At 40.4% G+C, this 123,316-nt stretch overlaps 6 protein-coding genes and 1 long non-coding RNA gene across 8 annotated transcripts; 2 read left to right on the top strand and 5 right to left on the bottom strand.

Annotated features, from left to right (window-relative positions):
• Positions 1-682: 682 nt before the first annotated feature.
• Positions 683-3,433, top strand: LOC311080940 (uncharacterized protein; the record flags this gene model as incomplete). Its single annotated transcript, XM_084111190.1, has 4 exons — positions 683-797; positions 1,048-1,330; positions 1,513-1,717; positions 3,390-3,433. Exons 1-4 carry the CDS (start codon positions 712-714, stop codon positions 3,431-3,433), a joined length of 618 nt encoding a protein of 205 aa, XP_083967316.1. The 5' UTR covers positions 683-711.
• Positions 3,434-3,959: 526 nt separating this feature from the next.
• Positions 3,960-12,899, bottom strand: LOC311086158 (tripartite motif-containing protein 16-like). The gene is made up of 6 exons (XM_084118889.1): positions 12,221-12,899; positions 8,609-8,704; positions 8,280-8,513; positions 5,383-5,542; positions 4,881-4,928; positions 3,960-4,633 (listed from the first exon to the last, which is right to left on the bottom strand). The coding sequence occupies exons 1-6, from the start codon at positions 12,791-12,793 to the stop codon at positions 4,113-4,115; spliced, it is 1,632 nt and encodes a 543-aa protein (XP_083975015.1). The 5' UTR covers positions 12,794-12,899; the 3' UTR covers positions 3,960-4,112.
• Positions 12,900-21,804: 8,905 nt separating this feature from the next.
• Positions 21,805-46,732, bottom strand: LOC311086123 (tripartite motif-containing protein 16-like). The gene is made up of 6 exons (XM_084118844.1): positions 46,044-46,732; positions 44,734-44,829; positions 44,405-44,638; positions 25,305-25,464; positions 24,673-24,720; positions 21,805-24,422 (listed from the first exon to the last, which is right to left on the bottom strand). Exons 1-6 carry the CDS (start codon positions 46,620-46,622, stop codon positions 23,902-23,904), a joined length of 1,638 nt encoding a protein of 545 aa, XP_083974970.1. The 5' UTR covers positions 46,623-46,732; the 3' UTR covers positions 21,805-23,901.
• Positions 46,733-52,470: 5,738 nt separating this feature from the next.
• LOC311086472 lies at positions 52,471-55,372 on the top strand. The gene is made up of 3 exons (XR_014607081.1): positions 52,471-52,620; positions 53,676-53,833; positions 55,119-55,372. It is a non-coding gene; the product is annotated as an uncharacterized lncRNA (long non-coding RNA).
• Positions 55,373-58,536: 3,164 nt separating this feature from the next.
• LOC311086106 (polyserase-2-like) lies at positions 58,537-68,032 on the bottom strand. Its single transcript, XM_084118824.1, has 10 exons — positions 67,962-68,032; positions 65,343-65,363; positions 65,089-65,251; positions 64,714-64,982; positions 64,473-64,618; positions 62,939-63,212; positions 61,207-61,378; positions 60,867-61,123; positions 60,277-60,377; positions 58,537-59,726 (listed from the first exon to the last, which is right to left on the bottom strand). The coding sequence occupies exons 1-10, from the start codon at positions 68,026-68,028 to the stop codon at positions 59,394-59,396; spliced, it is 1,803 nt and encodes a 600-aa protein (XP_083974950.1). The 5' UTR covers positions 68,029-68,032; the 3' UTR covers positions 58,537-59,393.
• Positions 68,033-77,763: 9,731 nt separating this feature from the next.
• Positions 77,764-83,212, bottom strand: LOC311086207 (uncharacterized protein). 2 transcript variants are annotated; one of them, XM_084118970.1, is made up of 3 exons: positions 81,430-83,212; positions 80,704-81,215; positions 77,764-80,568 (listed from the first exon to the last, which is right to left on the bottom strand). In XM_084118970.1, the coding sequence occupies exon 3, from the start codon at positions 80,278-80,280 to the stop codon at positions 78,901-78,903; it is 1,380 nt and encodes a 459-aa protein (XP_083975096.1). In that variant the 5' UTR covers positions 80,281-80,568; positions 80,704-81,215; positions 81,430-83,212; the 3' UTR covers positions 77,764-78,900. The 2 variants fall into 2 exon arrangements, with proteins under 2 accessions (XP_083975096.1, XP_083975095.1); XM_084118969.1 differs by having other exon boundaries at positions 80,704-83,212.
• Positions 83,213-106,529: 23,317 nt separating this feature from the next.
• Positions 106,530-115,872, bottom strand: LOC311086150 (tripartite motif-containing protein 16-like). Its single transcript, XM_084118878.1, has 6 exons — positions 115,159-115,872; positions 113,814-113,909; positions 113,485-113,718; positions 110,791-110,950; positions 110,303-110,350; positions 106,530-110,055 (listed from the first exon to the last, which is right to left on the bottom strand). The coding sequence occupies exons 1-6, from the start codon at positions 115,729-115,731 to the stop codon at positions 109,535-109,537; spliced, it is 1,632 nt and encodes a 543-aa protein (XP_083975004.1). The 5' UTR covers positions 115,732-115,872; the 3' UTR covers positions 106,530-109,534.
• Positions 115,873-123,316: the final 7,444 nt, after the last annotated feature.

Genomic DNA, 123,316 nt, shown 5'->3' with positions numbered 1-123,316 from the left:
ACTGCAAAACTCTACACACAGATCCCTTCATTTCTCATTGCTTAGACCATGTTGTCATTTAGAAAGCACTAGCACTCAATATTGTTCACTCAAGTCAGCACAGCTTCAGCTCAGTTAGCACACAATTACCCAGGTGGAAACACTAAGAGTCAAAATTTAACACACATCAATCAGAACTTCAATAGATATATACAGTTTTAGCCCGTTGCTTGAACACTATAAACCCATGCTTAGACTAAAGTAACACAACTTGAAGCTTTTGTTACCATACCTCAAACACATGTACCCATACCAGTTGCTGCCCCCAGATTATGGAATGCTTTACCTCTGTGTATTCGCTCTGTATCATCCTTATCTGTTTTTGAAACTATGCTAAAAACGCATCTTTTTGAATTAGCATATACTTAGTGAGGAAGTGGTATTGAAATGTTTGTTTTATTATGATGTTTTTATTGCTTATTTGTTTTGTGCAATTGTCTATTACAATATGTGCAGCACATTGGACAACCTCGGTTGGGATAAATGGTGCTATATAAATAAATTTGACATTGACATTGACATTGATGATGAGGAGGAGGAGGAGGAGGAGGAGGAGGATGATGATGAGGAGGAGGAGGACAAGGTCAAGGTCAAAGAGGCCATGCACGGACCCCTATTTCTGATGATATAAGAGCAACTTTGGTGGACCATGTCATCAACCATGGCCTGACTATGAGGGAAGCTGGGCAAAGAGTCCACCCACATCTAAGCCGCTTCACAGTGGCATCTGTAATAAGAACATTCCGACTAGAAAACAGGTATGTCTTCACCTCTCTACCTTCTACTCTACTCAGATGGTATTTACAGCACTGTACTACAGTATATCACATTATCACATCACGTGTACAGGGTATTGCAGGGTGCTAATGCTCCTTTTGAAGCCAAAGTGGTAGTTTTTGTGAAACTTTTATTGAGATGTTTCAGTACAGTGGATGATACAGTATATACAGTAAAGTACTGTAAGAAAAAGAAGCAAACCGATGACAATTTGTGGTTGTATTTCTCTAGAATGACTAGAAGACCTTCTGGGGGAGGACGCCAACGCCTGTTCACACAACAGCAGGAACTTGCCGTTGTGGACCAAGTGAGGGCAGACAATGCCATCCGTCTCCACCAGATACGACAGAAAATACTTGCAGACAGACAAGTGTTCAACAACATAAACCATGTGAGCATCACCACCATCAGACGCATCTTGGGAAAACACAACATCACCATGAAGCAGCTCTACAGGGTCCCATTTGAGAGGAACAGTGTCAGGGTCAAAGGACTTCGAGCTGAATATGTATGGGTAAGTGTAACTGTCCTTTACATTTACAATACAGTATTGGTGAAATCCAGTAGCAGCTGAATATGTACCATATCAGTACCACATGGATCCATTCGGAGAGCTACACAGGTACCTGTGTGATGGGGTGAGGGTTCTGTATGTGTAGCACTGTAGTACAGTAATATGTTGTTTTTTTGTTACAGAGAATCTTGGCCATGGATGAAGCTGCACAGCCTCATGAATTAATTTTCATTGATGAAGCTGGATTCGACCTGAGCAAAACAAGACGACGGGGTCGTAATGTAATTGGCCAAAGGGCAATTGTGCACGTCCCGGGGCAGGGCGGGGGAAATATCACATTGTGTGCCGCCATAAGCCTTCGAGGGCTTCTGCATCATCATGTTTACAGTATAGTGTTTTTTCTATTATTATTTTTTTTTGTTGTTGTTGCTTTATCTGAATTCATGTTACTGCAATGTACAATATTGAGTAGGCCTATTTGCTTTTTTGGTTGTTTGAAAATGTGCCTCCTGAAAATATGCCTTCTGAATAAACAGTGAAAATCAAAGACTGCAGTGTTTTATATAAAGTAGACTAGTGTGTTCCCCCTGATCTGAAAGTGTATGCATATGATGCAAGTATGTGCCATTTTGCCATCAGAGTTACATTTTGACAAAGGAATGTTAGGTTTTGATAGTAGAGTTTCAATTTGACACAGATGTGAATGGTATATTTCCCAGTGTTGTGTCATGTTTACTTGTGTGTAGAGTTTTGGCACAATGAGCGAAGTTTTGCAAAATGTGTTCAAGCAACGGGCAAAAACTGTAAAAGGGCCCAGATCAGTTTATTGTGTTTTGGAACAATGGATCCAGAAAGACATGAAGGAAGAGGGATAAGAAGGAGGAGGAGGAAGGGCAAGGACAAGAAGACAAGCAGTCTCAGATGAAATTCAAGCCACTAGTTGCCCATGTCATTATCAATGGTATGACTATGAGGGAGGCTGGGCTACGAGTAAGGCCAAATTTGAGTCGCTTTACCGTCGCCTCGAGAGCCTTCAGGGAGGTGTGGTGGCAAACAAAATTCTATCACTGAATAAGAGACAAACATTTCCAATAGTCTTTGATGAGGTTTATTTTCTTGCAAGAAAAGGCCAGCAGTCGTACAGTCACACAGAGTGGCACAGAGTGTGACAGTGAAGGGAGGGCATCCTTTCTCCTTTATAGTCTTGACTCCCAGAATGTTATCTTTCTAGGCAAATTGTGTTATTTCAACCATATGTGGAACATTCTTAGATGTATCCATCATATTGTATACTTGAGTGGAGGCCCTCCTGTTATGTCCCAACACTCTTTACCATTCCAATACAATTCGAATTCCATATTAGAATATGGTTTGTGTGTGCTCTTTTACTGTCATATGTTGGTCACACACATCTTACTGTAAGTAAATATATAAAAAAAAAAATTAGAGGAGATAGTAAAAAAAAAAGAGTAAAAAAAAAGAGTAAAACAGAAAAAAAAAAAAAATATTTGTGTGTGTGTGTGTTTTCTGTGTATGAATAAAAATGTGTCAATGTATCCATTGGTTGTGTCTTTTGTGTTCATCATGTGAAAAGGTTTGTGATGGGGGGGAACCACAAGCAACATAACTGACCAGTTTTGGAAATGTTGTTTTGAATTTATTGCACCAGTGTCTTAGACTATGTTGTAGTGTGTGTGATTTTGAGGGCTTGTGTGTCCTGTCTGAGGGCAAAGTTTGGTTTTTCAGTAAGAGTGAATGGTTTTGAGTGTAGAGCTTCATTTTGACCTGAAAATAGGATGTTTGGAGAATTGGGTGAGACGTTATGGATTTGTGTTTATAGTTTTGAGAATACGAGGCATAGTTTCAAGAAAGGTGTTTAAGCAATCGAGAAAAACTGTAAGACAATGAAAGCTCTGATTCAATGATTCTTTTGCAGCATCACTCAACACTGAGCACTGAACACATTTATTAGGGTGTTTTAGTAAAATATATATTAATAAATATAGCCTAGGCCACTGATGTTTATTACTGTGTCCTGTTGTATGGGTGCGTATTACAGGTTCTCATGATGATCAGACTCTCCACACACTCGTAGTGAAGTAAGAAGAAGACAGACAGAAAAGAAAAAACACAGAGTAACTATTTTCATATTCTACTTTTTTCCTTAATTTCATAAGCATCCTTTATAAGAATTATTTCATCAACAACTTTATCAAACGTTGTGAAAGTCATTTATTTATTGTAAAGAGTTCATGATTTCCATCCCTTGTGACCCAATATCTGAAATCTCAGAAAGTGCTTCTTCATCCCTCATCTTCTGCATCACAATTTTCCTCACATTTTGAACTGTGATTGTTTTCCAGCACTATTTTCTCCACTACTAATGTCATTTTCCACATCTTCACTCCTTACATTGTTCACAACCAGTTCTGTTATTTCATTATTCATTATTTCTTAATCTTTTCATTTTGTTTGTGTTTCATAATTTCAAATGAAAGGTACTTTTAATAGTAATATTAAAATGATTATGTGTAAAAACTAAATTAATATGATTTCAATCAATACAATTATAGCTTCATAAACAAACACACACACACACACACACACCATTCTTATTGTGTCTATAAAGGATTTAATACACACATGTATTCTGTTATTTCTGTGGCAGAAGTTAAGATATTAAAGAAAATTAAAATAAGAGTCTCTGTATCTCACTGTTACTGATTTATCGTGCAGCTCAAAGTATTATGGGTAAAATCTCTCTACAATCTGTTCTGAAACATCAACGCAGTTTCACTGATCCAAAATAAACAGCAAACCCAGGATAGAGCGTCTGAGTGAATGTGGTCTGGACTGTGTGGATGAGGCTCATTGTGTCAGAGACGCTGTAGAAGGACAGAGTTCCTGCACTGTGATCCACATACACTCCTATTCTTCTGCTGATGGACTTTACAGGGAGATCAGTGTGCGTCTTATTGTGTATGAATATGTAACTGGAGGAATAGCAGTCCAACCTCCAGGACTGATTATTATATCCAAAACAACACTCATGACCCGATCCCTTCCTGCTGATGCTCTTATATGACACTGATATACACACACCACTATTCCCACTGCACTCAATCTCCCAGTAACAGCGTCCACACACACTCTCTCTACACAACACCTGAGAATAATGATCAAATCTGTCTGGATGATCAGGATACGGCTGCTCTGTGCCAGTGTAAGTAATCACTCTGTTCCTCTCAGACAGACTGAGGTGTTTATACACTGTGTTCAGATCCAGAGTGAGCTGATGGGAATCTGATGGAGAGAAAACACATCAGAAACAGGAATTATGAATCTGTCTGATCTTTTAATGTATCTGAACTCTTCATGAATCAATGTTCAATGTATCATCAGTGTCTCAGTACAGCTGACCAAATATCCTGTGCAAATCATCATTTACATGATCAATTATAAAACTCTTCTATCATAATTTATTTCTCCTTCTACAGGAAGAACATGAACACATTCAGTGAGTTTTTCTGCTTGTTTTCTAGTGACTCACATTGTAGGAAGTCGTTCCTGGTCTTGGGATTCATGTTGGTGAAATTGACTGTGGAAATAAACAGACATGAACAGTGTGAAGAGAAATGACAAGATAAAATACATTCATTTCTGAGACATTTATAATATGATGCTCTATAATATTAGATGATGGACTCATTTATGAGAGCAGATTAATAATCTCCAGGGGCTTCATTTATAAAACACACACATCGGATTGATCCTAAATTCCATGGATTTCATCCTCCGTCATGTGTGTATAAACGCTTGTCCACGATGATGAGTCCGTATTTCTGAATCATCAAGAGATATTTGTGGCCGTTCTGTAGGAGGATTTGATGGACTTGAATTTAATAACTGTGATTTATAAACTGGGATGCATTTAATTACAGTTTTGTTAAAATAGCCGTTTTATAAATCGTAGGAACATTTCAGAAACGGTTGTACGTTCAGATTTGGGATCTTTCTCCACACGTCTGTATAAACGAGGCGCAGGACTTTACCTCCGTCTGAGATCTTCTTGATCTCCTCTTTGCAGAAATCCTCCAGTTTGTCTCTCAGCTGACGGACAGATTCTCTCACGTCATCAAAAGAGGAGAGAGAACTGAAGGAAACGTCGGGTTCGTCTGTAGATTCAGGAGGTGCTGAGAGAGACTGGAAACTCTACAGAAAACAGAAATCAAAACTCATCATCTCCACACTTCAGCCAATAACCTGCACTATATCAGATCTGAGCGGTTCTTGTTGACTTGACTTCTCTTCAGTGACTCGCTTCAATCCAGCACTTTCACACAATCAGCACATTCTTCTCATATTCATCATTTAATGCTACAAACTCTAGTATTTGACACTTAATAATAATATAATTTAAATATATAAATACTTAAAGGAACACACCGACTTTTTGGGACTTTAGCTTATTCACCGTATCCCCCAGAGTTAGATAAGTCCATACATACCTTTTTTATCTCCGTGCGTGCCGTAACTCTGTCTGACGCACCCCCCGCTAGCCTAGCCTAGCACAAAGACTGGAGGTAAATGGCTCCGGTGTATGTATTTATGGACTTATAATAATAATAATAATAATAATTAATAATAATAATTCATTACATTTATATAGCGCTTTTCTCGGCACTCAAAGCACTTTACATGGAAGTGGGGAATCTTCTCAACCACCACCAATGTGCAGCATCTCCTGGATGATGCAACGGCAGCCATATTGCTCCAGAACGCCCACCACACACCAGCTTACTGGTGGAGAGGAGACAGTGATGAAGCCAATCAGTATTATGAGGATGATTAGGAGGCCATGATGGACAGAGGCCACTGGGCAAATTTGGCCAGGATGCCGGGGTTACACCCCTACTCTTTGAAATCTCTGGGATTTTTAATGACCACAGAGAGTCAGGACCTCGGTTTTACGTCTCATCCGAAGGACGGTGCTCTTTGACATTATAGTGTCCCCGTCAGTATACTGGGACGTTAGGAGGACCCACACTGACCACAGGGTGAGCGCCCCCTACTGGCCTCACTAACACCTCTTCCAGCAGCAACCTGGTTTTCTCCTAACCAGGCTGAACCCTGCTTAGCTTCAGTGGGCAACCAGTCTTGGGCTACAGGGTGATATCTTATCTAACTTTTTAAGAGGAGACTGAATGTAAATTTTTTAATTAAATGAATGTCTTATAGTCTAAATGTATATTAAATGCAATTAGCTAATATTTAGAGAGATTTTGACCAACTTAAGTAGGATTTAAAGGGGCATTCCACCCATAGGAACATTGTTTTTTATTGAAAGTGGGTCATATATGTAGTCGAAATGTAAAATAAATTTTGAATTTGGTGCCTTCGTGACCGAGGAAAGACAAAAAATTCAGGACGCATTTGTATGAAAGACAACAACTCCCACAATGCACCACATTGCACAGCTCCGCAAGCCACTCCCACTAATCCAGAACAGCGCATATCTGCCTATAAGAGAAATCACTCTTCCGTCTACAAGGCTAGCTACCACCAGAGCTTGAAATTCATTTCACACAAAATGTCTAGTTAGTTGGCGAACTCATTAGTGCATTACTCCTTGTTTGTATTTCTTTCGAAAAGGTGAATTATTGCATGGTACCTGGATGTTCAGTCAGAACATATGCGGTGCGAAACTAGGATAGTTCACAACACAAACGTCCGTGTCCTCGTCTGATTCAGAGATTTCGTCCAGGAGAAATTGTCATTGTTGAAATTCTTTGCCGCAGACATATCTCTGTGTTCGTAGTTGCATCTTACAGTCTATGAGTTGCATAGTGAGATCACCGGCGCCACCAGTCCGCCCTAACTCGAGCCAGTCCGGGCTCCTCGTCCGCGGCAGGCAGGTCTTCTGCCTCGGCTGCTCTTCGCTATAATGCGGCTTGTAAAGGTAGCCACAAACACCTGATTCAAGCATCAGACTTCCGAAATCATCTCCTTCTATATCATATTGAGTACTCTCCTCCGCTATTGTCATAACTGTACATCTGTCTCCACAGCGCCTGTTAGCTTAGCTTCAAACAAGATGGAGGATATTGCTTTCAGTTTCAGAGAGTAAAGTCCCACCCACTGATCTGTAATAGGTCTGTAGCGTGAGCGGGTCCCGCCCCCTGGGAAAGAAATCCCCCCCTCTTACACTTCCTCCGACAATGACGCAAAATGACGATTTTTGCGTCATTGTGGGAGGAAGTGTAAGAGGTAAATAACGGATTTCTCCCGTCTCAGGGGAAAATGAGAGAGTGTTGCACGACCATTCAATAGTATGACTGGGTTTCTAACAATGCAAAGCTTAGTGCAAATGGGTGGAGTGTCCCTTTAAGTATCTGTATATGTAATTTCAGAATTACTTCTATTGTGTTTGAAATATGGTTAAAGTTACTGCTGAATGAACTTACACACATTTATGATAAACTAAAATATACTCAATGCAATTTCTATTGAAAATTGTTTGTTTAATTTTATCAACATTATCAATATTATCAACTTTAAAGATCACCTGACCCAATTTTGGTGCCAATTACTGAAAATATTTTAGTAGAAATAAAAGATTTCATTAAAAGAGGATGACAAATCTAGTTGGCTGGATATTGATACCATCAAGTTCACTGATTTCATCAAGACAGAAGAAACCAGAAGGAAAAATGAGTTAATATTTAATGGTAAATTTCCCAGGGCTTTGTAAGTGTGTCTCTTTAAACAGAAGATGATCAGATGAGAGTCTGACTGATGATTATATGATAACACAACACTTGACTGAATCTGACTGAATTCCTGACAACATCTCAGTCAACGGCTCATTCTGCTGTCATGAAATGTTTCTCTGTCATAGCAGGATCTTGCTCAAGTCCACTATGATCCTGTTCTTCTAGATCTCTGTTACCTGCAGGAACTGGATGTGATCTTGTGTGTGTGAAAGCTGTTCCAGCTCAGCGTCTCTCCTCCTCAGATCATTGATCTCCTGCTCCAGTCGCTCCAGTCGTCCTTCAGCTCGACTCACTGCAGTCTTTTCCTGATCTCTGATCTGCTGTGTGACCTCAGAGCGGCTTCTCTCAATGGAGCGGATGATCTCAGTGAAGATCTTCTCACTGTCCTCCACTGCTGTCTGTGCAGAGCGCTGTTACACACACATCACAATCACACAGTGGCTTCAGCACGACTGACAGAGTCCAAACTGAGACGTCTCAAACTTCTCTTCTTCTCCAGACTCACCTTATGAGACTTCATAGCCTCTCTCAGATGCTGAAGATCTTTCTGTCTCTGCTGGATTCTCTGACGGATCTTCATCTGCGTCTCCTTCAGCTGTTTCTGGAGGACAAACCAATGACAGGGAATGACACATAAAACTACTGTCATACAAACATTAAAGTTACATGAATCCAGAGTTGGTGAAGTGGTTAAAGATCTTGCATGGTGACTAGGTGAGCTTGGTCTGGAGGTGCCTGTAATGGTGCCATAGCATATTTTGCGGAGGAAGACTCAGCGAAACATAGAAGCTTAACTGCTGGGGTTGGGTGTCGCTGATGGTGGTGATGGGGGGGGCCAGGTTGGATCGGTGAATCTGAGGGAGGTGTTTTTGTTGGGGAGGTCTGTTAGTTGTGCTCACTGGCAGTAGTAGAGTGGCCCCCAGGCCTAGAGAATAATATATATCTACAATAATTGTATTGACTGGCCTAAAATATGGTATTATTATTATTATTATTATTACAGTACTGCCACTACTACTACCCCTACTATTATTATCATGAATATTAGTGTTACCACTACTACCACTACTATTGCTACTATTATTATTATTTTTGTTATAATTATCATTATTATTATTATTAATAGTAGTATGAATACTACTTTTACTACAACTCTGTCACAATTACTATGATTCTCTTAAATTGCCTCTATCTATATCACTAAAATATCTCATTGCCTAAACTTACCAATGTACCTGCATACATCACTATATTGATATTTATATTTAGTTGTTTTCTTTTTTTTTTCTTTTTTTGTTGTTGTTGTTGTTGTTGTTGTTTGTTTTTGGGTGTTCTGTATGTCCCTCTCTCTTCTGTATGTGTATATATGACATTGATCTTTTACCTTGTATAAGCTACAATGTTTTAACTTGCAATAAAAAAAAAAAATAAAAAAAATAAAAGATCTTGCATGGTAAGTTTTTACTGTCTGGTTCAAACCACAGATTCATGGTTTCCTGAAATGAATGTCAGCAGTATTTCATCAGTGCCTAGTTTTATATCATTAGTATTGTAACGACTGAGACAAGTCAGACACAAGTATTTGTTATAGTTTAACAACTGATATTTTAAACTTCACTCTGTGATCTGTGATCCCATCCCCCAAACAGGACAAGACGGTCTTAGTTACCCTGACAACAATCAGATAAGCTGTATTTATGACTCTTAGAAATGTGAATAGGGCCTGCTACAAACCTAGAGATATTGGAATAGACTCTCCTGCATTCATTTAATTGTAGACAAACGGATCTATAAATGAACAGGCATCCCAGAAACTGTGTGAATGGTTTAATGGCTTGTGTACTATTATGTATATACTTTGATATATATTTGATTATACAACCAAAACGGGACTCTCACTTGATTCTCGCTGAGAAGGAGAGATAAACCCTATTAATCATATGTATTCTATGTATAACCTCTTGAGAAATGTGTAGACATATCTAATTTTCCCACCTCATGATTTTCAGACTTTGTTGCATACTATGGTTTACCAAAATCAGATGTGTGGCGTATTTGGTCTCTATAAACTCCAATCTGCATCCCCAATTTGTTAATTTACATTACATTTTGCTGACTTTGTGACGCTTTAGTATTATAAGAATCTTGAAGATTCTTTTCTTAAACACCCAATGAAAGTACACATTGCAAATGAGCATGCTTGAACAAAGGTCATAAAAAAGACATTTTCCCCAAAGGAAGACACTTCTTATTGGCTCTTACACCTCCAAATGGGTGTGCCATCTTCACGCATTAAAAGTCACTGACCACAAGATCCGTCCCTCTTGTCTCATCCAGCTACAACACTGCTTCTGTTGATACTGGGGGGGGGGGGGACCCCTCCCCCCCACTGGAGCCCAAGGGCCCCAAGCAGGCCAGAACACAGTCTGCCATGCTTTCACGCTCCCCAAAGGGAGACAGACTGCCTCTTCTTCAATCCAGAAAAACTGCAACTTTACCATCACTGACGCAACAATCAACTCCTGGTCTTCTCGGCACTTGGGGACGCCGCGCCGTCCAGCGTGCCCTCAGCAGGCCAGGGCAGCAGGCTTCGACTCACAACAGCCATGTGCTCGAAGCCATCATGCTCTTCTTCAATCCCACAGACCCATCGACAAACTCAATTTTCAACCACTTCAAGAATTGTATCCATGCAAGTATCAATTTAATGAGGTGCTCTGAAAATGATCAGCTGATGGTTCTTTTCTTACTGAAATAGATCTTACACATAATTCTATTTCCTGCTTCCGGTTCCACATCACTCACCCCTTTACCTACTGTATGCATGTACAGTATGTATGGATGAATGTATGTATGTGTGTTTGTTTGTTTAGTTTAGTTATGTTTGTGATTTAGTTAATAAAACTTGTGCACAGTTATGCATTTGGTTTCTGATTCTCTGTTTGCATGCAAAGTCCCTTTTACGATCTTGATCTTGTTACATGCTCTAAGTGCTGTACAAGCTAAGGAATAATTATTTTTCAGTGACCATGAAAGATACGCTTTTCTTAGAATAAATGAATAATCAAAGAGATCGTTGGAACTGATTAATTGATTGTAATATTAAGTTAGCTTACCTCAAAGTTAATCTAATTAACTGACCAAAATATTAATAACTAATCATAATTGGTAATTATGGATTATTATTAATATTTCCCCTTTGAGCTAATATTGTTACAGTATCATCATTTACTCTCCCTCATGTCGCTCCAAACTGTATGACTTTCTGTCTATTGTGAGACACAACAGAAGATATTTAGAAGAATGTCTCAGCGGTTTACAGAGGCCAGATAAAATATGGTGACACGTCAATAACATCAAACCTCATTGGTTCTTTCATGTCACATGACTAAACACCATGATGTCATGACACAAACACCAGTGAAGTTTGATGTTTTTGATGTCATCATATTTGATTTGGGCTCCACATACATGAGTTTATCAATGATTTGATTTGATATGTGAATACAAATTTGACTCTTTTAAAAGTAGCATATTTTAAAGACTGAACTTCTTTTGGAAATTATATACTTTAAAAGAATATAATTGTGAAATAAGTGTGAACTGAATGTAATGTTTTCAGAAACGTAATTGCATGTTAATTGCTATTAAATGAAAATGTATTATAGTTTAAATGTAAATATAAAGCAATTAGCTGAACTTAAGAGTGACTTTTAGACCCACTTAAGATTTAAGTATATAATGTAATTTCATAATTCTTTTGAGTTAAATTGAAATATTAAATGTTATTAAAATGTACTTTAAAGTAAAACTTTTAATTTTACATTATAAAAGTGTACTTTATAAAGTGTACTTATGAAACACTCATGAAAGTTAACTCTCTTTAAGTGCACTTAAGTGGCCTTTCATTTCATTAATATTATATTATCTGCAAGTACAGTTTTTTTATACTTTTAATTTGAAGTACACTACAAGTGCATGTCAATACACTTAAGCGTACTCCTTTCTTTTCCCCAATTAAGAAACTCAGTCAAACCGGTTTGAAACAACATGAGTAAATGAGTGAGTAAATAAAGACACTTTCATTTCTGTGTGATCAATCCCTCTCAGTTCATACCTGTTTCTCTGTCCTCTGTGCTGCAGTTGATACAGTGTTGTGGTTTTTATGTTCACTCTCCTTACACCACACACAGATGCACTGTTGATCAGTGACACAGAACATTTCTAGCTCTTTATCATGTTTACGGCAGATCATGTCCTGCAGTCGTCCAGTGGCATCAATCACTTTGTGTGGCTTACGAGAGTGATATTCCTCATGACGGTCAAAATGAGTTTGACAGTAAGATTCCTGACACACCAGACAGGACTTGACGGCTTTGTATTTTCTTCCAGTACAGACGTCACACTGCACGTCTCCAGCTCCAGCGTAACAGTCAGCAGGAAGTTTAGTCTTCTTCAGTTTCTCCACCAGTTCAGCCAGAATGGTGATTTTAGCTAAAGCAGGTCTTGGACTGAAGGTCTGTCTGCACTGAGGGCAGCTGTAGACTCTCTTCTCATCCTCATGATCCCAGCAGTCTGTAATACAGATCTTACAGTAACTGTGTCCACAGGGAATGGCCACTGGATCCTTCAGGAGATCCAGACACACTGGACACGTGAACTCATCCTGAGAAAATCTGGCTTCTGCCATTTTACTGCATGAATACAGAGAGACACAAACACACAGCAGCTCAACAATACTTCAGTTTCTGTTTCTCTGAACTGAGGAGTTGAAATAGTTTCCTGCTTCTGTGTTTGAGTGACGTGTGTAAAACAGGAGTGTGTGTAAAGCAGCTTCCTCATTCCTGGTGAAGGAGAGTCACTTTACTGCTGTGTTTATGTGCCCTAGTGGAGTCGAAAACATTAAATTGCGTGCATGTTCAATGAGTGCATGCATTTTCACACCGCGAGTAGGAGCAGCGCGTGAGTAGTAGTGAAGCGAAGGGTTTCGGCGCCGAGTCTATTTTTGCTGCGCTGCTCAATAAAAGTGAAAGCACACTTTTGTGGACAAAATAAATATGATTTCACACAAAAAGTACCTAAAATGCACATAATTAGCATGTATAGTGTGTTATAACAAGAACTGGAGTAGGCTATGTCAGAAAAGAAAATGAAGACTCAAAAATATTTATAGAAAATTTACACATTTAAACTTGTTTTTATTAATCGGTTTGGGTAAAAGTGGTGTTTTATAAAAAAAAATATAAAAAAATAAATCGGAATCGGCTAAAATCTATATCGGCAGGTCAAATTCAATGAAAAATCGGAATGCCCTAGAAAATTGTAATATGTGCATCTCTATAATCTTTCTGATTGGCTGGTATCAAACACTATCACATAATCTGATGTTCACCTAGATGTTTTATTGATTTATTTCTACATTTGCCATAGTATTGTCAATGGATTCAATAACACATCCTGCAAAAGGGGGGCCTTGGCCAGGTATTTGGGGGGCCTTGTCATGGAAAAGTTTGGAAACCCCTGGCCTAGTCCACAAGACAAAATACAAACACAAAATACATTGTGTGTCATTACCTGAATGATCCATAACCGTTTTTCTTTTTTTTTTGTAATGGTTGTTCATGAGTCCATTGTTTGTCCCAAACAGTTAAACTGCCCAATGGTCTTCAGAAAAATCCTCCAGCTCCTGCCCATTCTTTGCTTTTCAAGCATCTTCTGCATATTTGACTCCTTACTAGCAGTGAATTGTGAGATCCATCTTTTCACACTGGTGACAACTGAAGGAAGCATTAATAGCCAGGGGGTGTAAACTTTTGAAATGGATCATTGGTGTAAATTGTTCTTATTTTGTTTAAAAATTAATTAATTAATTTAGTCCTGCCCTTCAGAGGCTAAATAAGATATTAGCATGTAAAACAAAATAAGAAAAATGTAAACATCACCATCATCTTGCTCAAAAGTTTACCGCTCTTAATGCATCGTGTTGCATTCTTGAGCATTACCTTGCAGATTCTGAAAGATGTACAGTAGGTAAACATATGACTGTAACTATACATTGCAATCATTTTGTAAGGGTTAAAATATTCATTTAAGAGCTCAGTGTTGAGACCTTTCTCTGGAATTTGATTGACAGGCGATCTGACCAATCATAATGCAGATAACCACCATTTTTGTCAGACAAACAATCCAAACCAGTTGCTATAAGTAGATTAAAGGACAAGTTCGGTATTTTACACTTAAAGCCCTGTTTACAGATTTCTGATGAAATAGAACGGTTAAGATTAAAATTTGGACAAATGCTGCTGTCCCGAGAATTTTAGGTTTCTTTCGTTTTCCCCCCCACCTCCACAATGGCTGCATAGGTGCACTGGAACAATCCTTCCTAAAACGCATTAAACTTTCGTTTACAAAGACGTGAAACTCACCGAGTGGTCAGGGGTTTTCACTGATATGCTCACACAAAAATCGCTGCAAAAGATGCTTTCCAATAGGTTTTATGGTATTTTTTGTCCAACTCCATTGACTTGTATTGGATGTCCATTGACTTGTATTGGATGTGCTGTGAGGTACGGTATTACTCCGCCACCAACTGGGCTGGAGTGTCTATTATTCAAGCTCTCAATAGAAGAATGTTCGGGTGTGAGGCGTTTGGAAAAATAGCAGGGGGGGGGGGGGGGGGGGGGGGGGGGGGAAGAAACCTAAAATTCTCGGGACAGCAGCATGTGTCCAAATTTTAATCTTAACCGTTCTATTTCATCAGAAACGATCTGTAAACAGGGCTTTAAGTGTAAAATACCGAACTTGTCCTTTAAGGTCAGCGGACTTGAACGTGAAAAATGGTGTGTATTGATGTCTTTTTGCAGTTCTGATGTCATTCATGTTTAATTCGTGATATAACTAGAATAGATGATCAGTTAATGTGCTGCTTGAACCGAAGCCCTACACATTAAAGTGCCACAAAACAGTATTGTTTGAATTTCATAAAAATTGCAAAATTTGAAAGCTGAGACTTTATTTCATACCAAAAGTAGCCTGTTCTGTCTTGTCCGTTGGCGCAGTCAGTGTCCTCTTTGCTCCGCAATATATTTTTCACTGTGTGAGAACATGTGGAGTGAGAGCGGAATGGTTTGTCAGACGTAGCAACAGTAACTAAGAGGGATAACAGGGTAACTGTCTTTGTGTAAGGTCAATTTCAAATAATTGTAATCTTTGTGGACTTGGCCGGACTCGACTCGGACTCGGATGTTAAGGACTCGGACTCAAGTCCGACTCGGCCCTCTTTGGACTTGGACTCGATCGTCAAGGACTTGGACTCAACTCGGACTCGACAAAGATGAACTCGGACCCAATACTAGTTGGAAGTCTATTCCACTCATGTGTTCCTCTAAAAGCCAAAGATAGCTGACCAAAGGTAGTTCTTCTTAGTTGTACCTTACAATCACCCCGAATACCACCTTGTGTATACCGTCCTGTTATCTGATTAATATAATCCTTAAAAACAGGGGGAGCAAGGCCATTTAGATACTTAAAAATAAGTACCAAATCAGCATATTGAATTAAATGTTCCCAACTTAAAAGGGAATACTTGGCTAAAATACTACAATAATGAAAACTATTTGGCTTTTTATCTAGAACCTTGAGAGTTTGTTTATATATGATTTCAACTGGTTTAAGAAATGACTTGCATGTTTTTGTCCAGGTAGTTATAACTATAAATATTACAGTTTTTACTGTATTTTCGATCAAATAAATGCAGCCTTGGTGAGCATAAATGACTTTCAAAAGCATTAAAAGCTGTAGATTAGCAACATTAATAAAGTTCTCCTCTGTTTTAGCTGCCTAGAAGGACGATGAGGTGACAGTGCAGCCCAGGATAAGGAAGAGGAGGAGGAGGAGGAGGAGGAACACGTAAGTTAGACAATTTTCTTATACCTTTCTAACAAAAAGCTATAAACCTGACTACAATAGCATGGTACAATTTATTTTTCAGCTTCCAGTGAATATATAGAGCGAGACCCTCCGCCTATCCGTGCCTCAGAAGATCCTGCCCTCCGCTGGTGGGGTAAGAAAGACACTCCTCCTCTTCTCCCACAGCTCTCCATCATCTCCCTCTGCCTCCTGGGCTGGGACACAGTCAGGAAAGAGAGGTCTCAGATTCTCTCTGAGAAAGTCATCATGCTCATTTTCTTGAACAAAATACTCTGGATGTATATTTGGGTGGGTGAAATAATACTGGAGAGAATTATTTTAATTTTTTACATATCTTTACTAACAATAATTTTTTATTTGTTAGCTTCAGAGAAGCTCAAGGACTATAGATCTTTGTTAATATTTGCATTGTTCAGGTTTAGCTACTGGTAGTGAAGCAATGAAGCACATTACCACCAGACATTTGTAGCAGGAGCCTCACAGGACACTCAGGAAACAATTTAACCTATTTCTGCAAATAAAATTAATAATAAAGAAACTGCTGAATCTTTTTTTTTTTTTTAAGGTCTTTATTGTTTTTCCACCAAATTATAAAAAGTAGTATCAATAAGAGTATTGATTATTATTTAACTACACCCCTGATGATACAACACTTTTTTCAATAAAAAGAATACGTTTTAATAGTTGGTTACATTATTCATTGATTATATTTTTTGATTAATTAATTGATGTTACATTTCTGCACTCATAACTTGTTAACACTTTACATGGTTAAAAATCGTTAATGTTCAAAATGTATTGGCTTAGTAATTGTACAAAGTAGCACTGAATAAATTCTGATTAATAAATGAATACAGTGTGGTTTTTGGGCCATTTTCTATTTAGAATTTAATAGGGGTTTGTATTGGTTTCCATTACATATATGTATTGATCCCTAAATGTATTAACTGGAAACGATAGTACACAATTCCCTATTAGAATTTATAAGGTTTTACAGCAGAGAATGAAATGTTTGAGTTTATCAGTTCTATGTGGATTTCGAGGTTATGGATCAAGCACATCTTAATTCCCAGGACTAAAGGTGAGAAGTATATTAAAAATAAATGTGGACGTTGTATTTTGGTCGTTAGGAAGTACCAGCCACGTTCCAGCGACGTACCACTATAACGTCGCCACGACGAATACAGGAATCACAAAGTTACGTTGCTGGAACGTTATGTGGTACGTCGCTACGACGAATATGGTCCTTTGATGTTACGTCCTCGCAACATGCCAGTTTGGTCATTGAGACGTCCTCATCACGTTCTTGCGACGTACCACTATAACGTCGCCACGACGATTATGGGAATCACAAAGTTACGTCGCTGGAACGTTATGTGGTACGTCGCTACGACGAATATGGTCCGGTCCGGTTACGTCTTCACAACGTAACTGTGTTAGCTGGGTATACAGTTTGTAATATCTGGAACAATACTGTGCCAAAGAAATGTCCATATGTCAAAATGTACAGTTCTAAGATAATATAGATCATGCAGTTAACTAACATCATGTATTAATTTAGGCAGAAACATAAATTCCAAATGTAATTCTAGCTTCATGCTTTCTTTTTTTTATCAATACTTGAATGTCGGTTTAGTTTAAAGGGGGGGTGAAATGCTATTTCATGCATACTGAGTTTTTTTACACTGTTAAAGAGTTGGATTCCCATGCTAAACACGGACAAAGTTTCAAAAATTAAATTGTACGTTTGAAGGAGTATTTCTGTGCCAAAAATTGTCCTTCCGGTTTGTCACAAGTTTCGGAAAGTTTTTTTCGAGTATGGGTCTGTGTAACGTCAGTTGGGGCGGAATTTCCTTATATGGGTCCTAAGGGCACTTCTGCCGGAAAACCGCGGGCGCACGCGCACTCGTAGACCAGAGCAAGAGAGCGAAAGCAGTACGCCATCAAAGCGCTCTGCTCGGCTTAATTTGGGAAGTCAATGTCACCAAAGAAGTGGGTTTTTGGTTGCCAGGGCAAGACAACCCTGCACAGATTCCCAAAGAACCCAGCGTTAAGGGACCAGTGGATGGAGTTTGTTTTTTCAGAGCATCATCAACGGAGCTGTGTAAAACTGTTTGTTCCCTGCATTTCGACGATGATTGTTTTATATAGGGTGACCAACCGTCCTGTTTTCCCAGGACATGTCCTGTTTTCACGTCCTGTCCTGGCTGTCCTGTCTGTTTTTTGTAAAGTGGTGAAAATGTCCTGGTTTTCATTATTTTTCATTGGGCCATTAAGCGTGTACTTTAAATACATGCTTGCCTTTGCACACATATCATATGAAACCGACTTCGGCTTCGCCCCGTCTTGTTATAATCAGCGCGTTCCTCAATCCGCAGCGGCAAGCAGAGCGCACGTCAGAATACAGAGGCCTGCCTGTGTGTGTGTGTGTGTGTGTTCACTGTTCATCTCAGCCTCATTGGTCTGTCACACTGCTCGTCAATGTCAGAATATTTGAAATGACCAATCAAATCAAAGTAGGCGGACTTTAAGTTCACAGACACAGAATTTCAATTTTAGCAGCGTGACTCGACCTGGACTCGACGGTCGACACTTCAGTTTATATGTAAGTAGCTAACAGCGTTAAAAAAAAGCCCAAATGTTAATTCACAAATGATTTACAGAGAAAATTCCCGTGTTTTCGTTTCGGTCGGGATCCGTGTAAAGCAGAATGCTTGAACTGCAAAGCTGGCACGTTTGTGTCAGTGTCAAATAAAGGTGCAAGCGATCTAGAAGCCCACATAAAGAAATTATAGGCTACAAGAGAACATCAGGAGGATTTATTTTTTTTAATTTTTTTTTACTGAAATAGTGTAGTAGATTTTTTATTTTAGTGGTAGTTTTTTAACCTATGACCATGAAAAGAAATAGTGTCATGTAAAAGGTGTTAAAAGCTAAACTTTTTTTTTAATAGTAGGCCTATTCTATTGTTGCGGTCCAAACATTGAATGGAAAGGATGTATTACTTTATGTATTAAAGTACAATAACAAAGTTGCAAGGTTGAATGCATTTGTCACGTTTTTTTTATGCATTTACCCCAACCACGCCCCCAACCCCTTAACCACGCCTCCCAGACCACGCCCCCGTCCTGTTTTCTGAAAACTAAAATATGGTCACCCTATTTTATAAACAAAGCCCAGATCGACGGATTTGCAGATCGTCTAATGCTTAAGGATGGAGCAGTCACAATGATAAAGGTTCGCGGTCGTGGTTGGAACCGGGGCGGTGAGTAAAACTGCTTCAAATGTCTCTGTGTGTTGTTAGCTCGGCGGGTAAGCACAGCTTTAGCTTCGCCCACACGGCCCGCCTCCAGACGCTCGTTTTTTTCCGGAAAGACTCGGTACAGCCTATCTTTCTTTTATAAATATAATAAAACTAAAGACTTTTTGGAGATATGAAGGATGCAATACTACTCTATAGGTACTCAAGATTAACAGGAGATTGAGTGAAAATGAGCATTTCACCCCCCCTTTAATAAAAAAAGCAACATTCCCTTTCAAGGAACAAGCTCTGTGTGGAGAATGATGCTGTGGGAACAGCTCTGCTGGATTGTGACTTGAAGCACGTGTGCGATCACAGTCCAATGGCGTGACAGAACATCATAGGCAGGAGACGTCATGACCAGGAAGCTATAAAGCGCACCTGGACCAAACAATGTCAGCTTCTGTGCCTTCAGCAAGAGCTCTGTGTGAAGTTGTCTTTGTCTATTTATTGTTTGATTTTCTCAATCATATTATATATCCAGACATGAGTATAATGGCGACCAAACAGCAATTTGAATCGCGTGTCCCTCCCTGACCTCTCTACATTACGAGTGGCGATTTATGTCTTGTTTGTTTGGGAGCAGAGTTTCTACTTCATTGTCAAAGAAAGGTACAGCTCTAAGAATCTGTTCCCCTTCTTCCCCTTTGGTTGATTTAGCTTGTGTGATGACCATATTACATGAGGGTACTTTTCTTGTTTCATCCCTCAGCCAGCGCAGCTTGAATGATAACGCAGCAAGCAAAGCTTCATCACTGTCAAGGATGGTGCTAAACCGTGTCTTGATAGCCTGCAAGAGAATTTTAGATAGGTTACACAGTTTATAAACTAATAGACATACATACCAGAATAATAAAAATTATGTCAGGAAAAAAAGTAATCATTAAACTTAATAGCAGATGCATAAACATACTTGAATGCACTGACACTATTGTTTGAGAACTGAACAGAGCTGGACGATGACATCATGTTTCTCCAGAGCTGCTTTATAGCCATATTGAACTCATATCATAATTGATGAACTACAATTACTGAACCACATTAAATAAACACTGAACTGATTTCTGAACTGGCGGGTGTTCAGATTCTCTAGAGGTCACACATTAAACCAGTTCATCACAAAGTTATCAAACGACTCCTCTGTTTTGTGCACTTCTACATGGTGTCAGAAGCTCGATAGCTGACAAATCATGAGTCAAAATCTACGGCACACAGAACCGCTCGTTTTTGATGAAGACATCGCTAACAACTGGCTGAAATTCAAGAGGGAATGGGATGTGTAGGCTACAGCAAAGCAGGACTGTCAGACAAATTAAAAAAAAGTGCAAGCTTGCACTCTCCTCAATTTAGCCGGTTCGGGTGCACTAGATAAATATGAATCATTTCACTTTCAAGAGGGTGAGGACAAAAAGGATCCTGATGTGTTAATTAAAACATTTGATGAGATATGCTTGCCAGAACGGAACGTGATAATGGACAGACGTGTGACAGATTGAAAATGAACATGTACATTTAAATGCATAAGTCTGTGTACACTGTGATATATAATTATATATAATAATATATAAATATATTCACTACTTACAATACGTAGAAAAGTCTATAAAATATAAATATGTTACTTTATAGTTATACTTAGTTAATCTGTGATCAGTTTATGGGCACGATAAGTTGGACGATCGATTGTTCTGGTCTGCGTCAACACTAGGGGGAGAGCTCGCGGGTTTTTTTTCATTCTACATAAAGCTTCCAGTGGAGAAACTGCGAGAGTTTTGTGTGTATTAATCTTCTCCCCCTTTTCAGGTATTAAGTGTGATTATTAGTTTAAAATACTTTAATAGGATTAATAATATGTTTGAGAGTATAGAGACGCGATTATTATATTGATTGTGTGTCCGAAATGTTTAAAATGTGTAGTTTAGAAATGCGCGAGCTCAGGACTCCATTTTGTGCGCGTTGGGAATAGCGTTAGGCCTATATAATGGTGCGAAGCTCGTGTATGTTCAATTTGTGTATTTCATGTGTAATCCTGTTTATATAGTGCTGATTTGTCGACTTGTTTCAAAGATGTGTAGAGTAAAAGTGACTTGAGTTAGGCTAAAACATCTAGCTGGAATTGTACATTTACATGCTTATAACTGATTTGCCATAGAGTTAATATGCATAGATGACTAAAAAGAGTAAGATTTAAAAGAGTTGAGTCTCAGGTAACCGTTAAATGCCTTAAAATGCTTTATTGTATTTCTGTATGCACTTTATAGTGTCATGAGTCTCAAATAGCCTTTTATATAAGAGTGTACTCATGTAATTATATACGTAGGCTATATGGTAAAAACTGCTGAATACTGATATGAAAGATGTCAATGAAGTTAATTTGTAATAGAAATGTTTAATTTTGTTTATACAAATGATTAATTTTGATTACATTCTACATAAAGCTTCCAGTGGAGAAACTGCGTGAGTTTTGTATTAATCTTCTCCCCCTTTTCAGGGGTACAACACATGCATTCAGTATCACAGTGCAAAAACCTGACGAAGGAATTCAGTCTTACTAAAGACTGTTGGCTAAAAAATGTGACTTGGTACGCTAACTGATGAACTAATACGTGACCGAATTGTCTGTGGCATCTACAATGATGCAGTCAGTTCTCAACTATTAAGGGGAATGGAAAAAGACTTGACATCAGAATCAGCAATCGGAATATGTGTGTTTGAGCGTTCTGGAAGGGGTATAAGGAGCTCAAAAGAGAGCCTGAAGTGTTTGCAGTGCAGCAGAACAAAAGACGATGTAACAATTGTGGAGGTGAGCGCAACAAATGCCCAGCTTTTAACAAACGCTGCAACTCATGCAACAAATGGAATCACTTTGCCAAGTGTTGTAGATCCAGGCCTCAATATTCAGCTGGGCGGATGGCTCCATCTAGTGGAACTGGTAAAAACAGAGTAAATGAAGTGGAAAGTGAAGTCCACCACATGATTTTTGCTGATTTCTGATTTTAAAGTTAGATGCCTGTGTTAATATACTATATTCAACACAGTACTATACTTACAGTACGTAGCCTACAGTATACAATATATTCACCTCAGTTGTGATTATTATACATAGTTTTTATGTAATTGCAAACATTTAAAAACTGGTAATTTAGTTCTCCTTCCAATAGTAATGTAATGGTCATCAGCTGGAGGGCCCTTGAGAGCCACCAGAGGGCACTCCACATCAGACTATCGTGATTCCCTCACAACTACATTTCCCATAACTCACTGCCCGGACTCATCATCCCTGATTGCATCCACCTGTGTCTCATTACCTTGTTAGTCTCAGCCTATTTAAACCATGTACACATTCATTATCTGCGAGGTCTTGTTGTTTTGTGTAACGTCATCAGCTGGATCACGATAGTCTGATGAGTGTCCTCTGGTGGCTCTCAAGGGCACTCCAGCTGATGACTGTTACAAGTAAGTTTCCCCTTTTGTTTGTTGTTTTGGCTAGACCTTCTCCTGAATATTGAATGCTTCCATTTTCTTTGTTTAACAAAATAATTGTATTTTTGCATCATCAAGTGGTTGGCTCACATTTCTGGGGCAGAGGACTGAAGGGAATCCTCCACGCTTGCGTTTCTCCATTTTGATTAATTTAATCCTGTTATCCTCTCCAAACCCTACTGGGAGAGCTTTTAACATGTGACAATATATTGATTTTTTTTCTTTCTTTTTCTTTTTTTCTGTAACTGCTCTGGATGCTGTGTTCTCCATTTATGTTGATGTAGTGTCTATTGGTTGATCTGAAGTGAAATGTCTCGACTCTCCACACATCCATATAGAGAAGCAAGAAGAAGATGGAAAAGAAAAAAGCACAGAGTAAATATTTTTGTGAAGCTGCACTTTTCTTTTCCTTTATTTCATTAGTTTAATTCAGCAGGAATCTTTTCTTTTTATCCAGAACTAGAGCTCACTGCTTTTTGCAACAATTTTTTTACATCATTTTACAACTATTTTACATCAACAACTTTATCAAACGTTGTGAAAGTCATTTATTTCTTGTAAAGAGTTCATGATTTCCATCCCTTGTGACCCAGTATCTGAAATCTCAGAAAGTGCTTCTTCATCCCTCATCTTCTGCATCACAATTTTCCTCACATTTTGAACTGTGATTGTTTTCCAGCACTATTTTCTCCATTACTAATGTCATTTTCCACATCTTCACTCCTTACATTGTTCACAACCATTTCTGTCATTTCATTATTTGTTCATCTTTTCATTTTGTTTGTATTTCATAATTTCAAATGAAAGGTACTTTTAATAGTAATATTAAAATGATTATGTGTCACTGCAATAAAAACTAAATGAATATGATTTCCATCAGTACAATTATAACTTCACAAACGCACGCGCACACACTTCTTATTTTCTCTATAAATGATTTATACACACATTTATTCTGTTATTTCTGTGGCAGAAGTTAAGATATTAAAGAAAATTAAAATAAGAGTCTCTGTATCTCACTGTTACTGATTTATCATGGAGCTCAAAGTATTATGGGTAAAATCTCTACAATCTGTTCTGAAAATTTAACACAGTTTCACTGATGATCCAGAATCAACCCAAAACCCAGGATAGAGCGTCTGAGTGAATGTGGTCTGGACTGTGTGGATGAGGCTCATTGTGTCAGAGACGCTGTAGAAGGACAGAGTTCCTGCACTGTGATCCACACACACTCCTATTCTTCTGCTGATGGGCTTTACAAGGAGAGGAGTGTCTATCTTATTGTGCCAGAATGTGTATCTGGAGGAAAAGCACTCCAAACTCCAGGACTGATCATTAAATCCAAACCAACATTCAACACCCCCTTCCTTCCTGCTGATGCTCTTATATGACACTGATATACACACGTGACTCCCAGTCCACTCAATCTCCCAGTAACAGCGTCCACACACACTCTCTCTACACAACACCTGAGAAAGCACATCAAATCTGTCTGGATGATCAGGATACGGCTGCTCTGTGTCAGTGTCAGTAATCACTCTGTTGCTCTCAGACAGACTGAGGCGTTTATTCACTGTGTTCAGATCCAGAGTGAGCTGATGGGAATCTGATGGAGAGAAAACACATCAGAAACAGGAATTATGAATCTGTCTGATCTTTTAATGTATCTGAACTCTTCATGAATCAATGTTCAATGTATCATCATCAGTGTCTCAGTACAGCTGACTAAATATCCTGTGCAAATCATCATTTACATGATCAATTATAAAACTCTTCTATCATGATTTATTTCTCCTTCTACAGGAAGAACATGAACACATTCAGTGAGTTTTTCTGCTTGTTTTCTAGTGACTCACACTGTAGGAAGTCGTTCCTGGTCTTGGGATTCATGTCGGTGAAAGTGACTGTGGAAATAAACAGACATGAACAGTGTGAAGAGAAATGACAAGATAAAATACATCCATTTCTGAGATATTTCTAATATGATGCTCTATAATATTAGATGATGGACTCATTTCTGAGAGCAGATTAATAATCTCCAGGGGCTTCATTTATAAAACGCACACATCGGATTGATCCTAAATTCCAGGGATTTTATCCTCCGTCATGTGTATATAAAAGCTTGTGCACGATGATGAGTCCGTATTTCTTTCTTTTTTTTTTTTAGGAGTGCAAAACTTACAACATAGAACACAGAACACAACAACAAAACACAAAAACAACAATAAAACAGCAGTAATAATAACAGTAATAAAAAAAAAAAATCTCTGAATCATCAAGAGATATTTGTGGCCGTTCTGTAGGAGGATTTGATGGACTTGAATTGAATATATTAATAACTGTGATTTATAAACTGGGATGCATTTAATAATTTTTTTCTACAAAATGAATGTTTTATAAATCGTAGGAACATTCATAGGAAACGGTTGTACGTTCAGATTTGGGATCTTTCTCCACACGTCTGTATAAACGAGGCGCAGGACTTTACCTCCGTCTGAGATCTTCTTGAGCTCCTCTTTGCAGAAATCCTCCAGTTTGTCTCTCAGCTGACGGACAGATTCTCTCATGTCATCAAAAGAGGAGAGAGAACTGAAGGAAACGTCGGGTTCGTCTGTAGATTCAGGAGGTGCTGAGAGAGACTGGAAACTCTACAGAAAACAGAAATCAAAACTCATCATCTCCACACTTCAGCCAATAACCTGCACTATATCAGATCTGGGGTGCGTTTCCCGTACAACTATATAGCTCGCTGCTTAACTACCATAGTACGATGCATCGTTGGAGAAATCAACTAGCTAGTCACAACTCTTTCCTTGAAACCGTATGTCACAAAGTATCGTTTAACCACGTTGGTTTATGATGTCTCGCACGTGGTGGACTAATAACTTATTTTAATTAATCTGTTTGAGATCGAATTAACGCTAGATTTTGTCATATAAGTTACAGACATGGCATCTGAAGACCATTTTTAATTTTTCTCAGTTATTTTGCTTTATTACCAGACTCAATATTTGGCTCGTTCTTACATAAGCCGCTTTCCGACCAAGTAGTTACAGGAACTTAGTTCTAGGAACTGTCCACTTCTAAACAGTTCTAAGAACTACTCTCCCCCAAACTTGGTTTTGCTGTTTGCGTTCGCACTGGCCAAGTGGCCATAGGAACTGGTAGGAGGGGTAAGGGAGTGACGCAAGCACGGTGACTTTTATTTTGACGGCGCGACGGACCTTTATTGACTGCGCTGAGAACGCCAGAGCAAACAATGCTCGCATTCTCTGTGTTTATTAGTTAGCGATCTGTCTAACAGTACTGTTTAATATGTTATTAGATAGAACTGTTATAGAAAGTAGACTGCAGGGCTGCCAACTTTTGAGTTTAGCTTGGAGTGAAATTTGTTTTTGTTTTTTTTGGGGGGGGGGTTGGGGTATGTAATTGTGATTGTCAGAACATTTGGTAACTAAATCGAATTTTATGAAGTTTAGTGACAACATGTTACAATGTTTACATTGTACAATGACTGGTAGGGGACAGTTTTTATTATTGCTTGACAAAAATTTCAAGATTTCAATTCCATTCTTGTGATTTGATTCCGATTTTGATTCAATATTGACTAATTTCGATACATGTTTATTTTAAATTTTATTAAAAAAAATAATCTCACCTAATGCTGTAAACATAGAGAGCCCAATCTGCTGGTATTATTAAAGGTTAAAAATAACAAATTAAATTAAATATAATGCAGTTTTTGTTATAATAACAATTATGTAATGACATAAGTAAAAATATAATAAATATGTAATATAGTGCTCAGCAAAATCTCCTCTCTAGCTATTTTTTCTATTCAGTTAACATGCTATGGTCATTAAATGGCTTTCCTGAGGTAAATGTAACGTTATGTAACATAATTGTTCTCCTGCTGTTATATTGACCTCTTTCCGTGGTTGAAAAACACTAATTGGTCGATATTATGTATACTTTTGGTAAGTTGTACTGCATCTTTAAATAAAAAAGATGATCGGTTCACGTGCACTTGAACTGAGGCGCTCAGCGATCTGTCACGTCACATTTACAAGCGCCAAACGTATTTTTGTCTGAATTTCGTAATAAAATTGGCGAAATCTAAGAGCTGAGAATTAGTTTAATATTAAAAGTAGGTTACCTCTTTGCTCCGCAATTTTTCTGTGCGTGAGAAAATGGATGTGTGGCGTGAGAGCGTATGAAAAGAGTCAATTGCGTGAGTCTCACGCTCAATGCGTGAGAGTTGGCAGCCCTGAGACTGTATATGAAAAAAAGGTTATTAGCCTATGCCGTGTGGTTGATGTCCAGTGTTGCTAGCTGGGCAGATAAACATAATCATGTTTGGCTTGGTCCCCTCAAAGTTGCGTTGGATTTTCTCTTCAGCATAAAGGTTTAGAGACCCATCTATCACTGTTTTCCATGTTTGTATAGTTAGTTTATGGCAGGGGTCGGCAAGTAACTTTGGCCACGGGCCAATATTTTTTTAGCCAGTAGATGGCGGGCCAGCTACACAGAGTAGGCCTATGGATACAAATTAAATACTCTTATATAGGCCTATAATCGCAGAATATGATGGGTCCATCCTTCAATAGTTTTTTTCAAATTAAAAACAAAAATAAAAAGATGAAAAACGACTTGTTTTTCCATTATTTATTTCCTGAACTAAAATGAAAAAACGAATAACGACGGGTTTTCTGATTTTATGATTGTGCTCAGATCAAAAATAGAAAAAATGAATTACCGGATTAGACAAATTTTCATTTTGATTTTTGATTTTGAATTTAACACCTTAGGCATATATCAAGGAAATCATTTTAAACAGATCAAGTACTATTGTGGTAACAGAACAGATTATGCCTCATTCGCTTACAGTCCGACTTTTGAACTTTATTCCTTTTTTTGTATTATTATTTATTTGGGACACACACACACCTAAGGTTAAAGGAGGTCCGTCAATATAAATATTAGGCTATTTTAACATTGTAGGCCTACTGACAGCAGAGAAAAAAATGCCACAGAAAAAAATTATGAAATATAAATAACATAAATGAAATAGGACAAAGCCTATCACTCAAATTTCTAAGCAACATAAACGAAAATCATATTGCCCTACTGACAAATGAAGTATACTAATTTCTACCGAACTATTTCAAACATCCTTGCAAAAAAAGAATGTTGTTGTTGACTGACAATGGTTTCAGTACCAAACAGCTCCTCAGAGCTAGGTGTACAGGTGGTCAGAATTAAGTGCGGATACGCTGTCAAAAGGTGTCGGGATGAGCTATTGTCAGTCAGACCGCCTGCTCCTTCCAAAGTACACCAGAGTTCTGACCGCTACCGTCTTTTGACGCGCGAATGGACACAAAAGTGGTCAAGCGTATAACTAGACGCGGCAGGCGCGAATTTGACGCGCTATTCGCGTCCGGTGTGAACGCACAGTTAGGCTACTTTAAAATGTAATCCCGCGCCGCATGATTCCCTATGTGCGTTTCACACAGTAGCCTATGCGGCGGTGAAATCGCCGCGCGACTACGGCTTTTCTCAAGTATTGGAAGAGTTTTGTGCAGCATTTAGGACTTCCAAAATAATCCGGCGGGCCAGAAAATATTGCTGGCGGGCCAGTTTTGGCCCGCGGGCCGCCAGTTGCCGTTCCCTGGTTTATGGAGTAAATATATAGGCTATAATCTGTGTGTTTACATATAGCTGTTTTAAAAATGGCGGGTGCTGGTGTTCCGCGTGCGTTCGGCAAATCAGCGTACACTAACGTCACGGGTAGTTCCTATAGTGCTGGTTTAGACCCTACTCTGAAGTAGGACCTAAATTAGTTCCTCCAAATGGAGTTCCCACTTCCTAGAACTAAAATCGTTCCTAGTTCCTGCGGTGCGAACCAAGGTTATTATAGTTTTGCTTTTTTAAATTAGTTTTTATTTTAATATCGTTTTCAATTTTGCTTTAAATTTAAGTTTAGTTTTAGTTAGTTTCATTAATGGTTTTGTTAGTTTAAGTTTAGTTTTTATTTTGCAAACACATTTCTATTTAGTTTTTATTTTATTTAGTTTCAGTTTTAGTTTTAGTAATTATAGTTTAGCAGAGCAAACAGAACACTTCCAAAGCGAGACGCAGAGTGACGCTTTTTTCAGAGTGACACTGGTACATACAACAAAAAAACAGCTAAATTAATCTGACAACCTGCTGTGAAGCCAGTGTGATTAAATAATGAAGTATCTATGCAGTGTGTGAGTGTGTGTGAGTGTGTACATGTTTTTCTAACGTGGTGGGGACTTACACCTGAATGCACAAACACTCATGGGGACTTGTGTCACTGTGGGCCTAAATTAAATCACACAGAATGAGTTTTTTTGAAAATGTGTGTGATGGGTCGGGTTAGTGTGTATGTGTGTGTGTGTGTGTGATGGGTCGGGTTAGTGTGTGTATGTGTGTGTGATGGGTCGGTTTAGAGGTCGGGTTAGTGTGTGTGTGCGTGTGTGTGTGTGATGGGTCGGGTTAGTGTGTGTGTGTGTGTGATGGGTCGGTTTAGGGGTCGGGTTAGTGTGTGTGTGTGTGTGTGTGTGTGTGATGGGTCGGTTTAGGGGTCGGGTTAGTGTGTGCGCGCGTGTGTGTCTGTGTGATGGGTCGGGTTAGTGTGTGTGTGTGTGTGATGGGTCGGTTTAGGGGTCGGGTTAGTGTGTGTGATGGGTCGGTTTAGGGGTCGGGTTAGTGTGTGTGTGTGTGTGTGTGCGCGTGTGTGTGATGGGTCGGTTTAGTGTGTGTGTGCGTGTGTGTGTGTGATGGGTCGGTTTAGAGGTCGGGTTAGTGTGTGTGTGCGTGTGTGTGTGTGATGGGTCGGGTTAGTGTGTGTGTGTGTGTGATGGGTCGGTTTAGGGGTCGGGTTAGTGTGTGTGTGTGTGTGTGTGATGGGTCGGTTTAGGGGTCGGGTTAGTGTGTGTGCGCGTGTGTGTATGTGTGATGGGTCGGGTTAGTCTGTGTGTGTGATGGGTCGGTTTAGGGGTCGGGTTAGTGTGTGTGTGTGTGATGGGTCGGTTTAGGGGTCAGGTTAGTGTGTGTGATGGGTCGGGTTAGTGTGTGTGTGTGCGCGTGTGTGTGATGGGTCGGTTTAGTGTGTGTGCGCGTGTGTGTGATGGGTCGGTTTAGTGTGTGTGTGTGTGTGTGATGGGTCGGGTTAGTGTGTGTGTGTGTGTGTGTGTGTGTGATGGGTCGGTTTAGGGGTCGGGTTAGTGTGTGTGTGTGTGTGTGATGGGTCGGTTTAGGGGTCGGGTTAGTGTGTGTGCGCGTGTGTGTATGTCTGATGGGTCGGGTTAGTGTGTGTGTGTGTGATGGGTCGGTTTAGAGGTCGGGTTAGTGTGTGCGCGCGTGTGTGTGTGTGATGGGTCGGGTTAGTGTGTGTGTGTGTGTGATGGGTCGGTTTAGGGGTCGGGTTAGTGTGTGTGTGTGTGTGTGATGGGTCGGTTTAGGGGTCGGGTTAGTGTGTGTGCGCGTGTGTGTATGTGTGATGGGCCGGGTTAGTGTGTGTGTGTGTGTGATGGGTCGGTTTAGAGGTCGGGTTAGTGTGTGTGCGCGTGTGTGTGTGTGTGTGTGTGATGGGTCAGTTTAGGGGTCGGGTTAGTGTGTGTGTGTGTGTGTGTGTGATGGGTCGGTTTAGGGGTTGGGTTAGTGTGTGTGCATGTGTGATGGGTCGGGTTAGTGTGTGTGTGTGTGTGTGATGGGTCGGTTTAGGGGTCGGGTTAGTGTGTGTGTGTGTGTGATGGGTCAGTTTAGGGGTCGGGTTAGTGTGTGTGTGTGTGATGGGTCGGGTTAGTGTGTGTGTGTGTGATGGGTCGGGTTAGTGTGTGTGTGTGTGTGTGTGCGCGTGTGTGTGTGATGGGTCGGTTTAGTGTGTGTGTGTGTGTGATGGGTCGGGTTAGTGTGTGTGTGTGTGTGTGTGATGGGTCGGTTTAGGGGTCGGGTTAGTGTGTGTGTGTGTGTGTGTGTGTGATGGGTCGGTTTAGGGGTCGGGTTAGTGTGTGTGCGCGTGTGTGTGTGTGTGTGTGATGGGTCGGGTTAGTGTGTGTGTGTGTGTGTGATGGGTCAGTTTAGGGGTCAGGTTAGTGTGTGTGTGTGTGTGATGGGTCGGTTTAGGGGTCGGGTTAGTGTGTGTGTGTGTGATGGGTCGGGTTAGTGTGTGTGTGTGCGCGTGTGTGTGTGTGTGTGTGTGCGTGTGTGTGTGATGGGTCGGTTTAGAGGTCGGGTTAGTGTGTGTGTGTGTGTGTGATGGGTCGGGTTAGTCAGTGTGTGTGTGTGTGTGTGTGTGTGTGTGTGTGTGATGGGTATGTTTAGGGGTCGGTTTAGTGTAAGGAGACAGAATATACAGTTTGTACAATATAACAACCATTACATCTATGGAGAATCCCAACAAAGATAGTGAGTGAGAGAGAGAGAGTGTGTGTGTGAGTGGACATGTCTCCACATGGATAACAATATTATTAGCAGAAAATCTTTTGTAAAAACAAAGATAACAACAGCACCTTTCAGCCTGTCAACCTTCATGAAAGCATGACATCACAACATTAAAGGTATTTTTGTGCTTGACGGACTTGTTTTGCTGTTGCACCCGCGTTTCGCACGCAAATGAAAGGACATTCTAAAAACGCTTTGCTCAAGTTAAAAGAAGTTCAACTTGCGTCTCATTACCTTGAGTTATTATTTCCCATTCCACTGCCACGGACGCATCCTTTAAGAACAGCCACTTAAGACTAGTGATGTGTTCGCTGGTCCTTCATTGAGCGCGTCACAGGACAGCGGTTAATCGCCTCAGCAACTTCACGTGTGTGAAGCGCCATTACAGGCATTTCCCTAAACAGCAACAGGTCAGACTTTCCACCAAAGTAAAGAGCTTATTAAATACGAAAACGATTATTTATTTTTGCTAATTATTATTTTATTTCAGTTAGTTTTTCAGTAACTGTTGTTAGTTTCGTTTAGTTTTAGTTTTTCATTTATTATAAATTTCTAATTTTATTTCAGTTTACGAAAATGTTTTTTGACCAATAGTTTTAGTCTTAGTTTCAGTTTTCGTTTACGAAAATAACCTTGGTGCGAACACGCCGACATCCGGGTACTTTAGCCAATAGTTCTAGGAACTGTGAAAAGGTTCCTCCGGTCGGAAAGTGGCTATAGTAGAGCACGTGTTCGCACATGCGCAGTCTTCAAAAACGGTGCTTTAAATCTCTTGACAAACTAAAAGACGAATATAAGTTAACACTTTGCAGTCAAAAATAGTATCTTTTTATGTGTCCACTGTTCAATCGCGCCCGCGCCACACACACACACACATTCCAGCATTGCAATCTTGACATCGCAGTCTGTTCATTATAGCCTTAATAAAATATAATAATAAAATAGTCAACCTAACATATAAAAATTACACTGCTCTGTTTAAATAGTCAGTAGTACAATTAATTAAATTACGATGGTTTCGGGAAACACCAAATCGTTGAACTATGCTGATAACGACAGAACTTGCGACCATAGTTGGCTAACGATGCTTTCGGGAAACGCACCCCTGAGCGGCTCTTGTTGACTTGACAAGTGACTCGCTTCAATCCAGCACTTTCACACAATCAGCACATTCTTCTCATATTCATCATTTAATGCTACAAACTCTAGTATTTGACACTTAATAATAATATCATCTAAATATATATATACTCAAGAGCAGATTGAATGTAATGCTTTCAGGCACTTAAGGCGGGCGTACACGGTGCGAGTTCGGACCAGGGGTGCATTTCCCGAAAGCATCGTTGGCCAACTATGGTCGCAAGTTCATCGCAATGTCCATTGAACTCTTGGTAACGAGGGAACTTGCGACCATAGTTGGCTAACGATGCTTTCGGGAAACGCACCCCAGGTTCGGACACTCGGGAGGTCGTGAGATATTGCACACGTTGCGAGTCAGTTTAACTGATAATCGTGTCAAAGCAGCTGGTACATGGCACGACTGTCCTGCACTAATTTTATCCCGAGCCGGCAGCAATCACGTGGGCTTTCGTGCTAAACACAGAGACCGTCAATGTTGCATGCAGGCAAAGCTTCAGATAGAAAAAATGACAGAAATGTGTGTGCAAATGATTTTTCGTAAAGCAGAGAACAGTAGCCTTTCAACATACAAACTTGAGAGAGAGAGAGAGGTGTGTGTGTGTGTGTGAGTGTGAGAGAGAGACAGTGTATGCGCACGCTGTATGGTTGCTGCCACTGAGGTAGCCCCATCGACGTGGTTGTGTATGATTTGGCAATAGGGGACAGCTGGTGAAAATCTGGCCGACTCCCCGAATTTTTTAAACATGTTTAAAAATGATCGGGAGGTCGGGGAGGTGCTCATAACGTGCTCGGCTCGGCTCGTAATTCCTCTCACACGCTGCGAGCCGCGACCATGCGAGCATAACCGATTCCACTCGATTTCTCCCGAGTGAAAAAAATCATCTGCGAGCTCGTAAAAACAGCAAAAATCGCACCGTGTACGCCCAACTTTAATTATTAGGGCCCAAGCCCTGAAAGGGCGAAGGCCCTATTGTTTCCGGAAGGATTTTTTTTTTGCCTTTTTGCCACTTTTGGGGCCCTTAACATGCTCAAAAACTCTTGAAATTTTGCACACACGTCAGAACCTGCGGCCATCAGGGCCGGGCTGAAGCTGGTACCGGGGCGTGGCAGGGGGACTTGACAGCAAAAAGCTCAACAGGAAGTCAGTTATTATACATTGTTTGGAAAATGCATACAATAGATTGTGAAATACTCCTCCTAGGGAATTCATCCAATCGCCACCAAACTCAGTGTGAATGAAGTCAAGACATTGAGGATGAATTCTTGCGAATGAATTTTTGATATCTCGAACGGTTTGGCCGTGACGAGGAAACGGATTTATGGCGAATAATGGGACACAGGAAGTGTGTTATAACTTCTGCATACATTAACTGATCTTGATGAAACTTCCGCAGTGCGTTCGTTGTAAGAGGCCGATCACATGGATGTGACTATTGTGAGTCAAAGTTATGGCGCCACCAACTGGCTGCAGGAAGTTTGTCACTTTCAAAATGCTTTGAAATCACTCTTTTATTTTTACCCGATTTGCTTCAAACTTTATGTGTATAATGTAGACACACGGCAGATGTAGACCTGTGAAAGGATTATTGATATCTTAGATACTGTTGCCATCGCAACGCATCGAACTTTAATATTCTTTTTTGATGCTTTTGAGACTGTTAGCATGCTTGAAATTGCATAAAACTCTACAGACACATTTATTAGCCAGTAGACATGTGTAAAGTTTCAGAAACAGGTGTGGTGGAATGGCTCAGTAGTGCCACCTTTTGACCAAAGTGGGGGGTTAGATTCATCTACAGCAACAAAACTTGGTGCACATATTGGTCTCATCGAGCCGGACAATTTTCTAATTTACAGTCATTAGCTCCGAGCAACAGGAAGTCAGATATTTTGGTTTAAATGTGTATTTCTTTGCAAAATTAGCCTATGAATTTTTACCCATTCATCTCTTAAGTGGTTTATTTTATTCACACCAAACTTTTTCAACATGATGAAAATACATTAAAGATGCTAAATTGTAAACAGATAATAAATATCTCAAACGGTTTTGCTATGCACCATTTATTTCTATATAAAATTATACAAATATCAGAACTAAACCCATTTTATTCTTTTTTTTTTTTAAATTTAATAATTGTTTAAGTTTAAAAACATCCAGAATGTTTTTTTTAGTCCAAAAAATAAATAAGGGGGGCGCAGCTGAGCAGCGACATGTGAAGACGTGTTCTTGCGAGCTCTGCTTGGATTGAACATTTATTTAATTTTCCCACTCTCCTTTTCGTTCTTTCCGGTGCGAACCTGTCTCTAGTGTGCCTAGTTCTTCGAATTAGTAGTATTTATTTTTTTGATTTTAGTCCAAAGCTGCTCAAAATGCCTAAATCGCAAAAGCCGAGGCCAGGGCCTGATGCCCTAGACTTGCCTGATGTGGATCCGACCGCGGAGGTGGGGTCAGGGTCGGATCTCGGCGCAGTCATGGCTGCCATAAAGCAAACGGAGCAGAATGTGCTAGTCAAGATCGACTCGTCTGTGATGGCAGCTGCAGGTGAATTACACAAGAAAATGGACAACTTAGCGAGTGATTTAAAGACAGAAATCCTGAATGTGCGCGCAGAGTTTGCGAAGGTTATTGAAGAAATACAGAAAGAAAGCGCCACATTATCAACCCGCATTAATGATCTTGAGGAGGAAGCTAATGGCCAGGCTAACCGTGTTGTAGCTCAAGTTGATACGCTATCTACTCAAGTTGCCCGGTTGGTAGATAAGACCGATGATCTGGAGTCACGGCAGCGGCGAGATAACTGCAGACTAATCGGAGTAGAAGAGGGATTCGGAAATATACGACCGGAGAGAGCCGTGGCTGAATTGTTGAAGGAAGCGCTAGCCCTCGACTATACGCCGACGCTTGATCGGGCGCATAGGAGCCTGCAGCCGAGGCCAAAGGATGGGGAGGCCCCGAGACCAATAATCGCAAAGTTCCACTACTTTCAGGAGAAAGTGGATGTTCTTCGGAAGGCCATGGGAGCAGGTCCCATCACCCACAATGGGAAGCGTTTTTACATCTACCCAGATTACTCGGCCGCCGTCAGGAAAAAGAGAGCAGCCTTTACCGAGGTGAGAGGATTGCTTCGCCGGTGTACAGGTGTGAAATATGGTCTCCTGTATCCAGCTACATTGAAGATCACGGCCCCAGCTGGCGAGCAGATGTCTTTCGAAGACCCGATCAAGCAAAGCACTACATCGAGACCAATCTGCGCTCACGGGAGACGGAGGGAGAGTGACAGTTAATTCACCGACCATAACAGGTATCACGCTGCATGTTAGCATTGCTGTAGTCTGTGCAGGCTTTGACTGGTAAACGTCGCCACGCTACAGTTGGATGCATTTTATGTTTGGACAATGCATAGCTTACTACAATATGTTGAGGGTTTATGTGGACATCATGTGGCCTGGAGAATATTTTATTTAAGAATATCTTTAGTATCCTCATTGGTTTTCCCTTTTCTCTGCCACGTCAGTGTGGATAGAGTCTCAACTTGACACTATAACCCTAATTGTACTTTTATTTTGTTTTCTAATGTATTCTGTTTAATTAATCCCATTATTACCACCAGTGTCATTAATTTTATTTGATTTTACTCTTTTATTGTGGGATTATCTTCCAACTGTGAGTGTTTGAAACCGTATCAGCCTGTAAACAGATGGGTACCGGCATGCATGTAGCAATAATAGTGTTGAGACAAGGGTCCTGTTACATTTTGTTCTACCTTTGCTGAGTTCATGTAAGAGTTGAAGTTAGTGTAAACGTGTTATATGCCTAGGAGAGAGAGGAGAGTTTTCAGGGCGGTCTCAGGTTTAAGGAAGACCAGCCCAGGGGCCCAGGATGGTAAGAGGTTTATCTATGTTTATCTGTTCGTTTTTGTTAGTTTTGTTTTGGGTTTATTTGTGGTTTATGATATGACTCAAACAGGCATTGAAGTACTGAGGTATAGCCAACGTGTAGGACCGGTTCATTATCAATTGTGGCACTATGATTCTGGATAATGTAAATAATCAACAAGAAGCGGTTTCATTTATTAGCTGGAACGTCAAAGGGCTGAATAATATGGTTAAAAGGAGCAAAGTATTTAGTAATTTGAAATCATTCAAACCTGATGTAATTTTCCTACAGGAGACGCACTTAAATATTAACTCCCATAAAAGACTAAGCTGTAAGTGGATTGGACAAATATATCATTCTCGTTTTAACTATAAAGCCAGGGGAACGGCAATCCTAATTAGGAAGGGGATTCCATTTGAACACTCTGACGTAATATCAGATGCTAATGGCAGATATATTGTTGTAGTGGGCAAGCTATTTAACACACCATTAATATTGGCTAATATCTATGGACCTAACTGGGACAATGCACAATTCTTTCTTAATTTTTTCCGACTCTCCCAGACCTTAACTCCTACAAACTAATTCCACTGTGGAGACTTTAATTGTGTCCTTCATCCTCAGTTGGACAGGTCAAGCGTAAGGTCGAACAATACTTTCTCGTCAGCTGCAGTGGCTATCAATTCTCTCCTTCGTTCTTACGGCTTATCAGACCCTTGGCCTATAAAAAATCCAACTACGAAGCAATTTTCTTTTTTCTCCCCTGTTCATCATAGTTACTCCAGGATTGATTACTTTATTGTCGATAACCAGCTATTACCCTTAATTTCCAGCACCAAATATCACAGTATAGTGATATCAGATCACAGCCCAGTACAGATGGATTTAGTTTTCCCAGGCAATGTAGCGCCCCAACAAACATGGCGGCTAGATCCCCAATTACTTTTATGTAAACACTTTAGAATATTTCTCAACAATCAGATCGACTTCTTTTTGGAAATTAATGACACTCAGGATGTGTCAAGGGGAGTTTTGTGGGAGTCTATGAAAGCCTATATTAGGGGCCAAGTTATCTCTTATGTGGCACATAGAGATAAGGAGCGTTCTAAACAACTTAAAGGACTGGCTGACAAAATTGCAGATTTTGACAAGCGCTATGCTCTTTCACCTACGCCAGATCTTTTTAAGGAGAAATTACTGCTGCAAACAGAATTTAACACGCTTATGACATGGAAAGCCGAAAATTTTTTTTTTAATATTTTTAAATCCAGACAGGTATATTATGAGCATGGAGATAAGGCAGGGAGGCGCCTTGCACTGCAGCTCAAACAGCAGTCGGCTGAACAAATGATTTCAGGAATTGAAATAGGTGCTGACTCGATATCCCGCAACCTCCGAGTCATTAATGACCAGTTTAAACAATTTTATTCTACCCTATATCAATCAGAGGTAGGTAGTAACTCGTTTGAGATCTACTCATTTCTTGATTCGCTGGATCTCCCCAAGCTTTCCCCAGATGCTCAGTCATCTCTAGAACAGCCGTTGTCGCTTGAGGAAATAGCGAGTGCCATCAAGTTGTCTCAGATAGGAAGGGCGCAAGGTCCGGACGGTTTCCCCATGGAGTTCTACAAGGAATTCTCTTCTAAACTCACACCCATCCTGAAATCAGTCTATGATGAAGCTTTGGCTACTGGAAATCTGCCGCAGACGCTTACCCAGGCCACGATTTCAGTCTTACTAAAGAAAGATAAGGATCCTGTACAATGTAGTTCATACAGGCCAATAAGCCTTCTGTGCTGTGACTATAAGATTTTAACCAAAACTCTTGCACAAAGGTTAGACCCTATTATTTCCACCATTATTGATGAGGACCAAACAGGCTTCATTCCCGGACGGCAATCATTTTTTAATGTGAGAAGACTATTTAGTGTGATATTTTGCCCCCATTCAACAATACATCCGGAAGTTATTCTGAGCCTTGATGCTGAAAAGGCGTTTGACAGAATCGAATGGACCTATCTTTTCGCAGTTTTAGAAAAATTCGGCATGGGGCCTACTTTCTGTAGGTGGATCAAAGTTCTATATTCAACACCTATGGCAGCAGTCAGGACAAATGGTCTGATCTCGGAATATTTTCCGCTCTACAGAGGAACAAGGCAGGGTTGCTGCCTGTCGCCCTTCCTGTTTGACATTGCGATCGAACCACTGGCAATTGCTATCAGATTTGATGGGAGGATTAAGAGTATATCCAGGGGTGAAATAAAACATAAAACTTTGCTTTATGCTGATGATTTCCTTTTGCAGATGTCAGACCCAATTGAGAGTATGCCCCATCTTCTCCACTGGCTACAAAAGTTTAGTAACATATCGGGGTATAAAGTTAATTTGTCAAAATCTTTATTGTTTCCATTAAATAATCTGGCAAAACAGATCACTTATGAAAATTTGCCTTTTAAAATTGAAAATGACAAATTTACTTATTTTGGAATAGAAATAGCTGGCTCAATTAAGGCTATTTTCCAGTATAACTACAGGTCTATCTTAGATCGTACCAAAACTGATCTGGATAGGTGGTCAAAAATTCCATTCTCCCTGGCAGGACGGATAAATGCAGTGAAGATGACTGTAATGCCCAGGTTTCTTTATTTATTCCAAATGATTCCCATTTTTCTCCCCAAATCCTATTTTGCTCAGCTGGACCGCTGTATCTCTTTGTTCATATGGAACAAAAAACCTGCACGTATGAAGAAAGCAAGCCTGGAGAGAGCTAAATATGATGGGGGTTTGGGTTTACCTAATTTCTTGTTTTATTATTGGGCAGCCAATATTGTTAAGCTGACATACTGGATAACCATATTCGCAGATAAGGAGGGTCCAGTCTGGACTGATATGGAACTGAGAGCTACACTCCCAGTTTCTCCGATTTCGATCTTAACTGCCCCTCTCCCACTAAATATTAAATCAACTGAGCTGAACTCAAATTTGGTGGTTCAGAATTCGATTAAGATCTGGGGTCAATTCAGGAAACATTTTAATTTGACAAATACATGTAGCTTCTCTCCAATAATGTTTAATCATCTTTTTGTACCATCTCAAATAGACCATTCATTTGCAGCTTGGCACAGAAGTGGCTTGGTCTTCTTTCGAGATCTCTTCACTGAGGATGGCTTTGTTTCATTTAAATCTTTATGTGAAGACCATAATTTAGTCTCACTACTTTAGATACCTTCAGGCTCGAAGTTTTGCCTCTAAATTTTTCTCAGGGTACCCATCTCCACCCTCTAAAGACCTACTGTATTTAGTTCTTAATGTGAGTCAACCTACTAAAAGAGCAATATCAAAGATCTATGCATTAATTCTTGATAGCTGCCCTCATACATGGGACAAAATCAGGGCAGCGTGGGAAGGAGAGTTTGGAGAAATGATACCGGCAGACATCTGGAAAAATACCATACAGCGTATACACACATCTTCTCTCTGTATTAGACATGGCTTGATTCAATTTAAGGTTGTCCACAGGTTGCATTACTCAAATGACAGACTGTCTAAATTATACCCTAATGTTGCACCAAACTGTCCTAGATGTCATTATTCTCCTGTTTCTTTGGGGCACATGTTTTGGTCATGTCCATCTTTGTATGGTTTTTGGTCATCAATTTTTCAATCACTATCAGCTATATCTGGCGAAACACTGCGGCCTGACCCCTTGATAGCTATCTTCGGTGTAGCACGTGATGAGCTAAAGCTCTCCCACCTCCATAAAAATGCAATAGCCTATGCTTCGTTGCATGCCCGCCGTCTGATACTGTTGAACTGGAAGGCGAAAAACCCTCCTACCTATGTCCATTGGATTAGAGAGGTGATGTTGGGATTAGCTCTGGAAAAGATTAGGTATACAGTGCACGGCTTGGAGGGTAAAAATGACAGAACCTGGTCACAGTTCATAACCCATATCAAGAGTCTGCCTTTTGCCTGACTCATTGTTTTTTATTTGTTGGTAATTCAGTTTCTTGCTCTTTTCTCTGACTGCCGTCCCTAGTCTCCTCAATGCCCGCATTCTGACTGTTAGGAATTTTATTTTTAATTTTATTAATTTTTTTATTTATTTTTTATTTATTTTTTTGTGTATACTTGTTTTCTTTTTTGTGGGGATGCCACCTGGATGGGGCTGGGGGGGTGGGGGGTGGAGTTCACACAACTTTTGTAAGAAATGCTGAACTTATGTCAATGTTTTGTTGAAAATCATAAATAAAGTTGCAAAAAAAAAAAAAAAAAAATTATGTCATTCATAGTGCTATACTGCCCTCTTGTGTTCAAAATCAGGTAGGCCTATTGTATCATACTAGGTATGTGACGGTGAGAATATTTTACCACCGGTTATTCAACGTGTGACACCGCTGCGGGCTTTTGAATCGCTAACTTAAAAAACGAAAGTAAAATATGTTCGTCCGCACTGACATGGATAATGGTGCAGAGCAGAGCGAGCGTTTTCAATGAATTCCTATGGAAGTAGGAATGAACTAAAAAACGTTTGCTCTTCTCTGCCCGTTCCTCGCTGTGGACGCGCACCGTTATGAATGCCCGTGCAGCCGTGAGCATTTTAGTTTAATTTTAAAATTAGCGCCATTTCGGGGCTGTTGTGTTTTATTTCGACTGTACACAAATATAAGTTAACACTTTGCAGTTTGAATGATGTCCTATATGAACAAAAATAGTATCTTTTTATACTGGCTGTGTGTGTATACTGGCTGTGTGTGTGTGTGGCGCGGGCACACACACACACACACACACACACACACACACATTCCAGCATTGCAATCTTGACATCGCAGTCTGTTCATTATAGCCTTAATAAAATATAATAATAAAATAGTCAACCTAACATATAAAAATTACACTGCTCTGTTTAAATAGTCAGTAGTACAATTCATACTATTCACAGTAAGCACCGCTCAACTGTGATGTTTCCAAGCACATTTTTGCACATGTGAAGAGGATAATTTTTCCCTTCAATATTGGAACGTGAGTGAAGTACAAAGGCTATAATAAACAATAGTTTAGCATCCAAAAAATGTAATATATATATATATATATATATATATAAATAAAATAATAATAAAAAAAAAATATATATATATATATATATATATATATTTTTTTTTTTTTTTAAGTTTTAAGTGACAAGACAGAGAATATTACTTATATGAGATATATATATATATATATATATATATATATATATATATATATATATATATATATATATATTTTTTTTTTTTTTTGTTACATATATATATACAGTGAGGAAAATAAGTATTTGAACACCCTGCTATTTTGCAAGTTCTCCCACTTGCAAATCATGGAGGGGTCTGAAATTGTCATCGTAGGTGCATGTCCACTGTGAGAGACATAATCTAAAAAAATAAAATCCAGAAATCACAATATATGATTTTTTAACTATTTATTTGTATGATACAGATGCAAATAAGTATTTGAACACCTGTCTATCAGCTAGAATTCTGACCCTCAAAGACCTGTTAGTCTGCCTTTAAAATGTCCACCTCCAATCCATTTATTATCCTAAATTAGATGCACCTGTTTGAGGTCGTTAGCTGCATAAAGACACCTGTCCACCCCATACAATCAGTAAGAATCCAACTACTAACATGGCCAAGACCAAAGAGCTGTCCAAAGACACTAGAGACAAAATTGTACACCTCCACAAGGCTGGAAAGGGCTACAGGGAAATTGCCAAGCAGCTTGATGAAAAAAGGTCCACTGTTGGAGCAATCATTAGAAAATGGAAGAAGCTAAACATGACTGTCAGTCTCCCTCGGACTGGGGCTCCATGCAAGATCTCACCTCGTGGGGTCTCAATGATCCTAAGGTGAGAATCAGCCCAGAACTACACGTGAGGAGCTGGTCAATGACCTGAAAAGAGCTGGGACCACCGTTTCCAAGGTTACTTTTGGTAATACACTAAGACGTCATGGTTTGAGATCATGCATGGCACGGAAGGTTCCCCTCCTTAAACCAGCACATGTCAAGGCCCGTCTTAAGTTTGCCAATGACCATTTGGATGATCCAGAGGAGTCATGGGAGAAAGTCATGTGGTCAGATGAGACCAAAATAGAACTTTTTGGTCATAATTCCACTAAACGTGTTTGGAGGAAGAAGAATGATGAGTACCATCCCAAGAACACCATCCCTACTGTGAAGCATGGGGGTGGTAGCATCATGCTTTGGGGGTGTTTTTCTGCACATGGGACAGAGCGACTGCACTGTATTAAGGAGAGGATGACCGGGGCCATGTATTGCGAGATTTTGGGGAACAACCTCCTTCCCTCAGTTAGAGCATTGAAGATGGGTCGAGGCTGGGTCTTCCAACATGACAATGACCCAAAGCACACAGCCAGGATAACCAAGGAGTGGCTCTGTAAGAAGCATATCAAGGTTCTGGCGTGGCCTAGCCAGTCTCCAGACCTAAACCCAATAGAGAATCTTTGGAGGAAAAAAATATTATTAAAACATAATGATTTCTAATATACAAATTAAAACTTTTAATTTGATTGTTACAAAGTGCAATTTTTAAAAAGTCTATTTAAATTGTGTTAAGAAACATAGTTGTCACATGGACACTGTTTAGATAATTTTTGTTTTCACTCATTTGTCTCCTAGGTTACTCATTTCCCTCTTGTTTGTTACTATAGTTACTCATTAGTTCCCTCTTTGCTTCACCTGTGTTTATCCAATTATCTTTGTTTGCTCCTAGTATTTATATGCCTGTGTTTCAATTCTCATTTGACGGTTCTCGTTAACGTTTTGTGCTTGGTTATGGTTAATCCTTTAATAAAATCTTTTGCACATATCTTTTTCGTCTTGTCGTCTACCTCTGCTAAACCGTGACAATAATCATGACAGTGTCTCTTTTTAAGTTGACTTTTATTTCAATAATATTATATGATCTGCAAGTTGGGTTAAAAACAAAAAAGATATATATATATATATATATATATATATCTATATATATATCTATATATATATATATCTGTAAGATTTGAAGTATTTAACTACAATTGCACATTCAGTTAAGCACACTTCTTTTCCACAAGGGACTATGTGTGAACTTTCTAGGTGTTTGGATGAAAAACATCTGCATGTTGAGAAGATTTGAGGAAAAGCAGCCCAAAGGTTACAAGTAGACTGACTATCATTATGCAACTTTTGATTGGTTAGTGACACTGAAACTTCACAAGGACCCTTAAGGATCCCAAGGTCAGGTTTTGTTTGGATTTTATAAACATTGTTAATATACAGCCTCACTTCCTGTCTGGAGTCTTTGTAGATACAATTCATCAATTACAGGTAAACTGTTACAGTAATGGAAATAAAAATCAATATTATCAACTTTGAAGATCACCTGACCCAATTTTGGTACTAATTACTGAAAATATTTTAGTAGAAATAAAAGATTTCATTAAAAAGATGATGAAAAATCCAGCCTGATCTCACGGCAATTCGTACGAATTCTACGAGGTGGCTAATTCGTACGAATTTGTACGACCTCACTCGTACGAATTAGTAAGATTTTTGCTAAATTGTACATATTTTACAAATTGGCTAATTCGTATGAATTCATTCCCCTGACCCCGCCCCTAAACCTACCCATCACGTGGGTTTAGACAAATCGTACAAATTCGTACAAGTGAGGTCGTACAAATTCGTACGAATTAGCCACCTTTTTATCACTCGTACGAATTCGTATGAATTGGTTGTGAGATAGCGTTGAAAAATCTAGTTGGCTGGATATTGATACCATCAAGTTCACTGATTCCATCAAGACAGAAGAAACCAGAAGGAAAAATGAGTTAATATTTAATGGTAAATTTCCCAGGGCTTTGTAAGTGTGTCTCTTTAAACAGAAGATGATCAGATGAGAGTCTGACTGATGATTATATGATAACACAACACTTGACTGAATCTGACTGAATTCCTGACAACATCTCAGTCAACGGCTCATTCTGCTCTCATGAAATGTTTCTCTGTCATAGCAGGATCTTGCTCAAGTCCACTATGATCCTGTTCTTCTAGATCTCTGTTACCTGCAGGAACTGGATGTGATCTTGTGTGTGTGAAAGCTGCTCCAGCTCAGCGTCTCTCCTCCTCAGATCATTGATCTCCTGCTCCAGTCGCTCCAGTCGTCCTTCAGCTCGACTCACTGCAGTCTTTTCCTGATCTCTGATCCGCTGTGTGACCTCAGAGCGGCTTCTCTCAATGGAGCGGATGATCTCAGTGAAGATCCTCTCACTGTCCTCCACTGCTGTCTGTGCAGAGCACTGTTACACACACATCACAATCACACAGTGGCTTCAGCACGACTGACAGAGTCCAAACTGAGACGTCTCAAACTTCTCTTCTTCTCCAGACTCACCTTATGAGACTTCACAGCCTCTCTCAGATGCTGAAGATCTTTCTGTCTCTGCTGGATTCTCTGACGGATCTTCATCTGCGTCTCCTTCAGCTGTTTCTGGAATGACAGGGAATGACACATAAAACTACTGTCATACAAACATTAAAGTTACATGAATCCAGAGTTGGTGAAGTGGTTAAAGATCTTGCATGGTAAGTTTTTACTGTCTGGTTCAAACCACAGATTCATGGTTTCCTGAAATGAATGTCAGCAGTATTTCATCAGTGCCTAGTTTTATATCATTAGTATCATCATTTACTCTCCCTCATGTCGCTCCAAACCTTTCTGTCTATTGTGAGACACAACAGAAGATATTTAGAAGAATGTCTCAGCTGTTTACAGAGTCCAAATAAAATATGTTGACACGTCAATAACATCAAACCTCATTGGTTCTTTCATGTCACAGTCACATGACTAAACACCATGATGTCATGACACAAACACCAGTGAAATTTGATGTTTTTGATGTCATCAAATTTGATTTGGGCTCCACATACATGAGTTTATCAATGATTTGATCTGTGAATAAAAATTTGGCTCTTTTGATAGTAACATTTTAAAAAGTGCACTTATTTTGGAAATTATACACTTTAAAATAATATATTTGTGAAATAAGTGTGAACTGAACATAATGTTTTCAGAAACGTAATTGCATGTTAATTGCTATAAAATGAAAATGTATTATAGTTTAAATGTACATATAAAGCAATTAGCTGAACTTAAGAGTGACTTTTTGACCCGCTTAAGTAAGATTTAAGTATATAATGTAATTTCATAATTCTATTGAGTTAAATTGAAATATTAAATATCATTAAAATGTACTTTAAAGTAAACCTTTAATTTTACATTATAAAAAGTGTACTTTATAAAGTGTACTTATGAAACAGTCATGAAAGTTGACTCTCTTTAAGCGCACTTAAGTGGCCTTTCATTTCATTAATATTATATTATCTGCAAGTACAGTTTTTTTTTTAAATGTACTTTTAATTTGAAGTACACTAGTGCATGTCAATACACTTAAGCGAACTTCTTTCTTTAACCACTAGTTGTTTAGATTACTTTTATGCTTTTTCTCCTTTTTGGAGCTTGAAACTTTTTTACTCCATTGACTTACAATGTATAAACTAAAATAGACGAGACATTCTTCAAAATGTCATCTTTTATATTCCACAGAAGAAACTCACTCAAACCGGTTTGGAACAACATGAGTAAATGAGTGAGTAAATAAAGACACTTTCATTTCTGTGTGATCAATCCCTCTCAGTTCATACCTGTGTCTCTGTCCTCTGTGCTGCAGTTGATACAGTTTTGTGGTTTTTATGTTCACTCTCCTTACACCACACACAGATGCACTGTTGATCAGTGATACAGAACATTTCTAGCTCTTTATCATGTTTACGGCAGATCATGTCCTGCAGTCGTCCAGTGGCATCAATCACTTTGTGTGGTTTACGAGAGGGAAATTCCTCATGACGGTCAAAATGAGTTTGACAGTAAGTTTCCTGACACACCAGACAGGACTTGACGGCTTTGTATTTTCTTCCAGTACAGACGTCACACTGCACGTCTCCAGCTCCAGCGTAACAGTCAGCAGGAAGTTTAGTCTTCTTCAGTTTCTCCACCAGTTCAGCCAGAATGGTGTTTTTAGCTAAAGCAGGTCTTGGACTGAAGGTCTGTCTGCACTGAGGGCAGCTGTAGACTCTCTTCTCATCCTCCTGATCCCAGCAGTCTGTAATACAGATCTTACAGTAACTGTGTCCACAGTGGATAGTCACTGGATCCTTCAGGAGATCCAGACACACTGGACACATGAACTCATCCTGATCCACTGAAATTCTGGCTTCTGCCATTTTACTGCATGAATACAGAGAGACACAAACACACAACAGCTCAACAACACTTCAGTTTCTGTTTCTCTGAACTGAGGAGTTGAAATAGTTTCCTGCTTCTGTGTTTGAGTGACATGTGCACATGGGCGCCTATAGTTAGAAAGTTAGGACAATTCCAAGGGCCTCTGACTGACAGGGGCCCCAACATATAAGTAAAAACTAATTTAAAAATTGTATTATATTATACACTATATAAACCATCATCATTGAGTATAATAATAAAATGAATGTTGTCTTTGATTTTACTTATTTTGGCAATAAAAGTTAAATATCCCCATTGACCAAAAAGTAAACATTCATATTGACCGACCACCCCCCTGTATCTGCATGAAATGGTTATGTCCTGCCTTAGCATGCGCGGTGTTTAGTTGCAGACAGTCAGTCACACCAACAATCCCACCATGGATGTTTTGTTCTCCCAGGGTAGATTTGGAAGCTAAGAACATAATTAAATCAGGGATATATCAAAAAGTTCAGCAATATATTGACATAAATTATGATGACACAGTTCAGATTTTCACAGATGCATCAAAAGATCAGACTGGAAAAACAGGGGTTGCAGTCCACATTTTAAAGTATAATGTTAATATTAAAAAAAGGACAACAGACCATCTGGCCATTTTTACAGCAGAAATGGTAGCAATAATTCTGGCTTTACAATGGGTGGAAGAAGTAAAACCCAAAAAGGTGATCATCTGTTCAGACTCAATGTCCTCACTAGCATGCATTCAGAGTGGAAAGTCTACATGTAGACAGGATCTACTAGATGAAATTAATCAACTCATTTTTATAATAAACCAACAGAGCATAAGCGTAGGATTTATATGGGTTCCTGCACACAGGGCAGTGGAGGGGAACGAGAAGGCAGACATGCTGGCGAAGGAAGCTGTTACATCAGAACTGGTTGAACTGGATATCAAATTAAGCAGGTCAGAAATTAAAAGTATTATTAAGGACAAAATTAACAGAATGTGGCAGGAGAGATGGGATAATGAGGGAAAAGGCAGACATTTGTATAATTTACACAAAGAGGTTACAGCTAGTAAAATCAGTGGATTGGAAAGGCAGGATGAAACATGGTTTACCAGACTGAGGATGGGACATACAAGTTTAAATAGTGGATTACATATTATAGGGAAACATTCGACTGGAGTATGCACAAATTGTGGAGTAATAGAAAATGTAAAACACATACTTATAGATTGTATACAATACACCAGAGAAAGGGAAAATATGAAGAGAGCGGTAAAGAAAGATTTAACAATGGAAAATGTATTGAGTATAACCAGCACACAGTCTACAGTTAGGGCGGTTATAACTTTTCTTAAAGAAACCCAATTAGCAAGTAGAATTTAGGTTTTTTTTTTTTTTTTTTTTTGGGGGGGGGGGGAGGTTGAGGAGCTCAGGGTGGAAGCTGGAGGAGCTGAACACGCAGCGCCAGCTGAAGCTTGGGCTTGGGTTTCTTTTTTTTTTCTTTTTTTTTTTTTGATGACGTCTTAATGTGATCACACCTCAGTCCAGTAGATGCCGGTAATGCACTATGATTGCAAGCTGCCAATAAAATTTACCGAAGAAGAAGAAGAAGAAGTTGCAGACAGTCAGTCGATGCGCCAGAAACACAGAGACCTCAGTGTTGCATAGTAAAAGAAAATCTGGTTTTCAAAAAAGGAAAGAGAGAAAAGAGAGAGAGGGAAGACAAAAGAAAGGGTGTCAATCTGTAACCCAGTTTTTCCCCAAGAAAGGTGGGTAGCCTTTAATCTGTGAGTGGTATTAACCTGTTGTCCATAGTGAAATAAGCTAGCTAGCTGCAGGCTAGTGTTAGCCTACATTTCATCAACATTTAATCAGTGCAGGGAAACGTTTAGCAAGATATTCATCTTAAATCATTGTCCATGCCCATTTTAGCAGACTTAACAACAGATGAGTCAGCAGCACCCCAGTCTCCCCATAACTGCACCCCTCCCTGTCCCAGTGAAGAAGGTGAGCAACATTGTGTTAACGACTTAGCATCATTCCAGGGAGTCTGTCAGGGGGGCAGCGTTTCATATTATTTTGAAGCTTCCCCGGGCGCCGCCATTGGCTAGCGGACCCCCACCTGCTGTTAGCATCCCATTGACTCCCATTCATTTTGGCGTCACTTTGACAGCGAATAACTTTACATCTGAGGCGTTTAAAGACTCCATTTGTCCATTATTTATTTCTAAAGAAACACAACAATGTATAAAAGGCTCCATTACCTTGTAGCTTACGTTATGGCCCCGTAGAAGCAATTTTTGTAAAAATAGGCTAACGATTGCGTCATAACCACGCGACTCTCTGTCGCACAGTAGAGAGATTACCGTATGGACAGGAGGAGAAGCTCGCGGGCAATCGGGGGACGTGGAGGCAAAATGACAAAATAATTAATCAGAATACCTACTAAAAGTTTCTCCTGCTCCTAGCTCATGGACACCTCCTACTCACACTCTCCGTCTCTGCAAGTTTCGGAAGGGAATGATTCAGATTTCTCTTGGCACAGCTACTAGAAGACAGACGGGTTACTCACGTCACATCTACATCGTTAAGCTCAGTTTGAGTCTGCGCAGTACGCTCGACCCCCAGGAAGTGAAAGCTTCTAATTGACTTCACTTGTCTCCGTTGAATCCAATGGGGTCGCTGTGTCCAGTTTATATACTGTCTATGGAGTCTGTGTGGGGTTCTCTGACTGTCTCTCTTGCTCTTTTTACCATAACAAAAAAGAAAATGAAATATTTATTAATGACAGAAATCAAACACAAATTATTTTCTCACATAATGACCATTATGACATAAAAAAACAACCTCCTGTCTGTACTGAATGCAGTTAGAAACAGTTAGAGTAGCTTACAATATTAAAATAATCCAGTTTGATGCGTTCATTTAGACTGAATTTTGGCCGGTAAATGACATCTATAGATACAGACTTTATTATTCCCATCATTCCAAACCTCAAAACTTATTTTAATGAAAACGTTTTATTTTATTTTAATAAAAAAAATATTTTAATTACAAAGTTAATATATATTTAGGTTTTTTCTTTTTTTGAAATCTGTCATTAATTTTACAATAAAATGCATTGAGACTGTAAAGGATTGCCTTAAGGACATTTTTATGGTGGCTTTTAATCTTGCATCAAATAGTGAACTGCATACTGTATGCAGACTTGCATTTACAAATCACCAGCAGTAAATATTGTGCTAGTACTAGTATTGAACTACAAGAAGCAAGACAGTTGCAAGCCTTTGATTAGAGTTATGTAAAGCTTTTGATGGGACAGTTAGGTCAGATGTGGTGACAACAGCTGCGCAGAGGGGGCCCAATTAGATTTTTTTTGTCATGTGGCCATGGGCATCAGTTTGGTTTGAAATGTGCTGGGGACAGAGACGCATTCGGAAGTTCATTTTCAGAAGTGCTGGGTACAATGATGCATTATTTTTTTTTTCCCTCTTTCGCGCAGGTCATGTTTTGAAAGACGATGTCCTGTAGCTTACTAATGTAAATAAATAAAAATGTATACAAAAATGTGATGATGTCCGACTCGTTTTATGAAGAAGAAAGCCGTAAGTTTTCAAAAAGCACAAGACATATGATATGACCCACTATTCTGCTTTATAAGTACCATGTTGACAATATGACATGGACATGACGTGGTTTAATGTACCTAATCAATGATTACCAAATTTCTCTCTCATGTTGCTCCTCATAACCACTGAAACCGGTAAAAAAAAAATCTAACCCAAAGTCTAATTATTGTGGACGTTATCTAGTCCAGTCATTTTATGAAAAAAGGTTGAACAAATTGCAACAGAAGCAAACTCAACTGATTTTGTATCCTCAATATGTCCTGAGTAAGGGAAAAAAAGTCCCGAAGAATCCCATTAGGGGAAAGTTTCGAAAAAGACCCAAATATAGCCTATTCATACGCCTATTCATTTTTTTTCTTATGTGAATAGGGTAAAAATGTTAACCTTTAGATATCACCATGAAAATTACTGTGTTGATTACTTACATCAAGACAAACAAAAAATGTATTACAAGTTTTTTTAAATTGTTTGTTAACATGGACAAACGGTGCATAATCTATTTATGTATGTACTAATTTGCACAAATACCACAACAGATCTAAACATTGGGTATAGCCAGGTGAAAATGTCTTGTTAGAACGAAACGAATACTTTGCTAGTTAACTGGAGATGTTTTATTTATTTATATTGGTACATACGGGCCGCGAAAACCGTGACCCTAAAACCGTGATACGAACCGAACCGTGGGTTTTGTGAACTGTGCCACCCCTAGTGTGTAGATATGGTCAATTGTACTGGGAATTAAATCAAAATATTAGCAAAAAGGCATAGCCACACATTTTCCCACTGAACTCCAACACGTAGCCTATGGTTGGCCAGGCCTATTTTCCTTGGGACATTCCAAAACGCGTAACATGAAAAAGCTTAACATGGTTTACCTAAACAATGATCAATGATAACCAAATTTCTCTGTCATATATTGCTCATCATAACCACTTAAAACTGTCAAAAAATCTAACCAGAAATTTGGTGATCACTGACCGTTGTTTAGGTACATTAATCCATTAAGCTTTTTCCTACAATAGCCTCAATGAAGCAGAAACTCTTAATTTCAGATAACGTCCATAATAATTGGACTTTGGGTTCGATTTTTTGACAGTTTTCAGTGGTTATGAGGAGCAATATGAGAGAGAAATTTGGTGATCGTTGTTTAGGTACATTAAACCACATAAAGCTTTTTCATGTTAGGACTTATATATGAAGCCCATGAGAACCATGGGGAGTCAACTCACAGCTGCTCCTCTGCCCTGCTGAAAATGTGAAGCAGAAACGCGTAATGTCAGATTAGTCCAGTCATTTTAGGCCAAAATGGGGGTCAACCTTGAACAAATTGCAACAGAAGCAAACTCAACTGATTTTGTATCCTCAATATGTCCTGAGTAAGGAAAAAAAAAAGGCCAGAAGAATCCCATTAGGGGAAAGTTTCGAAAAAGACCCAAATATAGCCTATTCATACGCCTATTCATTCCTTCATTCATTCAAGAAGCAATCTAGCGCTGAAATGTGTTTTTTTTAATCAAGTGATCACAGTGCTCGTTGCCGCTGCGATCAGTGGCGCTGATACAGTGTTCTCTTGTGCCTCACGCACACGCCGCACAGTCTTCACTCGGACGCGCGCTTCAATCCGTTGTGGAGACTCTCTATTCGTTCCGGTGAAATCACAAAACAAAATTCACACAAATCTGTCCCTGCTTGATTAATACAACCATAAACATAATCGGTTTTGATGAAAAAGAAAAAAAAATATATATACGAGTGCGGATTAGTAGTCAGAACCTATTAGGGTTGGGCGCTGTCCCCTAAATTGGCAGTTGACGATGTTTACAGTAAAACATCGCGATGGGGGGGGGGGGAATGCTACGGAATCGCGCTGACCATCACGGAGAGAGAGAGAGATAGAGCGAGTGTAGCTACTTCTGAGTGTAGCTAATTCTACTGTGTTTACGCCACGGGAATACTCGGCTTGGCATTTTGAAATATTTATGTTTATTTGGCCGTTTAGGCTCGCAACCGAAGACAAAGCTACCCCAGATAGCAATTACATTTGGGCCACATGTGAGTATTATGTGGCACATATGGCCTAGATGTGGCATGGCTGAACAGATATGGGCCAAATTGTAGCCATATTTGTTTTGCCATAGCTATGGCACACAGTGAGAAACACCGACTTGTGGTAAACATTTGGTTTATACGTGGAAAAACACAGGAATCCTGAAATCAAGTGCGGCAAACATCCGCCGTTCCACACCTGCTCTGCATCTCCCCTCCTATTGGTGGAGAGACTATGGCGCGAGTTTGACTGCGACGCTGGGCAGCTGACGCCATTTACTCTGCTTTCCTCACGACTGTGTATTCAGGTAAGTGATGTTTTGGCATTTTAAGGTCATATAATTGAAATATGCAGCATTATGTGTCAATATTGCATGTTATTATGCGTTTAGTTATTCGTTTCATCGAGGAAGGGGTTGAACTAGCTAATATTTTCCTCAGTTTACTGCTATAACTTACAATAAAGTTTAATGTAGGCTATATAGCAGTTCGCTGGTTTGCCGTTTTAAATTAAGATGTTTTTGTTTATAAATCAACAGCACACTGTCGTACACATATAAAATAGTATAGTTTGTCATGTGTAGTAGCCTATTTGTGAATTAAGTGGTCCAATGTCAGTGTTACTGTTTGTCAAAAAACCTAAATCCTAATTTGTGTTCACAATCATTCAACTAATAATAATATAAAAATGCCAAGAATAAACACATTAATGCGTGTGCATTATTGTATGTATCTTTTTATTTAACTCTGAAATGATATTCAACCAAGACTTTTTCTCATGACTTTTCCCTGTTTAAAATTAAAGTTGTAACGTTAGGCTATTAGTGTCGTCACAATACCAAAATTATGACTTTAGATACAATACCCGATTAAATACCTTGTTAACATGAACTAATAATGAACTGCACTTCTACAGCATATATTAATATGTGTTAATGTTAATTTCAACATTTACTAACACATTCAAATCAAAAATTGTACTTGTTAACTTTAGTATGCACTGTGAACTAACATGAACAAACAATGAATTGCTGTTTCTGTTAACTATCAGTTAATTGAGCAGCCATTCACTGCCGTTATAAAGCTTGGAAGAGGCAGGACATTTTTATAATTACTCTGATTTCTAACGATAGAGATTATATACCATGCTATGGTATACTGTCATACCGCCCAGCCCTAATGTGCGGTATGGGTGGGGCAATGACAATAATTTCCATATTAAAAACCTAGAAAATATGGTTTCAGATGGAGTAAGTAATAGTTTATAGTTCATTTTTGAATATAAAATCACTTTCATTTTAGGGTGGTCTATTTAAATGCATATTTCAACCACTTACACAATGTTTTTTTTTTTTCCTATCAGATTACCTATCTGGGTCTGGTTGGTGGCTTTGACCTGGATAACACCGTATGGAGAGTGCTGAAAGGCACTTTTACAACTGCTGCGGCACGTTATGAACTGGAGAGAAGTCAGTGGGAAGATTGGTGTCCAACGCCTGGTCGTAAAGGAAGTTGTCATTGGTGTGACCTTTTTTAGAAGTCACTTTTATTTGTATAGCACTTTGCACAATACACAACTTTTCAAAACCGCTTTACAGAACATTGTATTTTTATTTCTGTTATCTCAGTAATAGTAATAGTCACAAATTCATGGTTCAGAGCTTAAAGGGATGGTTCGGAGTAAAATCAACCTATAGGGGTCATTTGCACCATGAGATCGAGCCAAACACCAGCGCATGCCTACAACTATCTGTATTTAGTTCATTATCACTGTGTATTTAAAGGGTTAGTTCACCCAAAAATGAAATTTCTGTCAGTAATTACTCACCCATGTTGTTCCAACACCGTAAGACTTCTGTTCATCTTCAGAACACAAATTAAGATATTTATGATGAAATCTGAGAGATTTCTCACTCCTCCATATGCTTCTCTGTTATTGAAACTTGCCAGCCCAGAAAGTTAGTAAAGACATTGTTAAAATAGTTTAAGAATACAGTGGCTCAACCTTAAGTTTATCAAGTGTTGAGAATATTTTTTGTGCGCAAAACAAGCAAAAATAACGACTTTATTCAACTCTTCATTTTCCTCTAAGTGAGTTCACGTAGTGTAACAGCGCAGCGCTTCTGTGTTGTACATCAGAACGTAGGCTCACAATTGGCCAGCATCCCACACATGACCAGCGTCGGACAATAGTGAGTCTACGCTCTGACGTACAACCCAGAAGTTGGAAAAACTTGAGGGTAATTACAGACAGAATTTTCATTTTTGGGCGAACTAACCCTTTATGATCCTCCTTGCAATCAGTACTTGGCCCATTATTGTTTGTGTGTTTCTGCTTCCAAATTGTCTCGCGGATTATCTTGAGTTTATTTTGTGTTAGTAAAAACACTTCTTTTTGTAGACTCTGTCTTTGGACTAAAACATGACATTAATGCTATCTGTGTTGGTGTGTTTTTACATTAGAGTGTGCATGTCTTTAAAAAAAAAAGCAGAATACATGCAGTGCTGTAAATTTTAACCGGTTGGTGCAAAAGTATTCTAAAAATCTAAATAATTTGTCATAAGGAATTATGGTATAATTCTGGCCCACATATTGAAAAATACAATTTGCAATTCCTTTTGAAAATTTATTGGAAAAAAACTTTCATACAGTGGTAATTCAGAGGTGTTTAATTTGTTAATAATTGCAATTAAAATATTAAAGGAAATTTACATTAATGATTTTTTTTTTTTTTTTCATTCTCCTGCAGCTCTAGCTTCCAGGTTGTATTGCTGCTAACATTATTTAAATTCTTCTTTATTGCAGGTGCAGTCAGGCAGAATCCCCTTACTGGAAAAGGTCAACACATTGCCAACCCTCATTGCAGACTTCTCTGCACATCAACACACTTCTCAACTCTTTACCTTTCAAGTTTGCTTTAACTTTCTCAATTTCTCTTTAAAGTTCTCTTTACCAAGTTACTGTGATTTATTTGTATTACTCTCATTAGACTAATTGAACATAACATTAATACATGCTTTGATCGTGTTTTGAACTTTGGTGTAAAAATTAACTTTGAATGCTATTTATATTAATTTGTATTCTTAAATGTTTTCAACTGAATTCTACTTAAAATAAGTACAACTGAGTAGCTGTAATTCTATGTATTCTTAAATGTTTTCAACTGAATACTACTGTAATTATTAAATTCAACTCTGTTGCTGTAATTATATTTATTTTTATGAAATGTTTTCAACTGAATACTACTGTAATTATTATTCAACTCTTGCTGTAATTTTATTTATTTTTATGAATGTTTTCAACTGAATATTAGTGTAATTAAGTACAACACTTTAGCTGTAATTATTTAAATGCTTGTCAAAATAAATAGTTTTGAGTACATTTGTTGTTGAGTGTTTAATTTACCTGTGAGTTAAGACTTTAAATACTGTCAGCTGCATGTGGGCCACATAAGGGCCGTTAGATTTTAACAGAACTCAACCATACTAAAGTTGCATACCAGGCTCACATATAGGCCACATGAAATTGTAGTATTTGGCTCATGCTTGGTGGAGTTATGTCAATCCTTTGGTTCAGTTCTGGCAAAGGAGATGTGGGCCATATCTGGGCCGGCAAACACAAACTAATCTGGGCCACAGCTCAGCTGTTTATCTGGCCCACATCTTTGCCAAAGGAAATTTGCTGACTATGCTTGTCCATGTTGCGCTCGGAGCGCGCGCACAGCATCCTGTCAGTAGAATTCAGTTCTCTTTCGCGACTTATCGCGCTTTTAATATTTCTTTTCAATATAAAGCACATCCTGCTCTTTTCTTTCTCATTCATTCATGTTTTATTATTAATAACTTTAAACAGAATCGTCAACTGAAATCTGCGCGGATTATCAACAATACGACACATCGCAAATCTCTTTGCTAGTTTGTTTTGGTTCCATGCGCCGGTTCCGCTTTTTCATTTCCGACAATGGCGAGCGAAAGAGAGAGAGTGTTTTTGCAGCTTGAGCTAATCGACGTTGAACAACAAATGATTTTATTGCAAATGTTTGATTTTGATTTTAAACACAAACAGTGCAGTGGTCACTTTACAAATGGCGCTATAGCGGGAGGGGGAAACCGGAAAAACTACACTCCGGAAATGATGTATAATCTGACCAATCACAGCCCTTGTGGTCTGCATCGCCTCGACGCGTAGTTACAATTTTTTGGAGGTGCACGTCGAGCTACGGAGGAGGGGGCGGAGAGGGGTTCGCGTCGACGCAGAAGGGTCTGCGGGGGTACGCCGTCGATTCGACGCAGAAGCATAAAACAGGCTTAACTGTTAGGTTACCACAGAAACATAAGCGGTTAGTTGATTGCTGTGGTGACTCGTGACACTCGCGAACAGCAGTGAACACGCACGTCTTAATTTTTTTATCGTTCGTTGGTGAAGGGTGAGAGACCTTGCGAGCCACATGATTTTTGCCTAAGAGCCAGGTTCCCAACCACTGGTGTACGTACACGAACTGCCGTGAGACTGGGCTGGTCTGACAGGGTGGGGGGCGTGGCATCACGATGGACGATGATATCGTCCATCGGCACAACCCTAGAACCTATGACACGCTTGGCAAAAGTTCTGCCACTGGACCATAAAGTACATACGTGAAACAGTCGATCTATGTATTCACGTGAAAAAAACAACATATAGTGGAGTAGATTAGTGATGCGCGGGTCGGCTTTTTTTCCAACCCGCGGGTCCCGCTTTTATGAAATTATTTGGCCCGCCCCAGCCCACCCCAGCCCGCCCCGCAGCTTACTCTTCTTAGTCCGGTTGTTGAGAAGCATGGGCGAACCGTTAATTATTCCAAACCAAGCCGAAAGATATAATTTTACATTTTGAGTGACAGAAAAGTAGAAGGGTGGGGGCACATTGGGGGGGGCAATCAGTTTTCAGGAGGGGCCAGTGCCATGGGACATGACGGTGGAGCCAGGTCTCTGTAAACACCATCAAGCACCAGTCGCGATACTCAAGCGCAAGTTCATGCACAGCTCCTCTATTTTGTTCCTTAAAGACTGCACATTGCTCAAAATCATGGACGGCAGACGTTTCGGAGACGGTGACGGTTTCCTCCTCTCTCTCCTCTTCTTCGGGGTCGCGTCGGATGAACACTTTTCCTTCTGACATCCTCAGGTATGTCCGTGGATAGCGTCGTCCTTGCAGGCCTCAGTGAAAGCAGCTCCGCTCTAGTGTAGCACAACGACAGGACGCCGACAGAGCGTGCAGGTGTCACTCGATTCAAAGTGAAAATCTCCGCTCCGATCAATACCAGCAACAAAAACTGTGCCAGAATCGTCCTCATTATGATTCATTAATTAACTTAACTTGACAACTTTAACTTAAGACAGCACTAATAACACGTAGACAACAGATGATAGACATGGGGTTTTCGAGAGTCTCTGCCACCCCGCCAACTCCATGGCTGGAACACATCCGCTAATGATGCAGCTTCGGCAGCAGTTTCAGGGCCTCGCTCACGGATCCATACCTGGAGCTCAGGAGAGAGCATTCGGAGATACAGCTCAAGAATAATTAATTCTCCAATTTCTCTTTTGCCTTTTGGTCGAATCCACTTCCCATACAACTCCTTCAGCCTGGTATACAGCTCTTTGGGACTCTCAGATGATTCAACTTCCAGGAAACGAAATCTTTGTTGATAAGTGTCTGAATTAATGTTGTACTTTCTCAGAATAGCCGACTTAACACTATCATAATTAATGAATCATTCGATTCAAAGCGAAAATCTCCGCTCCGATCAATACCAGCAATAAAAACTGTGCCAGAATCGTCCTCATTATGGCCAATGCACACGAGTCCATGTCGCCAGCAGAGCAGCGCCACCATTACTCAGTGTTTTCATATCTCCTCTCACTTACCATACGAGTTATGGCACACTTAGGTCATTGTGCTATTGTTGAGCTTCCTGTTGCTGGCATATATAACACTATAACTCTTAAAAACAGGAATAAAATTACCTTTAATTTTTTTCCAGGAAGCTGAAAATACAGGTTGTGTGAGATGCTTCAGGAAGTATATTCTTTTGTTGATCTTTTGTCAGTATCTGTTAAACTGCACAGGCTCACATTTACAGCAGCAATGACTCTGCAGAATATAAGCCACATTCTTACCTCATGCCTCTGCTTCTTGCCCAGGATGCTTCAAATAAATGCACAAAACAAACAGTTTTTTTTTTCCAGCTTAATTTGTTATTTTAATTTAATAATTTTTACAACCTAAAAAATACACATTCACATTTTAATAAAATAGATGAATTTTCCAAAGTACTTTTTAATTTATTTAACTTACAGTAATGTCCCAAGTGTGGTACAGCTTGAGGTACTTGTTGATTAAGCTACGCTAGAGTGAGTATTATAACTGAACCACTCAAATTGGGACATTTTCATAAAGTGCCATGCTGAATAACAACTACATGTTGTATCTGCTACAATGCAACTATATGTAAACTATATGCCTGCTTACACAAAATATTAGCTATGCACTTGTTTTAAGGGACTGCCAGAGAAAACCATGCAATGTAATAGTAGTTAGAACAACAAGCAACAGCTTCATGGTGTGAGATAATAAAGATCTTAAGAGTTCACATTTGTCAGAAGTAAAAATGAATTATGTGCTCCACAAAAGCTTTTGATGTCCTTCGGATGAGACGTTAAACCGAGGTCCTGACTCTCTGTGGTCACAAAAAATACCATGATGTCTTTCGAAAGAGTAGGGGTGTAACCCCGGCATCCTGGCCAAATTTGCCCAAATTTGCTACTGTCCATCATGGCCTCCTAATCATCCCCATATATACTGATTGGCTTCATCACTGTCTCCTCTCCACCAATAAGCTGGTGTGTGGTGGGCGTTCTGGCACAATATGGCTGCCGTCGCATCATCCAGGAGATGCTGCACATTGGTGGACGTTGAGGAGATTCCCCCTTCTATGTAAAGTGCTTTGAGTGCAGAGAAAAGCACTATATAAATGTAATGAATTTATTATTATTATTATTATTATAGCTAATGAAAAGTGGCCTTTTCTACTCAAAAGACTCAAATGATGCCTTGAAGAAAGATTTGGAAAGCTGCAAGTGAGAGGAACAGGACAGAAAGCGTAAAATAGACAGAAGAAGATACTTGTGACCCATTAGCGGAAACTGGGGTTGAGTTGGTGCTGGTTGTAGTTGCGCTTGTGGAGCTTGTGGAGCTTGTGGCTTTTGGAGGGAAAGGGCCCACCACAGTTCTCAGGAATGATTCAAAGCTGGAGGTTTTAGTTAAGACCTGGACATCTTGACGGAAAGCAGAGCGGGATCTGTAACTTGTCAAAACAGCAGCATGGATCCATGACAGACCCTGCTTACACATCAGCGGACCCCCTTGATCACCCTGTGTGTGTGTGAGAGAGAGGGAATTCTTTATTGAATGTTACAAAATTTACAAAAATGTATATTTGTCGCTTATGACACTTGTCGCAAATATATTTAAATAGAAAACAGCTTTTTTAAATTGGGATAATTTCCCATTACTATTTTATCATAATAATTCATGTTACTATTATACTTTATTTTAGATTAAATAAATGCAGCCCTGGTTAGTTTTATGGAAACAAAATAATGAAATAGGCATCATGAACTAACAATGAACAACAATTTTTGTTAATTTATGTTTTATGTTTTTTTGTTTAATGTTAATTTAGGTTAATTTAGGATATACAATGTTCATTGTTAATTATTTTTTGTTCATAATTCATTAAGTAATGTTAATACAACTTGAAATGTATTAATATAGAATTTAATATGAATCTAACTTGATCTAAACATATTTTAGTTCAAGTTACCTAATGCATTAAATAATAATAATAATAAACTAAACTAAACCTTATTGTAAACTGTAAATATATTATATTTCCTTCCTGTTTTAAACAGAATTAACTTGCCTGCTGTAAGTTCAAAGAACTTGTGCAAATACTGTTGCTTTGTTGTTGTGAGTTTCCACAATCCATAATAGAGGTCTTGAATTCCTGAAGAGTTTGATTCACTATAAAAGAAGGAAAACAACTTAAAATTTGGAAGACATGGAAAAAGGATAAACATTCTAATAATCTAATTTTAGCAGTTAGTGTAATGTTTCAAAGCATTCACACACACACACACACACACACACACACACACACACACACACACACACACACACACACACACACACACACACCCTAACTCTAAACCTACCCATTACAGAAAACATTACTTATGATTTATAAACTGTTTTCCTCATGGGGACCAAAAATATCCATTTTGTATATTCCCATATCCCCAAGTAGGGTTTACCAGGACATGTACACGTGTGGTATTATGGGGACTTTCCATGTACAAAATGATTTTTACTTGCAATTTTACATTTTCAAAAAACATCACTTAGTATGATTTATAAGCTGTTCTCCTCATGGGGACCAAAAATGTCTTTGTGGGGACATTTTATCCCCATTACATAGGATTTACTCGAACCACACATACACACAAAACACACCTCCTCCTGCTCCTGAGCTCCATCCTGCCACCCAGCATTGAGTATTAGCGCTGAAGGTATTCTCTCCCACGTCCACACATATAGACTGAATGAAATTCGTAAGGTTTGGTGCAACGGCCAGCTGCAAGACTGCAACGTTGTCGCCTGAGGCATTGCTGATGGTTAGATTCGCCACTTTTATAGAGACCTCATTGGGGTTGGAGCCGTTCTGATTTAGACGGCCCAGGATCACGGACCAATCGGAAGCATTGTTGGAGCTGGCCAAAAAAGAATTCCATTAAATCAAATAATTTTGATTTCTCTAATCAAATGTCCTTTTTTCATATTTAAGTGCCATTACCTGGTAAAACAGCTGGCAGAGCTCATGACAAACCGTTCAGCAATTAGCGTTCCTCCACAAACGTGACTGCCGTTAAACTGCAGACTTGCCATCCATGGCCATATGCCTGGAGACACAAGGGAGCTGCTTGCTCCTACACGGGTGTTCAGATGGGCACTTCCACACACTACAGCTACAGGAACAGAGAGAAAGACAATGAATGCCGGGTTTTATCAGTCAAATGTTTCTTTGATCTTTCATTATGCTTAGACTACACAGTAATGGGCTATTAGCATAGAACATATCTTATGAAAGCTATGTAGAGCACTGGAAGAACAGGCTTTCAGGCCATTGGCCGGAGACAAACACCGTCTCTGGATCCAAGCCTCTACACCGTTTCAAGTACTATTCATTTATAGTGCAACTTTAAGCTAAGCATTTAAAAATTCCCAGCATTCACTTCAGTCCCCAGCAGAGGTGGACAGTAGTGAAGTATTTTTACTCTGCTTAAGTACATTTTTCAAGTGTCTGTACTTTATCAGAATGTTTTTCTCTGGAAAACTTTTACTTCACAACATTCCAAAGCTTAATGTCGTACTTTTTACACTTTTTATAAAGTACAGACACTTGAAAACTGTACTTGACTAAAGTAAAAAATACTTCACTACTGTCCACCTCTAGTCCCCAGACATCAGTATTTAAATGATACAGAAAAGATGAATCGCTGTCTGGTTAAGGTTAAAGGAGAACGCCGGTCAATTTTAACATTGAGCTCATTTTTTTGTAAATTTGGAGTGCTGTCAGTACAGAGAACAACGACAAAAATCGGCCTACAACACGCCTACACCGTGTTATCCTCTTTTTAAAATTTGCACCCTGTTGACTTAAATGGGGCAAGTTTTAAACCTGCTTTTAGCCTCTTAACATCCTTGATGTGTCATTACAAGTGCCCAGCCAATGTGAGTGATTCCTTCAGAGTGAACACAGTGAATCTGACTGCAGTAGATGTGAAAGATATGAATAAAAATGAAGTTAATTTGGCCAGCGCTCATACCTGTATTTACATCCTGTTTTCGGTCGAAGTCCACAGCAGTTGATTGTCGAGTTCACGCAGTTGGTTAGTTACCTATGATCACGCGCGTGAACTCGACAGTCGACTACTGTGGACTTTCACATCTACTGCAGTCAGATTCACCGTGTTCACTCTGAAGGAAAAAATTAAAAAATGAGCTCAATGTTAAAATTGACCGGAGTTCTCCTTTAAGATTATGAATTTTCAGTAGTATTTCAGCACACCGTAAGTGTATATTATACAATATAATATATAGTGTTTATTATTATACTAAGTCTGAAGTCACAAGCATAATGTTTTTTCATTAATACTTTTGAGTGGCTCATTAAAAAGAACTGGTTCATAAGTCATTTGTTTGTTCATTGTTGCATTTAGGAACTCTAATGAAATGATGATATCTGATGAAAGTGTTGCTAATTTCGAATGCATTTAAATTACTGTAGCTATTTATTATTTATTTATTTTTCCGCATTGGTTCTGGAGCCCTGTGCCTCTTTCACCTTGCTTGAATATGACTACATGAATTTCCTTCACTGGCAATATAAATATGTGTTTACCTGAATTTAAGTAAAAACATTGAAATCAAGTACACTTTAAATCCACAAAAGTCTATGGACAAGTTGCCAAGTGAACAATGTATGCATGTTTTTTTCAGGATCTTATAACTTGAAGGAAACTCACTTGGGACAGTTGTAGTTGGAGGGGCAGTAGTTGTCGTAATGGCAGGCACAGCAGTACAGCTGGTGCTCAGGTCACTGTCAGTACCACTGGAGGTGAACGTAATGAAGCCTGGCTGGTTGGTGGTGATATGCTCATTGATCCAGTTCTGGTACTTAGAAACTCTGGCATACACACCAGGTAAGTTGGGTTCAGCACAACCTATGCCAAAGCTCACAACTCCAGACTGGATCCAGACTGAACCCTGTTTGCTGACCAAAGGACCTCCAGAGTCACCCTGTAGGATGAAGAACAGGTTAGTGACATGCCAAGTAACCTGTTCTACACATCTATTCCAGTTGTAGTTCACAGCTGTAATATTTAATATGAAGGAATAATGGGAAGATGACATCCTTGTTATTGCATGTTTAAAGCGTCAAGTCAGTCTTATGTTAGGAAATGTCCTGAAGATTTTAGTGCTTCTCTTTTTATGGACGATCAACACTCGTCATTGAAAATTATACTGTTATGGTTGGAAGACTTGTCACATGAAAACTACAACATGATCTTTACCACACACACATACGTCTATAACAGGGGTTTTCAAACAAAAAAGTAAAGAATATTCTAGGGGGGAAAGTGAGGGGAAAATTAATATATATATATTACATTTCTGCTTCCAAAAGTAATATAAAATATAATATACTAAGTCACTGACTATGCAGGGAAGTTCCCTTTCAGTCGCTCACGTTCAACGTAGATCACGCTTAGGGACTCTGTCATCTTCGAGTATTGTTAAAAAGGAGCCATTGCACATTGGCGTGTGTGAATTGCATCTTGCGCTCTGCCCCGCAGCTCGGGTATAAACATGGAAGCGGATGCACGGTGTTTGGTGTTTTAAGCCCCCAACGGCGCCTTCCAGGCAGCAAGGGGATGGGTAGGTTTAAGGTTGAGGGTAGGGTTAGCTGCCTCTAAGGAGCCATTGGGGGCTTAAAACACCATCGAGCCGGATGCACGCACCACTTTCATCACTCTTTCGCTTCGGAGCTGATAGGCGTCGATGTCTCTGAAGAGTGCTGTTGTTTACAACGAGCGAGTGTGTCGGTGTTCTTCTAGGAAGACTCTCCCAGTGCTGGTGGTTCTACAGCGCGAGTGCAGTGGTGATCGCGAGCTTTGAGCTCTCAACTGCTGTTTTAACAGCATCAATTTTCTGTGTTGTTGACGGCTGGTTAGAGGGCAAAAAAGTGAGTGCTTCACTGTTTCAGTTCACTGTTCAGTGTTGCCGCGGTCATTCCCCTGTGTGCTCCGGCACTGGTTCTCAGCTCACCGCCCCAGTGCCTTTCTTTCCCAAAGTGCATGGAGAGCTTACCAGGTAGTGGACGGCACCTTTCTCTGCCAGAAACTGCCCGAATAGCTTTCCCCCTCACTACCCTTGACGGAGGAACAGTGAAGGGGTTGCGAGGCTATCCCTCCAATGGAGCGGTCTGTCGCAAATGCAATTTCAGCAGCACATTAAAACTATATGAAGTTACACAAACAGAAGTATGGGAGTTGTTACCTGACAGGAGTCTTTGCCCCCTTCCAATAGTCCAGCACATATCATGTTGTCTGTGATTGTTGAGACACTATAAAGACACTTACACTGCCTGTTTCCAACAATAGGCACATCCACTTCCTGTAGAGTTTGCGGAGAAGGCAGAGGAGCTGAGAAACACATAAAATGATAAAATATACTTCAACTATTGCGATAGTACAGTATCCTGTGACTCTCATCGAGGTTAGTTAAATTAAATACGTACTGTTTGAATGAATCGCTCCCCATCCTGTGACCCAGCTGGAGGTTTGGGTGAAGAACACACTGTTTGAGGAAGCCAGACAGACCGGACTGATAAAGTCAGTAAAATTCACTGGCGAAGCCAGTTTCAGAAGAGTGATGTCATTATCGTTAGTGCTGCTAACATAGTTCGGGTGTTTTATGATACTAGAGACACCTATGGACATCTCATTTGCATTAGTTCCTTCCTGTGTCTGTCGGCCCAGGTACACAATTAGGCCAGAGGTTGAAACACTGGAATATGGTAGAAAAGGAAGTGTTAAGCATTCTCCACATCAATTGAATGATTTTTTTTTATTTTTTTATTTTATAATTGCAGGGTTGTTTTTTTTATAATTACCTGTTAAAGCAGTGAGCTGCTGTCAGAACCCATTGATTGTTGATGAGGGATCCACCACAAAAATGTCTCCCGCTCCTATGAAGGCTGACCTGCCATGGCCAAGCCCCAGCGAGTGCATTCAGTCCCCCCACTATCCTTGTGTTGAAACGTGCTTTGCCACACACTGACAATGGACAATGTAAAGAAAACACATTTTAGACAAACAATTGGTCATTTTTAAGGGAATTTGGCTACTTTGTTGAAAAACTAGTTACCATCCAGTTGTGCGCCACACCCTAGAAAATAAGAAACAAAGTTTAGTTACCGATAACTTAAGTGGAGAAAAAAAGTGGGTATCACTTTATTTTACATTGTCCTTGTTACATATGTTACATGTATACTTACCATACAGAGGTGAAAAGTAACAAATTACATTTACTCGTGTTACATAATTTAGTAGTTTTTCTATGTGTACCTCTACTTTTTACTTCTACTTTGTGTACTTCTTCTGTAATTTTACTTTTACTATGTTTTGTTTGAAGTATTGTACTTCGCTACATTTTGAATCATATCCGTTACTGAGTAAAAAAATAATACAAGGGGGAAAAATCGCTCTCCAGAAACTATTGCATTGATTGAAGGGTGGGAAAACAAACATGCAAAAAGGTGATGCAGACCCAGCTGAAAGCGAAACGCTGTCAAATTATTTTATGAAGCGAACAGTATTGCCAGTATACGAATACTTTGGATGTAGAAACAAGGTTGTCCTTGAGGATAGGTATCCAATTAGCAAAAAACGTGGATGCAAAGTGGATGCAAAAGGAGGAAACAGAGAACACCATCCCTCCGTACAGATGTCCCGTTTATAACTTAAGGCAGAATGAATTCCGTGATGCAGAGGGAATCCATGAATCCAGTCATTAAAATTTAATTTAGCCTACATAACGCAGATGTCACGTAAAACACGACAAGTGATGGATGGATGAATAAATCTAAGTAGAGATGGTCAATACATCCAATCGCCACATGGACTGTGAATATTAAAGCACAAAAATACTGCTATGTAAATATATAATCAGCTTGTTTTGTGTGTCTGTATGAATGAGCTGCTGTTTCTAGCTACATAGGCTACTCAAGTACACAACGTGCTCATGCTGTTATCAGCATCTCACAAATAATATGATGAGTAGCCTACATTAATACATGAACATTTCCAGAGCCGCTCTGGGAGAACGCCTGAACATTTTCATCATTTTATTTGAGAAAATGTCAAATACACTCTGAGACAGGTCTTCACTACATCTCGTCAAAATAAAAGTTTGGTTTAGCTAGGAGAAAATTTTGAATGACATAAAATTGTAATAGGCATGACGTGAAGAGGCTCTTCTCCTTGTCCGCAAAACCCACAGTAAAAGTTGAGTCTCTTCACGTCATGCCTGCCAAGTCTGATTCTCTTCACGTCATGCCTGCCGACTCCTGGCCTGAATCTGTTCACGTCATGCCTGCCGAGCCAGAGACTGTTCATGCCAGGTCAGCCGTGCCTGTGTCTTCGGACAAGATGGCTGCTGCGCCTGAGTGCCCAGATAGCAACACAGTGTCGGCCCAGATCCGGCCCATATCTGGTACACGTGGATTCCACACGGCCCAGATGTGGGCTGGATCTGGGCCGACACTTTGTTGCTGTCTGGGTGAGCTCCGGATGATACAGCACTTATGATCATCGCCACAGCTATTTTGTGTGTGTGGGCAGCACACACATCTGCTCCAGCCCGTGAGCCCTCACCCAAGAAGACCACCACGCCAGAGTCTCGTCCCGAGATGGCCGCCACTTCAGAGTCTCGTCCCGAGATGGCTCGGGTCTGGCCCACCATCCTTCCCCCAAGACCGCCCTCCGGGTCATGTTGTCATCGGTTCATTGTTTCATTGTTCACAGGTGTCCCTTGTCTTGTCATTAGTCTTGTGTGTATTTAAGCTCTCATGTTTGCCATGTGTCTTTGTCAAGTTTGGTTTCACTGTAACATATTGGTAAGCGTCACGTTCATGTTTATGTTTCTACCTTGAGTTTCATGCCACGCCATGACTTTGTTTTAAGTTTGATAACATTTTGTAAATAAACTGCACTTGGATTCTAATCTACACTTGCCTCCAGTGGAATACATTACAAGGACTCTATTATTCTTAAACAATTATATAATTTAACAATGTTAAAAATAAGTTTTTTAATCTAATTCATTATCAATTGTTGAATTTAGTTGATTAGACATGTATTATTGAATTATTGAACAAACAAATGGTTTCAAGTTTGTTATGATAAAAGCATTTGTTCAACCAAATAAAATAAAAAATCCTGTTTTCATTCATTTAACTGATGATTTAATGATACAGTTTATTTATGTAATAATTGATTAATACCGTAAACCGTGATATTTTCTGAGATGGTTATCATACCGTGAAAATCTCATACCTTTATAACCCCACATGGGAGAGTCCCCTACCCCACCCCCGCTGTTAAAAAAAGTACATTTTATATGAGCTAATTTTTACTTTTACTTGAGTAGATTTTTTTACTTGTATTTAAGTAAAATTTCATTGAAGTAGTAGTATTTTTACTTGAGTAGAATATTTTTTTACTCTTCCCACCTCTGCTTAGTAATAACATTCAACTAACCCTCAACCAAATCCTAATCTAACCCTATAGTAAGTACATGTAGTTGCTTAATATTACTTAGTACTTAAATATATAATTACACTATAACAATGACACCTTAAAATAAAGTGTAACCAAAAAGTGTACATGCAATATAAAATGTAGTTGCATAAAAGTAAGCAATAGCAATAGTCAAAATGAATTATTAGGTATCCTAAAGTATCAGTTATCCAACAAAAGGTCTTACCACTCATTAGAAGAGAGACGACAAATGCTACACAGAGTATGTGGATCATCTTCAGCTTCATCTTCATCTCTGACAACACGGACACCTGCAGTCCTGCTCTTAAATACTCCTGCTAACCTGTTTCCAACACGCCCACACACTCTCTCATCACATTTTAACGCCTTCATAACCCTATTCAAGTTTCTTATTGAGCAATCGGTATGTCTGAAAGTGTAATAAGGGACAAAAGAAAATACGATTTTTGTTTCTGGTGGCTTTTTAATGTTGAGTAGATCGAAGAAGGTTCATGAGGTGCTTTTAGTGTTTCTGAAAATAAAACTATTTTATGAGGTTATGTTTTCATAGGAGTTTGTGCCATGTGATGCATACGGAAAAAAGGCGATGTCCACCAAAGTGTGAGTTATTAAATGAGGAATATTCTGATAGGAGACACCACCTAGATGGTGCTACATTGACAACTAGATCTATCATCAGACATGCATAATATTATACAATATAAAACAACAACAACATACAGACAGTAATAATACACAACATGTACTGGGGAAATGTATGTTCATTCATTATATGATAAGTCAGACCTATCAAATTACAGGCCTATTTCAAATCTGCCCCTTCTTGCTAAGGGTTTGGAATGTGTTGTTGTGGCACAACTCCACTCACACTTGTCATCCAATAAGCTTTTCGAACCTTTTCAGTCTGGGTTTAGAAAGGGGCACAGTACAGAGACAGCCTTGGTTCGTGTTATGAATGACCTGCTTGTCTCAGCTGACTCTGGAGCCTCCACCATCTTGGTCTTGTTAGATCTCAGTGCAGCTTTTGACACAGTGTGCCATTCTATCCTGCTAAATAGGCTGGAGAGCTGGCTTGGTATCACTGGTACTGTGCTTAACTTGTTCAAATCTTACCTCACAGATCGTTTCCAGTTTGTTGTGTTGGGAAACAACAAATCTGAAATTGGACAAGTCCGCCATGGTGTTCCTCAGGGATCTGTCCTGCGTCCCATATTGTTTAGTGTTTATATGCTTCCTTTTGGGCAAATAATTAGGAAATATGGTTTGGGGTATCACTTTTATGCTGATGATACTCAAATTAACATCAGCTCCAAATCTGATCCTACTGTCACCTCTAAAATTCTCTCGGAGTGTGTGCAGGAAATAAAAACATGGATTCACCATAATTTTTTTTAATTGAATTATTCCAAGACAGAGATTCTACTTATTGGCACACCTGTGGCTACTCACAGAATCTATGGGGGAGAAATCTTTCTTTGTTGCTGCACCCAGGTTATGGAATGCACTTCCTTTTATTGTTAGAGATACTCCCACATTAGCCAGTTTCAAGAAGTTATTAAAAACGTATATATTTTTAATATTGCTTATGTATACTGTAATACAGACTGTCATGATTATTTTTGTATTACTCTTGTACTTCTGTATTTTATTTGCTATTGCTGTCTGTAAAAAAATATATATTTTTATTATTATTAGGCAGATTTGTCAATGAATTAGTGGACAGAACTTTTTTTAAGGGAATTCATTGACAAATCTGTACTGTTCTCTCATTGAGAACAATCAAATGTCCCAAGTGTCTTTGAAGTGTGTGAGTGGAGCAAAAGGGTGATAATTCACAGTGGGGCAGACATCACAGAGTCGTCCTGGGTGACGAGTTGTAAAGATTAAGTGGAATGATCGTGTGTTTGATCGGTCCAGTCGTTACAATAGCTAACTTATTGTACTGTTTACTGTGAAACTACAGAGATGCAATAGCTTAAAGTAAAGCCCTATTCGGACTTCCAAGCGCAAGACCGATCTGCGGAACGTTCTGCTTGCGAAGAAGGCTCAGGAGCCCCTCAGGAGTGGAACAGTGTTCACCTCATTACACGGTGCCCGTTCCACCCCGGGCTTATTTTTTCAGTTTATTTTTTAAAAGTGTATTTATTTGCACTTTATTAAAAATATATTTTAGGTATATTTTAACTGTGTGCCGGAAATGATTATTGTAACAATGCATTGAAAGTATACTTTCAAAATACATTATAAGTTTTATTTGTCTATTAATGTACATTTGTTATTGAAGACAAAGTATACAATTTGTAGTATTTGAAATAAGCCAAAGGTATTAATGAGTTTATACTTTTTGCTGAAATATATCACACCACAATAGCCTCATGGGAAAGTGCGCCAACATGTAGTGCCGTTGTGCTCCGGGAGACCTGAGTTCGAGTCCCGGCTCGTGAACCTTTCCCTATCCTGTCTCCCACCTCACTTCCTGTCTAGCTACTGTCCTATCCTAATAAAACGCTTAATATATATATATATATATATGTGTGTGTGTGTGTGTGTGTGTGTGTGTGTTATTGTATATTGCTTGTATGTTTCAAAGACATTTGTAATGATTTTGTAATGTACTTGTAACACAAATAAAGTACACTTTAATATCACTAATCAAGTATGTAATTAGTCCCTACACAGGCATATGCTTAAAGTATACTAAGTATACTTGAAGTTGGTCCAATTTAGTACACAAAAGTACACTAAATGCACTTAAAGTTATGCTTTACTACAATTTAATTACAACAAAAATATACTTAGTACAAAATTAGTTTGTTTGAAAATAGCACACTTCAAGTTAACTAATCATTAACACACTGGAAGTATACTGATAATTAGTCTGGCTGCAAGTATACTTAGCATATATATATATATTTTTCACCGGGGAGGTTTCTTTACAAAGTTTTTGCATTAAAAACACACACACACACACACACACACACACAAAAGTCAAAAGTGTTTACTTAAACGTAAAATGCATTTGTACAATATATTATGGATACCTTTATTATTTTAGGTGGACGTAGTTACACGTTACTACATGTACTTACTGTAGTAATAACAGTAAATTATGCATAGCTACAAGTAACTAACTCTAAACCAAACCCTAACCGTAACTCTATAGTAAGTACATGAAGTTTATTAAAATTACTCAGTACTTATGTGAGTAAGTACAATGTAACTGTCACCTTAAAATAAAGTGTAAGATTATATTTAATAAAGCGTTCAGATTGGCCGAACCTAAAGATACCTAAAAGGTATCGGTATATGCTCAACCTGATTGGTCGGCTTTTATGATGTATAGGGTCTTTTTAGGGTCTCATCTTCCTGTTTTTGGTTCGTTTACATGTATTTGGTCCGTGTTGTGTTCATATTTAATACGAAGCGGACCGAGACCCATCTTTTCAGTGGTCTCAGACCACTTGTTTGGTGCGCACCAGGGTTCGGTTTGCAGCGTTCACACTTATTCAAATGAACCACACTGCAATAGCACCAGGTTTTGATTACTCAAACCATACACAGAGTAAATGAGGGAACTAAACAGGAACAGAATGATTAACTAATGAGTAACCACAGAAACTAACAAGAACTCAGACAGGCACAACAGGAACTAGACAAAATAGAACTTAACCAAACATGACTGTGACATGTACATCTGTACTAACTTAAGTGCAATTTCTGAGTATGTTCTGTGTTGTATACAACTAGAGGTTTGGAGTAACATGAGGGTGAGTAAATGATGACAGAATTATCATTTTTGGGCGAACCATGTCTTGGGCATTGTTGAATTTAACACAATGAAATTATATCTGAAGAAAAAATCTTGATTTTATGTTTCAGAAAACAGAGCTGAGGTTGCGCAACATTACTGTAGATCACAAAGCAAAACAAATAAGAAAGTACTGTTTGTATCTCTGTAGCTCAATAGTTCTAGAAATCCACTTAAAAAGTAAAGTGGCTCTGTGTGTGAAAAGTGGGTTTATTTCACAAGTTTGTAAACATTTGTCTCTTGTTACAATGGAATGCACACACACTTGCAGATACACATTGAACCTGTTTGTCCTGTTAAACACGGGAAAAATTCAAATTGAACAACACCAGCTAATGTCATGCCAGGGCAGTGTTTCCATGAAATTACGTCATTAAAACTTTTTTTTTGAAAAGGACTGTTTTTGTGTCACAGTAAAAAAAACTTAATAAGTAAAAAACTTAACACAGCAATAAATATGTTTAATATTATCATGTAAATAAAATAAAAACAAATCAGACAATAAAATGAGACAAATATAATATACAGTATATTTATAGGTAAAACCTTTTTATATTGGTTGGTAAGTTGGTTACTGACCACCCGCACATACGCGCACACACACACACACACTGTTCTAACTGTCTCTATGATGATTTGATACATTTATTCTGTGTTATTTTAGTGACAGAGGTTCATCAGTATTACAGTTTTTCTCTAGTACTAGCACACTATAACTGGTTCAGTTGGCCCAATTTCCCAAACTATTAATTCAGTTCTCAAAACAAAGATGTTCACACACATTCCAATGTTTTCTCAAGGTTTTCTGCAAAACTCTACACAAAAATGGGTAACACTTTACAATAACAGGGCATGAATAATCATGTACTAACACCTGAATTACAGGTCCCTTTCAATCGAGAACGTCAGATGTAGTCGACGTCGACTGAATGGGGTTCACACTTAGGGAGCCTGTCTTCTTCATACTACTATTTTATTAAGCCGTGCTAATTGATTGCCGTGCGTGATTACACTCTCCGCCCTGCAGCGCAGGTATAAACATGGAAGTGGACGCACGCACCAGTTGCCTTTTGCTTCAGAGCCGATCGGATGCCTTTGAACTTAAAAGTACTATTGTTTACACAACAAGCGAGTGTGTCTGTGTTCTTGCGGTAAGACCTCCCAGAGCTGGTGTTTCTACAGCGTGAGTGCAGCGGTGATCGCAAGCTTCTTATGCTCTCAACTGCTGTTATAACAGCATAAAATATCTATTTGTTTGTGTGTTTGACGATTGGTTAGAGGGCGAGAAGTGAGTGCTTCACTGATTCAGTTTGCTGATTCAGTGTTGTTGCGGTCATTCCCTGTGTGCTCCGGCACTGGTGACAGTCACATTTCCTAAAAGAGTATCACGGGTGTGTTAGCGTCGTAAAAAAAAAAAAAAAAAAGGTGTCATTCTGCCCATGCGTTTCTGGATGCATTCATTCCCTGTCTCTCTCTGAAACGGTCACAATTGTTGCATCACGTTTTTGGGCTTACAGCACGCTGAAGCAGCTTTTGTGGACAGTTCATGTTCCCATTGTGGGAATATGACTGTCGCGGTGTTGAGGTCGAGACTCGCCTTCGTCCGCGAAGCGCGAGTCCCCATTAGCATGCCCCGCCTTCGGGTGCCGCATGGGATGGGTGATAGGAGGATGGTGTTAGATGTCTTGCCCGGTAACCATTCCCTGTGGGCTCCTCACTGTGGAGCATGCTGGTCCATCGAGAAATGGGTGGTCCGGCCGTTTCACCCGGGAGTCCCCTAGAGGACAGGACGCCAATTGCAGCATCGGAGGGTGATCTGGCCTCTGGAAATGATGACTCGACTGCGTAACGTTGCCCGAGTCGGATCCAGAACTGTCAGCTATGTTGAATTGGGCTGCCGAGGCTGTCGGGCTCGAGTGGAACTCTCCACCGTGTCCCGCTCAGTCTCGGTTGGATGATTGGCATCACGGGGCGGGCTGTGCTAGTTCTCAGCCTGCCTCACCAGTGCCCTTCTTTCCAGAAGTGCATGGAGAGCTTACTAGGTCATGGACGGTTGTGTTATTTCTGTCCGAGTGGACAACCCTTGGACAGACACTGGCTCTCAGCTGGCCCTGGGGCCCCGCAGAAATGCGTTTCCCAGTGAGCCTTCTAAAAACGTGGCTATGCGATTCATTGTCACTTGGCGCCCGCTCAAGTTCAGTGATTTTCATCACACTCAGGTGTTGAGAAGAGATGCCCCTGAAGCTCAATGAATTTCATCACACTCAAGTGTTGAGCAGAGATGCTTCTGAAGCTCAGTGATTTTCTTCACACCTACTGTAGTGTTGAGCAGTGCTCCTGTTTTGTGCACGCATGTCGCTTGCACGTACTGTGCTAGGTCAGGAGTGGAGCAGGTCTTGATAGTTGCCCCTTATTGTGCCAACCAGACCTAGTTCCCCTCGACAGCCCTTCCTGACTTTCCCTTGAATACATTCTCATGGGGCATGATGGCACCCACGTTCAGACCCCTGGAGAGATTCCAGGCCAGTCCTAAAAATGGACACGGAGGTTCAGGTGGCTACCGCAGGATTATGTGGTAGTCAACATCACTTATGCGAGAGCACCCCTAAGAGGAAGTGTTGCTTATGCCAAATAGAAGTGGAACCTATTTGTTGAGTGATTCATTTCAGTGCTCTCTTTCCTGCAAGATGGGTTGGAGTGAGGGCTGTGTCCTCCACCCTCAAAATGATGTTGCCTCTATTTTTTTCTTTGACGCACATCATGATGCAATAGCATGGGAAGCACGTTCCTCAGCGAAAAAGCAACTGGTGCGTGCGTCCACTTCCATGTTTATACCCGTGCTGCTGGGGGAGCGTGTAATCACGCACGCCAATGTTGAATTGGCTTTATTAAATAGTAGTACGAAGAAGACAGGCTCCCTAAGCGTGATCCCCATTCAGTCGACGTCAACTACATCCTCCGTTCCCTCCTTCAGGGAATGGTGGGTTGCATACGCAACCACAACGTTTTTCTCGATTGCTTAAGCACATTTCTTGAAACTATGCCTCGTATTCTCAAAACAGTAAACACAAATCCATAATGTCTCACCCAATTCCCCAAAAATCCTTTTTTCAGGTAAAAATGAAGCTCTACACTCAAAACCATTCACTCTTGCTGAAAAAAACAAACTTTGCCTCTCACAAGCCCTCACAAACACACACACTACAACATAGTCTTACACACTGGTGTGATAAATTCAAAACAATATTTCCAAAACTGGTGCTTGTGGTCTTCTCATTATAATCCACCTATTATCTTAAGTCTTGTTAGAAAAATGGATAAATAATTCTTGGAATCTTATGCGAATTCTTTAAAAAAAACTAGATGTACCGCATGGCGGTACAAAATATGACCGCCGCTCAGGCCTGCACTGGCTTTCCACAAAAAGAAATGACGTGGAGCAATTTGGCTGTATTGCGTGTTTATGTATATACCTAAAAAAAGTAGTAGTATGTGCATGTCTGTCTGTCTTTTATTCAGCAAGGATGCATTACATTAATCAAAAGTGACAGTTAAGATAATGTTACAAAAGCTTTCTATGTACTTTCTAAAAGCTTTAAAACATTAATAATAATCAGAAATGTTTTTTGAGCATATTATTCCCTCAGGTAGATTACATGTTTTCTTGCGTGGCTGGATGTTAGACTCATGAACAATAATCACGTTGTTTGCATTCGCCAAAATTGATTAGCCGAAATCAAAATGTGGACAGTGAAAGGAAATTACCGTTAGCGCGAGACGAGTCCGGCTTGAAGCGGAAGCGACCAGACGGCAGAGGATGTTCGCAAATCAAACAATGATTTGTCTCAAAACAGTGATTAAAAAAAGCTGTGATTGGATGATGACAGGTGTCGGTGATCATTCTCAAGTGTCGTGGTCAGCACTGCTGCTGTTGCTGTTGTATCAGTCAGTGGTTTATCAGCTTGTCAAAAAACGGGACACGGGAGGTCACGCAAGGGACAAATAAATTAGGCCCAAAATGCAGGACGTCCCGCCTAATTCGGGACAGTTGGCAACCTTAGTGACAGTATCATCCTAAACCAGCAACCCTTCGCTCAACACCACCATCTACAGGCCGATGAGTGTACAGTCACTAAATGTGCACATAAATGAATTTATTTTATACCCCCCCATGGATGAAATTCTACGAAACTTAGTATACCCCCAGAGGATGTCAAGTTAATCATACACATGAAATATGGTGCAGTTCTGAACATCTCAACTGAAGATAGGGGCGATTAAAGCAGAATAATATTGCATTTTCATTTTTTATGGGATGGGCGCAAATCACAAATGAGTGATTATGGGCTAGGTTGATGTGGGCCCTTAAGAGCAACATACCATCAAAATTTCTTCATCCTCGGTGCCACGGTTCAGGTAGTTATTTAGGAAAAACTGCATTTTTTGGGTTTGGGGGGGCCCAGCGCGGGGGGGGGAGGGGCCCCCCGGGGACCAAACGAAATTTTTCCGTAAAAGTCTAGTGGGGCTACATGCCCACCAAATTTCATGTTCCCCGGTGTTTCGGTGTCCCTGGTATCGTTGACGAAAAATTCAGATGACGAAAAAAAAAAAAAAAAAAAAACTTTGACAATCGATTATGGGCTAGGTTGATGTGGGCCCTTAAGACCAACATACCATAAAAATGTCTTCATCCTCGGTGCCACGGTTCAGGTAGTTATTTAGGAAAAACTGCATTTTTTGGGTTTGGGGGGGCCCAGCGCGGGGGGGGAGTGGCCCCCGGGGACCAAACGAAATTTTTCCGTAAAAGTCTAGTGGGGCTACAGTACACAGAGCTCATATATCCAAAGTTAAACTAGCTCAAATGTTTCCTGGTACTAATCCTATGTGCAATAGATGTCAATGTGCTGAGGGAACGTTAATTCACATGTTCTGGACATGCCCCAAATTAGAGCATTACTGGCGATCCGTATTTCTCACCCTTTCTGCGGTCCTTCCGCACAGATTAGAGCCAGAACCTCTGGTGGCATTATTTGGAGTCGCTCCAGAGGAGATATGGTTGTCAGCATCAATGTGTAAGGTCCTTGCTTTCTCTTCCCTGATCGCACGTAGAGCAATATTATTAAAGTGGAAAGACCCCTTGCCACCCACTCACACTCAATGGATCAAAGATATGATGTCTTGTCTCAGCCTTGAAAAAATTAGGTATTCGCTAAGAGGATCGGAAAAACAATTTTTTAAGCTGTGGCGCTCTTTTATTGAATATGTTGATAAGTCTGTTTAATTAATGCCTCTACTATGGACACTATTTTTTTTATTTATTTTTTATTTTATTTTTTATATATATATTTTTTTTTTTATAATATATTATTATTTAATTTAATTTATTTATTATTATTATTATTATTATTATTATTATTATTATTTTATTATTATTCTTTATGTAAGTATGTATTTGTTGTATTTGGTTGGAGGTTAATGTATGTGAGCATGTTTGTATGTATACTCTGTTGGATTTAATGGACAGTATGGACGCTGATCTAAGGGGTGGGGTGTAAATGTGATTTATGTTGTTAAAAAACAATAAAAACAAACTTTGAACCAAAGTCTAGTGGGGCTACATGCCCACCAAATTTCATGTTCCCCGGTGTTTCGGTGTCCCTGGTATCGTTGACGAAAAAATTCAGTAGATGACAAAAAAAAAAAAAAAAAAAAACTTTGACAATCCCTATATGACCGCTTTCGCTAGCTACGCTAGCGGCGGTCATAATTATTGTATGGAACAGAATAGCTCCTGCAGCAGGAGCATTAGCACAAGTAGCATCAAGCTACATGACACAATTTAATTGATTACAGTTTTTTTCAATTGTTTAAGCACAATTTTGAAAACAGGGCCCAGTTTGTCAAAACACTACACACAATTAGCACAACCCTACACCAAAGTAGCACAACACTTTGGATAATTTGCAAACACTTTTGTCAAAACTATACACGACTTCATACAAACAATTTTGTTACCATACAAAACACACACATTTCATATGACAATCTTTTTGAGCCAGTAACACTGCTGTTGCTAACCTAAAACACTTTTAGCAAGTCTAATTCTCAGTGATTAGAGTATTGTAAATGAAGTACACAGAGAAAGTGCAACTAAACAAGAGTTCACCAAACACTACTCAAGACCAATGCTGCAGACTGAGGAAAATATAATTTATTTCTCTCCATATACCCAAATCAGTCAACATGGAGAATCACAACAAAACATGTCCTAGTTTTCATGCTACTACAGTAGTGTGCATAACACTGTTAGCTCAGAAAACAGACAAACGTAAAATGTATCCAGTACAGGTTACAATTACAGTAAATAACAACAAACAAAAAAGAATCTGAAAAAAACGGACAATATTGTTCAGAAAATACTACAGTAAACATACTATACATTATCTCTTCGCCTAGCTGGATCTGGCCAGAGAATTTCATCAACATCACAAGCAATAGCCTCATTAGCAAGACAACGTGGGAAGAACCGTCTTGAATGTCGAATCCATCCTTGCACAGCTGCGGCGTCGACTTGGTCACAGGCGTTCTCCATGGCCTGAATGAGGGGTACCTGAGCCTGGGGCTGGAGATCGTAAACCTTCCACCGCCATGCAGAGAAAAACTCTTCGATAGGGTTTAGAAACGGAGAGTATGGTGGAAGGTATAGTACTGTCAACTGTAGATGGTGTTGCAACCAGTTCTGGACCAAAGCAGAGCGGTGGAATGACACATTGTCCCAGATGACAGTGTATTGTATCTGGTGCATTTCATTACCTGTGCTGTGACAATGTGGTGCAATCAGTCCAAAAATGCGAGAATGTGAGGTGTGTTGTAAGTGGCCCATTTTGGCCTGACGGAGGAGAACCCCATGCTGTGAAATGACAGTGCAAAGGTGTCACGGTTCCGCACAAGGAAGAGAGCGAGATGGATCCAAAATGCAGTAGAGTGAGGTTTATTAAAGGGTAATCCAAAGTCGTGGTCAGAAACAGGCAGGGTTCAATATTCAGTCAGGCAGTACAAAAACAATAAACAGGCTCAGGTAGGGAACACAGGAAACAGACGTGGTGTGACATTTACAACGATACACCCAGAACATGGGACAAACAGGGCTTTAAATACATGAACAGACGAGATGACAACGAGAGACAGCTGGGTAAACAGATTACAAACACCTGGCTGCAATAACACAGACTGGAATTGTGGGAAAGGTAGTTCCTGTGAATGACACCGTGGGGGAAGGAGGACATCTAGTGGATACCCGGGGAAACAACCAGACACTGTGACATAACCCCCCCCTCTACGGAGTGGCTCCCAGACACTCCAAGACAGAACACGGAACAAAACAAGAGTTCAGGAGGGAGGTGGCACGGTGGAGGATCAGGGGGAGGGACGGGGGGCCAGGTCCATGAAGGGAAACAGAAACAGGGGGTAACAGACTCAAAGGGGGCCAGGGTGACACAGACAGTACATTGGGGGAACAGGGCGAAGCAAACAGTCCATCGGGCGGCCGGGGCGAAGCAAACAGTCCATCGGGCGGCCGGGGCGAAGCAAACAGTCCATCGGGCGGCCGGGGCGAATCGAACGGCGACCAGGGGGAAGCACCCAGTCCATCCGGCGGCCGGGGCGAAGCAAACCCTCCATCAGGCGGCCGGGGCGAAGTGAACAGTCCATCAGGCGAATCAGGCAGTCCATCGGGCGGCCAGGGTGGAGGCTCTGGAACTCGCTCCGGCTCTGGGTCAGCTGGGCAGGCGACTGGCTCCGGCTCAGGATCAGCTGGGCAGGTCACTGGCTCCGGCTCAGGATCCGCTGGGCAGGTCACTGGCTCCGGATCAGCTGGGCAGGTGACCAGCTCCGGCTTTGGATCAGCTGGGCAGATACTAGGCTGGACGAAGAACTTAGGCGGGACCGGCAGGGCTAGCAGCGTGGGCGGGGCCAGCAGGGCTAGCAGCTCGGGGACGGCCTCCGGGACGACGGCGGGCTGCTCGGGGACGGCCTCCGGGACGACGGCGGGCTGCTCGGGGACGGCCTCCGGGACGACGGCGGGCTGCTCGGGGACGGCCTCCGGGACGACGGCGGGCTGCTCGGGGACGGCCTCCGGGACGACGGCGGGCTGCTCGGGAGCTGTCTCCGGGTCATTGGGGAGGCCGGAGGTCTTCCTCCTCCTCCGCCGTTTTCGATGGTGAGGTGCAGGTTCAGGTCTGGACGGAATTAATGGCGGATGGAGCTCTGGGCTAGGCAGCGGCGATGCATTCTCTGGGCTGGGCAGCGGCGATGCATTCTCTGGGCTGGGCAGCGGCGATGCATTCTCTGGGCTGGGCAGCGGCGATGCATTCCCTGGGAAGGACATGACAGCCATCTTGCTTGGAGGCGCAGGCGAGGCTGGTGTATCCCATTGGCTACGATGGTGTAGATACGTAGTAAACCCCCAAAAGTCAAGGATCTCCAGCCCCTTCATCTCCCATTGCGGCAACGGGTCATCCAGGCAGTGATTAAAAAGGTCCTTCAGGGTTGCATCATTATAGTTCATGCCTCTCGATAAAGTCCAAAAGGTTTGAGACAAACAACTCACTGTCTGACCCTGCTGGCATAGGGCCATTAAATCTTGGAGTCTTCCCCTCCTCTCCTTCTCAGTGGTAGGGGGAAGGATACGAAACCCCGTACTGCTGGATCCATACATGGTGTATCGTTCTGTCACGGTTCCGCACAAGGAAGAGAGCGAGATGGATCCAAAATGCAGTAGAGTGAGGTTTATTAAAGGGTAATCCAAAGTCGTGGTCAAAAACAGGCAGGGTTCAATATTCAGTCAGGCAGTACAAAAACAATAAACAGGCTCAGGTAGGGAACACAGGAAACAGACGCGGTGTGACATTTACAACGATACACCCAGAACATCTTCTTCTTCTTGTTGTTGTGTTTAATGGCGGTTGGCAAACCATTTAACGGTGCATTACCGCCACCAACTGGACTGGAGTGTGGAACGAGAGATTAAGCAGAAAAAAAAAAAAAAAAAAAAAAAAAAAAAAAATTCCTTATTAGACTCAGATTCTTTTAATTAATTCAGTTTCTTTAAGAAACCTAATTATATAACAGTATATCTGACCTGCTGTTTTCCCCAAGAGACCTGACAATGAGACGTCATGATGTTTTGCCTTCCGTAGTGACTGAAAGAGGTGCTCCCTATTAATATTGTATTTCCTACACTGAAGAAGAACATGTTCCACTGTTTCTGGTTGATTACAATATGTACATTTCCCAGTTGGGTGCTTACCTATTTTATACAATGAAAGGTTTAGACCTGTATGACCTATTCTCAAACGAGTTATTAAACTTTCTTCCCTCCGTTTCCAGCCCACCATCCTCCCAGCACCAACCTGTCTCTGTACATTATATAAATGCCTTCCAGTTTCACTGTTATCCCAATACCCCTGCCAAACAGACTGTGCATACTTCCTGATAATTGATTTGGCTTCTTCTTTATTTAATGGGTTTTTTAAGTCTACATGTTTAGTTTTGAGTGATCCTTTGGCCAGCATATCCACCTTCTCATTCCCCTCCACACCGACATGAGCAGGAACCCAAAGAAAGCATGTGGATAGACCCTTTAGCTCCATCCTGTATAACATAAGGAATATGTCATTGATGATATTGGATCTAAATAATGATTTACCAGATTTAATACTCATAAGTGCAGACAAACTATCAGATGCAATAACAGTATTATTTGTTTCCCTCTCTTCTATCCACTGCAGGGCCAATAATATTGCAATCAATTCTGTGGTATATACTGACACATGATCCGATATTCTTTTCTTAATATATGACTCACTTGCTGGGATGTAAACTGCTGCACCTGCACGCCCTGTATCAGGATCTTTGGAACCATCTGTGAATATAAACATGGAATTTGCAAAATGCAAATCAAAATAATTCTGTACTATTCTGCTTTCAGTAAGTTTCTTTGACATATCCTTCAATTCCTGCTGTATGTCTAGGTCTACACGTGGTGTTGAGAATAACCAGGGAGGAATTGAAGACTGTATCAATGTAGAGCTGTAATCTAATTGTCTTAATCCTATGACTTCTGCCTTTGCATCACCAATCCACCCAAAACTTATGAAATTTGTCTTATTGTGTTCCCAGCAATCTATTAAAAGACTCTTGGCAGGATGAGACTCACAATGCCCCTGGATATTTACCCAATATGCCATCATTAATTTTACTCGCCTGATTCCTAACGGCATTTCTCCCATTTCAACCTGCATTGCTGATACAGGAGAAGTTTTAAAAGATCCACTACAAATTCTCAAAGCCTGAGCTTGTATTACATCCAACTTCTTAAGATTTGATTCTGCTGCTGACATGTACGCAATACATCCATAGTCAAAAACCGACCTCATTAATGCCCAGTATATATTTTGTAGGGCTACTCTACTTGCTCCCCACTCTTGTCCTGACAAACAGCGAAGTATATTTATGACCTTTTTACATTTATTTTTGACTTTGTCTAAATGAGTATTCCATGTGAGCTTCTCATCAACCCAAACTCCAAGAAATCTAACTGTCTTAACTAGCTCAAGTGGTTGTTCATACAACTTCATGGAAATCGGCGTGACTTTATGCCTCCTTGAAAAGCAAATCACCTTTATTTTTTCTACAGACAATTTGAATCCCCATTTGTTTGCCCATTTTTCCACATCAACTATTGCAGCTTGCATTTTCTTACTGACATGCAATACATTACGGCCTCTTACCCACAGAGCCCCATCATCTGCGTACAAGGATTTCCCTACGCTTTGTTCAAGCTGAGAGAAGATATCATTTATCATTATGTTGAATAGCAGTGGGCTACACACACTACCTTGCGGAGTGCCATTCTCCACCTTATATACACTGGAGTATTCTGAGCCAACTCTTACTTGGATTTCCCTGTCAAACAAAAAGTTCATAACCCAATTATATGTTCTACCTCCAATACCCAATAAGTGCTCCTTCCTTCCAGAGCATATCATATGCTTTTTCAACATCAAAAAACACAGCTATCAATATTTCTTTGTTAGTCTGTGCTTTCCTGATGTCTGATTCTAAGCACAATACTGAGTCCATTGTACTCCGACCCCTACGAAACCCACTTTGATATGGGTACAGAAGAGCTTTACTCTCTAAATAATACGTTAAACGTTCTGTGACCATTTTTTCCATAATTTTGCATAAGTGTGACGTTAATGCAATTGGTCTGTAGCTAGAAGGATCTGACTGATCTTTTCCAGGTTTTAGAATGGGCACTATTATTGCTTGTTTCCAATCTAACGGAAGTTGGCCAATATCCCAAACTTTATTAAACAAACCCAACACCATGTCCAGTGCACTATCTGGCATGTGTCCCAGCATTCCATAGCATACACCATCTTTCACACCCAGAACATGGGACAAACAGGGCTTTAAATACATGAACAGACGAGATGACAACGAGAGACAGCTGGGTAAACAGATTACAAACACCTGGGTGCAATAACACAGACTGGAATTGTGGGAAAGGTAGTTCCTGTGAATGACACCGTGGGGGAAGGAGGACATCTAGTGGATACCCGGGGAAACACAACCAGACACTGTGACAAAAGGGTGATGTTACCACGTTGCCCTGGGACATTGATTATAGCCCTGTGGCCAATGATATTTCTGCCTCTCCTTGCTTTTGTGAGGTTGAACCCTGCCTCATCAATATATATGAATTCATGCAGGATTTCCTCAGCATCAATCTGCAAAACTCTCTGAAATACAGTGAAAGACAAGATTGTGTAGTTCAGGATAGGTCTAGTATACAGTCAATATAAAAAAGTTATGTGTGCAGTATGCAACATCACAGTGCTAAAGTGAACAATAGAAACCTCCACATACTCATGCCGCAGCCGTTTGACCCTCTCTGAATTCCGCTCAAAAGGCACTCGATAAAGTTTTCAATTGAACCTGATGTCTTTTCAGGATGCGTGCCAGTGTTGACTGAGAGACCTGATGGACATTATTGAAAATGGCATGGTCACCGATAATGTTTGCATGTAGTTCTCTGAGCCTGATAGTATTATTGGCCAAAACCATGTTTATTATCTCTCTCTCTCTCGTTCTTGCGTGAAAATGGGCCCCCTTCCTCCTCGTCGTTCCCGACCCTCAATCCTATGTAGAGAATAATACATGTAACTTACTGTACACTGTCACAGGAAGGGGTATCAGAAGTGCTGATATGGTGCATACACAGTGTTGGGGAGTAACGGAATACATGTACCGGCGTTACGTATTCAGAATACAAATTATGAGTAACTGTATTCCGTTACAGTTACAATTTAAATAGTTGGTATTTAGAATACAGTTACATTGTTGAAATCAATGGATTACATGACGATACTTCTGTTTCATGAGTTTATTCACTCTCTAAATAAATTAAAGCAACTCCATGTGTCAGTGGCCAAATAACTCTAATAAGATATACATTTAAACTTTGTAGCCGATTACGCCACCTAGAGTTGAAACTGAGACCCCAGGAACTTAATATTAAAAACAGGTTCTTTAACGGAGAAGGGAACAGTGGAAAACAACACCCAGAAATAGCAGTAGAAAAACTATTTTATTACAATAAAATTGTTTGCAAGAAAGATGAATCAAATAAATAAAAAGAGGGAAGCAAGTCCAAGTCCAGATCTCCAGCTCAGGGGACCATCAAAGTTCAACTCAGTCTTTGCTAGGCATCTGTATTACAGCTGACGTCCATTTACGCTCAGTCAGGCCAGTATCAGCCCAGTGCTGGAACACAGAAAAGAAAGGAACTGCCAGCATACAACGTCCAACTCACATCACTTCATGTCTACACAATTTATGAGTTTATTAGATAAAACTAGAACTTCCTTAAAATATCGGCCGATTCAAAAGTCACTCAAGTAAAATTATGCAAAGCAGGTTCGTTCTCGTCCGTTACGAGGCAATAATCTGGATTTGATAGGCACACCGCAAAGTAGAAGTCAGAACGTACTCACAGCATGACTGGACAGCAAGCCTGCTATCCAGTCCAAAGTATTCACGGCAGAAGAACCACGTCAGTCATTCACTCATCTCCTCAGCACTTGCGGTAGTCTCTCGCATCCGGTCATCAACCCGTATCACACGCTGCTACTCCGACAGTGCTCCGCGAATCGCCGACTTTGTGATTACTCGTCCACAATGTGCTGCAATCTCGAATAGCCATAAGCCGTCTCAATGCAAGTGAAACACTCACTCTCTGATGCAGGCACAACGTGGTTTCTCTCGCTCTCGCTGTGTTGACTTGAGTAACGGATGCACGATGCTGCCACCACCAGTCTCAGTCACACTTGTTACGTTTTTATAGGGAAACATATTCACCGCTCCACCCCAAAATCCATCACTTATTAGTTCATTGAATCATCAAAAATAGAGGTGAAAACTTTGGTCGAATTGGAAATAATGTAGCAAAAGAGTTAGAAGTATTTAATCTTAGAATAAGCCCTACGGTAGTTTTTCCAGAGATTGCCCCTTGGAAGATGACATGGCCTGAGGTAGACTGGTATGTGCATGAGGAGAAAAGGAAAGAAATGGAAGAAGTTAATCTGAAAAGTATATTTAACAATAGAGTAGGTAAAAACTATAGTGAATTTATGCAGCTTTATACAGATGGTGCTAAAAAAACAGAGACAGAAGAAACAGGGTTTGGGGTGGCAATTCCAGGGAAAGAAGTAAAAATTAGTAAAAAAAAACATCTAATAATTTAGGGGTATATACAGTAGAGATGATGGCAATTTTAATTGCTTTACAATGGGTGGAAAAGGTAAGACAGGAAAAGGTTTTAATATGCTCTGATTCTTTATCAGTCTTGGCAAGTTTAAGGTCATTCCATTCAAAAGCTCGGCAAGATATCCTGTATGAAGTACTTCAATTAAACACAAAATTAAGTCATATGGGATGTCAGGTTAAATTTATGTGGGTGCCAGCACATGTTGGCATTACAGGTAATGAGATGGCAGATAGGCTGGCTAAAAGGGCGCTAACAAAAGAGAATGTAGAAGTACAGGTTAATGTTAGTAAAGCAGAGGTTAAAAGCATAATTTGGGAGAAAATAAATAAAAGATGGCAAGAGAAGTGGGATAGAGAGGAGAAAGGGAGGCATTTATACCAAATTCAGAGAAATGTTAAAGAGGATAGGGTGGGAAGTGGGAATAGGAGAGAAGAGGCTGTGATGACGAGGTTAAGGTTGGGACACTGTCCGCTGAATAAAACACTAAAGATGATAGGGAAGCACCAGACAGGGTTGTGTGAGGGATGTCGAGAAGAGGAGTCAGTGGAGCATATAATTATGAGTTGTAAGAGATATGAAATGCAGAGGCAGGTAATGAAGAATAAGTTGAGGCAGACTGGGGTGCAGGAGATTACATTAAAAGGGTTATTAAGCGCAGTAAATGGGACACAGAGTAGAATATTGACGTCTTTTTTAAGGGAGGCGGGAGTTTTCAATAGGATTTAATTGGATAATTAAAGTTTGTTTTGTGTGTGAGTGTTTATTTGAGGGGAATGAGTGTTATGTAAGTGTAGGAAAGAGAATGGACAAAGCTGTATTATAAATCTATTATCTGATCCATATTCCGGAGCAGAGGGGGGCGGTAATGCACCAAAAAGCTGGATGCCAACCGCCGTAAAATTGGAAAGAAGAAGAAGAAGAAAAATAGAGGTGAGGCTATGGGAATACTGCCTGCAAAAAACACAGCAATCAACACAAAAGAAACACAGCAACTCACACAAAAGAAAACACAGCAATTAAGTGTGATCATGCATACATCTATATAAAATACATTGTGCAACCTTCACTCCACAACACATGCATTTCCCAGAAGCCCCAATATGAAAACGAAAAAATGCGCAGTCACAATGGAGTCGGAAGAGGAGCAGCGGGAGCTAGAGGTAGAGATGGAGCCGAAACAACAGAGCCAGGGCAAGAATGCGTTTCTATCTTGGAAATTAAAACAGCATTTCACATTAAAGAAAGAGAAGGGAGAACGAAATATAACTGCGCATTGCAACCTCTGCTTGCCAGCAACCAACCTCCTTTCAGTGTCGTCCAAAGACTCCACCTCCAATCTGAAGAAGCATCTTAAAGTAGGCCTACGTTTTTTTTTCAAATATGTGCAGTCAAAACTTGAAATATAAATTCTCAGAAAATGCATTAATACCAATAGTGAAACGTCTGTTTATACTCCCTTAGTTAAGGAGTCCAGACATTAGAAAAATATCGGTCATTTATATTTAATATGAGGGAAAACATGCGTGACACAAAAAATCTTTAACTTTTAGGTGGCAATATATATATATTGTAATTCTGTGAATTACACTGCGCAAACCAAAAGTAATACTACTCACCGGATGAAGAAGGGTTGTCTCCCCACAGAACATAAAATATTTATTTTATTTTATTTTTCGTATTTCCATTTATGAGGAAAAAAAACAATGTTACGGTCGTGACAGTTCTCCGTTACGGACGTGAGCGCTCTGAAAGCAGAGACCTTCACAGAGACCTCAAACAGAAAGCCTTTCTTTAAAGGGAATTTCGTTTTGTATTAATTGTATCTTAATTTTAATCAATGTTTCATCAACCAATTGCCTGGATTTAATAAGTAAATATAGCAGACATTAGATAATCAGGACACGGAGGCGCCAGCGCGTGAACTGGAGCTGGTCTCATAAATGAACGCCCGTTTCACACATACTCTGTTTTCAGTGCGTATGCGGTGCGTTTTTTTTTCTTCCGTACCCATGTTAACAGGTTAGAGCTTTCACACTGCGGTCCGTTTATCCGTTCCAGTTGCGGTGCGTATACAGCAGTGCAGCAATCGTTTCCGCACCGAGTCTATTTCTGCTGTGCCACAAATGCTGAATTAAAGTGACAGCGCATGTTTCGTGGTCAAAAGAGGTCACAGATTGAGCTAAAAATTTAGTAATTTCACCATAAATGCATTTAATTAAATAAAATGTAGTAATACCATCATAAATGTATTTAATTAAATACTGCTTTTTTTCACAGTCATCTTTTTACTTTAAGACCGGGGTAAAGCAATGAAAACTAGGCCTACAGTTTACTTTAACAAGGCGAAATAATGAACAACACTCGTCTGATTCGTGGAGGTTGAAAAACAAGTTATTTGTGGCATGCAAGATTTATTGTATTAAAATTTAAAAGTTTTAATTTAAAATGTTTGCAATTTTAATAGCCTAGATGTTAAATATGTCACCACTTGCTTGAACAACTTAATATAGAAGTAATACATTGATTAATACGTTGTTTAAATTGTTTAAACTTGAATACGTCTATTAAAGAGTGTATAGCCTATGTGTAGGCTACAAAGAAAATTGCACCGGTGACAAAACTTTTTTTAAATAAAAGTTGCTGAAAACTTCTGGATTTGAAATACAAATACTGTGTATGTGTTTGTGGTACAGCCGCGGATCAGTTACGCACTGCAAACGCATCATATGTGAAAGTACTATAGCGCATGTTGCTCCTGTACTGCATACGCACCGCAACACGCAGCACATACGCACTGCACACACAGTATGTGTGAAACGGGCGCTCAGCGTATAAGGTAGTAGGCCCTACTTGCTTCACAGACATGTCTACTTTTAAACAGAACAATTCAACACGAAAGAACTTCTCTCTGCATATGAAATCCTTATGAAATGTGCATTTCTCTCTGGCGTGTTCACTAGGCTACTGCGAAGATCGCGAGTCAGCATCGTCAACTTCATCTTTGTAGCCGACACTGACAAAGAAAACACTTGTTTAAACAATTAAAATATCTCCTTTCTATATTTGACATATCCATAATTATTACTTTTGCCGGTTCTTTGTGACAGCTTTTAGGTACTTTATTGGCATACGCGTCACCACCGCATCACCGCACCCCCACCCCCACCCCACAAGAATAGTCCTATTTATTAAGCAGGATTTGATGGCCGACACTTATAAAATGCAATTCAATGTAGAAGTAATCCAAGTATTCAGAATACATTACTCAGATTGAGTAACGTAACGTAATACGTTACAAATTACATTTTTGGGCATGCATTCTGTATTCTGTAACGGAATACATTTTGAAAGTATCCTTCCCAACACTATACATACAATAAGCAGCTGATTACTGTAAATGTAGACAGATCTTCTTTTACCTGTTTTCCTGTCGAAAAGTCCTTATGACAGATGCCACTGTATATCTGCTAAGATTTGGCTGAACTCTCAGTCCAGCCTCCCTCAGCGTATATCCGTGGTTTACAGCATGGTCCACTAGTGTTGCATGTAGGGTTGGGCGATGTCCCCTAAATTGGCAGTTGACGATGTTTACAGTAAAACATTGCGATGGACGATGATATCGTCGGGGGTGGGGGGTGGGGGTGCTACGGATTCGCGCTGACCATCACGGAGAGAGAGAGAGAGAGAGAGAGAGAGAGAGAGAGAGAGAGAGTGTAGCTACTTCTGAGTGTAGCTACTTCTACTGTGTTTACGCCACGGGAATACTCGGCTTGGCATTTTGAAATATTTATACGTTTATTTGGCCGTTTAGGCTCGCAACCGAAGACAAAGCTACTATGCTTGTCCATGTTGCGCTCGGAGCGCGCGCACAGCATCCTGTCAGTAGAATTCAGTTCTCTTTCGCGACTTATCGCGCTTTTAATATTTATTTTCAATATAAAGCACATCCTGCTCTTTTCTTTCTCATTCATTCATGTTTTATTATTAATAACTTTAAACAGAATCGTCAACTGAAATCTGCGCGGATTATCAACAATACGACACATTTATAGGACATAAAGGGTCTCTGCAGCAAAAGTGAAAGTATCAGCGGCCAGCGGGTGAAATGTTTCGAAATGTCTCTTTGAACAGCAAAGCACCCGTTTCAATAAGGATATATTCAAGTTTATATAGCCTACTTTTACATTTTCGCTGCTGTTCTAAAATGATTTTCGCCATCACCTTAAACAAGCAGCAGCTGCTTGAATGCCAGTGCAGGAGCTGTAACTGTTAGGTTACCACAGAAACGTAAGCGGTTAGTTGATTGCTGTGGTGACTCGTGACACTCGCGAACAGCACTGAACACGCACGTCTTAATTTTTTTATCGTTTGTTGGTAAAGGGTGAGAGACCTTGCGGGCCACATGATTTTTGCCTAAGAGCCAGGTGTGGCTCGCAAGCCAGGTTCCCAACTACTGGTGTACACACGAACTGCCGTGAGACTGGGCTGGTCTGACAGGGTGGGGGGTGTGGCATCACAATGGTGGCTCACCATCGTGATGTCAGTCAGCCATCACGATGGACGATGATATCGTCCATCGGCACAACCCTAGTTGCATGAATGTCATTTGAAAAGTTTGGTCCTCTTCTTCTTTGTGCACATTCTCCTCCTGCTTCAGGTCTTCCTCGGCCTCAGGCTCAGCCTGAAGTGACATCATGATATACTTCTGTGTCTGATGTATACAAGTGTGTTTAGTGTTTTGCAAATCACTGTGTGTAATATTTTGCAAATAGTGTGAAGCTGACAATGTGCTTATAGTGTTGGGGGTACTCCAGGACAGGGGTGCATTTCCCGAAAGTATCGTTAGCCAACTATGGTCGCAAGTTCCCTCGTTACCAATAGAGTTCAATGGACATTGCGATGAACTTGCGACCATAGTTGGCCAACGATGCTTTCGGGAAACGCACCCCAGGTTTGGTTACCACTGATCTAGGCTGCGTTCCAGTCCACTTTTAGACACGCACTTGTGAACTTCCCTAAGCACTTCCCCTCGGGGGAATCCCTGCCGCCATTTTGAAGTGCGTTCCACTTTGTGAAGTGAATGAGGGAAGTTTATATGGACAGACCCTCGTTCCCTCGATTTTGACCGAGGGAGCGAGTCTACTTCAAATGTACACTTCAGGCACCTATATGTCCCACAATGCAGTACGATTGTGACATCACCACATATCTCGTCTAATCACCACCACAACAGACAACTCTATGATATATTAATTATAATTTTTTAAATTTAAAACAACTCAAACACACCTATAAAAATTTGGATGCTGCTTTAAACAAAGGAAAAAATAAATAAATAATAAATCAACTCCATAGCTGATTCCAAGTGATCAAGGGCTTAGGACGTTCCAATTCAGCCCATTGCAGTTTCCGCCAGTAGTGGGCACTCGTGTAAAGCAAGCAATGACGTACATCCGAGTGAACAAGACGGAGGGAAGTTAGCAAGTGAAGGGTATGACAATTTTGGACTGGAACGCAGCACAAGTTCTCCTTCCAGTAGTAACGGTCATCAGCTGGAGTGCCCTTGAGAGCCACCAGAGGACACTCCACATCAGACTATCGTGATTCCCTCACAATTACATTTCCCATAACTCACTGCCCGGACTCATCATCCCTGATTGCATCCACCTGTGTCTCATTGCCTTGTTAGTCTCAGCCTATTTAAATCATGTACACTCATTCATTATCTGTGAGGTCACTTCATAATAAAAATAATAGCTGTCTCCTTGCTTTGGGTTCCTGCTCATGTAGGGGTGGAAGGACATGAAGCTGTAGATATGCTAGCAAAAAACTCTATAAAGCATGAAACAGTAGATGTGCACATACCAATATGTAGAGTAGAGGTTAAAACCATCATAAAGCAACATTCACTTAAAAAATGGCAGGAATATTGGAACACAGTGACGTCATTTATACAGTATTCAAAATCAAGTAGTCACAAGCATGAGGAAGGGCAGAAGCCCAAGGGAGGAGATGTTAGTTTCACATCTTAGAATGGGTCACACTGGTTTAAATACAACATTATACAGAACAGGAAAACACCCCACTGGACTATGCACTTATTGTAATGTACAAGAGACAGTGAAACATATATTGTTAGACTGCAAAAAATATGAATAAGATAGGGCAGAATTAAAGACAAATGGATGAACAAAGCATTACACTTGAGCATTTATTAGGGAAAACATCTGGGAAAATACACAAGTTATTCATTTTGTTTTTGAAAAACACTGGGCTAAGCGAAAGAATTTAATAGGAGGGTTTTTTTTCTTTTTCACTATCTCCTTTGATGTCATTATAATGCCCACACTCCAGTCTAGTAGGTGGCGGTAATGCACCTTTGAGATGAGTTGCCAACCGCCATTAAAACCTGAAAGAAGAAGAAGAAGATTATCTGCAAGGTCTTGTTGTTTCATGTAACATCATCAGCTGGATCACGATAGTCTGATGTGGAGTGTCCTCTGGTGGCTCTCAAGGGCACTCCAGCTGATGACCGTTGCAAGTTTCCCCTTTTATTTGTTGTTTTGGCTAGACCTTTGAATGCTTCCATTTTCTTTGTTTAACAAAAATAAATAATTTTATTTTTGCATCATCAAGTGGTTGGCTCACATTTCTGGGGCAGAGGACTGAAGGGAATCCTCCACGCTTACGTTTATCCGTTTTGATTTAATTTAATCCTGTTATCCTCTCTCAACCCTACTGGGAGAGCTTTTAACATGTGACAATATATTGATTTTTTTTTTTTTTTTTTTTTTTTTTTGTAACTGCATGCTTTGGATGCTGTGTTCTCCATTTATGTTGATGTAGTGTCTATTGGCTGATCTGAAGTGAAATGGCTCGACTCTCCACACATCCATATAGAGAAGCAAGAAGAAGACAGACAGAAAAGAAAAGAAGCATAGAGTAAATATTTTTGTGAAGCTTCACTTTTCTTTTCCTTAATTTCATTAGCATCTTTTTCAGCAGGAATCTTTTCTTTTTATCCAGAACTAGAGCTCGCTGCTTTTTGCAATGACACTGATATATATATATATACACACACACACACACACACACACCATTCTTACTGTCTCTATAAAGGATTAAAATAAGAGTCTCTGTATCTCACTGTTATGATTTATCGTGCAGCTCAAAGTATTATGGGTAAAATCTCTCTACAATCTGGGGCCCGTCCTTCGTCCGTTGCTTAAAACATCCAAGATCAAATTACACATCCAAGATGATATCATCGTGCTAATCATGATCTGGCTAATTAGGTTCTTCGAACACACCTGCCGGATATGATTAGTAGCTGGATTGAGTTATCTGAGATAATTGCGCGTTCATACGCTGGTTTAAAAGGGGATATGTATCGATAGTAGAAACATTGATCAGCAACGCTGCTATTGGCTGCTCAGCATGGTCAAAGAGTGGGCTCAGTTTTTCTCCTCAGCAGAGCAAGAACTAATAGTCGAAGTTTATTCGGAATTTTAATGTTTAAACATACAGTATGTAATTTTTTCGCCACTAGGGGTCGCTAACCTCTTTACAACAACAAAGGCGTAGTTTGATGACGCAACATTTGCTAAGAATTATGGATCTTGTCGTCAACGTCAAGCCGACCGATCAAATAATGTTTATGGATGAGTAAATACATTGATGTTTTTATCATGACTGTGATATGAAGCAGTTCGGGATTGCTAAGAGACAGCTATCAGCTCCACACGCGACGCGAGTCCCGTGGATATAAAAGGAATATGGACATTTCATTCTACCGAACTACACGCAGAATTACAGTGCAGAATTACTACTCACAGGTCAGTTTATTAGACAAATTAAACTTGTGAGGTAACGCAGCGCTGTTTCACTTGGTCTAACATTACACTATCACACTAAACTGCATTTGAATGTGTTGAAATGTATGTGTTAGTTTGTCTGTATGAGACTAGCAGTAAGCTAGATCAACATTAGAATAACATACAGATCATATTCTAACATTTTATCATTGTTGAACTATAAAACATTGATTAGTTTTATGTAAATGTGCTCACCTGTTTAATAAAGTACATGTAGGAGCGGTCGAAGTCTCGGACGTGGAGCTCTCGTTTATATACTGTCTATGGGAGCTCTAGGCATCTCGAAAACGTACTCGGTTACCTAATGTAACCTCGGTTCTCTCTAGAAGAGGGAACAAGTATTGCGTAAGTAGCTTACACTTCGGGAAAGTTCTCTTTCTTCGAGATCTGAAGCCAAAAAATTATCCTTAATTTTGCATTTATTGTCAACGCAGTGCAGCAGCAGGCAGACCAAAGCAAGCTGTATAAGCGTGCTCATTGGCTGCCAGGCGGCAACTGCTTAAGCCTATCAGTGAGCCCGGTGTGACGTCACACCCAATGAGGGCGCTTCGCGCCCTCCACACCCTTCTAACCGTCAAGAAGGGTGTGGCCAGTGTGTATATATTGCGGGCTCACAGGCTGAACTCTGGTTTTCATAGTCTGAAGCGCAAAAGCTCGTGGCGCGTCACGGCAGGTTACGCAATACTCGTTCCCTCTTCTAGAGAGAACCGAGGTTACATTAGGTAACCGAGTACGTTCTCTTACGAGAGGTTCTCTCGTATTGCGTAAGTAGCTTACGCTTCGGGAACCCATTGTCAACGCCGTGCGCGCCGAGCATCCAACACATGAATCCCAGGGGGACCGGGGAAAAACATAGCGTTGAAACAGGTGGCCGGTGGCCAAGGCCTGTACCAAGCACTTCACTTCACATAAATGACAGAGCAGCATAGCCGGTCTGTATACATCAGTGTAAATGGTGTGGCCGGCAGCGCGGGCCCACACAGTGCATAAACACGTATAAGGAAAGAAAATAGAGCAGAAACATGTGGAACAACATCTATTTATGGAAAGAATCCTTCCCCTGGTGCCAACCAGAAAATTAACCAGCATGTGGACATAGTCTGCACTTATACTGATAACAGTGTAGCCTGCAGGGCGGGAACTTCCAGGTTATAAAACCTCACGAATGTAGATGGGGAGGCCCAGCCCGCCGCCATACAAATATCGTGAATCGAAATTCCGCTGGACCAGGCCCACGAAGAGGCCATGCCTCTAGTGGAGTGGGCTCTGACACCCAAAGGACACTGCAGGTGTTTGGAGGCGTAAGCTGCTGCAACCGCGTCCACTATCCACCTGGACAGGCTCTGTTTCGAGGCGGCGAGACCCTTGGTGCGTCCGCCAAAAGAAACAAAGAGCTGTTCGGACCGCCTGAAAGCGGCGGAGCGCGTGATGTAAACTCTCAGCGCCCTAACAGGGCATAGGAGGTTATCACTGTCCCCGTTATCGGATAATGGCAGAGCCGAGAGGGAGATGATTTGTGCCCTAAAGGGGGTACCAATCGCTTTGGGAACATAACCGTGTCTCGGTCTGAGAATGACTTTAGAGTCATTCGGTCCGAACTCGAGACATGCAGGGCTAATAGATAGCGCGTGCAGGTCCCCCACGCGTTTTACTGAAGACAGAGCTATCAGAAAAACAGTTTTGAGCGAAAGGTACTTAAGATCCACAGATTCAAGTGGTTCAAAAGGAAAAGCCTTCAGGGCCTCCAGGACCAAGGACAGATCCCAAATAGGAACCGAGGGGGGCCGCGGGGGATTCATCCGCCTGGCTCCTCTGAGGAAACGGATAATAAGCTCATTCCTACCGATTGCCCGGCTGCGCGTCGTCTCAGCGAACGCTGCAATAGCCGCCACATACACTTTGAGCGTGGAAGGGGACCTACCCTTTTCCAACAGCTCCTGTAGGAAGGAGAGCACTTGCGAAACCCCACATGTGCGTGGATCAAAGCTCTTAGTAGCGCACCATTTAGAGAACACAGACCACTTAGACGCATAGAGCCGCCTCGTGGAGGGAGCTCTAGACTGCGTGATCGTGTTCACGACCCCTTCTGGCAGGTCAACGGATATCCGTTGATTACCCATGCATGCAGAGACCACCGCTCCGGGTGGGGATGCCAGATTGACCCGCTGGCTTGAGAGAGGAGATCCTTCCTCACCGGGATCGGCCATGGGGGTGAGTGCGACAGCCTCACCAGCTCTGGGTACCAAATCTGGTTCTCCCAGCGCGGGGCTATAAGGAGCACTGGGTGCTGTGTTTCCCTGATCCTTGTTAAAACCTGAGGTAACAGGGAGATCGGGGGAAAAGCGTACAGCGGGAGGCTGGGCCAGGTCTGGGACAGCGCGTCCTCGCTTTTCGAGAAAAATATCGGGCAGTGAGCGTTGTCTTTCAACGCAAAAAGGTCGACCTCCGCCCTGCCGAATAGGCACCAGAGGATGCAGGGACCAATCTCCCGGGGGAATGATGTCCCTGGACAGTCTGTCTGGTCCCACATTCAAGTGGCCCGGCACGTGCGCGGCTCTCAGCGAGCGCAACGAGCGGTGAGCCCACACGAGAAGGCGTTCTGTCAGTTTGCACAGGCTCTTGGATCTGACACCGCCCTGTCGGTTCACATAGGATACCACTGACATGTTGTCCGAGCGGACTAACACATGGTGATCCCGTAAGAATGGGAGGAAGCGCTTGAGAGCGTTCTCGACCGCTATCATCTCCAAACAATTTATGTGGAGGCATTTCTCCTGGTCCGACCACAGGCCAAATGCCGGTTTGCCCTCGAAAAGAGCGCCCCAACCTGAGGTGGAAGCGTCCGTCGAGATAACTTTGCGGCGCGAGACGGCTCCCATTGTCACTCCCCGCTGGTACCAGTCGGCCACTAACCAGGGCTTCAGTGCTGAAACGCAGCTCTGAGTCACTCTGATTCGAATGCCGCCAGAAGCCCAGGCTCTGTGAGGCACTCGGGTGTTCAACCAGCGTTGAAGCGGGCGCATACGCAGTAGACCCAGCTGAAGCACTGCTGCAGCTGAGGCCATGCAACCCAGCATCCTCTGAAATGTCTTTAGAGGAGCGGTGCTGCCCGACCGGAAGGAAGCGGCCAGGCGTCGAATGCAGCGCGCGCGCTGTGTCGACAGACGGGCCGTCATTGCCACAGAGTCCAGTTCCAAACCCAGAAAGGAGGTTGAACGACTGGGCACCAATGAACTCTTGGTCCAGTTGACCGTAAGCCCCAGGCTTTCCAGGTGGCTGAGGAGCACTGTTCTGTGAGCGATGAGCTCGGCCTCTGACTGTGCTAGAATCAGCCAATCGTCCACATAATTCAAAATCCGCATTCCCTGACCTCTCAGGGGAGCGAGAGCCGTGTCCATGCACTTCGTGAATGTACGGGGTGCTAGAGACAGGCCGAATGGTAGGACGGTGTATTGATATACCTGACCGTCGAAGGCGAATCTCAAGAATGGCCTGTGATGGGGTATTATCTGGATCTGAAAGTATGCGTCTTTCAGATCGAGAGAGATAAACCAGTCCCTCGGGCGAATTTGCGCGAGGATCTGCCTGGTTGTGAGCATTTTGAACGGTCTTCGCATGAGAGCTTTGTTCAAATATCTCAGGAGCTCCGTCCTTCTTGGGAACGAGGAAATAACGGCTGTAAAAGCCCGACTCGCTCATAGAAGGGGGAGCCGGTTCTATAGCCCCTTTGCACAGAAGTGTCGCTATTTCTGCTCGAAGCAGATGTGCTACTTCCCCATTCACTCTCGTCTCGGTACGCGCCTGAAGCGCGGGGGACGGCGAGCGAACTGCAGAGTATAGCCCTGTTTTATTGTGTTTAGCACCCATTCTGATGCACCTGGGATAGCCTCCCACGCTTCTGCGTGTGCAGCCAGGGGCAGGATGGCCTCCGGGCTCTGATCGCCGCGTAGAGCTCGAAACGGAGGGGCGGGTGCAGCGTGCGCGCTCTCTGTGCTAAGACACGGCGGATCGCACGCAGCGATAACTGGCCGTTTTACACGTGGTGTCCCGGTGGCTTTGGACGGGGAACACAGCGTGAGGCGCGACGCGCGAGGGCGGCGTCGGGGGCGAAATGTTCGTTAGTATGTGTGAGCGCAGGGGAGCGGGCAAAGCATCTATATTTAGAACATGACCGGTTGTGAATGGCCGTGTGACAGAGCGGGCAGTGAGTAGACGGGGGCACCGTGAGGTGGACACGTGACCTACTCGAGCGGATTCTACTCGCTTTATGAGAGTGGGCTCTGTGAGAGACACGGGATTTATAGTGCTTGTGTGCAGGGGTGAACACAGAAACGTGGGCACATTCACTGCATTTGAAACACATGCGGCGCGAGCCGTGCAACCAGACATAATGCTCTCTTTGAGATTTCTCTGGGTCGCCGTGAAAACGGCGGTTGTATGCAGGCGAGAGGGTGAGATTACCGGCTCGTTGGCTGCGAAATGAGTGTCCGCAGTAACCGTGGCAATGGGGACTGACAGGACATGAAGCTTTGACGGTGGTCCGGCCGCAGCGGGACACAGCCGTCGCTTCTTTCCTCGGGCTAGGAGGTCTTAGCGGGCTCCGGTTTCACCGTAATCCTCTGCCGGGGTCCCCGGGGAGGAGGCGGTCTGTTTCGGCTGGAAGAGCGCGATCTAGGGCGGCCGCCCTGTCGTCGCTGTGATGACGGAGGTCGAGCTGGACGCTGGGTGGAACTTTGCGCAGGCTGGTCGCGAGGACGCCGTGCAGCAGAGCTAGAGCGTCGAGGCAGGAAGAGATTCATCGCCTGTGTAGTCTTCTGTACCTCCGAGAAACGGTCAACGATCCCGCTAACCGCTGGGCCGAACAGGCCGGTGGGAGAGAGGGGGGCGTTGAGAAACACCGCGCGCTCAGACTCTCTCATGTCGGCGAGCGTCAACCAGAGATGCCTCTCTGTAACGGTCAGAGAAGCCATGCACCGTCCGATGGCCTGGGCAGCGGATTTCGTAGCGCGAAGGGAAAGGTCCGTCGCGCTTCTTAGATCCGTAATGGAAGCAGATTCCAGACCTTTCTCGTCCATATCACGGAGGAGATTAGCCTGGAGAATCTGCAGCACGGCCATGGAGTGAAGGACAGAAGCAGCTTGACCGGCGGCGGAGAAAGCGCGGCCGACAAGGGCTGATGTGGTCCTGCAGGGCTTAGGCGGGAGGGCAGCCTTTGAGCGCCAACGAGAAGGCGGGCAAAGGTGCGCTGCTACCGCCTCTTCCACAGGGGGAATGGCATTATACCCCTTCTCAGCGGCGCCGTCAACCTGTGAGAGCGTCGATGAAGCGTGTGAAGAGACCCTCGCGGAAACCGGTGCATTCCATGACTTAGAGAGCTCGCTGTGGAGCTCAGGCAGGAAAGGCGTGGTTCTGGAAGCTGGCGATCGGCGGCGGCGAGGAGAAAGCAGCCGTTGAGCCTGTTTGGTGCTGGCTCCTTAGGAGGAGACCACTCGAGGCCTAACTGGTCAACAGCCCGGGTAAGGAGGCGCAAAAGCTCCGCGTCCTCGCCCGCTCGAGAACGGCCAGAATCCTGGACTGTAGAGGAGGCGGTGGACCAGTCCTCACTGTCAGACGCCAGGATAGAGCAGCTGTCAGCGGCGCGTCCATCAGACTCATCCGCCTCGTCCCCTGAAACGGCGGTGGCGCGGGCGAGAGCCGGCGGTTGAGCGGCCGGGAGGGGGGGCGGAGAGGGCGAGAGAGAAGCTCGAGGGAGAGGTTCCGGCGAGCTTCTGAACGCCGCATCTGTCTCCGGTGGTCGCTGCGAGCGGCGCTTTTTCTTGCGCGGCCCAACAGGGACATGCGGAGCGACAGCCTGGTCAAAAACCTCAAGTCGAGCCCGCAGGGTCGACATTGAGAGTTCTTCGCACTCGGGGCAGCCGCCCGTAGAGAGTGCGGCGGCGGCGTGATCGCGGCCCAGGCAGAGAGCGCAGATGAGATGGCGGTCTCCGTTGCTGAGCGGGGCGCGGCACGAACCGCAGGAAAAACGAGGCATTTTGACAAAAACGCCTCGCGCTCTTTTAGAGAAAGTGCGTGTCGCAGGGCGAACACACACACAACACAGAATATGCAGAGAAAAAGGATATGTCGCCGAATAGTGTAGCAGGCACGGATGGCTGAAGGCGGCAAAGGTGGCCGGCTTCCTCAGGCGCTGTCCTAGGCTTGCTGGTCGCTGGTTTCAACGGCGGCGGCTTCTCAAGATCCAGCGATGCGAAGAGCTTCGCTGAAGACAAGAAAATCAGAGTTCAGCCTGTGAGCCCGCAATATATACACACTGGCCACACCCTTCTTGACGGTTAGAATTGGGTGTGACGTCACACCATTTTTTGGCTTCAGATCTCAAAGAAAGAGAACTTTCCCGAAGCGTAAGCTACTTACGCAATACGAGAGAACCTCTCATAAGAGAACACCGTGGTGATATTGATTCTCGTTTTAGTTCTCCTTTTTTATCCAAAGTCTGCTTGCCATGGTCCATAATGTTTGAACGAAACAACAACAGCGTGCAAATAGACATTGCGAACTATGTCCGCGTCAGTCGCTTTGGCTACTATCAGAGGGCTCTGGTTCATAGCTCTGGTTACCATGGCAGCACGAGCGGAAACCAGGGACAACGTGGATATGACGCCATTGACAGCGACAAAACGGAAATAAAGAAACGGGACGTGTCTTCGAATTAAATTACAAATTTCTCCTGGTTTGAAAGTTGTTGGAAACAGTCGGAATAATGTAAGTACACAACTAAAAAAAATATAACATAGATATAGTGATTTTTGCTATTTTTAAAGCAAAAAATATACATATTTTGCCTTCAATCAAAACGCCAGGAAACACCTCAAAGTCTGCAAAAGCCAGGAGAGAGGGCTGGCAAAAAGTAGCAGACAATTTAAATCCGTTTAGTGGCCATGTTAGATGTTTTTATCACTTATTTAGCCTATACATTTGTATTTTAATAATTGCATAATTACTTTGTTCATTAATGTCAGAGTCACCACACTCGAACATGGGAACAAATAAAAGTGAAGTACAAAAATATTCTACATAATGGTAATTTTTAGTTATATTATAGTCACTTTTATAAAAGGCACTGTTAAATAAATGGTTGTCTGTTTATAAAAGCAACCAAGAAAAAGGCTGAAAAAAAAAAAAAAAGATCTTAGTAGTCTACACTGTAAAATCATTTTTGCTGCATTAAATTAAGGCCGTATAGTCATTTCAACTGTTAAATCTTGAGTAGCCTAATGATGAATTGCTTTGACTTGTGAAAGTGAAAACTGATAAACTTATGTTAATGTAAAAATATTTTGTCATGAATTATTGATCACATTTTTCCAGAGTGTAGTTCATTGTAATAACATTGGCCCTCATTTATCAAAAGTGCGTAGGCCTACACCAAATTTCCAGCGTACACCCAAAACCACGGTGACTTTGAGATTTATCAATATGGACGTTGGCGTACGGCACGCTCAAATCCTATGCCAGCTCAGGAGGTGGTGTACGCACGTTTTGAGTTAGTGCGGAAATGCGCAGAAATACAATTCCTAACACCACAAAACGCACTGACAAACTAAAAGATATGATATATTATGACCCACTGTAAAAAAACAACAACATAGTAATTATAAACTTAAGTGTTTATTTTTGTGCAACATGGACTTCAGTGTTTAATTTGTGTGACTTTACCAAAGCATTTGATTTGTAGGCATATGTATTCCTTAAGTTGCGAGCCTGTGCGCTTTACCTGACGTTTCAAGCCTTGTTTAAGCCTTGTTTATACTTTAGCCTGGCTCCGCAGCGCGAGTCACCGCAGACTGCGCGCGCACCTCCCCAAACGGACGCGTTTATATTATACTCTGTTTATTATACTCTATACTCGACGCGCTCGCCGTCGTACTATTCTTTGAAACGATGGTTAGGCCAGGGTTGGCCCGGCAGGTGCGCACGGACTGGGTTCAGAAATGAAAGGCTTTTAATGACCAAAAAATAATTCAGACTGACAAAATAATAAAAATGACATTCTTCTTCTTTTAAATAATAATAATAATACAAATAATAATAATAACGACATTCTTCTTCTAAATAACAATAAGCGTCATTAATAATAAAAATCATAATACTAAGAAGAAGAATATTACAAATTGTCATGCAATTATTAATGTGAATGAATGGTACTCCACATAACATCATCATCACTATTGTACATGTACACCCCAATACATGTGAGGTGATATGAAATTAAATGCTAATTGTTTCAAAACACGTGCTGTAAAATAATGCATTGTGATAGGTCATTTGCTCATCCAAGTTTCTCTTCTTTGCCGTCTTCCGTGTGTCCATGGCGTAAAATGAGGGCGTGGGAGAAGCGGAGACTTGAATATATAGGGGCGTGTTATTCTAATGACGATTGTTTTCAGCCGCGGCATTTATCAAGGGCAGGTATTGCGTACACCTGGATTTCAAAGGTACGCACAGCTTCATAAATCAGGCGGTGAGATGAGTGTAAGCATAATCTTACGCCAACATATATGCCTGTTTCTACGCAAGAATGATAAATGGGGGCCATTGTGTTTTCCTCTTTTGTGCACTTTTACATAATACACCAACACTTGTATCTGTTCCCAAGAAAGTGGTGGCTGAAATATGTGCAGAAAGTGGACATTTTCTAACGTTCCAAAGGAAAGAAAGTATAAGACTTTGTAATGTCCATTTGTTTCCATTGCACTGGACAGTGAATAAACCCTCTCAGATAACTGTCATATGGAGGAACTACCTGCAAGTGCATAAATAACTTTACTTAATTTATACGTGTATGCTCTATGGCTGCAATATAAGTTGCAGGATTTCACATCTACAAAAAGGCCTACAGAAGAGTCTGCACACACAGAGGAGACATAGGCCTACAGGTGGGCAGTGTATAGCCAACTTTTCCTTTTTATTTGTTGCATGAGGCATGTGTCTAATATCTCTTGTTGCAGGCACTTGACCACTGGCTTTTCTTTACAAAGAACAATTGAAATAAAACTCAAGGAACTAAGCATATTTGTCTTTTATTAAACATTTAATGAAAAGTGTTTTTTTTTTTTGGCAATGTTGTGTAATATGGCACATGCAACAATGTCACAGGCCCTGTCAGGTGTGCAACCCTCAGACTTTTCAGACACTGAAATCTTCCCTTTAGCCAAAGTTCATTTCATTGTGTGCCCTTGTCCTGGCTAGAGCTGCATTGGTTTGGGCCAGGGAATGGGGTCATAAAACACCTGTCTGCAGGCAGGAACATGTCATAATCACCTATGAAAAAATGCAGTTCTGTTAGGATCAGCATAAATGTATGTAATACAGTGAGATTGATATTTAATTGTGGAACTTTTCTTACCACTTTCAAATAATGTGCATAAATGTGAATCTCTGAAAATTCTTAAGTCATGCACAGATCCTGGCCATTTTGCTTTCATATTTGTGATATGGAAGATTTTAGTCAACTGCCTTTTTTTATTTGATATAATATTACTAATCTGGAATATTAAGAATCACAATAGTAACTGGGCTGCACATTTACATTGTGAACCCCCTTTCTGTTCACATAATCCCCTTCATTGAGGCCTTGATGGCAGTCTATGGTCTAGCCATAAGCCTGAGTGACATATACTGTAATCAGCATGGTCATGATTGCATGATCTTCATAAAAAATTATGATAGCCTAAAAAAAACAAAAAAAAAACTGCTTTACAACACTGGGTCTTAAGTGGCTTGGAAATGCCACAAAAAAAACTAAAACTGTTTTTTAAACCTAAAAGCGCCAGGTAAACTCCGAATGACACGACAGACAGCACTTTCCATCAAGTTCTCCGCATCTCCAATAGTGTAAAGGAAAGAGCCACTCGCAAATAATCTTAGGGCAATGCAAACAGTTTGTGCTGTAGTTAAAGCCCGACTCTGACAAGTCAAAAATAAATGTGCGTTTCCAACAAATTAATAATGTAAACGACAATCTCATGAGTCACGAGAAAAAATATATAGGCTATCTCAGAAAGTGCACTATCGCGCTGCGCTGGACTTCCCGTATCAGCTCCGCTTATAAAGCCGGGATCTAATCCTGTTTACATGAAATAAGCCTGCTCCCGAGCAGGTTTAAGCTTACAGACCTGTTGCTATGACAGCAAGTCCAGGATGAGCGTTGAAGAACCAAACAATCCAAGATCATGCCAAATCGTCAACAATCAAATCCAGCTAACTGAGTTAGCGACATACGAAGAACGGGCCCCTGGACAGCCACAAAATCTGTGTATATTAAATATGGAGTCATTTCAGCCTTAATAAGCCTGTTAACAAGCAGAATCACTGAAGGAAAGAAGAGAAGAGAAAAAGAGACGAGCAGAAACACAAGAACTACAACTGACTTCAGCCACAGCCTTTGATGAAATCAACTGAAGAGAAAAGAAGACATTAAATCTCTCAAGATCTCAGCAGAGGAGGATTAAACAACTCCACAAACAGCATTACCAGCTTCACTTATGACTAACAAGACTGACTTTGTTTCTGTCAGACTTCTACAAAAGTTTTTATTGAGAATTAACAGAGGTTTAACTCTGTTTCATTTGAAGTCACCATAACAGTGATCAGTGTTTCTATTAGTTGGGCTCTTAACTCTTATTACAATCTTTTGTCTTTTTTGGCTGCTGTGACAGTGTGTTTGTCACACACGTTTGCAGCAGCAAAGAAAGCTAAAGTGAGACGAGATCAGGTGATGATGGTTACGTGTTGATGGTTTTATAATCATCACCAAATAGACTGATTCACTGATGTCTTTGGAATCTAACAAATGTGTTGATCCATTAATATTTTCACATCACAAACCCTGTGTTACTGCAGCATGAGATCTAGCAATATTATAACAGTCAGTTTAAATCTTTTAACAAACATGAGATAAAAAAAAATAAGCTTATGCTGACACACAGATATCAACAATCAGCATATGAATCTCAACAATGGTGACAATCACAAATATTTAGATAAACAGATTAATTCAGAACATCACTGAAAAGCTACTAATTCACAACAAAAACAACAGCATAAAATAAAAGCAAATATTTAGAATTAAACAAAATTATAGGACAATTCAGCTGCATAATTTATTCATGTTGCAATGCATGCTGGTAGTTTTGTACTATGCTGTACCTAGCATGCATTGCAACAAGGTACTTTTGATTGTCACCATTGTTGAGATTCATACGCTGATTGTTGATGTCTGTGTGTGTCATACTAAACTGACTTTTTCGTGCAAAAGTGCAAAAACCTGACGAAGGAATTCAGTCTTACGTGGCCACGTTAAGACTGTTGGCTAAAAAATGTGACTTTGGTACGCTAACTGATTAACTAATACGTGACCCAATTGTCTGTGGCATCTACAATGATGCAGTCCGTTCTCAACTATTAAGGGAAAAAGACTTGACATTAGAATCAGCAATCTGAATATGTATGCTGTTTGAGCGTTAAAGGAGCTCAAAAGAGAGGCTGAAGTGTTTGCAGTGCAGCAGAACAAGAGACGATGTAACAATTGTGGAGGTGAGCACGATTATGAGCGCAACAAATACCCAGCTTTTAACAAATGCTGCAACTCATGCAACAAATGGAATCACTTTGCCAAGGCGTCGATCCAAGCCTCAATATTCAGCTTGGCGGATGGCGCCATCTAGTGGAACTGGTGAAAATAACCTACACAGAGTAAATGAAGTGGAAAGTGAAGTCCACCAAGATTATTTTCATTGTGAAAGTGTGGACCTGCTTGTAAAGAAAGGAGAAATATTCACCAGTCTCAAAACAACCTGTAACAAGCAGGTCAAGCTGAAAATAGACACTGGAGCTAAATGCAATGTTATGTCTGTATCCACATTGCAGCACGTTGACCCCAACGCTCAAACTGATCAGTAAATCTGAGTAAAACAGAGTAAATCTGATAGCCTATGGTGGTCAAACAATTCAGACACTGGGCACTGCCACCCTAGTTCTTTCAGGGGGGAAACTGCAATTCCACATAGTGGATATAAATGTTAAGGCTTAATGTTTTAGGCTTACCAGACAGCATGAGGTTAAATCTCATACAACTTAGCCCAGAAGTACATGCTGCACAACAACATGCTCCTGAGATGAGTGATTATGATGACTGGTTTCGTACTGACACGGTTAGGAAGCCATCTTCATATTTTGAGCAAAGATTAACGACAACTTGCACCGCATGCACATCTGCTCCTGCAAGAGAGGAATGACTGTCAACACCAGCAGGTGGCAGCAGCGTTCATCAATCAAAAGCAACTGGAACTTGGACTGCGGTTATTTTAAACCATTAACAAGCAGCGCCTGATTCATTTTGATAACTTAATCTTCACTTTCTTCATTTCAAGACGGCATGGCATTCATGAGAACATGCTTGTTTCCTTAACTCAATAAGAAAAAAAGCCCATGATGTTCTGAAATAGTTAAAACACGTCATAAATCAGTGTTAGAAACAGTGAGAGGCAAAAACACACGTCACAAATTTCACTAACTAATATATACAGTATTTTAAGACCATTTTGTTTTTTACTTTTCTTCTTGCCAGTATTTTTAATTAATTTATTGCTCCTTTATTACTGTTCATGTACAGATTCCCTGGTCATTTGCTGTTAATGCTCGTGTGGTTGAATGATATAAAGATATAAAGAGCACAGAAACTGATGATTTACACAGAGCTGATTAAAACAGCAGGAGTTTCCTGTGTGTCAGGACTGAAGAAAATCTCCACCGCTCACTGCATCTGCTAGAAGACAAACTTCAGCATGAGCTTTAAAATCCAGATTCACATGATGTCGGATCATATGAATGTCAGACCATCAGGAGCATTTTATTTCTCATAGTTTAAGTTTAGATCGTAACGTTACTGTATCAAATAATAGTCTTTTTTCATTTGCCATTAAGTCACTCTAGTTCATTATCAGTCATGTGATCGTCTCAATCTGCATAATCAACCATATTCAGACATTAATCTCTGCTGTGCTCTTAACAAATTATATTTACTAGCAGTAACACTGGTTTAATTTGCTCTTTCCACTGAAGATCAGAGGTTTCATATATGTTAAAACTGAAGACATGGTTTATGTGAGTATTTACACAATGATACTACTTTTATTATTCGTTCTTGATTGTAGAAGTGAAAACTGACTTAGTAAGGAAGTAGTTCATACATTTTGAATGGTTAAATGCTTTATTTCTCTACAAAAAAAAATGAAAAATCAATTAGAAAACTTGTTTAACATGCGGTTTAATAAACAGGCTGCAAATCATCTTACATCCGCATTAAAGCCAGAATATTGTCTGCAGAAAATGACACAGTTCAGGCATTAGTTACATTCTTGAACTATGTTAAACAGTTTCTGTATTCATGATTTCTATTACACTACGTCAGAAGATATTATTACTCGTTTGATTTCTTGATGCTTGTGCTGGTGATTTTTGAGGCGACAGACGCTTCACATGTCAGATCTTGGTCTTTGTCCCACTCTGAGCTCTCAATGGTTAAATAACTGCTCATCTTGAATTTCTGATCAGGCTGCTGTTCAGCAGAGCCGGTGAAGACGCCTGTAGTAACAGAGTTCCCATTCACAAGACAGCGCACATCAGCGAAAGCCACAGACATGTGATTGATCAGACACACCAGAGTGACTTTACTGGAGCTGATCAGATCTTCTCTGGATGGGCGGAGGATGTTCAGCACAGGAGGAGCAACATCAGCATCTGCATCAGCATCAACACAAATCACCAATGAACTGATACTCTCTCTCCGTAATGCATTTGATGTCCAGGCGAGACCAAAGTTGATTGAGGTCCACTAAGGGCATGTCTGTGACTCTAAGCCCATCATGAAACGAGTTCCACCTTGTAGTTGCAGGGACCAGCAACTTTCTCTTGCTGAATTCCCCCAGGATCTCTGATGCCACAGTTGATCGACTAACTTTTGACCACAAGGTTGAACACTTTCCAGTTGCACTCCTGTACACTGCTTTGCAATCTACATTCACCCACACAACTTTAACTTTATCGTTCGTGCATATACTGTAAGGTTAAGGGTGTGTGATGCACATCGGTGATGTGGAGGGAGAACATAACTTTCGCTGGTCTCATTGTCCTTCCGTAAAACTTTGTGCAAGTCCGTAAATATGACCTCGTCTTCATTATTCTCTGCTTCATCATCAGCTTGAAACATTCTGGATGCTTTTACAAATGTTCGCGCCATTGTCCGTGCCAGTGGCAGTTATCTCACCACAAAGAGCAAATGAGCTGTAAATTTGCTCTATCTTCACTGCAATGGCATCGTACATTATGTCTCCCATGAAATCGTCTGCAGGCGACTGCAGCTTTTTGGCGATGCAGAGTAGCAGGATCAATCCAGTGTACAGTAATTCCCAAAAAACCTTTTCTGAGCAGTCCATAGATCTGCAGTGGTGGAAACATATTCAGGTCGGCAAAAGTTTTCTTCAGGTCTGTCTCCATTTACATTATGCATTGTCCAAAGAGCTTTTAAAGGTTTTGCGATCAGGCAGCACACCACCCGTCCTTTTGCCTGTCACTGAGATTTTGCTGATGATATTACGAAATGTCGGCGCCTCCACAGTTGGACAGTGGCTGCATCTCCTCAACAATAAAAGCAGCAACCATTTTGTTGAGTTCAGTCGAACTAATTGTTGTACCTGGTTGTGGTGAATGTGAACTGAAATCAAGCCTTTGTTGTTTAGCTTGAGGCGGGGTGCAGGTATCATTCGGCTCTCTCTCCTCCAACTCTGTAGTGCTATGCTTTGCGTGCAGAAGTATTTTTAAATTTGAAGTGGTGTTTTTTTTGCAGTTTACAAGTTTTTTTACCTATACATAATCAACACTTAACGACAATTCCCTTCTCCCTTTCTTCGACGACTTCAAAATAATAAGAATACTTCCGCCACGTCTGAGCCCTCGTTCAAGATGGCCACCGCCGCACAATATGCCCGTCAGTGTGTTTTCTAAGGGGAAAGACACTTCAGTAAGATTAAAGTAATTCAGACGAAACACATCAGTTGTCACAAAACTGCATTTTCATGATTTACTCACCCTCAAGCCATCCTAGGTGTACATGACATTCTTCTTTCAGACGAATACAATCGGAGTTATATATATTAAAAAAATTCCTGGTTTTTCCAAGCTTTATAATAGCAGTGAATGGCTGTTTCTGTTTTGAAGTCCATAAAAGTGCATCTATCCATCATAAAACTGCATCTTTCCATCATAAAAGTGCATCTCTCCATCATAAAGCTGCATCTATCCATCATAAAAGTGCATCTCTCCATCATAAAAGTGCATCTATCCATCATAAAAGTGCATCTTTCCATCATAAAAGTGCATCTCTCCATCATAAAGCTGCATCTATCCATCATAAAAGTGCATCTCTCCATCATAAAAGTGCATCTATCTATCATAAAAGTGCATCTATCTATCATAAAACTGCATCTCTCTATCATAAAAATGCATCTATCATCATAAAAGTGCATCTCTCCATCATAAAAGTGCATCTATCCATCATAAAAGTGCATCTATCTAGCATATTTCATTTTACATCAACAACTTTATCAAACGTTGTGAAAGTCATTTATTTCTTGTAAAGAGTTCATGATTTCCATCCCTTGTGACCCAGTATCTGAAATCTCAGAAAGTGCTTCTTCATCCCTCATCTTCTGCATCACAATTTTCCTCACATTTTGAACTGTGATTGTTTTCCAGCACTATTTTCTCCATTACTAATGTCATTTTCCACATCTTCACTCCTTACATTGTTCAAAACCAGTTCTGTTATTTCATTATTCAAAACCACACTATCCTCAATCTGTTCATTTTGTTTGTTTAATAATTTCAAATGAAAGGTACTTTTAATAGTAATATTAAAATTAGTATGTGTCACTACAATCAAAACTAAATGATTATGATTTCCAACAATACAATTATAGCTTGATAAACACACACACACACACACGCGCACACACACACACACACACACCATTCTTGCTGTTTCTATGAAGGATTTAATACACACATTTATTCAGTTCTTTCTGTGGCAGAAGTTAAGATATTAAAGAAAATTAAAATAAGAGTCTCTGTATCTCACTGTTACTGATTTATTGTAGAGCTCAAAGTATTCTGGGTAAAATCTCTCTACAATCTGTTCTGAAACATCAACACAGTTTCACTGATGATCCAGAACAAACCCTAAACCCAGGATAGAGCGTCTGAGTGAATGTGGTCTGGACTGTGTGGATGAGGCTCATTGTGTCAGAGACGCTGTAGAAGGACAGAGTTCCTGCACTGTGATCCACATACACTCCTATTCTTCTGCTGATGGACTTTACAGGGAGAGAAGTGAGTTTCTTATTGTGTATGAATGTGTAATTGGAGGAAGAGCCGAACAAACTCCAGGACTGATCATTACCTCCAAACCAACGCTCATGACCCGATCCCTTCCTGTTGATGCTCTTATATGACACTGATATATACACACAACTCCCAGTCCACTCAATCTCCCAGTAACAGCGTCCACACACACTCCCTCTACACAACACCTGAGAATAATAATCAAATCTGTCTGGATGATCAGGATACGGCTGCTCTGTGTCAGTGTCAGTAATCACTCTGTTCCTCTCAGACAGACTGAGGTGTTTATTCACTGTGTTCAGATCCAGAGTGAGCTGATGGGAATCTGATGGAGAGAAAACACATCAGAAACAGGAATTATGAATCTGTCTGATGTTTTAATGTATCTGAACTCTTCATGAATCAATGTTCAATGTATCATCAGTGTCTCAGTACAGCTGACCAAATATCCTGTGCAAATCATCATTTACATGATCAATTATAAAACTCTTCTATCATGATTTATTTCTCCTTCTACAGGAAGAACATGAACACATTCAGTAAGTTTTTCTGCTTGTTTTCTAGTGACTCACATTGTAGGAAGTCGTTCCTGGTCTTGGGATTCATGTTGGTGAAAGTGACTGTGGAAATAAACAGACATGAACAGTGTGAAGAGAAATGACAAGATAAAATACATCCATTTCTGAGACATTTCTAATATGATGCTCTATAATATTAGATGATGGACTCATTTCTGAGAGCTGATTAATAATCTCCAGGGGCTTCATTTATAAAACACACACATCGGATTGATCCTAAATTCCATGGATTTCATCCTCCGTCATGTGTGTATAAACGCTTGTCCACGATGATGAGTCTGTATTTCTGAATCAGTATTTCTGGATTTGATGGACTTGAATTTAATTTATTAATAACTGTGATTTATAACCTGGGATGCATTTAAGGACATTTTTGTGCAAATGGATGTTTTATAAATCATAGGAACATTTCAGAAACGGTTGTACGTTCAGATTTGGGATCTTTCTCCACACGTCTGTATAAACGAGGCGCAGGACTTTACCTCCGTCTGAGATCTTCTTGATCTCCTCTTTGCAGAAATCCTCCAGTTTGTCTCTCAGCTGACGGACAGATTCTCTCATGCCATCAAAAGAGGAGAGAGAACTGAAGGAAACGTCGGGTTCGTCTGTAGATTCAGGAGGTGCTGAGAGAGACTGGAAACTCTACAGAAAACAGAAATCAAAACTCATCATCTCCACACTTCAGCCAATAACCTGCACTATATCAGATCTGAGCGGCTCTTGTTGACTTGACTTCTCTTCAGTGACTCGCTTCAATCCAGCACTTTCACACAATCAGCACATTCTCCTCATATTCATCATTTAATGCTACAAACTCTAGTATTTGACACTTAATAATAATAATATCAATATTATTATTAAGAGCAGATTGAATGTAATGCTTTCAGAGACTTCATTATTCATTATATATTATAGTCTAAATTTATATTAAATACAATTAGCTAATATTTAGAGAGCTTTTTGGCCAACTTAAGTAGGATTTAAGTATCATTATATGTAATTTCAGAATTACTTAAAGTTAAAGTTAATGCTGAATGAACTGACACACATTTATGATAAACTAAAATATACTCAATGTAATTAAGTGTGCTTGCTGAAAGCAGCACACTTATTGTTCTTCTTAAGTTTTCTTCTTCTTATTATTATTATTCCCGGGAGAAAAATTTTGGCCAGCTCCTGCGCCCTTTGAGACAGAGACACCGTTCCAACTTTAAAACATACGGTCAGTACCGGTGTAAGTTGCTCGCGAAGATGACATCACGAGTCCATGTCGTTTGTCTGCCATAGTGGATTGAACAGAAAGTGAAACTAAAGTTTCACAGGTCACAAATTTGGTCCGAACTTCACAAAACTAGACGTACATGATCCTTGGACCAAGCCTCACAAAAGTTACTAGAAGGATTTTTGATTTCGTCACAGCCAAACGAAAACGGCGGCGTAGTCGCCAAAACAGGAAGTAGTTCATATTTCAGGAACGCTGTCACGTATCGAAACCAAACTTTGTACATTAACTCGAGACTCCAATGTGAGGATGTACAAGATATATATAAAAAAAAAACATTACAAAATTTTACATTATTTGGCAACCCTCATAACTAACGATGGAGGAGTTTACGTATGTGTGTAAGTATTCATACATTTCGCCATTGTTATACAAATGACAGTAGGCTATTTTAACGGTTATTGTTATAAATATTACATATACTACTTTTGATGATTATAATTTACCTCAGTGAATGCAGCCAGCTTAGCTAGTTTGTGAAGTAAAGTGATTTTATTTTAGGTAGTTGAAAATAGTGCAATATAATTGTAAATATATAATATAATAATACAAATTTAAATATGAATGTAGTCCTATATATATTTATGTTATATCATAATCTGCGCGACCCCGTCGTTGACTTTCTTTGATGATGTTTGCAGGGCGTTTCAAATGAGCGGTTATTGTCAGTGAAGTCCACTTCAACTGATATACCGTTCTCAGGGAGTAGGGGAGCAGTGAACACTGCGTATGGACCCTGTCGAATGGAACGCACCTTAGATGTGTAAAAACAAGTGGAAAGCGGAGCGCGCCACTCTCTCCTTTCCACAAGCGCTTGCTGTCCCGTGGCGTCTGTCATTGCTATGCAACCATGAACTGCGCTCTCCATGATGACAAGGAAGTATCAGCAAAAGATTAATTGATTTCTAGCCCTTGCATTAGCTTTACTACTAGATATATTTATGGAGATGGAAAAATAATAAGGCGCCCTGTACAGCTATGATCAGCTGTTCGGCCGAGCATTCAATGTTTACGCTGCGAGCTGATCAGTTGGTTTGTTGCTGCCACGCTCTATCACTCGCACACCATAAAGAGCAACATGTTTTTTAATGTTTGGGTTTCTTGATTAAAATGACATAATTTGGAAGCGGATAATTTCTTCACAAACAGCTCATTATGACTCAATGTTAGAATGCTGCACCTACACTCGATAGTGTGAATAAGATCAGCGCAACGCAGACCACTGCATTGACAGCGTGAAACATATGATCTGTCTACAGCCAGGGCTCAGCGGAAGACAGAAAATGCCGGTCCAGCACTGATTGAGGAATTAAATTAAAAAATAAAAGATAGTTTGACATCTTTTTTCTCGCATCTCACATTCTCGCATTTGTTCTCGCATCTCGCATCTATCCACTACCCGAGCAAGCACACTTTGCAGTTCCTCCGGAAATGCATTTTTCTAGTTTCTATTGAAATTTGTTTGTTTAATTTTATCAACATTATCAATATTATCAACTTTGAAGATCACCTGACCCAATTTTGGTGCCAATTACTGAAATTATCTTTGTAGAAATAAAACATTTCATTAAAATGAGGATGAAAATCTAGTTGGCTGGATATTGATACCATCAAGTTCACTGATTCCATCAAGACAGAAGAAACCAGAAGGAAAAATGAGTTAATATTTAATGGTAAATTTCCCAGGGCTTTGTAAGTGTGTCTCTTTAAACAGAAGATGATCAGATGAGAGTCTGACTGATGATTATATGATAACACAACACTTGACTGAATCTGACTGAATTCCTGACAACATCTCAGTCAACGGCTCATTCTGCTCTCATGAAATGTTTCTCTGTCATAGCAGGATCTTGCTCAAGTCCACTATGATCCTGTTCTTCTAGATCTCTGTTACCTGCAGGAACTGGATGTGATCTTGTGTGTGTGAAAGCTGCTCCAGCTCAGCGTCTCTCCTCCTCAGATCATTGATCTCCTGCTCCAGTCGCTCCAGTCGTCCTTCAGCTCGACTCACTGCAGTCTTTTCCTGATCTCTGATCCGCTGTGTGACCTCAGAGCGGCTTCTCTCAATGGAGCGGATGATCTCAGTGAAGATCCTCTCACTGTCCTCCACTGCTGTCTGTGCAGAGCGCTGTTACACACACATCACAATCACACAGTGGCTTCAGCACGAATGACAGAGTCCAAACTGAGACGTCTCAAACTTCTCTTCTTCTCCAGACTCACCTTATGAGACTTCACAGCCTCTCTCAGATGCTGAAGATCTTTCTGTCTCTGCTGGATTCTCTGACGGATCTTCATCTGCGTCTCCTTCAGCTGTTTCTGGAGGACAAACCAACGACAGCGAATGACACATAAAACTGCTGTCATACAACCATTAAAGTTACATGATCCAGAGTTGGTGAAGTGGTTAAAGATCTTGCATGGTAAGTTTTTACTGTCTGGTTCAAACCACAGATTCATGGTTTCCTGAAATGAATGTCAGCAGTATTTCATCAGTGCCTAGTTTTATATCATTAGTATCATAATTTACTCTCCCTCATGTCGCTCCAAACCTGTATGACTTTCTGTCTATTGTGAGACACAACAGAAGATATTTAGAAGAATGTCTCAGATGTTTACAGAGGCCAAATAAAATATGGTGACATGTCAATAACATCAAACCTCATTGGTTCTTTCATGTCACATGACTAAACACCATGATGTCATGACACAAACACCAGTGAAGTTTGATGTTTTTGATGTCATCATATTTGATTTGGGCTCCACATACATGAGTTTATCAATGATTTGATTTGTGAATAAAAAAATGGCTCTTTTAAAAGTAGCATATTTTAAAGACTGCACTTATTTTGGAAATTATATACTTTAAAAGAATAGAATTGTGAAGTAAGTGTGAATTGAACGTAATGTTTTCAGAAACGTAATTGCATGTTAATTGCTATTAAATTAAAATGTATTATAGTTTAAATGCACATTTAAAGCAATTAGCTGAACTTGAGTGACTTTTTGACCCACTTAAGTAAGATTTAAGTATATAATGTAATTTCATAATTCTATTGAGTTAAATTGAAATATTAAATATTATTAAAATGTACTTTAAAGTAAAACTTTTAATTTTACATTATAAAAAAAGTGTGCTTTATAAAGTGTACTTATGAAACAGTCATGAAAGTTGACTCTCTTTAAGCGCACTTAAGTGGCCTTTCATTTCATTATTATTATGTTATCTGCAAGTACAGTTTTTTTTTAAATATACTTTTAATTTGAAGTACACTAGTGCATGTCAATACACTTATGCGTACTTCTTTCTTTAACCACTAGTTATTTAGATTACTTGTATGCTTTTTCTCCTTTTTGGAGCTTGAAACATTTTTACTCCATTGACTTACAATGACTTTCTCACTGACTTTCAATGTATAAACTAAAATAGATGAGACATTCTTCAAAATATCATCTTTTATATTCCACAGAAGAAACTTAGTCAAACCGGTTTGGAACAACATGAGTAAATGAGTGAGTAAATAAAGACACTTTCATTTCTGTGTGATCAATCCCTCTCAGTTCATACCTGTGTCTCTGTCCTCTGTGCTGCAGTTGATACAGTGTTGTTTTTTTTATGTTCACTCTCCTTACACCACACACAGATGCACTGTTGATCAGTGACACAGAACATTTCTAGCTCTTTATCATGTTTAAGGCAGATCATGTCCTGCAGTCGTCCAGTGGCATCAATCACTTTGTGTGGCTTACGAGAGTGAAATTCCTCATGACGGTCAAAATGAGTTTGACAGTAAGATTCCTGACACACCAGACAGGACTTGACGGCTTTGTATTTTCTTCCAGTACAGACGTCACACTGCACGTCTCCAGCTCCAGCGTAACAGTCAGCAGGAAGTTTAGTCTTCTTCAGTTTCTCCACCAGTTCAGCCAGAATGGTGTTTTTAGCTAAAGCAGGTCTTGGACTGAAGGTCTGTCTGCACTGAGGGCAGCTGTAGACTCTCTTCTCATCCTCCTGATCCCAGCAGTCTGTAATACAGATCTTACAGTAACTGTGTCCACAGTGGATAGTCACTGGATCCTTCAGGAGATCCAGACACACTGGACACGTGAACTCATCCTGAGAAAATCTGGCTTCTGCCATTTTACTGCATGAATACAGAGAGACACAAACACACAACAGCTCAACAATACTTCAGTTTCTGTTTCTCTGAACTGAGGAGTTGAAATAGTTTCCTGCTTCTGTGTTTGAGTGATGTGTGTAAAACAGGAGTGTCTGTAAAGCAGCTTCCTCATTCCTGGTGAAGGAGAGTCACTTTACTGCTGTGTACGGAGCCCGGGAAGTCACCTGTGGGAGAAAAAAAAAACAATCCGTCCGCTCAGTTTATAAACCGTACTAACGAATTCTCAAACTGTTCCCTCGGTTTAACAAATCGTGCCTACGGATTAATAAACCGCACCCACGAGTTTCTAATCCACGCTCTCAGATTTGTAAACCGTGCCTTCAGTTTTTGCAATCTGTACCCACAAATTCATAAACCGTGCCCACGCTTTCGCAATCCGTTCCCACGGGTTTGTAATCTGTACTCACGGATTTGTGACTCGCCCTCATTTTAGAAGAACACGTTGTTAACGAATCTTATATAGTGTTTTATTGAATATTAAGTGGAATACATCAAATTGACATAAGTCTGAATGCTTAAAGTGATTCTCAATTGTAGCGGGTATGGGTGGAATATACGATTTAATATGAATGACGTGCATCAAAATCTTTTGTTTATTTGTGATATAATCTTAGCACTTTATTATTATTTTCTAACCTGTATTATGACTGATATTTGACGAATTGCTTTGTTAATTTTTTTGTAAGTTTTGGACAAAAGCGTCTTCAAAATATGTAGCCTAAAATGTAATAATATGAATAATAATAATAATAATAATTATTATTATTATTATTTTTATTATTATTATTATTAGAGTTAATAACTATAAATGAGTTCACTAGACAGTAATATGTTTATCATAAAATAATTTATGAATGCTTTATTTTTAAGCAAAAATTATGCAAAAAATGTAGGCCTATTTTATCCAAAACTGTAAAAGGTTAGGTTATAGCCTATAATAATAAAACATTGATAAATTATTTGATGACAAACATATTACTGTATTACTAAGTTAACTCGTTTATAGTTCATTTATAACTTAAATAATAATAATAATAATAATAATTATTATTATTATTTTCATTTATAACTTAAATAATAATAATAATTATTATTATTATTATTATTATTATTATTACATTTTAGGCTATATATTTAAAAGACGCTTTTGTCTAAAACTTACAAAAAAATTAACAAAGCAATTCGTCAAATATCAGTCATAATACAGGTTAGAAAATAATAATAAAGTGCTAAGATTATCACAAATGAACAAAATATTTTGATGCACGTCATTCATATTAAATCGTATATTCCACCTATACACGCTACAATTGAGAATCACTTTAAGCATTCAGACTTATGTCAATTTGATGTATTCCATTAATATTCAGTAAAACACTATACAATAGGATTCGTTAACAACGTGTTCTTCTAAAATGAGGGCGAGTCACAAATCCGTGAGTACAGATTACAAACCCGTGGGAACGGATTGCGAAAGCGTGGGCACGGTTTATGAATTTGTGGGTACAGATTGCAAAAACTGAAGGCACGGTTTACAAATCTGAGAGCGCGGATTAGAAACTCGTGGGTACAGTTTATTAATCCGTGGGCACAATTTGTTAAACCGAGGGAACAGTTTGAGAATTCGTGAGTACGGTTTATAAACTGAGCGGACGGATTGCCAAACCGTCGCCACGGATTGTTTTGTTTTTTTCCCTACAGGTGACTTCCCGGGCTCCGTAGCTGTGTTTATGTGCCCAAGTGGAGTCAAAAACATTGAATTACGAGATCCGAGCTCATGAATAACCGGGCAAAGTTTTATTTATGAATGACAAACTCAGAATTCTAAACTCTAGTTGATCTTCTCCAAACTGGAAATTGGGGCAAATATCTGGACAAAAGTCATATTTAGTGTATTCGCCTTTAGACTACAGCATTTTTAATTATCTTTTTTTAAACATACATTTATTTGTATAGTGCTTTTCACAATGCATATCGTTTCAAAACAGATTTATAGAAAATGAATGATTCTACTATTTTTATTTTTTTATTTTATTTATTTAATCAGGGACAGTAGCCTACACATTAATAGTACATAACAGTATGTAAAATGTGTAAGGACCACCCATTGGCCCAATGACGCAATCCAACGGCCTGGGCAAAGGAATAATGTGTGTATGTCTTTTCAGCGCTCCAGTGAAGCTCACTTAATTTATTGGAATTTAGTTTCAATATTACTTTAGCTCCACGCTTAATCTGACTCCAATTTCAAATGATAATCAAATTTAGATTGTGTTTCTGATTAGAAAATAATCATAAATATTGATTATGAATTAATTTAGATCTTTGATTATTCTGGGCATCTCATAATTTCAATAATTTCGCGAATGTGCGCTCACGCTCACAAACTAGCCAGTCCTGAAATAGTCAGAGGGTGCAGTGCAACTATTTTACCCTATGCGGCCGCTCACTGCAGACTCATAGGTGTAATTTTTTGTAATAGTTGCAGCGCACAACATGCTAAGTCAGGGAATAGTCAGAAATCGGAAGGTCTTCCTAAGATGTGCGTGCCCCATGGTCCATTCAAAGTGCCTTCACTTTTGATCTATCCTGGACAAATCTATCCTGGACAAAGATTTGCGGAAACACCAGACTACACTTTTAATCTACTAAAATTAATGATTTCTGAAACTTCAGAATAAATCAAGATGTAACATTTATTTGTCAGGTAAAATTGTATCATGCCAATTACACAAGTAAATGATTAAAAGCCAATTCAGAAATAATAAATACATAATTTACTCAAAGATGACTCTGAAACTAAGTAATGCTTTCCTGACAGAGACACACAGTGGTGTGTCAGGGCTTTCCAACAGGAAAACACTGAAACAGCACTGTATGGGGATGCCTGGTAAAGGGTCCCAAAGACTGCTCTGATACCTTGCCTTAAATACCCAGACCAGAACAAAAGGGTTATTGTTTATTGTTATTTGGGTCAATCCATGTACCCCAGGGGGTAGCACCTGGTTTTGGGAGATAGCTTTAAGATACATCACCCAGAGAGGAGAACAGGATTTTCCTAAGTTCTCAATCTTTCTCATTAAACCAATGACTGCAATGAAATTAAGACCATTTTACCAATCGCACTGAGACACTTAAAATGATACCAAACATGAAAAGGAAAAAACAACATATTCATAAGATACATCATATGTGATATATAGACATTCTTAATGAACTTTCAGTGAATTGAGGAGGGAGAAGAGGATGGAGAGGGGGGAGAGAGAGGGGATGCAGAGATAAGGAAGAAGGACAGTTTGGACAGGCGATGTCCTGTGCTCTGTCTTTGCTATCTTCTGTCCAGGGTGCATTTTATGGCTTTATTGCAGGGTGAGTTTTGTCTTAGCAGGAAAATCAGTCCTTACAATGCGCCAGATTTAGCCAACACTAGCTAATTTTCATCCATTGTCCCTTTTGCAGGTTGATGTTAAGTACATACAGTACACACAACACAAAAACAATAATAATTACTTTTTTTTATTTTTTTATTTTCATTCAACATTAACCACATTTTCAGCTTTTTTGAGAAACCACAATGACCTGTTTGTTTTAATTCTTTCAACTCCGTTGGAAGTAGAGTTGGGGTACTCGAACCCGGACTCGAGCTTTGTAGCCAATCACAGACATGTATATTAAGCGCATGAACGCAGTGGCAAATCAGAGGCGTTTTAGAGTCACAATTCGCTCAAAATGTATGTTCAGAATCAGCGTGAGCTTTATTCTTTTGCAAATCCCCTCATAAACAACAAAGTCTAGATAAGACTCTGTAAATAAGAGATTCACTGTGCAGAGCGAATAACTTCAGTGTTTATGACGAGTTTAAGTGAGAGTGCAGAACGCGGTAAGTAAGTGATGGCTTAAAGGGAGCACTATTGACAATCTAACTGTATGTTCACACCGCCGCCCTGCCAACGATGCTGGAGAAAGATTGGGGGACGCTCTGACGTAGATCGAAGGCGTGATCTTCTTAAGCCAATGTTTACAGGATTGCGTTCTCTGGAATCCTCTCAGGCGCAGGACTTCTACATTCTGATTGGTTGCCGCCGAACCGCGTCATAGCTTATTATCATAAAGTTGACCTGACTTCAACTCTCCTCGCCGCTCTCACCGTCCAAGATGCGCCACACCGCCCTCGTGAGATAGGTCTGACTGCAAAACCGCAGAACCATATATCATAGCAGTGTGAGGACAACAGCGCCAGCCTAACAGTCTGATGCTGGAACCGCATACCATACATATCCACCTTACATATACCATACCTAAACCTACCCATCTCCACCCCCTGACCCCTAAACCCACCCCTAAACCTACCCATCTCCACCCCTTAGATGCTTTTACCCCACCCACTTCCGGCATCAGACTGTTAGGCTGGAGTTGTCATCCTTACACTGCTATAACGTATGGTTCTGAAGTTCTGCAGTTGGTTAATATTGGCCCTCGCCGGAGCTCGCCGCCAGCTTTTATTGAAAATTAATGACTTCCGGCCACTTTGACGCTCTCGCCAGGCGGCGGTGTGAACGCACAGTAAATAATAGTTTTATTTTTCATGCTTCTAGAGGACCAGTGGTTTACGTTCACACTGTAAATTATAAAGAGTGATAACTGCATTTAAATGTGGGAGTGGATCCGCTAAATTTTAGACTTTGAGTCATGAAATTGCGATGATTGACATAGTAACCATAGCAACACATGAGAACGTGATAACCATAGCAACATTTTGGCATCTAATAATGAAAACTGATTATTGTTACATTTACACTTAGTCATAAGTTTACATACACCTTGCAGAATCTCAAAAATGTTATTTTTATTTATTGTTTAATAAGAAGGATCATAAAAACATTGTTTCTATTTAGTACTGCCCTGAAAAAGCTTTTCACATAACAGATGTTTAGCAGAACTCGGCAACTCTAGCAAACTCTAGTCACTTCTTTGCTGATTTTCCCTTTTGTTGTCACATGTTTTCCCACAAGCTCCCCCTACAGCTGTGTGGGGCGTATATTTCACAACACTGTCGTAAAAAACTCACTTGCGGCGGTCTCCTCCCCCTCTCTACCGCTGCTCATGTGCGTTTGTTTTGATCGGAGCAAGCCAGACATCGTGTGGAGCTATGTCTACCGAGGTGGGTAATCTGGTAATACATCATACATGCATGTGTGTTTATGTCGAATTGCCGTAAAGCAATTTGTGTTTCGCGCTCGTTCTTGTTTCTCACAAGACTTCCAATTTCTATCTTGCCGGGACGGTAGTCCCCAAGTTGCAAGGTTGGTTTTCCGCCTGGGAACGCTGGGGGGAGCGGGGAAAGTCACCAATATCACCAGAACAGGTTGTTTAACCATCCAAATGATTTCTAGACAGTTTTATTAAGTTAAAAAAGTTACCAAGTTCTGCTTTAATAACCTAGTCCACAAGACAAAATACAAACACAAAATACATTGTGTGTCATTACCTGAATGATCCACAACTGTTTTTCTTTTTTTTGTAATGGTTGTTCATGAGTCCATTGCTTGTCCCGAACAGTTAAACTGCCCAATGGTCTTCAGAAAAATCCTCCAGCTCCTGCACATTCTTTGCTTTTCAAGCATCTTCTGCATATTTGACTCCTTACTAGCAGTGACTATGATTGTGAGATCCATCTTTTCACACTGGTGACAACTGAGGAACTCATACACGACTATTACAAACCCTGCAAACATTTAGTGATGCTCAAGAAGGAAGCATTAAGAGCCAGGGGGTGTCAACTTTTGAACTGGATCATTGGTGTAAATTGTTCTTATTTTGTTTAAAAATTAATTCATTAATTTAGTCCTTCCCTTCAGAGGCTAAATAATATATTAGCATGTAAAACAAAATAAGAAAAATTTAAACATCACCATCATCCTGCTCAAAAGTTTACCCCTGGCTCTTAATGCATCGTGTTGCATTCTTGAGCATTACCTTGCAGATTCTGAAAGATGTACAGTAGGTAAACATATGACTGTAACTATACTTTGCAATCATTCTGTAAGGGTTAAAATATTCATTTAAGAGCTCAGTGTTGAGACCTTTCGCTGGAATTTGATTGACAGGCGATCTGACCAATCATAATGCAGATAACCACCATTTTTGTCTGACAAACAAACCAAACCAGTTAGTATATTAAGGTCAGCAGACTTGAACTTGAAAAATGGTGTGTATTGATGTCTTTTTGCAGTTCTGATGTCATTCATGTTTAATTCGTGATATAACTAGATAATCAGTTAATGTGCTAATGTGCGTGGCCCTACACGTTAAAGTGCCACAAAACAGTATTGTTTGACTTTCATAAAAATTAAAAAATTTGAAAGCTGAGACTTTATTTCATACCAAAAGTAGCCTGCTCTGTCTTGTCTGTTGGCGCAGTCAGTGTCCTCTTTGCTCCGCAATATTTTTCACTGTGTGAGAACATGTGGAGTGAGAGCGGAATGGGTTGTCGGACGTAGCAACAGTAACTAAGAGAAATAACAGGGTAACACTGTGAAAGGTTAATTTAAAATAATTTAAATCTTTGTGGACTCGGCCTGACTCGACTCGAACTCGGATGTTAAGGACTCTGACTCAAGTCCGACTCGGCCCTCTTTGGACTCGGACTCGATTGTCAAGGACTTGGACACGACTCGGACTCGACAAAGGTGGACTCGGACCCAATACTACTTGGAAGTCTATTCCACTCATGTGTTCCTCTAAAAGCCAAAGATAGCTGACCAAAGGTAGTTCTTCTTAGTGGTACCTTACAATCACCCCGAATACCACCTCGTGTATACCGTCCTGTTATCTGATACATATAATCCTTAAAAACAGAGGGAGCAAGGCCATTAAGAATCTTAAAACAAGTACCAAATCAGCATATTGAATTAAATGTTCCCAAATTAAGAGGGAATGCTAGGCTAAAATACTTCAATGATGAAAACTATATGGCTTTTTATCTAGAACCTTGAGAGTTTGTTTATATATGATTTCAACCGGTTTAAGAAATCAAATCAAAATCAAATCAAATCATGAAATGACTTACATGTTTTTGTCCAGGTAGTTATACAGTATGTAATAGGTGGAACAATACTGTGCCAAACTAATGTCCATATGTCAGAATGTACAGTTCTAAGATAATATAGATCATGCAGTTAACTAACATCATGTATTAATTTAGGCAGAAACATAAATTCCAAATTTAATTCTAGCTTCATGCTTTCTTTTTTCCATCAACACTTGACTGTCGGTTAGTTTCATAAAAAAAGCAACATTCCCTTTCAAGGGAACAAGCTCTGTGTGGAGAATGATGATGTGAGAACACCTCTGCTGGATTGCGACTTGAAGCACGTGTGCGATCACAGTCCAATGGCGTGACAGAACGTCATAGGCAGGAGACGTGGATGACCAGGATGCTATAAAGCGCACCTGGACCAAACAATGTTAGCTTCTCTGGCTTCAGCAAGAGCTCTGTGTGAAATTGTCTGTATTTATTGTTTGCTTTTCTCAATGATATTATAT

This window comes from Abramis brama (assembly GCF_963993115.1).
Source record: "Abramis brama genome assembly, chromosome: 1".
In the NCBI taxonomy this organism is placed as follows: Eukaryota; Metazoa; Chordata; class Actinopteri; order Cypriniformes; family Leuciscidae; genus Abramis; species Abramis brama.
This window is presented reverse-complemented; position numbering and strand designations above follow the sequence as displayed.

What these genes read in the sequence shown, in the direction of transcription:
- LOC311086158 (XM_084118889.1), bottom strand. Translation starts at nt 12,793, where the DNA reads ATGGCAGAAGCCAGATTTTCTCAGGATGAGTTCACGTGTCCAGTGTGT. An exon ending in AGGCTATGAAGTCTCATAAG is followed by an intron (nt 8,514 to 8,608) that starts GTGAGTCTGGAG and finishes TGTGTGTAACAG; the next exon opens with CGCTCTGCACAGACAGCAGT. An exon ending in ATCACATCCAGTTCCTGCAG is followed by an intron (nt 5,543 to 8,279) that starts GTAACAGAGATC and finishes TGTTTTCTGTAG; the next exon opens with AGTTTCCAGTCTCTCTCAGC.
- LOC311086123 (XM_084118844.1), bottom strand. Translation starts at nt 46,622, where the DNA reads ATGGCAGAAGCCAGAATTTCAGTGGATCAGGATGAGTTCATGTGTCCA. An exon ending in CAAGAAGATCTCAGACGGAG is followed by an intron (nt 24,721 to 25,304) that starts GTAAAGTCCTGC and finishes TTATTTCCACAG; the next exon opens with TCACTTTCACCGACATGAAT. An exon ending in CAGGAACGACTTCCTACAGT is followed by an intron (nt 24,423 to 24,672) that starts GTGAGTCACTAG and finishes TCTCTCCATCAG; the next exon opens with ATTCCCATCAGCTCACTCTG.
- LOC311086106 (XM_084118824.1), bottom strand. Translation starts at nt 68,028, where the DNA reads ATGAAGATGAAGCTGAAGATGATCCACATACTCTGTGTAGCATTTGTC. An exon ending in GCAGCTCACTGCTTTAACAG is followed by an intron (nt 64,983 to 65,088) that starts GTAATTATAAAA and finishes ACCATATTCCAG; the next exon opens with TGTTTCAACCTCTGGCCTAA. An exon ending in GAGCTCAGGAGCAGGAGGAG is followed by an intron (nt 60,378 to 60,866) that starts GTGTGTTTTGTG and finishes CTTCTTTTATAG; the next exon opens with TGAATCAAACTCTTCAGGAA.
- LOC311086207 (XM_084118969.1), bottom strand. Translation starts at nt 80,280, where the DNA reads ATGTATGGATCCAGCAGTACGGGGTTTCGTATCCTTCCCCCTACCACT.
- LOC311086150 (XM_084118878.1), bottom strand. Translation starts at nt 115,731, where the DNA reads ATGGCAGAAGCCAGATTTTCTCAGGATGAGTTCACGTGTCCAGTGTGT. An exon ending in CACAGAGGACAGAGACACAG is followed by an intron (nt 113,910 to 115,158) that starts GTATGAACTGAG and finishes TTTGTCCTCCAG; the next exon opens with AAACAGCTGAAGGAGACGCA. An exon ending in CAAGAAGATCTCAGACGGAG is followed by an intron (nt 110,351 to 110,790) that starts GTAAAGTCCTGC and finishes TTATTTCCACAG; the next exon opens with TCACTTTCACCAACATGAAT.